This window comes from Heterocephalus glaber, unplaced genomic scaffold (assembly GCF_053883595.1).
Source record: "Heterocephalus glaber isolate CG9 unplaced genomic scaffold, H.glaber_assembly_v1.0 deba00000678, whole genome shotgun sequence".
Taxonomy (NCBI): Eukaryota; Metazoa; Chordata; class Mammalia; order Rodentia; family Bathyergidae; genus Heterocephalus; species Heterocephalus glaber.
The window spans coordinates 3,522,968-3,667,146 of record NW_028258157.1 but is presented as its reverse complement, the minus strand read 5'-3'; positions in this window follow the sequence as shown (position 1 = coordinate 3,667,146).

Sequence of the window (144,179 nt, the reverse complement as noted above, 5' to 3'; positions counted from 1 at the left end):
GAAAAGACAGCGATGAGATGGGACCATGGGGACGAGCAGGGGTCAGTAACACAGGGAGTGCGGTTTATGACTCTGCGAAGTTAAACCCGAGCTGCACCAGCTGCACACAGCGAGAAAGGTAAATTTTGCCTGTGGAGATCAAAGGGAAGATTAGAGGGTGGATACGTTTACCGAGGCCCAGAGGGGCAGAGACAGCCCACGGGTGCTCCAGGAGTACAGAAAAATAAACAGTTTGCAGCGCTGGCAGAGGCGATGCTCCTGGGGGAAACTCGACCTACCAGCAGGCACAGGTGGGCTCATAATTTCTTCCCTTGTATCCTCGCATCTGTTTGTGTTCTTCAGATATCTCTGCCACTTTGCCAAGGCATTATTATAATTTTGTCTCTGCTTGTTTATATTGCTATTATTTTTATTATTTTTAGGAATACTTTCAGTGACATTCCTTGGAAATATCAGACCAGATGGCAATAACATAAACCTTAGAAAATATTATTACAACTAATAGTTTATGCTGTTTAGAAAATTAAAACATTTTATGTAATATCTCATTTAATCTTCACAACATTCCTTGAAATAGCATTTTTTGTAAAAATACTTGGAAATACATAACCGAGACTCATTGTTAAACCAAATTATTTTGTGAGATAATTGATACTTGCATGTGTTAAATTTAAACCCTAAAATGTAATTAAAAATTTACCAACAAAGAAAAGCCCAGATCCTGATGGCTTCACTGCTGCATTTTATAAGACATTTAGAGAAAAGAAAATTTAAACCCTAAGTCTCATATAATTTTCCAATTGAAAGAAATAAACTTTCATTAAAACAAAATGCCAACAGAGCTGTGGTGTTTGGCCAATGTATTTATCCCTTTATAACCTCCTGCTGTCATTAACTCATCACAATTTATAGAGTGTCAAGTTATTTCAGTTTCAATTTTTGAACTCTTTTGAACGCACTGAGGGAAAACATGGATGGAACTTAATTTTACATTTATTCTGAAAATGAGAAAATCATCTTAATTCCTGGGCTTTTAATTGATTGCAAGAATGCAATGAACATTATGCATTCCAGTAACATCGGGTGCTTAGGCAACCATTTTGTGCCCAGTACCAAGAAAAGTACAAGTTTCTTAAGAGTAGGTGTGCGATTTCTTTTACTCCAGATATAATAATGGAGCTAAATTGTTTTACTTTTGGTTAAATGTTATTAAAGTATTAATATAAGTGCACTAAAACTCATTTAAAGTTTTATAACCTAATGTTTTTAGTTAAAGTCAATTTTTATCTCTTCTAACCACCAACATCTACTACTGACTATGGATTTTGTATGTGGAAGAAAAAACAATTTTATTTGTCATGTTAAATAAATTTCTGAGGGATATAATAAGTCTGATTCTCTTCCAAGCCTGAACTGTATAGTTTAATGGACATGTGTAAGTATTTCATATGAAGTACTTCAAATTCTTTTTGAAAACAAGTTTTGAATTAATATGTGATTAAATGATGAGAGGGATATCAAGTAGAAATACTGTGTATTGATACTTAAGGAGTCCTGTCTGAGGTGAGAGTCTGTCTGCTGCAGAGAGGGTAAGGAGAGTTAGTACTCACGTTGAACCTGAAATCCACCACTAGGGCAAGTGTTCAGTAAAGAACCCTTCATTATTAGAGCCTTTGTCTTAAAAATCAGGCAAGTATGAGACACTGATATGCAAACTGGAGATTTAACAAAAGTTGGGGTGATTTTAATACAGAAGATATATCTAGTATGCTGAGTGGCTGTGCGGTATATACAAGGAGAGATCGATCAGATAAGGGATTGTTCGGTAGAGAAGGATGATATGTTTGTTCATATGGTTCACTAGTACAGGTTTAGAGAGTGGAGCTGTTGTGGAGGGAAAAAAAGCAGTCCTACAAGATGGCAAGCACATTTTTAAACACAGTTTAAAGTAGGTTGTGGAATTTTAGAAATAAAATCAAGTTCATTTATGTTAAAAATAAAACTTCTCTGTTAAAATAATAGTGCTCATTACTGATCTCTCCCCTCACACACGATCACACCGGCACTGTGTGGCTGGCTCCGTCCACTGTGTCCAGACCCTGAAAGGACTGAAGGTGGGGGAGCAGCTGAGCTCCTGCTGGGGCTTCCCAGGGCTTCCCTGAGGCACAGGCCACCAGGACGAATGGCCCGGTGGGGATGGACCTGGGACAGAGAGGAGAGGACCTCAGTGCGGTTCCCTGGGTGTCACAGAAGAGATGGGAGAGATGCTGGGTTTTAAGCTGGGAAGATCTGCTCTACATAGAAAAGCATGTTTTGTTTGTAGAGGAATGCATGGGTTTTGCCAAGAGCTAAATGAGAAAAAAGTGAAATGACCAGATTGGAAATACAGATCAATTGTAATTCTTCAAGAGTATAAAAGAATCTGGCTGAATGATGCTCCAGGCCGGCAGTTTTACTAGATGAGGTTTTTAATGTTTGTGGTATCGAAGATTGGCCCAGGGCCAGGTACATCCCAGGCAAGAGTACACTCAGCAGCGTTCCGCACCCACAGGAAAGTGTGGCGAGATCCTGCGTGATTCCTGTCAAAGCCCCGGAAGTGTGGCCCCTCTGGTCTTGGGTGAGATGCCCGTGGGGATGTGCTTTTCCTGAGACACACGCGTCCAGGTTTGCGTGCAGCACCTGAGCAGAAACAGCTGTTGTTCACCGACTGGCGAGAGTCTGGGACAGCTCCTCACGCGGCCTGGAAGCCCGAGCAGATGCAGGAGCCACTGAGGAGCAGACCCTGCAGCTCCTCTGGGGAAACCACGTGGTCACGTGAGCCGAGGCGTCTGGACCCAAAGAGAATTTTCCAGGCTCCACAGGGTCCGGGGCGAGACTGCAGCGTGTGGGGACATTTTTGCAGGCACTCACAAAAAGTGTTAAATAAAATGCTCCTTACCATGTAAATGTGAATATTATAGTGGGTTACTAAGTAACTATTTAAAATTTTATATTTTGGCAAGAAATTGTAATTAAAATAATTAAAGTATGCTCATAAGTAAAATTACATTTTAAAATATGTAAATCATATATATATTCGGTTAAATTCCAAAATGAAAATTATTACTTCTGCAAGTTTAGCAGAGTTATGAACATTGTTTTATAATGTTTTTCAATGTTTTCAATTTACCTGTTGTAAACAAAATTGCGTATATCACAAAACATTTCTTCAAGAGATACAATAAAATTAATAGGATTCTGTTGCAAAACTTCTTTTTCCTTCTCTCAGTGCAGTGCATTTCTTAGAAGGAAAATGCTTTACGTTCAGCATTCAAATATTAAACAATCCAGTGACCTAATAAATAGGCTCACTTGAAAAGATCTTGTACCTAGTGATGTACAGTGTTCTGCCTGGGACTGAAGTGTAGAGCTCCCGCCTTTATCATGCCGTAACAGAGCTACGTATTTATTGTAAACATTTATACATTCCACTGCAATCCACTGCATCAGTGGATCTGGACACGTGCTGCTCGGCAGCAGCAGCATCTTCCCAGGAACATGTTGGGAAAGTAACAGACCCAAGCAGCTCCACGAGTCAGAAGCGCTAGGACTGGCCCAGCACTGTGTGTGAAAAAGCTCAGCAGTTGACTCAGACACGTTTGAGAGACGCCCCTTTGCAGCCTGCAGGTGAGCTTCAGCCACATCCAATGCTCTAAACACAGAGATTCCTTCTAGCACCTGACGCCTTATCTCAGATGCCATCTAGAATCTCACGTTTTATTGTTCCTTGCTTCTCCAAAACTTCTGGTAAGATAAACTGATATTTCCAATAAAAAATTATTTATTTTGTCAGAGAGGCAATGTGCTTTAAAAATTCTTCTTTTAAAGAATGTATTCATTTTTTCTTGGTATCAGAGAAATGAGAGCATTCAAAGACATAAATATTGACACAAAGAAGATGTAAATGTAGGAGTCCAAATGAAACATCAATTTGCAAATAGGTATGAAGAGAGAGCATGTCAGGATACATAATACAAATTGCACCTATAAAATGCAAAATTCTAGAGCTTTGATAAAGTCCTGTACATTAATGTCAATGAATTGTGAACTGAAGATAGGGATCAGGCCCAGGTCTGTTAGGCCCATCTCAGTTAAGCTCATCTGCAATCCTTTTAGGAAATTGACAGAAGAAAGTAATGAATAAATAAATGAAATTTAAATTCTGAGCTAAGCTAATCAGGTTAACAGAAAAGTCAGAAAGTAAGCTGCAGCATGTGACCAAATGATGTAGGTAAGAGGCAGGAAGTGGCCAGGGTCCGTCTGGTGGGGAAGGCGCAGATCCCAGTTGAAGGAGCTCTCATGTGTTGTTGGAGCTGATCTCTCTGCACCAGAAAACTCCCAGGACCTGTTGGCTTTGTTTGGCTTTAGAGAGTCAACCCTTGGAGAAGTTTTCCTCCGTGACTCACAGCAGAGAGCAGAAAGTAATGTGCAGTCATAATCTCTTGGCAACACAAGCAAACAACACAACTGTTCAAACACATACACACACACACACACACACACACACCCCTGTATTCTTACAGTGAATATTAAGTTTCAGAAGTCGTTCCAATTGTGTTAGTGGCTTTTCTCATGGATGGGACAAAATAGAGATACTGAGAGTAAAGGCAAGAGAGAATGATCTTGACTGGGTTTGCAGAGTCCACAGTCAGGTGGCTCCAAGGCGAGGAGGTGGTGGAGGAAGGAGCTGTCCAGTCCTGGTGGCCTGGAAGGGTGGATTAAAGAGAAAGCCTTCCGGCCACGCCCACAGCAGCTGTCTCCTCTGACCAGGCCCGGCTCCTGAGAGTAGGTCAGCTCTGGGGCCTGAGATTCAGCTTCCCAATGTCCCCCCCACCTGGGATCTCATGAAGCTTTGGGGCACTTGGAGAAATAACCAGAGCACCACGTGTGTTTTCTTTTCCACAGAACGCCGAGTCTTCTTTGTGGCTCAGTTAGTTAAGCTTTCTGCTAATGAAACCACAGTCAGGACTTGGATCTCTGATTCAGGGAGCCTTTCCTTTCCAGAGATTGCTCCTCCCTGAGAAGCTGACTTACACAGTGTGTGCTATTATTTCTCACAAAGGGCACAAGTGAATGTGGAGGTTCAAAAAGGCACTTATTAAAACAAATCAAAATGTGTGTCTTGCCCTTAACTCTAGCTCAGCTGAGCTGTGCTCAGTGAAGTGTTCAGACACTCGGGCCTTCTGCTAGCAGGCTGCACACGGAGTTCTCCCTTCCCCATCATACCCCGTCACCCAGCCACTCGTCTGGTCCAGTGCTGAGACACACTGTCCTCCTAAAACCCCATTCCCTCGGCAGCGATGGCCCTGTGTGTGTGACAATCGCTGGCATCTGCATTGGATTCATGCCTCTGACATTCACTGCTTTTGACACAGTCACTGGGAACTGAAGAGCAAATGATCTTTATAAAAAAGAAATCCTTCTTGAGTGGAGAAACAAAAGCACAAAGAGAGGATAAGGTGCTGTAATTGTCATTTACTGTCCACTGTCACAATTTTTTTATACTTCTGCACTGATTTGCCCAGATATACAAGAAGCTGGTGCTAACAATAAAGACCTCAGGGAAGAGAAACTATGACCTTTTGCTGAAGTTCAGAGTAGGCATAGAACAGTTAACCAGATTTTTCTTTTTTCTTTTAAGAGAATAAAGATCGTTCATCTTCACTCTCTTTCTATTTAATATCCCTGAGGCCTGATCTCTTAGTGAACATATTCAGTAATTTATCCCTTCACATCAACTCTTTAGAAACATAATGCCATGGATGTAGTTGATTTATTTTGTCAATATTATTAATCATTTGTAATATCAGTATAATCTGTTCTTTGTAGAGCAGCAAAAATGATTCTTTTGAAGTATTAAGTTGTACTCAGAATTCTCTGATTGACTCAGTTTTATCAGGGTAAAGGTCACTTACAAATATGGCCTGGACAATTTCTATTCTTTTCCTGAGAACTTATCTTCACCTCACTTTCCTTTATTCACTTCTTATCAGGAATATACTATGATTATTTGGTAATAGGAATATTTGCCTTTTTATGAGCTCTTTCCAATAAAAAATGTTAAATATTATGACTTTATTTGTAAAAATTAGATATAAGCAGTGTCTTAGTTACTATCTCATTCCTTGGACAAAATATACAATAGCACAAGTTAATGGAGAAAAGGTTTATTTTGACTCACAGTGTGTAGAGGTTTCAGTCCATAGCAGGCTGGCTCCAAGGTCATGCTGGAAGAAGTGAGGGATCAAAGAAGGAGGAGGGCTACATACACAGCCTTCTAGGCCACACCCACAGTGCCCCACCTGCTCCCACCAGGTTCACCTCCCAGCATCACACTCAGCTATAAAACCATCACAGGGCTCCTCCAGCATCACCACCCTTGATCCAGCCACCTCCCAAAAGCTCTACCTAAAAGTGCTGAGGCTTTGAGGGCACATCTAGATGTAAACCATAGCAGCCAGGCTAAATTTATTATTGAATATTCTTTATTAGTACACTAATTTTTCTTCTGATTTTAAATAAATTAAGATGTAAATCTTTTGTGGTCCACTAACAGTATGGAGGGCCCAAGGTACTATAGAGCCCAGTGGCTAGGTGGGCTCTGCTTCTTTGCTCTCCAAAGATGCACTTTATAGCTGGTAAATATCTGGAGTGGTTGTTTCTACAGATTACCCCTCCCAGAGGCCTTTCTCGACTTCACTATAAAAACATGTTGTGACTTCAGAATTCCTTATTTCCCTCACCTTTATTTCTCTGCATTACACTTTTGACTTCATATTTTAGAAGGGCCTAACATATTGTCTTCACGGATTTTACTTCATTATTGATTGTGTCCTCAAATAATGAATGCTATGTGATAGCAGGAAAGTTGTGCATGTGGCCAGTTGGTTTTCCTGGAGTAGCCACAAATGTAACTTTAAATAAAGGAAGCAGGTCATGAACACTTAATAAATATGTAGTCTGCTGAATTGAATGCAACTAGAAAATAGTGTGGGAGTTTCTTAAAAAGCTACATGGGTGCTTATCATGGTAACAATGTTCTCTTTCGGTATTTTTATAAATAAAATTGTGCTCCTAATTTCATTTGGCTAATATAGAAATACAATTGATATTTTTGTGTATTGATACTTATCCTCTAACTACTACACCAATCTGAGTTCTAATTTTTAATCCTTTTCAGAAGTTCCTTTATATGAGATCACTGCATCTGCAAACAGAAATATGTTTTTCTTTCTTTACAATCTGAGGACTTCTATTTTTTTCATTTTTATGAATTGCCCTGCCCAGTGTACTCAGTTGAATTGAAGGGCCGATAAAAGATATACTTGTCCTATTCTTAACCTTTGGGAAAAAGTAACATCAGCTTAGCCCTTAGCTATCTGTGGTTTTTGTAAGGGTTATTTATTATGTCAAGAAAATTTCCATTTATTCTCAGTCCTTTGAATATATTTATTATTTAAAAGTTTGATTTTTCAAATGTTAATTTTCTAAATCTATTTATATAATATGCAGATTTGTCTTTTAATGATGTGATGTATTATACTGACTCATGTTCATATGTTAAACTAACTGAATTTCTGTGAAAATTTCTACTTTGTTATATTGTTCAATCTTTTTTATATTCTGTAAATTTGGTTTCTCAACCTTGTGTTGAAAATTTGGGGTCTGACAGGTTTTAGTTTGCAGCTTTTTTTCTTGTGATCTATTTGATTTAGGTATTGGAATATACACTGACTTCTTAGAATTCAAGCAGAAGTGTTTCCTTTTCTATTTTTTAGAAAAGTTTGAGATGTCTTGCTATTAATTCCACTTTAACGTGAGGTTGGGTTTACTGATGAAACTAACTGTGCTTAAGCTTTCATTTACCAGCAGACTTTTATTTACTAACCCAATTGCTTTACTTGGAAGGCTTCTCAGGTTGTCTATTTTTCCTGGAATCAGGTTTTGCAGTCTGTGCCTTTCAAGGACTTTGTTCATTTCACCTATGTTCACTAACTTGTTTTACAGTTTTCACAGAATATTTTTTCTATTATACTTCTCTTTGTTTCTATAACATTATTAATGAGATCTCTTCTTTCATTTCTGATTTTAGTAATTTGGATATTTTCAGCATCATTTTTTGCTTGGCCAGACTAGCCAAACATTTGTCAACTTATTAGTCTTCTCAAAGAAATAACTTGGTTTTGTTGATTTTCTCTATTATACTGGAGAATTTTCTATATTATTTTAGGTAAGCAGAGATATAGATTCAAAAATGGAAGTATTTTTTCTAAAGGAAGGAAAATAGCATCATGAAAGAATAGAACTTTCTAACCTTTGCAATATGGCTTCTCATCTATAGGTTAATACTTAATGATTCAGCTATCTTAGCAAGTTTCTTGGCTGCTGTGAATCCCAGTTTCCTCCTCTGAAAAAGAGTATAATTCATGTCCTATATATAGTGTTCTAATATAATCAAGGAATGAATATATATTTACATATAAAATCAAGGAATTTTATATATAATATTTATACATAAAATCAAGGAATATATATTCACATATATGCATAAAATCTCAACATAGTTCCTGGGGCAAATGACTTTTCAACATATTTTATAAAGTATTTATATCAGCAAATGCACTTTACCTGTTATAAGGACAGGAAGAAATAAAAAACCAAAGTTGTCCACATGGGAGTTCATCTCTGTTGGAGACAGGGCCTTTAAGGGACGTATACAGAAGAGAATAATCTGGTAATTAGAGAGACAGTCGTATTCCACAAAGAGAACTAAGTAAATACATTGAATGTGATAATTTATTTGCTCGTATAATCTGGAACTCTGTATGTACTAGTATTTTCATAACATGATGAAGGACAAAAGTTATATCTGATTCCTTTTTTAGAAGGAGTTTCATGAAATTAGTAAAAAAAATAAAAAGACCCAAACAGACTTCCCTCTTCAATGAATACTGAAAAAGAAATCCTTCATTATTTGATTTATTTGTTCTCTTGGATAAAAATTATTTATCTTTGATAAATTAACCACAAAAGCATTCCATGTTCTTCTTTATTTTAATGCTTCAGAATATCAAATGCAATAAAGACAGCTGGAAACATTAGAAAGTGTTAAGGAGATTAAGTACTCAAACTGTGTGGGCACCGCACTGCAGAGAAATAGATCTGATTTCTCACCACCTCATATTTTAAAAGGTAATCTGTTGTGGAAAATTGTTTTAATAGAACTAAAAAATGAAAGAAAAGAACATTGCTCTTAAAAGCTATTTTAATTGAATATGGGACATCTTCTCTGAAATCTGACCCCCTCCCCAAACTGGTAACTTCTGTGACACTCCAAGTGGTGAGGAAGTCAGGTGCAGTGGGAGAGAGAGAATGACTGTAATCTAAGACATTTACTTATTTTAGACTAAATTATGAAGGACAATAACTTTACTAGGATATGTCATTTGGAGCATTTTATTACTATAAAAATCCACACAAAACCTTACTGATTATGAATTGCAGATGTAGAAAATCGCATGATATTAAATAATGAAATATTATAGAAGTAGAACTTCAAAGTGCACTGTCTGACTTATTGAACTCCAGGCCTCAGCTACATTCTGAAATGGATGATTTCATTTTAGGACCCAAATGAATACTTACATAATTAAATCAGGCTTCATTTAATTAATTTTGTATTCTAATAAAAGAGTTGTCAGCTTCTTAAATGAAAATACTTTGTTAATGTGGGAATTAAAGAAGAATCATGTAATTAAAGTAGGAAATACTTTGAACTTCAGTAGCACACCATGTTCTACAGTTATGAGGATTACCTTTTTAAAATAAAAATACCACAGCAAAAATCTAATTTGATTGAGTAACACCTAATATGTAAGTGTGTAATTGCATTTTACTAGAATCATAGGTTTTCTCTTTTAAAATGTATATTTACACAAATTATACCATTTATTCTTTCTATTCACATTTAAATAAATGTACTGTAAGTAATGTTAGTCCATCCTTCTAATGCCTTTTTATGGCATTTAATATCAATATAAGCATAAGCTCTGACTTCGCACATATAGCATTTTCTTTTATTTCTTATAAAATATGTATATACAGTATGTGTAGAGGTGTGGGAACCCAGTTCTTCTAAAGCGAGATGCACTGGGAGCCTGAGAATAAAAACAGCAGCATGGGGCTTCACGTGCCCTGAAGGACTGAGGTGGTGACTTCCTTTGGTTTTGTTCACCTTGTGCTCAGGGAGAATGCTATTTAATTCTGCTCTTTGTTTCACTGTTATTTGCAGCAACAGAAAATAAAGGTGAAATAAATTCAAAATATAACAATCAAATTAGGATGATTCAACTGGTTCCAGGTGTGGGACATCTCCTGGTGGCGATATATTTGAGGTTAGATCATAACTTGCTATTATTTCACCTTTTAGTTCGCTACCATTCACCCTGAATGATGCAGCTTGTTTTAATGTATAAATGAAGCCGAATAGCCTTTTGTGAACATTCTAAATACAATCCTCTTCTCTTACAAAAAGTAACAAGTTAAACTTTATCCTTTAAGCAATGTTTAAAGGACATTAGTCTTTGACACTAGTTATTTTAGAGAGATATTTTTAGAATGTTGGCCCAAGTCATTTTCATAATTTCTCTATCAATCAAATTTATAGCAGCTGGCTAGCACTTGTCATTTCAAGCAACAATCTCAGCAAAACAAAGGAAATAAGAAATGACTGGATGGGCAAAGACATTTCAGCCTGATAAGAACAAGATCCCAGCTGACATTCCACAGAAATAGAGAATCAGAAGATAAACTACAAGTTCACTGAAGACACATTGATGAGAAGTAGAGGAGAGGTAGTACGCTTTACAAAAGTCAGTATACAAAGTTAAAGACACAGGTCGTAATCTCGAGGCAGGATGGAATTTCCATCGTGTTGACCGTGAACACAGCAGCTGCTTGCTGGGTAACAAGTGATGGACTATGAACCTCTGAACTTTGCCTCTCACTAATTCTTAAAAATGGCTGTGAAAATGCCACTATCCATTAATAGTGTCAGCCACAATCCTACCTTCCATTTTTTTCTTAAAGTGGTAGAGACAGTGACTAATATCCAGCTGCAATCATATGTGTTACACAGGGAGCCTCTGTATCCATGGTTTCTGCATTCCTGGGTTTAAAAAAATCGGAGCTGGGGATGTAGCCCAGGGTTCAATCCCCACTACTCCACCATTCCCAAAAACTGAAATTATTACATCTAGAGTGAACAAGTACAGACATTTTTCTTTGCATTATTCTCTAAGTAATTCAATATAACAGATACTTCCATAGCATTCACCTGGTATTTCATATTATAAGCAATCTAGAGAAGATATAAAGTACAGAGAAAATGTGCACCGATTAAATGAGTGCAGTAGTATTTTACACATGAAACATGTGGATCTGAAGGTTCTGGATATTGCTGTGTGGAGCTGAGGAGTGGGTCGTAGGCACACCCTGGGACACCGAGGGATAAGCATTCAGTGTCTACTCCTTGTAGATACAAAGAGCTCAGAGTGAATTAGAGTGTACCAGGTGATTTTTCCATCCTTTTCCTCCCTCCCTTCCCTGTCCACCTTCTATTATAGATAGCTAAGTTAGACAGAAATTAGGATGCAGTCAGAGAGGGACAGGGCCCTCAAGGAAGTCAGCATAGGAAATGAAGACAGCAAGATCCTGACTTGAGGCACAAGGGGGAGACAAAATGACTAGGCCTGCAGGCCTCCCCAGAGGATAAACATCAGCTTGAGATCACACTGCAATTGGCACCACCTGGTGCAGGAAGTCCAGACAGGCATCAGCCGCCCAGGTGGGTGATCAGAGCATCTGCACCCATCCCTTTCCCAAAATGCCTTTGTTCTTTCCATGCACCCTTGCTACCTGACTTGTTGCCCTGTTGGATATTATTAGCTAAGTAGCTGCCTTGTAATCCTATAGGTTGATGGGAGTTTGACCCTCATTGCACACACACCACTTCACTGTGTAAATTTCTCCTGACAAAGGGCCTCAGTGGCCACCCGTTCAGGACCCCCCTGGAAATGTAGGAGCTCTTCTTCCCTTTATTTCCAATAAAACTCTCCTAGCTTCCCCCTTTGGTTTGTGACTTAATTCCCTGGTATTGCGAGACATGAATTGGGCATATCTGATTTCTGTAAGTTTTGGAGTTATATTTCTCCAACATCACTTCTTCTCTACCTTGTTTTACTTTTCATATTTTATATTTTGTTCTCAAATTATGGATATTAGTTCTGTGAAAGCTGTAGTCTTTGTAGTCATAAGTATGATGGGCCTCTCTGAACCAAATAATTCTAAGAAGTTTAATTTACAAATCTCTACTTAAAATGCTATCATTTTGAATATTTTTCATAGTGTCATTCAAACCACTTTTCTAGTCTGAGAGAATAACATATTCAGGGTGAATTTTTAAAGGGTCTAGAAATTAGGAATAGCACTGTCTTTTCAGTGCTATGGAAAGGGAAGGAATCAAATGATCCATGTTTTCAAGATATGTCTCAAGCCCTAGAAAGGGACAAGGAAGAAGATCTGATCATCATTTCAGGAAAAATTTCAGAGGTCAGAAGAGAGCCAACACACTGAAAGCCCATGTCACCAGAGTGCCTGCTGTGACTGGTTGGTAGCAGGGCACTTGAGCAGCTTTCTCAGCACTGAGGCTGGTGAGATGCCAGCCTCACAACACAGGGTGTGGGGCTCAGGAAGACCTGGGTGTGACCCGGGAGAGCGGGTTTAAGGAAGAAGAAGGAGAAGAAGGAGAGGGGGAGGGGGGGGCTACAGGACTTTTGTGCACTCATCTGTGAGGAGCCCAGGACAGCAGGGCATCAGTCAGAGTCAAGCACTAGCAACAAGAATGTAACCTTGAAAATTAAAGTGATTACATCAGATGGCACCTCAAACAGCTATGTTTTGTTAGCTATGTTCTGATAGGAGCTGTTAAGGGTGAGTATGTTACTAGTAGATGAACATTTCCATTGTTGATGACTTAGTTTAAAGAGTTTAAAATTTAGATGAAAAAATGTGTAAAGGTGGGAGCTTGCTAATAGAATAGAAGATATCCAAATAATTGAATTTTTTATTTTCAAAAAGAACAATACACTCAGTAACAAAATGATAGATAATTTGATAAAGCCTGTCAATGATATTTCCTGTGTGCTCATAACATCTCAAGAAAGAAAGTAACAAATAACTAGAATATTTTAACATTGAGATTTTAGGCCAAAACAGTTAGAAGAAGTAAATGTATTGAAATTTTACAAGACAGATTGTAAAAAGATACTAAAAATATTAATATTTTAAACCTTGTACAAATTCTTTGATTTTTTTCCCAAATGATCCTTAAAAAAGTAAAAACTTTTCAAAGCCAGATCTTGCTGTTTAGCATGAACAGTGATAAATATGTGTTGGCCCCATGAAATCAATTGTTTATATCTATGAGAATTAATAAAATAAGTGAATAAATAGAAAAATCATAATTCTCTAGCTGTTGGAGATTTGTCTAAACTCATTTCCACATGACATAGCAAGAAAGAAAGTTGATTTTACTTTTGTTTTAGATTCTCCTGAATAGTGTACTCGATCTAGGGTATACATCATATCTGCAGTAACATTCTTCCAAACTTCTTATTTCTCCAATTTCTTCCTAAATTTGTTTGATAAATAATTTCCAGTAGAAGTATCTTAAACATTTCCTGCATTAATCTTTATGATTTCAGAAAATGACTTGCACAGGTTTGTAGAGAGAGCAATAATGAGGAATTGTTCTCAATATTGATCAGTTTGATTGCAATAATTTCCTCATATAGTCAGAATTTTTACAAGATTTTTCTATTTTCCTCATTAACTCTATTTGAAGTGACTACTCAAATTTTATGAAAATTATGATAATTCTAGTTATGTAGTCAATAATGTGATTCTCTCATAAGATCCACTTCCACTTTTGAAACAAAGTATTATTTATGTACAATTCTGTACCATAAGAATCTGAAAAAAAACGGTTTCGCCACCAAGTGTATATGATTTTATTGAATCAAGTTGAAAGTATTTGCCTTTAGAGAGCCAATATTGATCTTTAGTTATGAACAAGAGCTTCACTAATAGTGTAATAAAGATATAAGTAAAATATTATTTTTAATAATTGTAATACTTCATTTGGATATTTCATGTTTTAGGATTGTGAAAATTCAAGGAAAATAATAATCACTCAGCATAATTAAAGTACTTTCTACCTTTGGCCAATAATCAGAATCAAGAATAAAAATAAATATTTATCTTTAAGCCCATATAATAGCTTTCCCTAAACAGTATAAATACCCACATATCTCAGATCATGGGACACATACATATCCCATTTTTGAAATGTCTACAACATTTCTCTCCTTTCTTTGCCATCCTTTGCATCTGTAATATCACAATAGTCTCAGTAACCCGATAATGGTGCCACCTTTCTTGGTGGCAGCTTCCACAGATGTGGAGTCAGCTGCTACTCTCCATGGTGGCCACTGCTCAGCCTTGCAGAAAACCCACAGAGGTTGCAAGGACTCCACATTCCTTGATCTTTTTCTCCTTTCCAATTTCCTAGCTGTCTTTTTAATGTGTGGCACTTCTAATAATGCCACTTGGTTTCTCTGTCACAAATTCCTCCCAAAACATGTGGAATTAGAACAGGGTGGCTGAGCAAAGAGTGAGGAAGTCCTTGGGCTGTGCACTTCAGCAACCACGCAGAGTATGGAGATGGGGCCTCAGAGGTCAACACGCTGGCATGGAGCAAGCTGAGGCAGAGACACAGAAGCCAGGCACGACCAAGGGAGAGGAGTCCCAGGGTATAAGGTGGAAGATCGATGAGGCTCTTGGCTCCACCTTGCTCAAACATTAATTAACTCATCACATTTTATGGTGCAAGCATTGTCACACTTGTGGAAAAGAAGAGAGCTTTTAAGGACAACAAATCAGCTCATTGATATTTTGCTCATTTGCTAAGAAGTTTTGAATTCTTATATACCTTCAACCTGCTGTTTCATCATTTTCAACTGGTTGGGAAAATGGTTGATCTCTTCCTTCAGAGTTGTGTTTGACATGTTTTCCACAAATATTCTATAAAGCACTGTTTCTTAAGTCTCATGCTCTTGATAGTAGGGAAATAAAGCCAGTAGAAAATAAACAGACAGGGCCAGGGATTTAGCTCAGTGGTTCCACCACCTGCCACACAAGCACAAGGTCCCAAGTTTGATCCTTGGTACAAAGAAGAAAAAAGAAAAGAAATAGACAGATGATTGATAGATAATAGATACATAGATAGAGATGTAGTTGTACTTAAAATTATCAGTGTTTTATCTTATTTATGCCATATATATCAGCCTCAGGAAGGTCCTTCAGGAAATATTACAAAAAAAGAAAAAGGTGCTATTATAGAAATAACACATCCATGTGTTTATTGCTTCTAAAGACCTTTCAGATGGTTAAGATGAGGAATGGAAAATATTGATATTGTTGGCCCCAATCATGGGCAGGCCTAGGCAAATGTATGCATTTGTTATTTACTTTTTGATAAAAAATAGAAAAAGAATTTTTGCATAGGAAAAATTTATAGAATAAGAATATAAGCTAAAATATATATTTTGGTGGAGTGGTATGTTATATGTATAAACTGTTATTACAAAGCATTCAACAAATGTAACAGAATTTAAATCCTATAAGATCATGATGTATAATCTTTTTAGTGCTTTGTTACCTTTCTCTTTTCCAGTATCTTGCTGAGGATTTTTGTACCTACGTTCATTAAAGTGCTTGGCCTGTAGCTTTCTTTTTAGTTGAATACTTGTCCAGTTTGGAAGTTAAAGTAATCTGAGCTTCTAGAAATGAGTTTGGCAGTTGTCCTTCTCTTTCAATTTCATTAAAGAGCATGAGGCTTATTAGTGTTAGATCTTCCCTAAAGTTCTTGTAGAATTCAGTAATGAATTCATCTGGTACAAAGCTTTTATTGTTGGTAGGCTTTTTATTACTGTCTCAATTTCTTTGCCTGTTACTAGATTACTCAGGGTTTTTACATGTTCCTGGTTTAGATTTTGTAATTCATATATATTTAGGGATCTATCTATTTCTTCTGGTTTCTCCAAATTATTGGAACACAGGTTTTCCAAGTAGCTACTAATAATTCTCTGAATTTTTGTGGTATTCATTGTGACTTTGCCTTTTTTATTTCTAATGACAATAATATTGGTGTAGTCTTTTCTGTTTGGAAATATTGGCTAAAGATTGGTCTATTTTATTTTTTCATAGAACAGACCTTATTTACAGGAATGCAAGGATGGTTCAACAACAGCAAATCATTAAATGTAATACATTCCATGAACCAAAGCAAGGGCAAAAATTACATGATCATCTCAATAGATGCAGAAAAAGCCTTTGACAAAATCCAACATCCACTCATGTTAAAGATCCCTGGAGAAAATAGACATAGAAGGATGTTATCTCAATCTGATAAAAGCCATTTCTGACAAACCTACTAGTAAATTAAATGGGGGAAAACAAGAAAGCCAAAATCAGGAACAAGACAAAGATGTCCAATAGCTCCACTTCTTGGGTAAAACTCAAAGTTTTACCCAGAGAAATAAGGAAAGTGAAAGAAATAAAAGAGATACATAGCAAAGGAATAAGTCAAACTATCCTTGTTCTCAGATGACATGATTCTTTACATAGAAGACCCCAAAAATGCCACCAGAAGACTCCTAAAAGTCAAATTCAGCAAAGTAGCAGATTACAAAACCAATACACAACATCAAGTGTACTTGTACCTCAATAATGAGTACACTGAGAAAGAAATTAGGGAAACAATGCAATTTAAAATAACTTTAAGAAAATTAAATACTTAGGAATTAACCTAAAAAAGAAAGTGTAAAGCCTCTATAGCAAAACTATAGTACTCTGAATAAAGAGATCAAAGAAGCTATCATAAAATGGAAAGATATCTTCTGTTCCTGGAATAGGTAGAATCAATATTATAAAAGTGGCCACACTTCAACAATTTATATATAAATTTAATGAAATACCAATAAAAATACAGAAAGCATTCCTCACAGAACTAGAGAAAACAAAAATTCAAAAGGAACCACAAGAGACCCAGAATAGCAAAAGCAATCCTGGATAACAAGAGCAAAACAGGAGACATTGTAATCCTGGATTTCAAATAATATTACAAAGTTATAATGATAAATACAACATGATAGTGGCACAAAACAGACATGTGGATAATGGAGCAGAATAAAGTATAAATAAACAATCATTAGCCATTTGACACTTGACAAAGTAGCTAAAAACATATGCTGGGTGAAAGATAGCCTTTTTAACAAACTGTGCTAAGAAGACTGGTTACATGAAGAATATTGAACCTTGACTCATATATCCCCCATACTAAACTAAAATCAGTGTGACTAAATATTAATACACAAACACTTAATCTACTGGGATTTAAAATAAGTAAAAGTGTTCAAGACATAGGCATAGGCAAGAACTTTCTGAACAGAACAATAATTGCACAAGAAAAAACACCAGGAAGCAACAAATGTGATTACATCAAATTAGAAAGGTTATGCACAGCAAAGGAACTGAACAGAGAGTGAAGAGACAATCTACAGAATGGGCAAAAATATTTGTTCAGCTATTCCATGAATAGAGGACTACATAAAGAACTCAAAATATTAGGATGCCCCCAAATAAAAGACCTAGTAAAAAAAATGGGCTACTGAAATAAATAGACATTTCTAAGAAGAAGAAGAAGAAGAAGTATAAATGACCAATAAATATGTGAAAACATGTCCAACATCTCTAGCCATTAGAGAAATGCAACTTAAAATAACACTGAGACTCCATTTTACTTCAGAAATAATTACTACCTTCAAGAAATCAATTAAAAACAAATGCTGGCAAGGCTGCTGGGAAGCCTTACACTGTTGGTTGGCATATTAACTTGTACAACCACTATGGATATCAATGTGGAGATTCAAAGCAAAACTAAAGTAAACTAAACTAAACACAACATGTAAATTGCATTTGACACAGGTACTCCTGCTCTAAGTATCTTCCCAAAAGAGCTAAAGGCATCAAATTACACTGATACATGCATACTCATACTTACAGCAGCACAATTCATAATAGTTACATCTTGGAAGAGGCCTGAATGTCCATCAACAGATGGATGGATAAAGAAAATGTGGTATTTTAGGCATGTAGTATTTACACATTACACATGGAATACTAAAGTAAGATTTTGAGTCATGTGTAAGAAGATGAATACACTTTGAAGACATAAGATTAAGTGAAATAAAGCAGACACACAAGTTTAAATATCACATGATTTTTTATATGAAAAACCCAAAGCATAAATAAATATTAAAAAGTACAAGACAGTTAACAGGAAACAGAGAAACAGATCTTTTGCAAATGGGAAGGAGAAAAAGAGATAGAGGGAGGGGGTAGAGAGAGGAACAGAGGGAATATACAATAAATTAAATTGTTTTATGTACATATACCAACTCTCCACAATGAATGAATGTAATCATGTAATTATTATGTATTGCAAACTTGTATTCATAAAATAATAATTTTTTAAAGTATGTAAGGTAAAATTGTGACAGTAACAGGGATTGATTTATTATTGAAGAAGAAAAACTATTTTTATAAGTGTAGTTTAGCCTAAGGGACTGTCTTAGTCACTTTCTTGTTGCTGGGATGGGATGCCCAACACCCACAATTTAAAGGACGCCTGGTTTATTTTGTCTCACATTTCAATCCATGGCCAGTGGGTTTCAAGGCAGTAGCAGCATGATGACAGAGTCTGATGGAGGAAAGCTCTCACATTATGGTGGCCAGGAACCAAAAAGAGAAGAGAGGAGCCAAGGAGGAAGATAAAATCCAGTGGCAGCCTCTAACCAGGTGCCATCTTTTAACAAGTCAGCTATGGAGTCTTCAGTGGATGAATCACTGATGATTACAATGGCCCTATGATCTGTTCCCTTTCCAGAAGCCACACTCTGGGCACATGGGAGTTTTGGGGGTATTCTCGATAAAAAGATAACTGTTCCTTGGCTCCTAATAGACTTATGTCCATCTCATTATGAAAAATGCATTTACTCAAACTCAAAGAATCCATAAAGTCTTAATAATTCCAGAATTGCTGAAAAGTGTAAGTTCAGTCTCCTGTGACACTCAAGGCAAACTCTTAGCTCTGAGTTCACAGGTTAAATATTCTCATTTCAAAAGGGAGAAATAGGGAGTAGAAAAGAAGGATACCAAAGCAGGATTGAAATCCAGCATGGCAAACTTTAAATCCTGTAGCTCTGTACCCACATTAGGGGCTACTTGTGGTGAGATGTGAACTTCAAAGGGCTTGAGTAGCTCCACCCCTGTGGCATTGCTAATTGTAGCTCACATGGTACTGGGGACCCCTGCAGGAGATCCCAATCTCCTGCTTGGTGCTGTGATGCATAGTGAGAAGAAAGACTTAGAGACAGTATTAAAAAGAGAGATGGGGAACTGGGATGGTCAATGATGAGCAAGCAGCAAAGACCCTGAATGGCCAGAACCACTGATATTTATTGGTGACACAATCACTGTTAAATTGGAGTAAGGGGGCTGTGTGTGGTGGCTGACACAGGCAAGGCTTGTAACGGAAGAGACAAAGCATTCTTGTATTAGGAACAGAGGAGAAAAGCTTGTGGTTAACAAATAACCTTGTTTTCTGTTAAAAAGGTTTTAATATTGGGAACGGAATTTGGATGGGAGTCACTCTGACCTCAGCTTTAGTCAGACTCACTTCTTAAAACAAGCCAATTGTTAGGTTAACTCACCATATCCTGTACTACTTACAGCCTGCTTTGGGCATAATCAATAGGGCAGTCTCCCACAACATGGTCTCTTTCTTGAGGTGACTTGCCTCGCTGCTTGAGGTTTTACTCAGAAGAGTTTGACATTCTTGGCATCTCAGGTTTTCTGAGGTCTCCATTGCACTTTCAGTTTTAATCTCACAATGTTATGCCTCTCAGGTGCACATTGTTTGACTTCTCAAGGCTTGTAAAATCTGTGGATGGAAGCTTTCATGACCCCACAACTCTGGCATTTTGCATGTCTGTAAAACCAGCACGATGTGGAGGATGCCCAGGTATACCACTAGCTTGAACAATAGCCAAAAACCCTTGGATCGTGGCTACAGAGGTCTTGGTATTCTTGGATGGTTGAACACTGTCAACTAAATCTCAAGGAACCAATCCCCTAGGTGACCCTTCTTAAGTAGGTGGCCCCATGAGCTCTCTTCTCAAATCAAACCTTTACTATTTTACACCCTTTACCCTGTGAAGGGTGGTGTCTTGCTGATTCCTGAGATGTCATCAAGGCATTTTTCTTATTATTCTGATGAAAAGTACTTGCTTCTTTTTAATACTAATCTTCTTGTCAAACATGTTCCACTTTTTGCTAACTTTACAGGTGTTTCCTTTTGGATGGAACTGCAAATTTTCATATGCGGCTCTTCAGTTTGGTGCATATTTTCATTATGTATCAGGTGAAACACTACCACAACACTGATGGCACAGCCAAATGTTAGGATGCATTGAAATTTCTTCTGCCAGATCAACTAGTTTGGCACCATTAAACTCAGGTTCCTGAAAATTCTCAAGACATGGGCAAAACGTAAAGAAATTCTTTTTGTCAAAGCATAACACATATGGTTTCTAGTCCAAACACCAATGGAATTCTTGTTCCGAGTTGAAACCTCCTGAGCCTGGCCTCTGTCTGCACTTCTGTCAGCATTCTGGTCCTCTGAGGACTGACTAGAATCTCTCATCAGGCTTGGTTTACAGCATTCTAGGGTTTCTCTAGCCAGCATCTCCAAACCTTTCCAAACTCATTCCATGAACCACTTTAAAGGCTTCTGAACTACCTTGTCAGATATAGTCAGCAACAACCCTACTTCTCTGGAACCAAAATTTTGTTGTAGACACTTTCCTGTCACTGGACACAATACCTAACATCCACAACTAAGAGAAAGAGAGGTTTGTTTTGGCTCACATTTTCAATCCATGCTCAGCAGGCCCCAAAGGTAGAAATGGTGGGGTTGAAGGGGCTGCATGGAAAGCAGCTCATCTCATGGAAGACAGGAAGCAGAGAGAGAAGGGAGGTGAGGGGAAGGAGATGTCCCTTTCCAGGCCACTCCCCTAACACCCCACACGTCACCAGGCCTCTCCTCCTGTCAGCATACCCAGCTCCTGAACTCAACAGTGGATTCATCTGCTGATGTACACAGCATTCCCATGGTCCAGTCACCTTCCAAAGCCCAACCCCTTGGTGTAGGAGAGTTGGGAGACCTTCCAGATCTAAACTACAGCAGTGGCCTATAGTAGTGTACAGTCATATCCTAGGCCAACATTTATGCTCCATCGACTCACAAACTCAGGGGAAATACTTGTAGACTTGCAAGATCTATTCAGATTAGGTGCCCTATATGGTATCTTCTTTTTTGTCTTTTTCCAGGTTTATACCGTTATTTTACTGTACCTTTTCTATTTTTAGATACACACATTCTTACCATGTGGTCCTTCTGGCTACTCAGCATAGTAACATTCTGTACAGGTTTGCAGTCTGGCGACAATAGCAGCAATAGCCTAGCTGTGTAATAGTTACACCATCCAGGGCAGTGTAACCATCCTGATATTTTATAATGGTGAAATCATCTAAGTACACATTTCTCAGAATATATTTCACGTTATGTGACACGTGACTGCACATGGGGAAAGATGGGTGGGTCACATCCAATAGTCTGCTCTTTTACTTGAACACCCATACAGGGAAACTTGGTTTCTGGATCCAATCCCGTGGTGACACCTCAGGATAAGTGACTCTCTTGACATGTACATGTCTAAAGCACCAAATACACTTTTCATCTGCTGCAGAATTTGGAGATGGTGAAAATGATGGATCTTTTCTAAAGAGCCATGTACCTGAGGACACCAGTACTTCGGTATTCAGTGATGCCCTCTGAGACAGTCCACTCATGGACTATTTTCTCTTGAGATGCACTTGAGCAAAGTTCAAACTCATTTTGACACATTCCTTGAGTAATAGTTGCCTTCTTAAAGTGGCATTTTAGGAGGGTGCATTTTGCATGGCGTTAATCAATACCCTTCATAATGTAACTCCCTGGCAATCAAAACTCTTATCCTCTGGAAAAGCTGCAGCATCTCTTGCATTGTTTCAAGCACACTGGTTGAAGGGGACAGAGGGACAAGATCAGGCAATGTGATCCTGGGCTCAAACACTTCAAGGCTTTTTCAAAAGGATGTGTATTTGAAGCACCACATCAGAATATACTTTGATTTGTCCTATCAATCAACATCTAAATTTTATGTTATTAACTTTTCTACATAATTATTCCCTAATAATATGGTTTCACAAGAGGAAATCCCTCTTCTATACTGTTTGTAAAATCTTGACTCTACAAGGTCCTCTCATCTCTTAGTTTGTAAAGAGTGTCTATAGTCCTGTAGTTTTATTTATTCATTTGACTTCTATTAGTACATGTTTGTAGTACATAAAGATTACATTCATTGAAGGGAATAGGTACAAGTACATAATACATTTCATTTCCCCCCTTTCCTCTACCTCCCTTTTATTTTCCCAGAAATCCTGCAGTTTTAAAATGCTAATGTACTTTCTGAGTACACCATATGATTTTAATGTTGTTCCTGTTTCCTCAGCCTGAAAGTCTCACATTTTACCACATGTGTAGATCTTGTTTAAAAGTTAGACAAATTGATGGTAACCTGTGGAGATCTAATTTTGAAACATAGAAATGACCTAAGTTATCTGCTTTTTATATTTCCTTCTCCCTTAGTGATTGCCATGTATCATAAAATTCCTGAGACCTATTCAAAACAAAGAGACAATTAAGACTCTTGCTAATCAATATTTTGCTGTGATTTCAGCACAAAGTTGAATAGAGAGACTCAAAACCGATTTTCACATAGCAGTGCCAAACACCAACATGAGCTACGGGTCTTCTATACTTTAATTATTGCCCCCAACTCCTGCTTAGCTTCTCAAAATACTTTTCTTATACTGCACTTTGCAGCTTGAATCACCTGGTGATTTCTCTTTGAAACTGTACCTCACATTTGTTTACTAAATTGCATCAATTAGAATCTAAACTGTATATAAACTATAAATAAAAAACATTCACTCAAATATTTTGTTTATTGTTATGTTGCCAGCACCAATGTTGGCATACAGTAGGCACTTAATAAATATTTTCTGAAAAAATGAATGAATTCTTTAAAATTCAGCTTGGTTACCAACATTTTCCTTCCCTGTTTCTGCCCTATAACATTAAGCCAAACTGGATGCATATACACATCAGTACTCCCGTGTCAATACACACATTCCCCATACTGTACCTGCTACATTATTTTCAAATTATTTCTTGGTGTGTCTGTTTATCTCTAGATTTTGAATTCCCTGTCATGGAAAGGCTATTTACTTTCAAACATTTTTTTCATGCCCAGTAGAACAGATAGCACATAGTGGGCAGTTAATAAATATCTTTTCAACAATTGCCTGAATAGGTTTATCCTTATTCCTAGAAGGATAACGTGTGTGTGTGTCCATGCATGCACGTGTGAGCATGTTCACTCATGCCTGGGTGGGCAGGTATGTATGTGTGTGTGTCTGGGTTATTTTCTATGGTTTGCCAAATGGGATACATCAACTCTATGGACTGGATTCCACTTTTGTTCTTTTGATTCAAAAGACAACAGAGATTTCATATTACTAAAGAGAGATTGGTCAAGATATTTTTGTTTATTTATATTCCCTGCAGTCCTTTTCAAGCTGAATGCCATGAAATCATCAGTACAGTTTCCATATTTGCTTCAGGAGAATGGGGAGTGAATCATATGTGTCCTCAATGACTGAGGGGAATGACAAAGAAGTTTTGCCACCAAATTCAACAAACTGCCCTAAAGGCATAAAACCATGAGCTGTTATAACTGTGGATCAAAAACTGGACCCAAATCAAATGCCACTATGAGCACTACTGCTCTGGGCATGCAGTGGCTGAGTTCTCTTATCTGCTTGTAACAGAGCAGGGGTCTGTGTCTCTCATCTGCAGTCATTTTGTTCAGAGAATTATTAGAGTAACTTCGCACTTTTGTTGTTTAGAAAAAGGATCCATTCTCAGTCATCTTCCTCCATTGTGTATCATATCATAGATGTGCCCAATATCCATATGTAACTTAGATTATCCAAATAACATCTAGTCCAAGATTTGCTATAATTTTTGTACCTTAAGACAAGAAACAGATTACAAATGAAATGAGAAGGTCAAGGTATAACTGGGTCCATTAACAGGAAAAAAAATAACACATAGAAGGGAAATTCATTTGAAAGTCTTTAAGGTTTGTTTTTAAAAGTTATTTTTATTATTTTAATAGAGGTATTTGTGGGTTAATGATCACATTATGAGTCCTAGTGGTCAGTAAATAATCCATAAGCAAAATGGGAAGCAGGAAAAAAAAGTGATATATATTATAAAATGAATTTTAAAAATGGATGTGGAACTAATGCTGTTCAAGATGTTATTCAGCCAATTTAACCAACAAAAGGAGAGAGGAGATATAAATCAGTGGAAAAGGCATAATCAAAATAGGCACTGCCAAAATCAAAAGGATATTAACAACTACATTGCAACCCTGTGTGCCAATAAATTGGAGAATACAGAAGACCTGGACATATTTCTAGATACATATGAATTACGAACACTGAACCAAGAAGACTTAAAATCCTTGAATAATCCAATAACAGACAGTGAAATTGAAGCAGTTACAAGAAATCTTCCAACTAAGAAAAGCCCAAGTCTGGATGGATTCACTGCTGAAATCTACAAAAACTTCAGGGAAGGTGAAACATCAATACTCCTCACAATCTTTAATGAAATCAAAAGGGAAGGAGGACTCCCAGAGTCATTCCTGGAAGCCACCATTACTCTGATTCCAAAACTAGACAAGGATACAACCAAAAAAGAGAATTATTGGGCAATCTCTTTAATGAATGTAGATGCAAAAATCCTCAACAAGTTACTGGGAAACAGAATGCAATGAATCATCAAAAAGATCAAACATCACGAGCAAATAGGCTTTACCTCAGGGATACAAGCTTGGTTCAACCTATGCAAATCAATAACTGTAATATATCACATAAGCATAAGCAAGGACAAATGTCACACAATCATCTTGATAGACACAGAAAAAGCCTTTCACAAAGTCCATCACCACTCTTAATAAAAAAAAGAAAAGTAAGCATGAGAGGAAGATATCTCAATCGGATAAAAGCCATTCATGACAAATCCACTGTGAATGCTATATTAAATGTGGAGAAACAAAAGCTTTCCCTCTAAACTCAAGAAAAAGACAGGGATATCCACTATCACCACTCTTTTTCAACATAGTCCTTACATTAGCCCGAGCAAACAGGAAAGAGAAAGAAATAAAAGGAATATGTGTAGGAAAGGAAGAAGTAAAATTATTATTATTTACAGATGACATGGTGCTCTACTTAAAACACTAAAAAATCTACCAAGACTCTCTGAATAAATAACCCAATTCAGCAATGTAGCATGATATAAAATCAACACAAAAATCATAAACCCATTGAGAAAGGAGTTATGAAAAATACGCAGTAGCACTAAAAAAAATTAAATATGTAAGAATTAACATAAGCTAGAAAGTGAATGATTTCTACAATGAAAACTCTAAGACACTGAAAACAGGAAGTCAGTAGATAGAAAGAATTTCATGTTCCTGGATAGGCAGAACCAATAAAGTCAAGATGGTCAAATTTACAAAATTAATATACAGATTTAACACAATCCCAATCAAAATACCAACAGTGTTCTTCACAGAACTGCAGAAAATGATCCTAAAATTCAGATGGACCCAGAAAATACCCAGAACAGCAAAAGGGATCCTAAGTAACAAGAGCAAAGTAGGGAGCATCACAATCCCAACTTGAAGACTTATTACAAAACTACAGAGGTAAAAACAGCATGTTCCTGCACAAAACCAGACATGAAAATCAATGGAAGAGAACAGAGGATGCAGAAACAACCCTAAGTACATTAACTATTTGGTCTTTGACAAAGGGACCAAAACACATACTGGAGGAAAGATGGCCTCTTTAACAAATGTGTTGGGAAACTGGCTGTCCACATGCAGAAGACTGAACCTAAAACCACATCTTTCATTGTACACTAACTAAAATCAAAATGGATTGAATAACTAAATGTTAAAACAGAAATAACCTTCTAGAAGATAAAATAGATAAAACTCTTGAAGTCACAGGTATGGAAAAGGACTTTCTGAACAGGACCCCTTTATGCCAGAAAATAGTACCATAAAACAACAAATGACATCTTAACAAATTAAAAAGCTTCAGGGGCCAGGGATTTAGCTCAGTGGCTCCACTGCCTGCCTTGCAGGCCCAAGGACCGGAGTTCAATCCCTGGTACAAAAAACAAAGCTTCTGCACTGCAAAAGAAATAACCAACCATGAGAAGGAAAGGTACAGATTAAGAGAAAATATTTCCAGCTATTGCTCAGACAGAGAAATAATATCTAGAATATGTAAAAAAGTCTAAAAAATTAGAAACCCCCAAATAAAAGACCCAATCAAAAATGTGCAAGTTAAATGAACAGATACTTCTCAGAAGTAGTAAAAATAGCCAAAAAATACGTGAAGAAATGCTCAACACCACTGGCCACAGGAGAAATGCAAATTAAACAACACTGAGACTCCATCGCACCCCAGAGAGAATGGCCAACATCAAGAAGTCAAATAATAACAAATGTTAGTGAGGTTGTGGACAAAAAGGAGCCTTGCTACATTGTTGGCAAGAAATAAACTCACATGTCACAATGGAAATCGGTATGGAGAGTTCTAAAAATAAAAACTAAAGTAAAACTAGAAATTCCACTGAATCCAGCTAGTGCCCTTCTAGATATCTTCCTTGAAGAGTTAAACATCATGGTAAAGTGATAACATGCATGCTCACGTTTATAGCAGCACCATTAATTGGAAGCAGCCTATAAGTCCATCAACAAATGAAAGAAAATGAAGTATTTGCACATAATGGAATGTTCCTCTGTGATAAACAAAAACTTGAGTCATTTGTGGGAAAATGGGGGCACCTAGATACCATAATGTTAAGTGAAATAAACTGGACACAGAGGCTGAAATATTGCATGGTTTATATGAAAAACCCAAATTATAAATAAAGACCAAAATAAATGATAGGTGACAGAAAGTAAGGAGATGGATCTTTCTTGAATGAGAAAGCGATGAAGAGATGGATGGGGAGAGGAGGATGAAAAAGGAACGGAAAAGTGTTGTCTGTGCCCCGACTCCACCCAAGGAATGTAAACATCACGAGAACACTGTGAACACTTGAAAAAAATTAATTTTAAAAAGTGTGACTCAGTGGCTTTTATTCCTCTTTCATTCAAATAAAATTCACTAAGGGAAACAAACATGGCCCTGAGCCCTGTTAGAATCATAATACAAATCCTTCCTGTGTCTGGCACTGAAATAAACTAACAAGAGGAGCTATTGTAGAACACTGGGCAATTACATTTTCTCCGTTCACATCTTAAAGCAGGATGATTCTGACATTTCTGCATTTCCTTTTTCCTCCTCCTTAACTAACTGAATTGCTGCACTTCACTTAACAAGGATCTTTCAAAGATATCATTTTCCAGGGCCATCTGTAAGTAAAGCTCTGTAGAAACATGCTTCTCTTGTCAGTTTAATAGCTGAGGTCTTTTAAATTCTTACGTGGGTGTAAAGAATTTTGCCTAAAGCAGTATTATTCAGGATTTGTGAATATATATTGAAATTTAAAACATTTTCATGCCACTATTTTGAACCAATTATTTTGTAAGATCGTTAGATTTTCTTATAACCTTTTTTATCTTGTGGATTTTTTTTTTTTTGGTACTGGAGATCAAACTCAGCACCTTGTGCTTGTGAGGCAGTTGTTGTGCCACTGAGCTAAACCCCGGCCCATGGACTTTTAAAATGAATGCTATTGAATAAATAATTTAATCATAATTAAATATTCAATTCTGAAATAAAACTTTTGGAGTTAACTCACATTCACTTTAATCACTTGCTATTATAGGCAAACAAAATGTTCACAACACTTTCAAGTGATTTGAGTTTTTCTTTCACAAGTTGTATAATTCATTTTTAATGTGTCTACTAAAATTAATACATACTTTTGACATTACTAACAACACAGGCATTCTCAGTCACACAATCCTAATTTGTGTATAAAATTTTACGGTCTGTAGATTCAAGCATATATATATATTATATATATATGAAGTCAGCCTTAATTTTCACTTGTTTCTAATAACAATATTCATGAAAATCTAATAACACGAATGATTCTGCTCATTTTATTAGATAACTGTGAGTCCTTAGGTATCACAAAATCGCTCCAATTTTGAAATTATAGAAAGCTTAAATTTCTTCTTTTTCATCTTTCTCGTTCTTTTTCCAATTTGTGGAGATTCATTTCCCCCAAACAAGAAAAGTTCTTTTCTTGATTGCTTTGGGTTTGATCTTAAGTAAATCTGTCAATAAATCATACCTCGCAGATCGACCGACCTTTCTGGCGTGCAGGTGGCTTTCCAGGGCGACCTCCGTGAATGTCACGTGCAGGCCGCTGTGGGAGGTCAGATGGCCGAGAGGCCAGGTGTTCCCAGGAGGCCGAGGAGCGGGCGCGCGGACCTAAGAAGGGTCCTGGGGCCGCAGCCCTCGCTCAGCGCCTCCTCTCTGGGCTTCTGAGCGCCTGAGGCCCCCGGGGAGACAGCTCCTGGGGAGACACCGAGAGGCATTTCGGACAGGTGACCCCCAAACTGCGGGGCCGCCCTGAGGCCCCTTCCTGGACATCAGCCTTGCACGCGAGGGCTGACCCCAGGGCTGAGGGTGGAATGAGGCGCTTTGCAACCTGACCTGGGGCTGAGCCCTGCAGCCTGTGCTCCCCTAAAGGCCTGAGGGCAGGGAGCCGCCCTTTTGGGGAGCACGGGGAGGAGAGAGAGAGAGAGAGAGAGAGAGAGAGAGAGCGCCAGGCCTCCCTGCAGGGTGAGAACAGAGGGCTGGGATCCTCAAACCCAGGTTGTGCTTTGCTCAGTGCAGCTTTTCGCGCTTCTGCGGAGTCCGGGAGAGAAGACAGGAGCCCCAGCCGAGGAGGCTTGGTAGAGGCAAAAGTGACAGCAAGGAGGAAGCAAAACCAGGGTGCGCAAAGGCAGCGCCCCCGGCTGTTCCGGAATCTTCACCGTCTATGCAGTACATGCTCACATGGATGAAAGTGCTTTTCCTCAAAGGCACAATGTATTAAAAAGAGGTTTAGAACAGGAGTAAAGAGAATGGCTTTGGTAATGCTCGAACTTTTCAACTGAGAGCCATGCTAAAGAAATGCGGACTTGATTTTTAAGCTAATGTCTTAAAAACGCATTGCTCTGACCTCTTACAGGATTTTACCCTAATCTCACCGCGTGCACACGAAGTGCCACTGGAAGACCGCAGGCTGCCTTTGGGTTTCGAAGGTGGGACTTCTTTAGTGGCTCAGTGAGTCCGCAAAGAAGCATCACAGACCTGAAACTCAGCAGACGGAAGTTGTCTCTGGTGAGCAGGCAGGAAAGAATGATCCAGACAATCCATACAGCCACGTAGGAGAATAGTGTGTCTCCAGTACTTTTTCCTCTCATGCGAGAACAGTGCCAGCCGAGCCCACTTTTGCTTGGTGGAGCCCCTGGCTCTGGGTTCCAAGGGGGCCTCCCTCTGCCATACTGCAGGCGCCAGGGGAGCAACTCAGCCCCACACTCAGCGGAGGGGCTGCACGGCACACCTCGGTTTTCTCCCAAATGCATTTCTAGCTCAACAGTTTTAGCAACGAAATTGCTTATGCTCCTGTTTTTCTTCATAACCCAGTGTCAAATTTCTATCTCAAGTATGCCCACAGGTATCCACTGCGTCTCTGAATAAGTGATGCGATGGATAAATGAATGACACTGGGAATTCCCGAGACTACACGCATTGAGAGCATCAGTCGGTGACAACCACAGCCACAAGACCCTCCAGGCCACCAGGAGCGCGGCCTGGAGGTGGGTGAGTGCCGGGAGCCACTGCACCTAGTTGTCTAGGCACCAGGAGCGACCTGAGCCCCACGCCAAGGGCACAAGCACCAAGCAAGGGAGTTCTACGGGTCCTGTTCCGTGAGGCTCCAGATGCATCTTTAGAAGTCTCCTTTGAGAAACATCAGTCGTAAGTTAGATTTCAGAAAGAGAGGACAAAAGCATTACAGCTATTAGGGGCTTGGACTGTGCTCCGGAGACGCCTTCTCCTGTAAGATAGCAACACTGTATTCCCCACCCCTCGAGCTATGTCTCAACCTGTCCATTTCATCAGTGTCATGATCCCTAAAGAATTCTTATTTTTTCTCATTAAATCCTAAATTTCATTTACATGAATCATTCAACATTTCTGTATTTTACTATTTTTAAGTTTCGTGACCAATGCATAACAATATTTTTTGGCTTAATTTACATTATTTAATAGACTAGTCTTTACCTCTCCGTGACAGCCTGTGTCAAGTTTTAATACCTGACACACTAATTTGAATTCTTCATCTTCCTCCTTTCCATTAGTAAGGCTCTTGGTTAGAACCCACATGAACTATTACTGTCAACTTATTTTTGAATGGATTCTTTAAAGTACATTAGGCTAGACCTTTAAATGCTCAGAAGGTCAAACCAAACAGCCCAGCAAGCCGAGAGCAGCTGCGCCTCCCAACTGATGTTCTGCCTCCCACACCACTGAAAGGCAGCATTCCTTAATCTCCACCCAAGGCCTCCTTTCCAGGTCCCCCTTGACATTCTCTTATTTCCATTGGAGAGATCTGGTTGGCGAGCGAGCTCAGACCCATCCCTCTCTACCCAGAGCACTGCGCGCTAGAGACACCAGTCCTGGGCTTTGGACCCACTGCCTTCACTCTGAGTGAGGGGCCCTTTCCCACCTGCCTCTCCCACCACCCATGCCACGAGGCAGTGTCACAGCTGAGGACTGTTTCCACGCTGATTAGCAATGGCACTCTAAAAGTAAACAGCAATCCTTCTTTTTATTGATCGTTCAATCAAGAGCCTGTCTAGGTGAAGCCAGCGATGATCTAAAGGAGTCTCTTCGCTCATGCATCTTCATGAGGACTGCAGGTGCTGTCAGGCGTCACTGGGGTGAGTCACCCAGCCCCTGCCTCTGATGGGCCACACTGTCAGGACCCCACTGACCCCGCCTTCAGTTCCACCTTGGCCCCCTTCCAGGAGATGCTACGGAGAAAATCTGAGCGGAGCACCTACGTTGGAACTGCCACAGTCCATATGTTTCTTTCCGAGTCGGTGTTCACGATCATCTCACCTTAAAACCAATGGGTTTCAGTGACTGAAACAAATTGGCTGTCGCAGGTATAGAATGTAAACATTTACAATAAAAGTCAGTGTGTGCTAGCCTTCAGGGTCAGATCAAGCACAGTGCATTAGAAGTGTACGAAAGCTTCATAAGTTAAATAAGAATCTTACTAGTTTAAAAAAGTTTTAATTAATCATGCAAATACTACGTGTTTCTCAAAGTTAAATGCAAGTCCTTTTTATTTTAGTAAATGTGTAGTATTTCATTTTCCAAGTTTAGACACACGCACACACACATGCACGCACCTCCCTGTTGGCATTTCTAGTTCAGTATCAAGCATTAGCCCTGAGGCTTCCATGCATGGACTTCAAGAAAACGGCTCAGTTTTAGAAGAGGAAAGAGATTAGGGAGCAGGGAAAGGGAGAGGGGGGTTGTGGGATTGAAGATGGCCAAATTACAGTAAATGCAGGTACCAGTTTCCAAAATGAAACTCAATATTTTCAACAACGGAGCAGAGCCCGCTCCCCTAAGCAGAGTGATATTTGTGGGAGCAGGACCGGGTAAGCAGGTCTCACTTGGTGTGAAGCCATTCCTTCAGACTCCCTCTGACAGGCAGCAGAGCTCCGGCTCCATCCAGCTCTGCTGCAGGCCGGCTGGGCAGGACGTGCGCTGGCTGCCCCTCTGCCTCTGCCGGAGTGTGTGCTGTCACTCCCAGACCTCAACATAATCTGTCTCCCTTTGTGTTCCCTTAAAATGGAGACACTTCTTCGGAGCCGCCCTGTTCTTCAGGGGATCTGAGCCCCACGCACTGTCTTACTGGATACTTCACTCCTCTATTTCCAGCCGCTACCTGGAAACACACAGAATAGACCAAGCTCCATTCCTTGGATCCAAAAACAAAGTGAAGTGGCTCTTGTCCTCTCCAGGCCTCGGGTCTCTGATCCTGTGGCTCCCTCGTGTCTCCGACATGGCCCACGACAATCCACTATTTCAGTGTTTGTCACAAGCTTCTCCATTTGCCCAGTGGTGTTCAAGAAACAAACGTCTCCAGTCAACTTACTCTGTGTATTCTCTTCAGTATGACAGATGTTTCTAAAAAAAAAATAAGAAAAAGACGAAAGAGCCTATGCACATTCTCATGACAGCAAAATTGCTTTCCCCGAATGCTTTGGAGCTTCCTGTTCCCCTATTTCACCATGTACATCTCTCAGGATTTTCCACGGAACACTCAGATTTAATATGCACAAAGTATCCTTTTTCTCCTGTATCTGAGCACATAGCACTGCCATCTGCTCTCTCAATCATGTCAGAAACCTGAAAAGTCTTTTCCTACTGACTCAAATCTTCACAGAAACAGAGGCTGGAATTCTAGTGGTTCTGTGCTCTTGGTATCTTGTACTCTGTTTCCCAGTGAACCCCGAAAGCTGGCTGGCTTAGTTTCTCATCTGTGGCTTGGCTATTGTTGTCAACTCCTCGGGGGTTGAGCTTTCTCCAGTCTGAGCATGCAGGAAGGCTCTCAGCATTTTTTAGCTCACATGAAAATCTGACTATAAGTCGGTGCAACTGAAACCCTTCCACAATTTGCATTATGTAGAGGATGCTCCAAAGTTCTTTTGCTGGTGAAAAAAAAAAAATTCAGTTCTTACATGTGCTCTGACACTATCAGTTCCCGGCCATCACCTGAATCCTCCTTCCCTCTCTCTGACACTTGACGACTCCGCGTGAGCTCTTTGAGAAGGAGAATAGGAAAGCGATGCTGCTGATGCCCAGGTTCCAGAGTGGTTCCTCATCCTCAGGAACCAACCACCCTCTGCCCTCCTGGGCTCACTGGAGAGGTCATCACAGGCACAGGGTGCAGCCTCACAGGGCACCCAGACCCACAGGGCGGCTGGCATCCTTGCTGACCCCAGCAATGACCATGTGGGTAACCACGTGTAACCCCAGTCTCAGGTCTGTCACCTCAGGCTGCAAGTCCCCCAGTTTAAGCCTTAGGCTTTGTGGATCAGGAAAAAGGTAAAGGTGGGAATGTCCTCTTCACTTGTGCATCCTGGCATGTAAGTCAGTAAACACAATACACGATTTTGGGAATATGTTTGCAGGAATAGATACTCAGAGGGCTTTCTTTGTGACTAGTGTCTTGTCTGCCACGGCCTCTCACTAGGCCTAAGAGCAATCGTGCTCCCAAGAAAGAGCAAGGCTCCTGATGGGCCAGGCACCATGTTTATTGGAAGATGTCTTTTAAATCTGCAAAAATGTAACCATAAATCGATGTTAGAAAATCTATCAAAGTGCCAAAAGACCTTTATCTCCAGAGATTTTTCCCTATAAAGTGCTCTAATATTTTACTTATTAATGTAGCCGCACCAAACACTTTGTTTTTTCGTTTTGTTTTGTTTTTTGTTAAATTCTTTTATTGGTACATTTTAGGTACACAACACAATTACATTTCTCATTGGGAATTGTACATTTACATGATGCATCTTGGTTCTCATTTTTTCCCCATTCCTAGCCCTCCCTTCACGCCCTCCACCCTTCCCTATTTACAAAGACTTTATTTCCATTTTTTCCATTTCTCAGCATTTTTCCTTTCCCTTCTTTCCTTTCCCCTGCCCCTCCCACTACCCCTACCACTTTGAATCTTTTCTTCCTATTTTTCATTATTGATTATTCATTCTAATCATTGGTACATTTTAGGTATGCGATATAATGATATTCATCATTGGAAATTTGCACCTTTACATAGTCTCTCTTGGTTCTTATTTTTCACCCTTGCCCAGCCCTCCCTTCAACCCCTCCAGTCCTCCCTATTGACAAAGATTTTGTTCCTATTTTTCCATTTTCTCATATTAATCCCATTCCCTTCTATCCTTTCCCCTAGCCCTCCCACTTCCTTCCCCTTTGCCCCTTTTCTTCCTATTTCACATGACCTATTATACATTTTTGTCCTTATTTACACTTTCAGTTTCTCACACTAGAGAAACTATTCGATATTTATACATGTGTGTCCTATTTCTTTCACTTAAGAGTATTGCCTCAATGTGCATCCACTTAGCTATAAATGTCTCTAATTTCTCATTTTTTATGGCTGAGTAGTACTCCATTTTATAAAAAACCCACATTTTCTTTATCCAGTCTCCAGTTGGTGGGCATTTGGACTGTTTCCAAGTTTTAGCTATCACAGACTGTGCTGCTATGAACATGGGTGCACATATATCACTGTGGTATGATTCTTTTAATTCTTTGGGGAAGATCCCCAGCAGTGGAATAGCTGGGTCAAACGGGACCTGCAGTCCTAGTTCTTTGAGGTATCTCCATACTGATTTCCACAGTGCTTGCACCAGTCTACACTCCCACCAACAGTGTAGCAGGGTTCCTCTTTCCTCATAACCCTGCCAGCATTTGTTATTGGTTGATTACATGAGAGCAGCCATTCTTTCTGGAGTGAGGTGGAATCTCAGCATTGTTTTCATTTGCATCTCTCCAATGACCAGTGATGTTGAACATTTTTTTGTGTATTTATTTGTTATTTCTACTTCTATGTCTGAGAAATGTCTGTTCATTTCAGATGCCCATTTTTGGATTGGGTCTTTAAATTTGGGAGGTCTGGTCTTTTTAAGTTCTTTATAGATTCAAGATAGTAGACCTTTCTCTGAGGGACCACTGGTGAAGATTTTTTCCCACATTGTGAGTTGTCTCTTCACACTGCTGGTGGTTTCTCTTGCTGTGCAGAAGCCTTTTAATAAGAAGAGATCCCATTTGTTGATTGTGCTAGTTTATGGGCAACTGAGGTTTTGTTCATAAAGTCTTTTCCTACCCCAATCCCTTGAAGAGTTCTTCCTAAACTCTGTTCCAGCTGGTTCAGCATTTCTGTTTTTATATTTAGATCTTTAATCCATTTCAATTTTAGTTTAGTGCATGGTGAGAGATATAGGTCTAGTTTTAATCTTTGGCAAGTTGAAACCCAATTTCTCCAGCACCATTTATTAAAGAGACTATCTTTCCTCCAGTGAGGGTGTTTGGCTCCTTTGTCAAAGATGAGGTGGCTGAGCTTGTCTGGCGTTGTTTCTGCATCTTCTAATCTGTTCCAAGGGTCTTCAGGTCTGTTTCTTTGCCAGTACCATGCTGTTTTTATCACAGTAGTTTTGTAGTATAGTTTCAAGTTGGGCGTTGTAATATCCCCTGCCACGTCTCTGTTACCTGGAATTGGTTCTGCTATTCTGGGTCTCTTCTTGTTCCAAATGAATCTTTGGATTGTTTTCTCAAGGTCCATGAAGTATGCTGCTGGGATCTCAACTGGAATTGCATTAAATCTATGTAGAAGTTTTGGAAGTATGGCCATTTTCACTCTATTAATCCTTCCTACCCAGGAGCAGGGGATGTCTGTCCATTTTCTGATATCATCTTCAATCTCTCTTTTCACAGTGCCGTAGTTTTCAGAGAAGAGGTTTTTTATTTCTTTTGTTAGGTTGATTCCTAGGTATTTCAGTTTTTTGGATGCTATTGTGAAAGGAATTATTTGCCCTATTTCTCTCTCAGTGAGTCTGTCATTGGTGTAGAGGAAAGCTATTGATTTTTGTGTGTTGACCTTGTAACCAGCTACTTGACTGAATTTGGTTATTAAGTCTAGAAGACTTTTGGTGGAGTTCTTGGGGTCTTCTATATAGAGTATCATGTCATCTGCAAATAATGACAATTTGACTTCTTCATTTCCTATCTTTATTCCTTTTATTTCTCTCTCTTGTCTAATTGCCTTGGCTAATATTTCCAGAACTATATTGAACAAGAGTGGTGATAGTGGACATCCTTGTCTTGTTCCTGATTTGAGTGTGAAGGATTCCAGTTTTTGACCACTTAGTATGATATTGGCTGTTGGTTTTTCATAGATGGCTTTTATCAGATTGAGGTAGAGACCATCTATTCCAATTTTTTGTAGGGTTTTTATCATAAACGCATGTTGGGTTTTGTCAAATCCTTTTTCTGCATCTATTGAGATGATCATATGGTTTTTGTCCCTGGCTCTATTGATATAGTGCATTACATTGATTGATTTGCTTAGTTGAACCATCCCTGCATACCTGTTGTGAATCCCACTTGTTCAGGGTGTATAATCTTCTTGGTGATCTTCTTCATTCTGTTTGCCAGTATCTTATTAAGGATTTTTGCATCTATATTCATTAGTGAGATTGGCCTATAGTTCTCTTTTTCAGTTGGGTCTTTCTCTGCTTTGAGGATTAAGATGGTGTTTGCTTCCAGGAATGATTTTGGAAGTATTGCTTCCCATTCAATTTCGTTGAAGAGTTTAAACAATAGTGGCAGTAGTTGCTCTCTAAATGTCTTACAGAATTCAGCAGTGAAGCCTTCAGGACCCAGGCTTTTCTTGGTTGGTAAGTTTTTAATTACATTTTCAATTTAATTGATTGTTATTGGGTTGTTTAGAATTTTTAGGTCTTCTTTATTCAACTTTGGAAATTCATACATATCTAGGAATCTGTCCATTTCTTCTGTGTTTTCTACCTTATTGGTGTACAGGTTCTGGAAGTAGGTATTGATGATCCTCTGGATTTCTGCTGGGTCTGTTGTAATTTCACACTTTTCATTCCTAATTACATGGATTTGGGCCTTTTCTTTCCTTTTTTTGACAAGGTTGGCTAAGGGTTTGTCAATTTTGTTGATTCTTTCAAAAAACCAACTCTGGGCTTCATTGATTTTTTGTATTGTTTTCTTAGTCTCCATTGTATTGATTTCTGCGCTGACCTTTATAATTTCCTCCCTTGTATGAGATTTGGGTTTGTCCTGCTCTTTTTTTTCTAGAAGCTTGAGGTTCAGCATCAGGTTCATTTAATTGAGCTCACTCTGTTTCCCTGATATGATTATTCACTGCTATGAACTTCCCTTGTAATGTAGGGAACAGGGGAAGGGGACATTACCAGAACCTCTGCAGTAAGTCCTAGTCTCCTGTGAGCCATGGCAGCACACAGCGAATTACAGGAAAGGTAGACAAATGAGACTGAGAAGAAGCTGAGCTTTGGGTCTGATCAGTGCTGCTCTGGGCGACAAAGACAAAAACCCTCTAGCTTGCAGCACCTTTTATTCAGTACATGGGGAAACAAATGTAACAAGTGAAAAATAGAGTTCAGTACCTCACATTGGGATAAACAAGGTGTAACAAAAATCTGGGGGGCAGTGGAAATCTAAGAACAATGAGGAATTATGCAGATGAAGATTTGGTTCCTCCCTGGCGTCTCCCAAAGGTGTGGTCTTGTCCTGGAGATTGCAGCATCCGGGGAGATCACTGAGGTCTCAGTTGTGACCAGAGGCCAAAATGCAATTATGTCTGGAATGTCCTAGCTGGGCTGTAGGCAGGAGAACTAGGCCTACTCAAATGATTTTTCCCTAGAATTATGTAGCATTGCTCCCAACATGGTAAGACTGCTTTCATTGTGTCCCATAGATTACAATATGTTGTATTGTCATTGTCATTTATCTGAAGGAACTGTCTGATTTCTTCTTTAATTTCCTCTGTGATTCATTGGTTATTCAGAAGTGTGTTGTTCAATTTCCATGTGTTTATGAAGTTTTTGCAGTTTCTTTTGCTGTTGATCTCCAATTTCATCACACTATGGTCTGATAATACACAGGGGATAACTTCAATTCCTTTGCACTTACCTAAATATGTTCTATGAGCAAGTATGTGATCTATTTTGGAGAATGACCTGTGTGCAGCCAAAAAGAATGTGTATTCTGATTTTATGGGTTAAAACACTCTGTAAACATCTGTTAGGTTCATATCTTTAATGGTTTGATTGAGTTCTAGTACTTCATTTTTTGTTTTTTTTCTAGTTGATCTATTTGCAACAGTGGAATATTGAGGTCCCCCACTACTATTGTATTAGTGATTATATGGTTTTTCATGTCCATTAGTATTTTTTTTTTTATATATAGTTGGGTGCACTGGTGTTTGGTGCATAGATATTTATGATTGTCATCTCTTCCTGTTGGATTGTTCCCTTTACTAGGATATAGTGTCCTCCTTTGTCTCTCTTAATCAGTGTTGGTTTGAAATCCACTTGTTCTGCAAAGAGGATAGCTACTCCTACTTTTTTTCAGGTTACCGTCACATGGAGTATTGTTTTCCACTCTTTAACTTTCAGTCTATGTGTTTCTTTTTGAATGAAGTGTGTTTCTTGTAGGCAACATATTGTTGGATTTTCCTTCTTGACCCATTCTGCCAGTCTATTTCTTTTGACTGGTGAGTTGAGACCATTAACATTGATGGTTATAACTGATATGTATTGAGGTATCATTGTTATGACTTTTTCTTTTTGTTTGATCCTCCCACTTTGCTTTTAATTTCTTGTCACGCCCAGTGGATTCATTCTGCTGGGCTTCCTGGGCTTGTGATTCTCATTGTCTTTTCCTAGGATTTCGTCTAAAATTTTTGCAGTGCTGATTTGATATTCATGAAGTTCCTAAGGTGCTTTTTGTAATGAAAGTATCTTATTTCACCATCAATTTTGAAAGATAGTTTTCCAGGGTACATCAATGTGGGTTGGAGGTTGTTTTCCTTTAGGGCTTGAAACACAACACTCCAAGCTCTTCTTGCCTTGAGGGTTTTCACCGAGAATTCTGCTGTGATTCTGTTGGGCTTTCCTTTGTATGTGATTTGTTTCTTTTCTCTAACTACTTGTAGAACTTTGTTCTTCTGTTGGGTTTCCAGAATCTTAACAATTATATGCCTATGTGTAGATTTTTTTTGGTCAAGGTAGTTAGAGTCCTATATGCCTTGCTTATCTGTATGTCAAATTCTTTTCCCCTGTTCTGCCCTCACTTCTATAAACAGGTTTTTAATGTCATCTGCACTCTCTCCTGTTTTTTCATTGACTCCCATCAGTTTTATGTTATTTTTCTTTGCATCATCTAGCAGCTTCTGGTTTGATTTCTCATGGTCCCTTAAACTTTACAAGAATTTTTTCTTTTCCTGGTCACTAATTGCAATCTTATATTCTATATCTGAAATTCTGTCTTCACATTGGCTCATTCTGCTGCATAGACTTTCAATGGAGTTTTTAATCTTCCAGAAATCTCTTTGCATCTGTTTTATGGATTTCATTTGTTTCCTATGTTGGCATTCCATCATATTCCTCAGCTTCTCTATTTTATTATTTGTATCCCCTCTAGATTTATTAATCATGTCTTGCACTATGGGCACAATCTTTGCTGTCATGTGAGAAATTATTTCTGATTGTATTTTTTCCAGATCCTCTTTCATTGCCAGTTCAGGGAGTCCAGGTGGTTGAGTATCAGAGTGTTCCATCTCGTTTCCCTTTGGGGTTGCTGTAGGTGATCTGGAAGTCTCGTTCTGTGGCTTGTGTACCTGTCTTCTCATTTTGAATTGGGGTGGGGCTAGGTGGGTGCGTGTTCCTGGCACCCATGGCTCACCTCCTCTGTGCTGAAAGTCACAGCATGCCTACCCAGAAGTCTCTTTCTGCCTGGGAGCCATGGTGCACTTATATGGAGGTCTTCTCTGGGCTCAGAGCCATGGCACGCCTACCCAGAAGCTTCCTCTACACTCTAACATGTATGTTTTACTGGTGAATGGAATTGTTAGTCATTGCAAATCTTTCTTATATTATATGGAATTTTATGACATTTTTATTTTTCAAATTTAGCTCCATGTGTGCTGAGAAGCACTGGCAGTCAGAGATCACATGGCTGCTGTCCCCTTGTACCCTTGGAACAAGAGCACATAAGGCCTCAGGCTCTGCACTATTGTTTTAAGCATAGACAAGAAGGATAAGAAGATAGTCTAAGGTCCTTAATGGAAAAGTTGCCCTGAATGCTGGTCTTGCTGGCCCATACTCCAATTTCTTGAATTTTACATTGATGAATATTTACTGTCACATTCAGTCTCCAGTTAATTATGGCAGGTGATTATTGTACTTTTCCAATGTATCAGTTAGTATTCACTAGAGGAACAGAGTTAATTATATGTATTATACACACACATATATGAATATATGAGTACATAAGGGATATGATAAGTAGGTTTAAAATGATGCTTCCTGAATCACAGAATGAGGGATGCAAAACAGCTGCCTGTGAGCTGGAGAGCCAAGTTATCCAGTCAAAGATCGAATGACTGCACCTCACTGCAGTCTGCTGTGCATCTGTGTAGGGATGCCGAAGGGTTTGTGCAGGAGGCTGAAACACCTGTGCTGCAAGTCCGAAGGAACTGAAGGCCAACATCCAAAGGAAGAGCAAGACTGGAGTGGCTCCTCTGAAGAAAAGGGAGACATCCACCTTTCCTTGCTTCTTCCACCCAGGCTGCCAGCAGGCTCTTTCATGCCACCACCTCTGGGGCTGGTCTTCCCTTTCAGTTTCTGGCCTACAGGTCAGTCATCCTTAGACACATCCAGGGCCATGTGACAATAACCCACAAGACGTTTCTTCATGCATTCAAATCAACATATCACAATTAGTGATCTCAATCCACTCCTTGTCAACTGCATGACGGATCCCTGTCCTTAAGCCATATTTAGTCTTCAAATACAATAGCAAAATCATAATTTGTCCAACATGATAAAACTATCCTGCATACAAATGGAAATGCACTAATTTCTTCCCTAAAATAGAAAGCAAAGTTTTTATTTGGGTGGTGCTTAACCTTCTTCTAGCATTTTATAACTTAAATATTATAGACTTAACAATACTTAAGAACTGAAACTAATTCTATCAGCATTATGTTACAAAATAAAAATGATAACTGCTTAATAATGTGTATATATGTACAAGCACATCAACAAAATAGGAAAGAAACACTGGGCAAACGCCCCGGAGAATGGTGTCCCACTGGGAACTCAGTATTGGACTCTGCTGCTGGCATGGTGGGCATCAGCAGTGGCTGTAGCCAGATCTGAGTGTAAGTCTGTGTTCCTGAGCCCTGTGTAACCTCCACCATGGTCACTCTGTTCACGAGCTCACTAAGCAATGACAGGGTGGCTGAAGCAAGAGGCTGACCACTTTCTACAGGACAGGTCAACCTGTCCACTTGATTGTTAGTCTTCTTCTTCTGAGGTCAGTTTGGTGAGTGTTTACGTGGGCCACAAATAGCTTTACATCCTTCACCCATATGAAGCGGTCTACCCACATATGTTTTCCCAAGTATCTTTGTTACCCATTCTCCAGTAGTGTTCCTTCCATGTTTCTGACCAGCCAGCCATATCATTGGCTACCATCAATGATTTAATATGTAGTCACACAGCTGGCTATTTTTTGCCAGGAGAGATGTATGACCATATGCACTGCCCGAAGTCCTATGCACTGTGAAGAATTTCCTTCACCACTGTCATTTAGGGAAGTCCTGGAAAAGAATTATAATGCTGCAGCTGTCCACTTGTGCATGGTGCCTGCATAACATGCAGAGCCATCTGTAAATCAGGCCCTCTCCTTCTCTTCCTCTGACAGCTGATTGCGTGGTGCACCCCACCAAGCCACACGTGTATGTTGGGAAGCAGAAAGCAATATGGCAGGAGTAGGAGTCTTGAGCATCTGGAAAACTTCATCATGTGATTTACTTCTACCCTCTGGACCTTCCCTGGCTGGATCACATATATACCATTTCTATTTAATGATAGATTGTTGCTGTGCAGTTGGTGGGTCAGATAATACCCAGCCCATGGTAGACAATCAGGTCCCATGGTGACCTGGTGTCCCATGGTCAAGATTTCAGTTTCCACTAAGGCCCAGTAGCAGGCCAAATACTCTTTTTCAAAGGGACAGTTGTTTGCAGATGATGGAAGAGTCTTGCTCCAAAATCCCAAAGGGCTCTATTGAGATTTACCTCTGGGGGCTGCCAGAGACTCCAAATAGCATCCCTACCTGCCACTGCCACTTCAAGTACCACTGGATCTGCTGAGTCATATGGCCCCAGTGGCAGAGCAGCCTGCACAACAAGCTCAAAACTGCCAGCTTTCTGATGTACTCGGTAAATGGGTACAAGTAAAACACCTAAGTGAGGAATGTGTCACCTCCAAAATCTGAATAGACTCACTAAGAATTGTGCCTCTTTTTTGACTGTCAGAGGAGCCACATACATAGACTTACACCTCATCTTAGAAGGGATATCTATATTTTCCACACCACTGGACTCCTAGAAATTCTACTGAGGTAGAGGGGTCTTGAATTTTAGTTGGATTTATTTTCTATGCGCTGGGACGCAAATACTTTAGCAAGTTCAGAGTGGTTGCTACCTCCTGCTCACTTGGCCCAATCAATCAGCATAGTACCATCAGTAGAGTGGACCAGTGTGATACTGTGGAACAGAGGAAGGTGATCAAGACCCTTGTGAACTAGGTTGTGACACAGGGCTGGAGAGTTAATAGACCCCTGAGGAAGGACAGTGTAGGTGCACTACTGGCCCTGCCAGCTGAAAAAGATAGCTTCTGATGGTCCTTTTGGACAGGTGTGGAGAAGAATGCACTTGCCAAATCAATAACTGCATACTAAGTACCAGGAGATGAGTTAACCTGCAAGCAAACCACATGTGGTACAGCAGCTGCAATTGGATCACCACCTGGTTATGCTTACAAGAACCCACTCTAATTCTCCTAGACCCATCCATTTTCCACACAGATCAAACAGTATAAATAAATGGAGATGTGGTGGGAACCACAGCCCATGCATCTTCCAAGTCCTGGATGGTGGCACTAATCTCTGCTATCCCTCCAGAGATGCAAGCACTGTTTTTATTTACTGTTTTCCCAAGTAGAGGCAACTCTGATGGCTTCCATTTGACCTTTCCAACCATAACAGACCTCACACTACAGGTTAGGGAACCAAGGTAAGGATTCTGCCAAGTACTAAGTATATCTCTCCCAACTATGCATTCTGAAACAAGGGAAATGCACACAGGATGGGTTCAGAAATCTACTGGATCCACTCTGAGTAAGACCTTGACTAAAACTCCATTGATCCCCTGACCTCCATAGACCCCTACTCTTTCTGGAGGGGACAATGATGTTCTGGACCCCCTGGAATCAGCATTAGTTCAGAACTAACATCCTGTAATCCCTGAAATGATCATTTCACTTTCCCAGATGTACAGTTACCCCGACAAAAGGCCTTAGGTCTCTTTGGGGAAGATTGGGAGACAGACTGACCATATACAATTTTGGTGGTATGCCAAAAGCCTTCATCAAGGAAACCCAGCTTTTCTTCATTCAAGGGGTTCTCAGTGTTTAAACTGGCTTAAATCTGGGGATGGGTGAAGCGGCTGTGATCCTCTGCTGCTACAATTTGAGGTAGGTTTCTATTTCTTTGCCCTAAAATTTTTCTGATTATATAAACACAGTAACATTTAGGAACCTTGCTGTCTATTTTACTTTTGGAGGCACCATGGCCAATCAGGCAATGCCGAGGGTCTACGTATGTCAGATCATCTACTCACTGCTCTGTTTCCGCTGTCCGTTATGTCAAGGGCACCCACCTTATCTTCATTGGTTGAGTGCTGCCACTTGAGCCCTGCTAGTGTAGGTCCAATTAAACCCACTGCTCTTAAGTTTTCCAACTGAGGGGCTGCAACCCCCACCATAAGGTTTGGCATACAAAGAACAGCAATAGCAGGGCTCTTCAAGGATGCTGCTGCTCCCTCACAAGGTGCTAGGGAAAGGTACATTTTTCTGGATCCTCCCATTGTGGAGGAGTGGGTTCTACCTGGAAAATCCACTCCACCATTCCCATTTCCCCAAGCCTTTGAACCTTTTCCTTAACAGTAAATCAAGAAATACCAGGCATATTTAGCTAATTTGCAGTGGGGCATCTTTTGATTCATAATTCATCAACCAGCCAAATAAACTACCTTTTTCTTTTAACTCCAGAAATTGCAACATTTAATTCAGAATTTTTACTTAAGAGGTCCATATCAACAGCCTGATCTGAGTGTCTATTTTCACCACCATTATTCCACACCCTTAAAATCAGCTCCCACAATTGTTCATCAGGCCTCTATTTATAACAGTTAGTAACTTAAAGAATTTCTTTAGGAGAATAGTGGACCTCTTTGGGTCCCACTGTACCTCACCCTTAGGAGTCTCCTGAGATTTGAGCCTGGTTATAGACCTAGAAGCAAATGCAAGTGTGGGTCCCGAGGTGTGTTCTGTCAGCACTGTCTTGCTTGGTAGATACATCAGGAATGCAGTATTATTTTCCTCAGGTATAGGAGACCTGAGGAAAGACCACACAGGGTGGGAAAGGGGATGTCTCCACTGCTATGGGTGGAGAAACTTCTTCTAGTAAAATAATGCCATCAGAATTTAGGACCTCAGCATCTCCAGGTCCTCAGGATCTTCCCTAATGTCTCCATCCCAATTTACAGAACCTCATTCTTTCCTGATTTGTTCCCTTACTTTCACTTTACGTTCCCTTTGGGGCTGAGCGTCAAACTTAAACTATAATTCAGTCAACTGAATTATGATGCCCCGAGTCTAGGTTTCGGCGATCTTAGCCCTGCAGCTAAATGAGAGAAAATTCTCTTTCAGAACACATTTAGAAAGCTTTAGACTCTTTATGCATGTCTGGAGCTGGGAATTTGAGCCTTTGAGCTCCTTATTTTCCTGTATTAACTTCTCTTCACACCTAGAGGACTTTAGATTGTTGACACAAGTCTGGAGCTCATGATTTTCCTTAACTAGTTTGTCCAGAGATGCCAAGAGCAATCGGCTGGCATCATATTTCCCACTCTTCCAAAAGTGTTCAAAAGTTGTATATTGTGACTAAATTCTTGGGCTCTCACAAGTTGCAAATTAGGATAATCTAACGAATCTATGCTGCATATTACTTTAAATAGCTCACATTAGGGACTATCAGTCAGCCACATATTATCAGAAGAGGCCAACTTTACATCTCATCAAAGTAGAGCGCCACATCCAGGAACCACTGAAGGGATTAGAATCATCCCTATGTTCAGTTTCCCTAGACCCACTCCAGTACCTAAGTCTGTACAGTTAGGGTTCATGAAAGAAACATATCATATAATTAATGTAATATGATAAAATATATGATTATTTAAAGGATTTACTGTGTAGTCACACAATGGAATCAGGGGTGGAAGAACTCAAAATGGCGGCCTGTGCACTGGAAGGCCTGAGAGTCCAGTTGAAGGGCGAAGACCTCGCCATTGGAAAGCAAAGGGCTGCATGGGAAGGCTGCAGAGTCAGCACTGGAAGGCTGACAGCCTGAAGACCAACGTGCAACGGCGAAGTAGAAGACCCGCGCTTCTCCAAGGAAGCGAAACGACAGACTTCCTTCTTCCCGCGCTGTTTACTCTGTCCAGGCCACAGGCCTATAGGTTGTGCGGGTCACATCAGGTGGGTCATCCCCCTCCATGTGCGCCTACCTGTCAATCATCCCCAGACACGCCCAGGACCTGCGCCATTCATCCACAGGCCTTCCGGATAGTCAAGTTACTCTCACAGTCAGCCATCCCAGTCATTATTACAAGCAGACTTACTTTATTTTTCTCAGTATATTTATGATTTGTCTGATTCACCATATCATCTTAACTTAAAGGATTTAAATTTGTTTCATTTATTTTGAGACAGGATCTTCCTATGCAGCACAGACTGGCTTGGAATTTGCAATCCTCCTGTCTCAGCCTCCCAACCACTGAGATTACAGGCAAGCACCACCATTCCTGGCTTCATCATATCTTCCTGAATTTCAGACTGTGGACCAAGAAATACTTTCTCTAACATAAATCTTTCAGAAGTTTTTAAAATAAAAGTTTTTAAGTAGCAAAACCTCAGTTGTTTTTAATGTAAAATATTTTTCTTCACTTCTAATTTTTGAAAGATACTGGCTGGTACATTTTCCACTTATGTTGCTTTGTTGAAGATATATATATATATATATATATATATATATATGTACTTTCATAGAGCTTCCATTTTTGTACTTGAGAACTTGGAGTCCAAATTTTATTTCTTTTACTATAATAATGTATCCATGTGTACTTCAAGGTACCCCGATTTTTAAGTTGCAGGCTGCTTTTGCCTTTCTTGGGATTCCCTGGGGTCCCTGAGACACTGAATTAACATCTTTCATAAGAACTGGCAGACTTAATTTAGTGACTCTGGGCATTAATGACACCTTCAATGCAATGCTTCCCATCTACGTTCTGTGACTCCATTGATATACACGTGCAGCCTTACTTTGTTCACGAATTTCCCAAATATATAGTATATTTTCTATGATTTTTGTCTGCTTAAACTGTGTTCCACATAGATTTTATTAAAGCTGTATCTTCCAGGTGACAAATTCTTTAGCTCTTTTGCATCAGCCTTCATGTCTCCCATGAGGGATTTTATTTCTATGGTAATATTATGAAGCACATTTTATTTGTGTGTCTAACAACTTTATTTTGTGTTTCCCATGTGCATTTTTAAATCTTAACACCATCCCACTTTATTCGTATTATATTCACTTTTCATATCTTGAACCGGATTAGTGTTTGTATGACTCATACTGCATGTATCCAGTCCGCTGTGCATGGCAGGTTGGAGAACCTGGGCAGGTGCTCAAGCCTCAGGGCTCGGCCTGAGAGGACAGGTTTGTTCCTAGCTCATTGCTCCCTCATTCTTTTTTTGGGGGGGGGTACTGGAGATCGAACTCAGGACCTTGTGCTTGGGAGGCAGGTGCTGGAACCACTGAGCTAAATCCTCACCCTCATTCTTTATTCCTCCCTGAGTTCCTGATTTTGAATAAGGAGCAAGAAAGTTCTCCTCTAGTGGTTTTGTTCTAAATATCCTTCCAACACTTTGTTGAGGTTCCTCATGCTCTTTATTCCTCTTTTCACACCTTGCTCAGATATAACAGATCAACAACACACATTTTGGCATAGAAATGCCCGTGACAAAATCAGTCATTCCCACTTTTGTGTTCACACTAACCTCACTGTACACAGGAAAACTGAATCTCTGGTATATTTAAAACCTCTGTCTGTCTGTCTGTCTGATTTTCTCAACAGTCTTTAATCAAGACAAATTCTAAGTTGCTAATTTCTATTCAAAATACTTAGCACCACTTTTTGTTCATAAAATATGACCTTGGATTATGATAATTTTCAAGACTGACTGCAGAAATAACCAAAATAACACCCATTTGTAATTCACAACATAGTTTAATTAAACTTCTTATTAACTACTCATTTCTTTACTGTACACACATGGCTGGTACGGCTTGATTAAACATGATGTCAAGTCTAGTGCTATAGTAACATTCAACCAATAAATAATGTTACAAGTGACCATTATATGTCAGTCCATGCTATGTGCCCGAGTTGTTGACATAATCTTTATAAATCAAGCCTCAATTATGTGAAATGAAACCAAGATTATCTCGCTCTTCCCTTTCCTCTACCCACTGCTCTCCAGACCATCATACAAATCTAGGCCATGTCTCACGATTAATGCTGTCACGCTCCAGCCTTAGAAATTCCTCCTGTCACAACAGATCACAAACGTAATTGCATTTCAGGAATAGTTAAATCTACAAATTGTATTTAAATGCAATACTTTTCTCCCATTCCACTGCTGTCAGCACTAGCAAAAGATTGGATTTTTCTCTATTTTTGCAGTGAGTCTTTTTTTGTTCCGGTTTTTGAGAGTGTGACTCACTGTTACTCCAGGCTAGCCTCTAACTCCCTGACTTGCTGGCTCAGCTTCATGTGCTCAGACTGGCTCAGCTGGACTTCTGGCCAATCACCCTGTGACACGTGTCCAGATGGGAAATGTCTCCTTAGATTAGTATTGTTCTGAACTAACGTTCCTTTCTTTTAGTAATAGCAGATTCTTAGATGCACTTTCTCTTCCAAATGGACTTCTGGGTCCACTCGAGATGTCCTGAGGTGCCGTCCATCACTCCCTTGTGTGCTCTGCAGTAGCCAGACACCCTTCTCCACACTGGCCACTGGTTCATGTGGAAAACGTGCTGCATGTCATCATGTGCATAAACGTCTTTACTCAGTGACACTCTGTTCCCTGCTTGTGACTACAGTAACCTCAGTCCAGCGCTCAGCGTTTCTCAGGCAAACAGCAGTTAGTTCATCACAGCCCTCAAATGCTGGGAGCCACACATGACACATTCACACGATCTCACCAAAGCCACCACGGGGAGATTTAAAGCAAAGAAAAGGAACATTCTCTTCAGTTCCCTAATGGGGTATGGGTTGTTATTCAAGGCAAAATCCTAGTAAACAAGCATTACCAATTTTCAAATTTCTCACTGAAACATCAGTTTCACCTACAGAGAAAAATGGGTGGTGGCTAGAAAACCATTCTCATTTGGTTTCTAAGAATTCAAAAGTGGTTGCTTACAAGAGTATTTAAGGAATCAAAATATTTTGCACTTCTTATCTGTAGTGTAGGAGCAGGGTCCGAGAGACTACTGTTTCTAGCGCTCTTCTATGAAGTTATGAAAGAGAGCTTGCTGTCAGGCGTTCACTGTAAGAGAAAATGATTAGCATACAATGGCATGCTACTTGTTATAGCAGACACATAAACTCCTTGCTCTTGGATTTCCAGAGGAGTAGGAGAAGAACCCGGCCTGGTTATATAAGGTAACTTGTAAACATTTTAAGTGGTACTGGAAACACGAGTCCAAGCTTGGTGGGAATAGAATAAAAGATTTTCTACTCAGAAAGTGATGTGTGCTCAAGCAAACACTATTAAGAGAATCTTGTTTGTTGTTTTTCAGGCAGGGAAGAGTGCAGAACTCACCTTGGAGAAGTTTCTTAAATACAAGTTTGGTAATTACATATTTTTGATACTGTATATTAAACTTATCACATAATACGTTATCAAATATGTCCAGATATCTAAGGTTAAAATCTGATAATACTGAATCATCCAAGCGTTAACTACATGCATTAGGGCACACCATTTTAAGAATTATTACTATTTTATTGATATCTTTAGTAGTGGAAAAGTACCTCCCAGACCACCAGCTGTTGCTGATATTTCTGAAAGTGAAGAGGCTGCCTAGACACCATCCCAGTGGCATCCAGGAGACATTTTCACAGCCCCACTGTGGCAGAGCGAGGACTCGTCCGACTTGGGGTGGGTGAGCAGTCATTCGGGGCGCCCCTTCCCAAGTGCCTATGCATGTGAAAACATTCGAGAGTAAACAAGCCTAGCAAGCCTGTGGTTAATTTTCTCTAAAATATTAATTTGGTTACCTCGGAACAAGACTGCCAAATACTGCTTCACTGTGTTCCTAATGTGGCTTCTTCTTGTTGAATCAAGAATCAGTAGCTCATGCTCCGTAACTGAACACCTTTAGGATTTCTGCCACCCTCTGCAGAGCACAGCCCTCATCCTGGTGAAAGCAACAGGATTGCCCGCTTTTCTGGAGTAAGAACCCTGCTAGATCTTCTTTGCAGGTCCATGGCTGATCTTGATCACATTTTGTCTGTCTCTGAAAGTACTTGCAATTTGGAAGGAGAAAAATAGAACCAGCATTTATAAGGATTTTTTTTCTTTTTTCACAGAGCTATGCTGACATCTTAGAAAAGGTTTCTAATTTTTGTTGAAAGCTGTAGTGTGACTTCTATTTTCAGCAACAATGCTGACTACACATTCCAGGAAAAGTAGGATTGACACGGAATCCACAGAAATGCTGTTTCTGTGTGCCTGGGTGAGCTTGCCAGCTAGTGAGGGAAATCCTGGAAATAGAAATGAAGGAGCTGAAAACCACATGTTCAGCGAGCCAGAGCCTCACAGGTGTCCAAGGACATTCACTGAATCCAATGGCCTGGATCTTGGGTTTAACGTCTCCAAAAGGGACATGAAGCAAGGCTTGGGGATGTGTCAGGGGGTTACCTAGAAATCTTGGTGCAGGACAAGATACAACAATTAAAAAGGTCAACTTTAGGAAAGAGTAAATTTAAAAAAGCTTCCTGTGGGTGAAACCAAACAACAAGAACAAAGGTATGAATCAACCTAGATTCCAGCCAGATTTAGAAGACAGAAAAATAATTGTTGGTGCTTTGTAAGGATATGTCTGACTTCATATAAATGTTTATTTGAGTTTATGATTCTTGAATAGTTAACTAAGTCAAAGACCAATTTAAGTTAGGTAAACATTTTCTAACATTCCCAGGTACCTGGCAGAGAAATGCTCTCCAGAATGAGATGTATCTGTGACCTCACAGAATAACAAAAGATTTGAGAATTATCTTTGCACTTGAAAGAAAAATAGACTGTTATGTAATCATAATGGGAAATTGTGACACACAATTTTCAATAACTATCAGAACAAAAACACCCACTTTAATATGCATAGAGAACATTTTATAAATCAAAATTTATCCAATACATAGGTGTACATTTTTAAATTAGAAAGCAAATTTTGTCATGATTTTGTCCAAAGAAAAATTAATAATAAAATTATAAAATTTTAAAAATCATAATAAAACTAGATCAAAATCCTTGCAAGGCCATTTGAAAAATAATCAGCCATCATATGATAAATTCTGATAACTAAAAGAATAAAAAAATGAAAACATTCAAAATTGACGAATTTTGGTTCTTTGAGGACTTGAATAAAATAGGCTGGGTATGGTGCTCAAACCTGTAATGTCAGCTGAAGGCTGAGGAAGGAGGATTGAAAGTCGGAGGTGAGTCTGGGCAAAACCACTTGAGATTCTGTCTCAGTAGAAGTGGAAAGGTGAGGGCTGTGGTCCACAAGAGCAGTTGCCTGGCATCTGGGAGGCCCTAGGTTCAGCCCCAGCACTGGGCAAGAGAGGTGGCTGAGAAACTGTGACAGCCAGTTGGACACATGGTAAGGCAGTCACCACTAGGCTGGCAAGGATCAAAATTCTACAAGAATCTGAAATAGTCCAGGGGATCACTGTGAAGTCCCAGAGGTTCACATCTCTAGGAAAACACGATGCTCAGTAAGCAAGAAGTTAATCTCGGCGTGAAGTAGATCCATTGCCACTAAATGCTTTTAATCAAGCTGCTAAAATGTATACTCTGCATCCAATTCCACAATAATATTCCGGGTAGACATGGCTCAGGAATAACACTTTAAAAGTGAGTAGTAAGGGGGACCAGTGGTTGGGCCTCACCTGGCTGTGGGGGATCCTGCGGATTCCGGTGCCCATGGCAGAGGACAGGGCATTTCCCAGGCACCACAGGCTGGGGGCAGGGTCCTCACCTTGGCCAGGTGCACAGGCAGTGGGGGTGCCAGGACTCCAAGGACACAGCACACACCCCAGGCAACCACAGACACCTGTGGCCGGGTTAGTGGCGTCCAAAGAAGGCCACACACCAAAGCCACAAGGGAAGAGTGAACCCATCGTCCATGTGAGAACCAAAGGCTGTTCAGGGTCTTCTTTCTATGAGAAAAACTGCAGGTTGGAAGGCAATGCAAAGGCATTTTTAAAGAGCACAAATGACTGTCAACCAGGAACCACACATCTAGAGGTTTCCAAGGATAAACTGGAAAAGTTTGTTACTAACACAGCCAAGGTGCCTTCTAGGAGATGCTAAAGGCTGCCTTTCAGTCTAAAAGAAGGTGGAATAGATGGCTGAATTCATAGGTAGAAACAAAGAGCTACAGAGTGGCAAATCTAGGGCAATAATCAGCATGAATTTTTCCTCATCTGTTTCTTTAACCATAAGAATTACACTTCCTTGTGGGGCTCATCACATAGACAGATGTATGTGTATGGTGATATAGCACAGCGGACGGGGAAATACGTGAGAGAAGTTTCTATTCTTGCTAGAATTAGGTCAGTATTATTCTGAAGTAGAATGTGATACGTTATGATCTATTGATTTCTTTTAAGCCATTTTAAGGAACAACTAAGAGAATAGCTAGAAAGGGGGTTGAACAGAAGGAATCCAGGGGTAGATACAGACTATTTTTAACACAAAAGAAGCCATTAAAGGAGGAAGAGAGGCTCAGAAAAGGAGCGAATGAAATAGAGAGTCCAGAGCAAAGCTGTGGCCTGTGACACCACAGTAACAAGAACAACAGGAAGACGAGTGGCCTCGCGACTAAGGGCAGAGCGAAGAAAGTGCTGGAACCTTTACAAGGAGGTTAAGGTTAAAGCTCACCAGCCTGCAGGGGTAAGGATTTCTCAGATCCACCACCAAAAGCAAGAAGCACCAAGTGAAAGACAGGTAAATTAAAACTTTCCTCCCTTACAGGACGACTGAGTACAGGAGACAGGAGCACTCAGTTGGAAAATGTTCTTGCAGATGATCCGATCTGTGGTGAACAGTCGGTGACCCCGACATGGTGACCCCGATGGTCCCCTCTTGGTCCCCACACTTCTGTCCTCCCTTCCTGAGCAGGACGGGCAGACTTTTGGCTTGGTGAAAGCAATGCCATCACAGCAGTGCCGGCTAAGCTTCTGGCACCAGCGGGCCTCCTTGCTGGCTTGAGGAGCTCAGCAGCCACGGGAGGCACAAGTCCAGGTGCTGATGACCCTGGGTGGTGCTCAGCACCCAAGGCAGGCTCTGGGGCAGTGAGCAGCTCATGGGAGGGAGGAAGCCTCCGCCTTCACTCATATGCTGGGAAGATCCGCTCTGCCAACCCCTGTGGCCGGGAAGCAGATGACCTCCCAGTGCAGCCTGCAGAGGAAAAGGCAGTCTCACCAAACTTCACTGCTGCCATGGTGGAGCCCACGTGGGGGACCCCCAGCCCGGCCGGACTTCCGCTCGAGGGAACCCCGGATCAGAGACGCGTGTCTGCTTTTATGCCACTAAATTCATAACAATTTGTAATATAGCAGTGTAAATAAAATAAACATGTGTCTTATAAAATACACAAAAATGGATTCAGAACTTATAAGTAAAATTTAAACTCAGTATTAAGTAATCAAATAAAAGAAAATAATAAAGAGCAAAAATTATTTAACGGGCATTTCTCTGAAAGACATCTCTGTGGCTAAAAGCACATGGAAGGGTGCTGAACATTGTGTTCTTTTGGGAAATGCCAAGTACAAGAACTGTGAGATACCACTGCCCTCCCACTAAGGAGGCTGCGGTCAGCAGGAAATCCAATGCAAATTCATATGGGAACGTTGGAAAGGTGTTGCTAAATTCCTTTAATGGCCAACATAAAGTCATCACAGGACCCAGCAATGTCACCCCTGTACATATTACACCAGGAAAAGTGCTTGTCTATGTGGAGATTACACGTGACTGTTCACAACCAGGTTATTTACAATTGCAAACACAAACGGCATCAACACGGCACAGTATCTCTCTGTAATACGGTTCAGTAAAATGAAGAGGAAAGTCAGGATCCACGTGACATTATGGACCTATGTCAGAAACACCATACTAAGTGGAGAAGACCGGGCCAAAAGTCTGCGTGCAATCGACAAGTTCAGGGAGATTTGAAGGACGAGGTGGATACCAATCCGCTTGGTTCACTTATAAAATAGAAGCCCCTTCCTAGACTCGAACAGCAGAACACCTGTGATCTCTGAAGGGAAGTGAGAAAAGCACATCAGTCTCAGACAAAGGCAAGCTGCTGAGGGTTTCTGGCTGCAAATCACCCCAGGAGGCTGGGGAACAGCCTCACTAGAGTGCGGATAACAGGAGGGAGGAGCAGCTGCTGCTGTGGGGTGACCCATGAGGGGTGCAGCCAAGCTGCCCCCCCCGAGACTTAGGATCTCAGATAGGGAAGCACGTGCTCAGCCTGGATTCGGCCTGGGTGTGACCCTCAGCACCATGAAAATGTGTAGAAAGATGATACAGCCTTGACACGTTATGACTTTGTATTTTTATTCTTGCAAACATCACTTTCTTGTCTTGTTTGTAATGGTCCATTGAACACATTGTAAAAATTTCAAAAGATTGACTTCAGTTAAGCCAATCTGAATTTTATATACTTACCATTGCTTTACTCTTTTATAAACTGGAGGACAATGTGATAGAAACCACAAATAGATTACAGATGGCTCCTTCTCCTGCCTCAAGTCTCCCAAGGTTTAAAACAGTGTACATAGGCAAGAGAGAATGGCAAAAAGTAAGAGTTTTTATTTGCAGAACTTAGCCCTGTAGAAGCACTTCCATTCAGTGACATTTTGAATATCCTTTGAGAGGGGTAATTGAGCCTTATAAGATAAAGGAAGTGATAGTTACTACTCAAATATCTTAAAATGATAAATGATTTTGTATGGTATTTTTTCCTTTTAAAACTTGTGCGTATTGGAATTTTATTTGCCTTAACATATGCTCGCAGTGCATGTGGAGGACTGGACACATTCCTTGGGAAGCGGTTCACTACTGACACCTCTTAGTTTCACTTCACTCCTTCCCGTTCCTACCACCTCCATCCATTCCTTGGTCTCTTTCCCTTTTGCAAAAGATCTGTCTCCCTATTTTCTATGGCCTATCTTTTATTTTAAAATGGCCAATAGTGCTCTTAATTTTATATTTGAGAAGACTTTGACCAAAATAATCATAGCTATATAGTTAGGTAGGTAATGACTACTGACTAGCTGCCGCTGTCACTTTCCTGACACCAGACATACTCAGCACTCACGACTTAGAGGAGGGGAGGTTGACTCCACTCTGTGTTAGAGGGTTCAAGGCAGGGAGGACGTCGTGGCAGGGTCGGGGGGGGGGGGAAATTGCTCTGGTCCTGGTGGCCAGGGGAGGGGAGGGAGGAGCCAGGAGGAGAAGCGACCTTCCAGGCCACGCCCCCGTGACCTCCTCTTCTGACCAGACCTCTCCTCCCAGCAGCAAGTCAGGTCCACTCTGCAGTGGGTCAGTCCGCTGAGATCTGTCCGCACTGCAGTACAGCCAGTTCCAGCCCTGCCCACGAACACGTCTTGGGGTGCACCCCAAAACCTTAACTGCCGCTATGTGCTAAGCATTGATTGCAGAACTTCTCAATCTCCACAAGAACCCTGCAAATTAAGTACCCTTGTCATTACCACTCAGTTTGAGAAACGGGAGAAGAATAAAGACCCAATAAGTAGTTAAGCAGTCTGCCAACAGCTGAACAACCCAGGAGAAGCAACCCTGAATTTGAATAAGGCAGCCTGCTTGAGATCTGTATCTTAGTGCCTACACCTCTCGAGTTACCCCGTGTATGGCAGCACTAACCGCAGGGCTGTGACCGGAGCGCTGGAGCTTCTGCAGCCAGACGCTGTCCTCACAGAGCAGCTGTTCATCAGTGGGAAGGGCCGGTAGAGAGAGAAACGGCAGGGGCCTGGGGTCAGGGGTGAGTGGGGAGGTTTTCTTTGTACTTTAGGTGAGACTAAGGAAATCTTGGGAGCTGCAGGTGGAGAGAAAGACCCAGGCTGGAGGCTGCAACAGAATAATTTTGACTTGCAACCTTACAGTCCTAGGGATGCAATAATGGAAAGGTACATTGGGTGTTGGGAGCAATGCTACATAATTCTAGGGAAAAATCATTTGAGTAGGCCTAGTTCTCCTGCCTACAGGCCAGCAATAACACTCCAAGACATACTTCCATTTTGGCCTCAGGTCACAAGGGAGATCTCAATGATCCCATGATGCTGTAATCCTCCAGGACAAGACCACACCTGTGGGAGACGCCCTGGGAGGAACCAAATCTTCATCTGTGTAGTTCCTGGGAGGAACTAAATCTTCATCTGCATAGTTCCTCATTGTTCTTAGATTTCCGCCGCCCCCACCCAGTCTTTTGTTACACCTTGTTCACCCCAATATGATACTGAAATCTACATTATTCATTTGTTACATTTGTTTCTTTGGATGGACTAAATAAAAGGTGCTGCAAGCTAGGGCTTCTTGTCTTTGCTGCCCAGAGCAGCACTGATCAGACCCAAAGCTCAGCTTCTTCTCAGTCTCATTTTTCTACCTTTCCTGTAATTCGCCATGTGCTGCCATGGCTCACAGGAGACCAGGACTCACTGCAGAGGTTCTGGTAACGTCCCCTTCCCCTGTCCCCTACAATTGGGCTGCAGAGAGAAGGGCTTTCCTTCTGACGTCGCCTGCCTGCCTGCCTGACTCAGGCCTGCGTCCCCTCAGGTCATGTCAGGGCTCATGAGTTAGGAGGGCAAGCAGAGCAGGTGCTAAATCTCTTGCTTCGGTCAGTCTTGAAGACTCCATCGCACTGCCCCTTCTCTGGTCCAGACGCCCTGTGCAGTGGAAGCTTTCCTTTGGGAGGCCAGCGCACAGCCGAAGTTGTCATGCCCTCTGTTTCCTGTTCTCTTTCACTTTCTCTAGGACATTATCTCAGAGCGATGCAGAATGCATTTGCAAGCAATAGTTAACTGCAATGTTGTTACCTGAAGTAATTTCGTAGAGTAAGAATGGCTTTCTGTTCACTACACAAAAGCAATTTTCTCTGATGTATTAAACTCCACTGAACATCGTCCTGATTGTATTCAGGCAGGATCACAATGAAATATAAAGGAAAAATGATGCCTTTACTTGAAGGAAGTGTTTTAAACCATCAGAAGCTAGTGATTAATTAATTAAAGTGGTTATTTAAAAGATTGCAGTGTCTCAAGGAGTAAAATAAACTAGAAATACATGGCAGTCTATTTAGAAAATATTGGCACGGAAAAGAAAACAATTTCAGAAAATTAGCAACTCTTTCAAGATTTAACTGAAACATTTTTTCAGTCTGATTTTTGTTTGTGAAGATATCAGACATATGCACAAAAGTGGTGTAAGTAAGGGGAAGGCCTGGGATGCCCTTTAATTGGCCTCAGTCTTTCCTCAAAAGGTGACCCTAAGGAAGCCCACCTGAACTCCAGGGCTCTTTATTAGTCACGGTTCTCTTTGGAACAAAGTACCCCAAACCTGCAGCTTAAAGGAGGAGAGCTCCGTTTTGGTTCAGGGTTTCAGAAGCTTCTGTGAATGGCATTGTCAGCATAGCTTCATAACAGAGGGTGCTGGCAGAACTGGCTGTCTGCATGAAGAAGAATCAAACGAGATCCCTATCTCTCACCCTGTGCTAAAATCTAATAAAAATGGATCACAGCACTAGATATCAAATCAGAAACTGTGAAACTCCTGGAAGGTAACACAGGGGAAGCTCTTGAAGCCATAGCACAGGCAAGGACATCTTGCTCAGAACTCCAAGAACACAGAAATCACCCCAACAATCAACTGCATCAAATTGAAAAGACTCTGTGCAGCAAAAGAAACGATCAGCAGAGTGAAGAGATGGCCTACAGAATGTAAAATGATTGCCAGCTCCTCTTCTGGCAGAGGAGTAATATCCAGAGTATATAAAGAATCAAAAAAAGCATCAAATACAAATGATCTGATCAAAAAGGGAGCAAATGATATGAACAGATATTTCTCTAAAGACTAATTATAAATATTCCCTAAGTACATAACAATGTTCATCATCTTTAGCCACTGGGGAAATGCAAATCAAAATAGCCTGAGATTCCAACTTGCTCCAGATAGAACAGTAATTATCAAGAACCCCAAAGACAAGGGCTATAAGGCTGTGAGGCAAAAGGAACCTTTCTACATTGGTAGTGGGAATGTAAAGTAGTGAAACCACTATGGAAATTCTTCACAAAATGAAAAACAGAGAGATTCCATTTAGTCAGGTATACCTCTCCTGGGTATTTTCTTGATATAGGTAAAGTCATCATACTGCAGTGACTCACACACACTCGTGTTCATTACAGCACAGTTCACAACAGCTAAGCTCTGCAAACAGACTAGTGCTCAGCAATACATGGAGAAGGAAAAGCCAGAGAAGAATGAGGCCGTGTCATGTGCAGAGAAGTGGGCTTTGATGCCACAATGTCAAGTAAAATAGTAAAGTAAAATGTTGCATTGTTCTTTATGTAAGAAACCCAAGCTCTGAAGTAATTAAAAGGTAAAACAAAGGGGCAATGGTAGGACACAGGCACGCCAACCCTATGCAAAGGTGGGAGTCAGAAGATGTGAGAGAAGGGCAAGTAGAGGGATGAAGTGACCAAGACATTCTCTCTCTCTCTCCCTCTCCCTCTCTCTCTCTCTCTCTCTCTCTCCTATCTATCATCTATCTGATGAGATCGGGCACATTCAGGGTAGTATGGCCTCAGACTATCTATCCCAGTTCCCCCGGATGGATGTGACTGTTATGTATCATAAACACTCACTAATAAATAATAGAATACACCTTTCCAAGCCACACCCCCTGTGACCTGCCTCTTCCGACCAGGCTCCACCTCTGAAGAGCAAATCAGCCATGGATTCGGGGTGCATTAACCCACTTATGAGGACAGCACCCTATGATCCAATCACCTTCCAAAAGCCACACCTCTGACATAGGCTTGTCAGGGAATTTCACCTCTCAGCTGTAACAGACTATGGCAAACAGTTTCATAACCAGCGAAATTATTATAATCCTCAGAGAACTTACCTCCAGTCAAAATCAGGAGCCACAAATAACAAATAACAAGGTGACACTGTGAAAATTTGGTCTTAAAGAGGATGTTCACAAGTTCCAGGATGAGGAAGTGTTCTGACATGATGCTCCTTGTAGCTAGTGAGTGACGAAGTCAGGTGTTCAGTAACAGGACATTTTTTTTTTTCCTGGTATTGGGGATCAAACTCAGGACCTTGCGCTTACAAGGCAGGTGTTGCACCACTGAGCTAAATCTCCAGCTCTCAGGACATATCGTTTAAAATACCAACCAAATATTGTCCACCTAACCTACTTCCCTATCCCTCTGTCCTCTTATTCATATTTTTCATTACCTTCTTAATTAGTGATAGCCAGGGTCTATAGCAGTAACAACCATGGTGCTAATCTTTATTAGGAAAAGACTGTAAGAATGAACAGTGCTATAGTTAAAAAAAAATGAAGGTAAACTTTTGTGTACAGAGCCAGATAGCTCCTTATGTGTTTCCTTTCTCCCCATTTCTCTCTAAGCCAGAGTTATATAAAAAGGTGTCTTGGAGAAAAGATATTTTCTGTAGAAGCAGCTTGTGTGGGCATTGGAAGGAATTTAATTCTCTTTGTTAGAAAAATCTCTTCAAGAATGAAATTGACCTGCATTGCACTATTCTGTGATAGTTCCAGCACAGCACTATTTGACAGCCCTCTGGCAGCAATAACTTGGAAAATTAACACCTATAAACAACAAAAAAAATGGTGCTACTTTCATAGATGCTGAATTTTCACTCTTTAAAAGAGTTTCATTCTTTACAAGAACACTACTATTTTCCTGGTTTCTTACTGGGGCTTTCTCCTCACCGACAATCTTAACTACACAAATTTGTGCCAGAAATAACAAATGATATCCATAAAACATTAATAGTTTTTATTTTATAAAAAAGATAAAGGCAGAATAAAGACTCCATCAAAGAAATAAAGTCAATTATAAAATCTTATTTCATTGTAACTTAAACCAATGAAAGCTATATGTCAATGAGTAAAAACTCTCACGCAAAGTGTTTCTCTGAGGAATTTGCAACCTAATTGTTATGATGTTTCATGTTATATTTTATACAAAATAAATGACAAATTTTACATAAAGTGACAACAAAGAATGGGTGGACTACCACAGTGCAAGGTGTGCACATTGGGAATAGAGTTTCGTTCCTACATTTCTACACAGCAGAGAGGGGCACATAATCTCAGGAGAAAGCAGCTGAGCAAAGACAGTTGCCTGTTATCTGGCAATGTCGTATCTATTACTTCCAGAATCAAAGTGGTGCTGAATCTGCTCATCACTTAGGTCGATGTTATCTTTTAATGGTGGCTGTTTCTTCGCTTATCTCATGTTACTCACAAGTGGTTTTTCCCTCCTTGGAAAGGTCTTGTGTGTGAGTGAAAATGAGCCTCAGCCTACAACATGCAGGGGAGGCACTGACATTCTACTTCTTCTAAAGCATTTAGAAATCAGGTGCTATTCTTCTTTAAAGGTGTTAAATTTCAAAGAAAGGAGTATCTTTGTGTAATAAAGTAAGTAAAGGAGCAATTTGGGGCTTATTATGTCAATGGAACCTTAAAATGGAAAAATTTCAGAATATCTTCCAATTCACCTGATGCTCGTGGCAGGCAGGGTCACCGTGGGACCAGTTTGAAGATGACATAGGAATAGATTCATGCAGGATGGAATATAAGGATGAGCACTCCCCTGGCTATTCAAGACATCCCTGTATACCCTGAGGGATGGGCTGACCTCCAAATAGTGCAGTTCAAGGGAAATTAATCTCCTAAGTTATTTACTCCATTTTCAGAAAGTCCTATAAATTTTAAAGCTCCTTTTTGTATTAACAAGAAAAGAGAGAGAGAGAGAGAGAGAGAGAGAGAGAGGTATGGGGGGAGTGATGTTGTTTTCCACACCCTCAAACCTGTTTCTCCAGACCAGCTGTGTATTTAGCTCTTTTCTTTAGGGGACTCCCACAAAATTTTAATTTTATTAAAAATATTAGAAATCAATGTTTTATATGGAATTCTTGCACATCTTCACGTTTGATAGAGATTTAAGTCTGTGAAATATTGATAGTGATTTTCCTTGCAGTAAGATGTGCAGCCAGTGGAAAAAACTGAAATCAATACGTGTTGGACCGCGTGCACCGCAGCTTTGAATGCCATTTCGATAGGAGCCTTCCTTCAGTGGGAGCTTCAGATTTCCCTCACCCGCCCTCCAAATACTGCTAGAGTCCCGGAAGTCCCGGCTTTTCCCTAGAGATCGTTCCGTTCCTTATGCCGGTGCTCAAGATGTCTCCGGCACAGCCCACGCCTCGCATGGTTCCAGCCTTCCGGCCTGGGAGCCAGGTGGCTTCCTGCAGTGACCACTGGGGCGAAGCTGTCACCTGCCCAGGTGGAAGCCACGGTTCGAGGTGCTGCTGCTGGCCCTCCTGGTGCCGGAGTCCTCTGTGTCAAGCTCAGGACGTGGCGCTGAGCACACTGGGAGAAGAGCAGCGACCCCTAGGCCTGGGGTCCTTGTCCTCAGGAAGGACGCCCCATCCACCTCCTGCCCTTATCAGCCGCACAGCGAGGCCGTCCCAGGACACCTCCCCGTGTCCCTGCTGCGCTTCCACTGCTGGGCCGTGACACACGGCCAGCAGGCCTGGAAACACGTTTAGAGTTTAAAATATTATTTTGATCAAACTATCTCAGGCTTTCTGCTCACCCAGTGTGTTTGAAGCACTTTTCCGTATTGTCAGAGGGTCCGCAGAAAGACCCCTTCTCCCTACAGGCAGAGCCAGCACACACACCTAGTGCCCCTGAAGGTGACTTCGAGGTTGGATGTGGACCCTAGTGTGCAGCCCCCGCCCTGCCCAGGACGTGCATAGGACGGAGAGGAGGAGCAGCTTCACCACAAGGAGCAATCTTGCAGGCGGTGGAGACATAAGGGCGGGCGCAGTGCTGGCCCTCGGCCCACAGCAGACCTATTAGGGTCTGTCCACCTGAGCCCACGGCTGCAGTCCACCCACCCCATGGATGTAGGGCAGAGCGAGCTCTCCCTGAGGGACATACCTGGTCCCACCTGGTTGCTTTTCTTGACTCTGCAGCTGCCTCCCCTGGGTCTCTGGCGCAGTGGATTTGATCAACCCTTTTATTCTTTAATAAATTTGCCTTTTATTCAGGACAGCTACAGTGGGTCTCTGGCTTATGGTTATGTCCTGAAAGACACATTCATCAGATTCAGCAATTGAGTAGAGAACTGAATTAAGAGCATTTAAATTAAGAGGGAAAATTTGAAAAGCAAATCTTGGAGGTAAAATTAAAGAGAGAATGTAGCATGGTGCTTTAAATATCAAAGCATTCTGTATTTAGAACGTAATGTCTTAATATCACTGATAGTGATGATCACCATCTCTGGGGTAAACTTTTCCTCTGTGTTACAAATATGTGTCAATTTACGTTCAGACTAACAAGATCCTGAGTAAGTATGCTGCTACTTATTATATCTTTAACATATGAAAAATAAGAATAATCAGAATTATTAGAAAAAAAATGCATACTTATAAATATTTTAATTACTGTTTGTCACTATGTGTCCAGAGGCATTGTCTTTTAATATCAGAGAAAGTATGAGAAAACTATCAAAACAGTTAACAGAAAAAAAAGAAGAAACCTGAGGCAAATTCAAGTTACTTTTATTGCTAGGATTAGGGCTTGGGTAGGGATGGGGTGATGTTGTGTTTTCTGGAAATGAGTGTCGGGTGGGGTGAGCAGAATTCCCGTGCCTGTCTGTTCTGGATCGGACACAGCACACTGTGACTGGGCAGTGTCCGCAGGGCCAGGGGCCACTGGGACCCCCTGCGGGCACCAGGTTTGGACAGGGACCATGGAGAGTGACAGGCAATGTAGGCTTACACTGCACAGGATTGGAATTCTTCGTTTTTTTATGTCAGCAAAATTTCGACTGAACGCTTAATGCAGTCTGAGGACACTTAAGAAGTAGGATAAACTGTGACTCATTTTCCATGATTTTGATGAAGAAGATGATTAAAATGTAATTTGACTATAAATTTTCCTCATAAAGAAACCCTGCAGCATCAGGAACTAAACCAACAGAGTGACTTTTATGAAGTAAATAGAGATCTGTAGCATGAAAGCACATTTCCACAGTTACACACATGTACATGGTAACACACATCCACGGTTACACACAATCCACAGTTACACACACATTGATGGTTACACACCCACCCACAGTTACACACTTCCACAGTTACACACACATCCATCATTACACACACGTCCACGGTTATACATATCCACGATTACACATACATCCATGGCTATACACATCCATGGTATGCACATCCACGATTACACATACATCCATGGTTACACACATCCATGGTTATACACATCCACAATTACACATACATCTATGGTTATACACATCCATGGTTATACACGTCCATGGGTATACACACATCCACGGTTACACACACATCCATGTTTACACACACATCCACCGTCACACACACATCCACAGTCACACACACATCCATGGTTACACACACTTCCATGGTAACACACACATCCATGGTTATACACACATCCATGGTTATACACATCCACGGTTACACACGCATCCATGGTTACACACATGTCCATGGTTACACACACATCCACAGTTACATACACATACACAGTTACACACACATCGATGGTTATACACATGTCCACAGTTACACACACATCCATGGTAACACACATCCACGGTTATACACACATCCACGGTTACACACATCCACCATTATACACATGTCCAGAGTTGCACACTTATATATGGGTGAGACACACATGCACTTAACTGAAAATCTAAGAGCTCTGTATCAAGGTTTTACTTCTTTTTCATAAATCCAGAGAACATTCACTCAGCCACAGTGGTGTTTTTTCAAAATGTCTCACTAATTCCAAGTGATCACACTGTCCACACAATTGCAGCAGAAATATTAGTTACTCTGACTGCTGGCACAGGGCTGTCAGGCATCACTGCTCAATATCTAGAGCATCACTGTAACTCTGGCTCAACATGAAGATGGACTAGTGAAATGAATGAACGCACCTCAGAAGGAGTCATACAAATGGCCAGAGAAAACGTGTCTAACATCATTGGCCATTAGAGAAATGCAAATTAAAACAACCCTGAGATTCCATCTTACCCCAGAAAGAACCGCAACCATCAAGAAATCAATCAGCAAACCATGTGCAGAGAACATGGCGGGGGGCCTTCTTCATTGTTGGCAGACTGGGGCAACCACTATGGAAATCAGTGGGGATTCCTCAAAACACAAAGTTAGGAAATGCATTTGACCCAGCTATTCCCCTCCTTAGTAGCTTCCTGAAAGAGTTAAAGAAATCATATCACAGTGATCCACGCACACCTGTGTCTAGGGCAGCACAACTCTGAATAGCTAAACCTTGGAAGAAGCCTGTATGCCCATGGAGTTGGATGGATAAAGAAAATGTGGTGTGCACACATGGTGCAGCGCTACTCTGCCACAAGGAAGGGTAAACGTGAGCCATTTGTAGGAAATGGATGCACCTGAGACAGTAATGTAAGTGATGTAAATCAGACACTCAAGCTTAAATATTGCATGGCTTCTCTTGTCCAATAAACCTGAAGTATAAATAAGGAGCAAAGTAAAAGACAGACAAGAGGAATCAGGGAGACAGAGCTTTCTGAGTTGGAAGGAGACCAAGAGGTAGAGGAGGAGGAAGGGAAGGGAACATAGAAAGCATTAAGAGGAGCTATGTGCATGCACAGTTCCTCAGGAGAGAAGAAACCATTGCGTACTGCAGACATGTATGGATGGAAAGTTTAAAAATCATGAAAACCCTAAATTGCAATGCCCAGCTTTCCTGAGAGAGCTCAGCTGGGAATGGCCAGCCTGCATTGCTAACCTCGCCCCCAGGGTGGGACTGAATTGCTGTCTGTAGGTCAGGGATCTGCAGTGCAAGTGCGTGAAAATTCTCCTCAGATGCCCTGAAATGAAGGAAATGTATGGGTACACATAAGCAAGGAGGCCAGAAGAAGGGTAGGCATCCTAGACTCTCCCCTGGACCTTCTGGGCTCTGCCTCCTCCTGACCCTGGGGCAGGAGCAGATCAGCTAAGGAGCTCGGCGCTTCTGCAGGGAGTGGCAGCGGCCCTGGGTCACTGGGGTCATGTAGGGTAGGCCGGCAGCAGGCTTCCCTGGGAAGAGTCCCCGGACTCCTGGAAAAGGGCTAGCAAAGCAGCGGGTGGGGCCCAGCCAGCACTGTCTCAGCACCGGCGCCGAAGCCCGCTGTGGGATGATGGGGCCCAGTGTCAGCGGCCTGAAAGAGCAGAGGCAAATCTGAGCCTCTGTCACCCCACTGACCTACTGGACTTTCTCGAGTTGCATCTCTTTCGGGAGAGTTTCCAGCATAGGCAAAACTAGGTTCTTGATACAATTCTGAAAAATATAAGGTGAAAAATCATTTACATTTTAAATTCGTCAGTATCTTAAGATATGAATCCAATATTTTTTACAAATTAGTTATCATTTAAAATATTCTGTTACAAGTCAATAGCCAATGGCATAGTTTTATTAATACCAGAGTTTATTTTATAAATTTAAATTTTAAGTTTTGTGATGGCACCTTGGTATGCTGTCCAGACTCATCGCCAATGCCTGCTGCCAGCTCCTGGGCTCAAGAGATTCTCCTGCTTCCACCTCCAAATAGCTGGACCATAGGCATGAGCAGTGCCTGGCTCCAACAGCGAACCTAAAAAACAGTGATATTAAAATATAAACAATGCTTCTGTAGCAATACAGGATGAGAAAAGCATCCCAGTATAATTTCTGTATTTTATGTAAGTTCAGAACTGTTAAGTGTATTCCTTTGTAAAAATATGCTGACAAATGAAGTTTCCTAACTAATATTAAGAACAAAGTAGATAAATTATTGTGCATATCTATTTAATGCCTGTCTAGGAGTGTAAAAATATTTACCACTTCGGTATACATATATATGCACCATTGACATCATTGAGAAAAACACACAGTTAGAGCCTTCTACAGTAACAACACAAAGCTACAGTAGTTTAAGTATCTTCCAGCGGTGATTTCAGTGTCCTGACAGCTTACATGAAGTCAGAGGTAGAGAATATTCCATTTTAAATAAAACCTTTATTAACACTACTTGGTTGAACTATGCTTTTCTGAGCAAACCTTATTGTACAGAATATTTGAAAGCTTCCAATTCAGGCTCCTCTTTTCCACTTTTTTGTTTTGGTTTGCCTTTTTTTAATTACAAAAGAGGCCCCGGGGTAGGGGGCAGCTAACCTTGCAGGGTCCCCAAGGAAGGCACACACTGCCCTGGGGAGGGCTGCATCTTCCTCCGTCCAGGGCTCGGTGAAAGTGACCTTGAGCTTCCCACAGAGCTGGGCTGCCAGGGCCAGGCGATGCTCCTGCGATGACACAATGGGCAGCCGCCGCGCTGCGGAGCCTGGCTGTGAGGAAGCTTTGTTACCCCAGGCATGCCACCCTGACTTTCCTCACCCGAAAGATGTGGGCCCAGGCCACAATGCTGACCCGTGAAGGAAAGGTCCACTTTGCGTCGGCTTTGGTTATTGGCAGAGCCCATCCTGTGCTGCCTTGTCACCTGGATAGGTCTGCACACCCCATCTCTCTCCTAGACTCCCAGCCCGATGGCTTCCTCCTCAGGGACACAGGGTCTCCAGTGGGGGTCCCGAGGGCTGAGGTCATGCTCACCGCCTCTGCTGGGCCACATCTCAGCAGGAGACGCAGGACTCCAGGCTGCCCTTGCCCTGTGCCTTGCTCCTCTAGAGGAGGCATCCCTGACTGGGAAGAAAGCACACAGCACAGGAGAAGGGGCTAAGGGGAGCCGAGATGTGTCCTGCAGGGCACCAGTGCCCAGGAGGCAACCACTCACTGCACACTGCAGACTGCGAACACAGACTGGTGACAGTTAGACACACACACTGTGAAATGTAATTCAAGCCTGGCTACAGTGCTGCTTTCATCCCAACATCTTCAGCGTATTACTACTTCACCTCCTTCCAGATTAACCATCAGCAAACATTTTCAGAATAAATAGTTTTTAAGCGCATATTTTTATATAATGTTAATTTCTCATTGCAGTTTTAAATATGGTGTATAAACATTATTATGTGCATATCCAGAATGTCTGACTATTTCTTTGTGTTCAAATGCCGCCTGTAGCTTTGAATTCCTTTAGGAATTGATTGGAGTATAAATAAATAAATCAAGTTTGAAGCTTTGTGGAAATTATTTAGGAGGGAAGGAAATGGATAAAATATAATGAAAAGGAATTATTCATTTAAAATTTGAATAAAAGCCCGGCAATAGGGTATGGGTTATAACCATTATGCTGTTGTGTGTAATGTATGATTTGCTACATTTATTAATAATTAATGGTATTTGCCTCATAAAAAGTCTCAAATATGTGGAGAATGATCTTTCTATGCAGTTAGACTGGGTTTTCCGAGTTGCGTGTCCTGCAGGATGGAAGCCTGCAGGGCCCCTGGCTTCTGCCACGGCGGGCCGGGCCACACTTCTGTGAGTCCCTGGAGCCACGTGTGGAGCCACCACCATGCCCTCTGCACTGTACTCATGCGCTGTCTGCCCTGCTCCCTGTGTGGCTGCTGGCCAAGCAGAGCTAACGGACTGCGACGGGGCACAGGAGCTGGGCTCGCTGAGGGAGTCAGTTTCTCACCAAGTTCACCTGGCAGGGTGGTGGTGTCCAGCCTGGATCGGGACATCTTTGTCTTTTGCTCAAAAGGTTCAAAGCAAAAGGCCCACACACTTAGGTTCATAGTTGTCCACTAAATGAAGACAGTTCAGAGAGCGTTTGTTGGAGCTGACTTGCATGATCCACTGCTGGGCTGTGGGTACCGAGAGCAGCTGGTGTGAGCCTTGTGCCACGAAGGAGGAAGAGGAGGGCGCAGGCTGACTGCGGAGAAACCTCGCACGGCTCCAGAAGTGCTGAACAGGGAGCAAGGAATGTTGGGTTTTTAAATGGAAAATGCTGAGTGGTTTTACTGAGACTCAGCCACTAGTGGGTAGCTTTCAGTTGATGTAAATGACACCATGGTCTCCCCGCTCAGAAAGGCACCATTACTCTGGTAACTGTTCGGCAAGTACTTTGAGCTTCTTTTCTGAAGGTCGAAGTCATTTCTGCTTATGGAGGTGACCAGTTTCCAGAGTCGGAAAGGGCACAGTGCTAAAAGGGTGACTTCCATCTCAGCCTCAGCTGGGACATCCGCTGCTCCCCAAGAGGCCAGGTGAGATTGTCCAGGGGTCCACAGTAGCTAGGCGGGAGAAGCTGCCTCCAACCTCAGGTGTCAGCTGGAGTGGAAACTCACAGCCGGGACAGCCCGAGTGGCACAGCCACCCCGTGTAGACAGTGTGTTCAGAGCCGAGGGGCAAGCGTGCAGCCACCTGGGGCCACAGATCTTCATTTTTTGACAGATTCCACCAGCGTCTTACCAGCTTTCCTTTTCGATATAAACATCCATGGTTTCACCTTATAAAAGTTTAGACAGTAAGGATGAAAGAGACACTTCATAAAAATACAGTTCTTTACATTTTCACAGCATTTTTCATGTCAATTATTGTCTGTGATTACCACAACTAGTCTATGAGATACAGGGTCAGGTGTTATGATTCATCTCACATATACAGAATAAAAATGTGTTTAGTGGAATTCAACATGAAAATGAATGGTTTTAAGTTCTTAGACAAAAGTTTTAAAGAGATTTGTATTTTTAAATGTTTATGGCTAATGGAGAAAAAATAAGAACCAAGATACCTCATGAACAGGTACAAGCACCCAACGATAAATGTAAACATATTGTATACCTACAATGCACCAATCAAAGAATCTAAGGCAACAAAATGTTATGGTGTGGGGAATGTTAGGTGGAGAAAAAGAAAGGAAAAGGGAAGTTCCTGAAGAATTTTGTAAAACTCAACAGGGTCCGGTCCTGGGTGACATCCACGCTGCATGTTCAGCCAGCTTCATCCTGGTGCTTGTGACCAGAAGTTTGAGCTTTTATTCTGGCTGGAATTGCATTTTCTTGTTTTTCTTTTGAACCAGTTGAATTACGGGCTCCACTGATGTGTGTTAGCTAATTGTTATTTTTCATCCATGTTAAGAGCATGTATTTGAAATAAAGAGCTCTTACTATCTTCTTTGAATTTAGGGCCATTTAAACTTTCCCCTTCTTCCTGTCCTTTGTTCTCATTTAAATTCTGAAAATCAGGTTGGTATATGACTCCAGAATCCTAAACCTGTGCAAGCTTAGGACCTCAATACCCAAGTACTGAGCTTTGCCTACTGAATTCTGAAGAGAAAGCAAGCATCTGGTATCAATAATGGGAAAACCCCACACAAATCCATTTATCATTTTAATTACTCAAAAAAATTACCAATTCTTAAAGCTGAAGGTACAAATGTCTGGGCTCCCATTTCTCCCCCAGATCCTTGTGAGCTCCTGGAGACCTCTGGCGACAGGCCAGCCCTGGGGTGCAGGGGGTGCTGCTCACAGCACCAGTGTGGGCCGGGGCAGGGCAGCCGCTGAGTGATGCTAAGGGCTGGCCACGCCTTCATTCTTCCTTCTGCTTTGATAAAAACTTTCTCATGAGAACTGCAACCTGTGTGATTCACTCACTAGCAGCAGATCAATAACAGTAATTACTTCAGGTAATTAAAAAAATCCCACCTTCTGAGAGAAGCTGAACACCTGCAATAGCAGAGGTGCAGCCTACCTTTCCCTGCACCATCTGGGACTCAGCCTCACCAGGAGAGCATTCCGGAGCCCAGGGGCCCACTCCTCTGTGGCACTGAGGGAATGATTGCTCCTGGCTCTGTCCCCGGTCTGCACTGCCCCGCAGGGCTGTTCCTCCAGCTGCAGCCACCCATGACTGCTGCTGCTTCAAGACTGCTGTCAACATGAGCGACGCACCTATGCCCTGTATAAAACAGAACTAGGACTCTGGAAATCTACCTCATGATCTGCAGGAGATAAAATAAATGGCTCAGTGTTTAATACCAGTATGAATGAGATATAAATATAATAAAGCAGTGATTTGTTATGTTTAGGTATTTCTCAACTCCCACATTTATTCCTAACTCTGAAAAATGATTGTCACTCACAATATATTTTACAGCAAAAACCTCCTGGCAATGTGATCTGTTGATGCTGTCCCTCTGTTTCCTAAATTATGCACAATATTTTTAAATCTCTAAGCAATCAGACGCAATTTAGAAACACTCTGACACAGCAGATTTGATCTGCTGGCTTAGTAAACTGTTTGTTCCACGGATTCCCTAATCTATTCCGCAAGAAGATTTAAAGGTGCTGTATGCTGTCTGGAAAGATTATGGCAGGAATATTTACTCCCAAAGTACAGAAGCCTTATGAGGAAATAGGCTGAAAAGACAGCAGCCAGACAAAGAGCCCAGTGCTTGATTTAAAGAACAAGCTACTGACCTAACAGCCTCCTTCTCTGCAGATAGCCTGTCTTTTAAATTAGAGAATTCTCTATTTTAAAGAATCATTTAATCTTACTTTTTAGAGAGGCAAATCAATTATATATATTTATCCCAGCCAAGACGGTGTTTTGAAGTCCACATCATTGTGGATCTGGAAGGGCTCAGCAGAGCTGCTGGACACATGCTTCAGCTTGCATATTTATTTGTTTCTTGTTGAGAACATTCAATGTTTCCTCTCCTTTCAAGAATACAGTATATTGTTATTAATCATAGTTGCTGTGTTGTACAACAGGTCTCTTGCATTCTGTTACTTGATTTACAGGGATGATATCTATAGTCAACCTGATTGAAATAATAATCATGATTTAAAACTGTCATCTTTCAAATCCGAGCTTCTGGGTGAGAAAGCAGGAAAATGAGAAAGAAGCAGCACCATCAAAAGTGGATGATGAAGAAAAAAGAAACATAGGAGAAAATGCAGAGTGCTGGAGGCGAAGCCAGGCAAACTGGAGGGTGCAGAGTCACAGGAGCCACCTCCAGCACTGAAGTAACAGACAGCAAAAGGGTCCAGCAAAGGGTCTCAGAAAACAAAGTTAGGAAACTAGAATGTGGAACAATACCTCAATGTCACAAAATGAATAAAAGCAAGATAAAGTCCATGAAAACTACATTGCAGAAAACCTGAAATCAAAGGGACACGTAACTGAAATAAGAACGTTTGCTTTTGAAAAACAATAGTGGAAAAGACAAATGATAAATCTACTTACCAGACAGAATTCAATCACTCAATTATGCATTTGAAGTTGTTAAAAACCTCCTGTACCAGAAATTCAGAAACAAAAAATTGACATGGTCAAAAAAGTCATGTTAGAAGAGTTCGCTCAATTTAGGAAAGAAATGAAAGAAAAATTATGAAATTAACTCAAAATGAAATATAAATTAGAAGATATATAATGGGGAATACCTTCAAATTAAAATTTAATAAAATATATTGAAGCGAGGTGGGAAAACAATGAAGAGAATAAAAGAAACAAGAAAAGGAGGAATATTTCATTTTATCCTTCAAAAAGAAAAACAAAAGCATAAAAACAGTTGATACTTAAAGTTGTAAGAAATGAAAATTTTCCAGAAACCACATGTTGACAGGGCTTTCAGGATAAGAAAAAAATTGACTTAATACAAAAATTAACTAAAAAAACTTATGAGTTCAAAATAAAGATTCAGTCTTCAGGGTCTTAAGACAAAAGGTAAATAACTTACAAAACTTATACTAGCATCAAATTTCAAAAGCAACGTATAAAACAGGACAAAATGCAGTCATTATAAATAGATGAAATAACATGTGAATCAAGCATTATAAGTATTGTACCAAATGTATAAAGGATTTTATAAGTATTGCCATGAAATGCAGGTAATTTTACAATCATCATTCCTTCTTAAGGAATATGCTAGAGGATAGGTTTCATGCAACCAAATTATGACTTTGAAAATTCAGCAAAAGCAATGATGATGAGAATCTTAAAATACATAAACTTGTTGTAGACCCAGAATAAAAGTAAAGGACCAGTTTATCAATGTAATATATTGTGACAAAACAGAAATAGAGCAACTAAAGCCAAAGAAGTAAGATGAAGAAGGAAGAGGCTGAGGATTTAGCTCAGTGGTTTTGCTGCCTGCTGCTCAAGCGCAAGGACCCGAGTTCGATCCCTGGTACCAAAAAAAAAGAAGGAAGCAAGATTTATGAAAAGCCTCATACAGGCAATACTGATATGTTAATTGATAATGAAAAAACTGAAAAATAATCCTAAAAATCTGATGAAACATGCAGAAGAAGATTAAATAAGAAAAAGGAAATAGAGACCGAGAATAGTGAGGCACAGACAGAGCCAGCTTGGGTGGATGAGCGGCTGCCCGGGTCTCAAGGGTCTCCAGTGCCTGCTTGCTGAGGTGCTGAAGGGGCCCCAGGCTGTGGAGATGTGCAACCCCGGCAGTGAGGATGGGGTCCTCCCGGCTGGGCTGCCTGCACTGCACAGACAGCAAAGGCATGACAGCGTGTCAGGGAGACGAACGCGAAACGGGGCTTTCCCACCTTGCTGGCCTGGAAGGCTACAGAAGGCCCTGTGCCTCAGCCCAGAGAAGCTGGGTACGAGCGGAGGGGGAAGCCTGCCAGGGTCGCAGAACCAGGAGAGAGAGTGGAGAGAGACACAGCCTGGTAATAATCCTGTGGTGCCTGGGTCACACTTCTGATTATAAAACTGTAATATCCTAACATTGTGTTGTTTTGAGCCAATGAATGTGATAAATGGCTGTGCAAATAAAAAAATTCAATACACCAACAAAATAAATATACAGGGCTTCTTAAATAATGAAAATTAAATAGTTGGCCTAGATAATTAATAATGGCTGGGAGACTGTAGAAAACAAGATATAAAATATACACAGTAATATATCACTGTCTGGCTTAGCAATAAATGGTTATGGGCTCAAGTAACCTATTAAAAGAAAAATAAATTTAATTTGGCCAAAATCAAACATTAAATTAAATTCTGTACACAAGGAAGACACTGACAGCGATGGAAAGTGTCTTAAAAACACAAGTCCAGGGATTCTGGAGCTGAAGGGGTGGCTCGGTGTGGACATTCTGGCCTCCAGATGCTCAGAAGGAAGCTTCACTCCCTCCTGGACAGCAAAGGCAGAAGACAGCCTGGGCGAGAAGACTCGGGTCTGGGTTAGCTTGTGAGTGCAGTTCCCTTCCGGTGAACATCGGCAAGTGCCCAGAAGGAAGCCTAGCGGTTACCAGGGTCCGTATGGAACAAATACCTGGGGAAGAGGACGGGAGACCTGTGCCGTGCTGGGCCAGACCACGTTCCTGGGGGAATGGGCTCAATGTGATCACGCGCAGGCTCCTGAGTCACTCACGGTGGCCCTGTGTGCAGGAGTGCAAGGGCAAGTGTGTGGGGCCCAAGGCTGGCCTTTTGCAGTGTCCTGGGCATCTGAGTCCAGAAGCCAGAGCCAGAGTCAGGGCACTGCAAAACTGGCACTGCTCCTTTGAGACCCAAAGCGACTCTCTTTCTTCTTTCCCTTTGGCTCCATCCAGCTGCAACCCTGGGGTGGGAGTCCCTCCTCAGTGAGTCCGTCATCCACACCCAGAGCTGGGGTAGGCCAGCTGGCTGAATGCAAGTGCAGAAGGGCTCCAGTAAACACTGCTGGAATAACTTGCTGCAATTTCAAAGACTTGAGCTTAGATTTATACCTACTTCCATACGCAACAATAGACTCCAAACAGATGGATAAGCTACAAAAACAAAACCCCTACAATTACTTGTAGAAAATGTGGATGAATTATTATTTAACCATGATGTAGGGAAAAGCATTCTATTATCACCTGAGATTCAGAAATAAAAAAAGGTAAGACTGATATTACCACAAACAAATAAAAATTTGCATTAAATTAAAATATATAAATCAGATCACTGACAAATATGTAAATTAGGATATTATTTTTAAATTAGGATATTTAAATTCAGATTAATTTAAATTAGGATATTTTAAAATTAGAATATTAAAAAATGTGAGAACAGGAATAGATAATTTATGTAGTATACAAAAATGAGAATGACTCAAATTATCAAAAATATTCAAATTCATTCATAATTTAAAAATAGACGTTAAAAACAACTTTTGAGATTCAATTTCTCACCAGATTGGTCAAAAATTATTAATTTTATGTTGACTACAATTGCATAAATTTATAGGGGGCTGATGTTATAATTTCTAAATGCAATATGGACTAACAAAATTAATTAATTACAATATTTATCACCTCAAGTACTCGATAGATTTTTAGTGAAAATGTTTGACTCTAACAACACATTGGGGTGGTGAGCTGCCAGGGAAAGAGGCGTCCAGCACACGGCTGGTAGGAGCACATTCTGTCTCTGACTGTGGAGAGAAAGCTGCCCACGCATCACAAACCTTGTGTGCACAGGGCTTCTGAGCACAGCCTGCACTGCTAGTCACCTCCAGGGTAGCCACATCCCCACAGTACTAAAAGGCACAGATATGCATACCTCCTATGCAGCTGTTCACAACTCAATAAATAAATCATGGTGCATTTGCAATATTTAGTTGTTAAAAGCTTGAGGAACATCTGCATGGACTGATATGAAGTGATTTTAGGACATGGAAGAAAGTAAGTAAAACTAATAGTACTTTGAAGTTTATTTAGCATGTAGTCCTTCTTGCAGAAAAAGGAAATTATATACATGACATATATATTCATATATTTGGGGCAAAGGACTCAGAGACAAGAAACCCAGACTGAGCCAATTGGTTCCCTACAGGAGCTGAGTGGGAAGGAAAATAAAAGCAGGGCGGAGAGTGGTGGAGCAGCAGCAAAGGGAAGGACCCACTTCCAGGAGGACAGGTCAGACAATAAACCAAAACAAAGACAGAACACTCATTTGAACTACACTTTGATGATCTACGAATTAAAGTCCCATCTATTCATTTAGAACTGCAGCTTCTTTCCCAATGAGAGAGGGATCAACAGGATTATGCTTCCTTTTAATCACACAATGTTGTGACCCAAAATAAAATCTGAGTAGCACTTCTGCTTAAAGCTGTGGCTTTAAGACAAACACTGAAACACACACACACACACACACGCACGCACGCATGCACGCACGCACGCACACATGCAGGTCTCAACATTTCCAGTAACTAGAATTTAGAAGACTAGTCTCACTAGCTCACAAATTGAAAGATGTTACTGGGTCAGCAGCATGCTGCCTGTGATGATACTTGACCTGTTTAACCAAGGCACATTGCTAAACAGCAGTTCTCACCTGGGGACTATCATTTTTATATTAAAAGAAAGTAATCTGCAGAGAAGGCTTCTGGGTTGATGTGCCACAGCTCCCAGTGTGGAGCAGGAGGCTTCCAGGTCAACCTACCACTGCTCCCAGCACAGAGGAGGTGAGCCACCTGGGCACCCCCTACCCTGTGAAAATGAGAAGACACATAACCAAACCTCAGAATAAGACTTTCAGATCACCTACATCAACCCCAAAGAGAAACGAGATGAAACACTCTGATACTCGATGACCTGCACTCCCTGAACTGTCAACAAAAGAGTATCTGGAAAAAATACAATCAGAAATAATTTCTCAGATAACAACAAAGATTGTGCCCATAGTGCAAGACATGATTAATAAATCTACAGAGGACATAGATAAAAAAATAGAGGAGCTGAGGAACATGATGGAATCTCAACATAGGAAACAAATGGAATCCATAAAACAGTTGCAAACAGATTTCCAGGAGATTAAAAACTCCACTGAAAGTCTACACAGCAGAATGAGCCAATGTGAGGATAGAATTTCAGATATAGAAGATAAGATTGCAATTAGTGACCAGGAAGAGAAAAATTGCTTTAAAATTGTAATGGACCTTGAGAAATCAATCCAGCAGCTGCTAGATGATGCAAAGAAGAATAACATAAGACTGATTGGAGTCAATGAAGAAAGAGGAGAGAGTGCAGATGACATAAAAAAACTGTTCACAGAAGTAATGGCAGAAGACATCCCAAGCAGGGGAAAAGAACTTGACATACAGATAAGTGAAGCATATAGGACTCCAACTAGCCTTGATCAAAAAAAATCTACACATAGGCAAATAATTGTTAAGATTCCAGAAACCTAACAGAAGAACACAGTTCTACAAGCAGTTGGAGAAAAGAAACAAATCACATATAAAGGAAAGCCATCAAAATCACAGCAGACTTCTCAGTGCAAACCTTCAAGGCAAGAAGAGCTTGGAGTGATGTTTTGCAAGCCCTAAAGGAAAACAGCCTCCAACCCAGATTGATGTATCCTGCAAAACTATCTTTCAAAATTGATGGAGAACTAAGATACTTTCATGACAAAGAGCACCTTAGGAGCTTCTTGAATACCAAACCAGCACTCCAAAAATTTTAGACAAAATCCTAGGACAAGACAACAAGGATCACAACCCCAGGAAGTCCAGCAGAGTGAATCCATCAGGCATGACAAGAAATTAAAAGCAAAGTGGGAGGATCCAACAAAAAGAAAAAGTCATGACAATGATAATTAAATTATAACCATCGATGTTAATGGCCTCAACTCACCAATCAAAAGAAATAGACAGGTAGATTGTGTCAAGAAGCAAGATCCAACAATATGCTGCATACAAGAAACACACTTAATTCAAAAAGAAACTCAAAGACTGAAAGTTAAAGGGTATAAAACAATACTCTAGGTGACAGGAACCCAAAAATTAAGCAGGAGTAGCTATTCTCTTTGCAGTTCAAGTAGATTTCAAACCAACACTGATTAAGAGAGACAAAGAAGGACACTACATCCTTGTAAAGGGAAAAATCCAAGAGGAAGAGATGTCAATCACAAATATCTATGCACCAAACACTAGTGTGCCCAACTATATAAAACAAATACTAAGGGACATGAAAAATCATATAAGCACTAATACAACAGTAGTGGGGGAACTCAATACCCCACTGTCACAAATAGATAGATCAACTAGATAAAAAATAAGCAATGAAAAACTTGAACTCAATCAAACTCTTGAACAAATGAGCTTAACAGATGTTTACAGAGTGTTCCACCCCACAAAATCAGAATACAAATTCTTTTCAGCTGCACACAGGTTGTTATCCAAAATAGACCACATACTCCCTCATAGAACATGTTTAAGTAAGGGCAAAGGTACTGAAGTTATCCTCTGTATATTATCAGACCATAGTGTGATGAAATTGGAGATTAATAGCAAAAGAAACCACAAAAATTTCATGAAGACATGGAAGTTGAACAACACATTTCTGAATAACCAATGGGTCACAGAGGAAATTAAAGAAGAAATCAGACAGTTCCTTCAATTAAATGACAATAACAATACAACATATCAGAATCTATGGGCATAATGAAAGCAGTCTTATGAGGGAAATTCATAGCAGTGACTACTCATATTAGGAAAACAGAGCTAGCCCAATTAAACAACCTGATGCTGAACCTCAAGCTTCTAGAAAAAGAAGAACAAGACAAACCCAAAGCTCATGCAAGGGAGGAAATTATAAAGATCAGAGGAGAAATCAATGCAATGGAGACTAAGAGAACAATACAAAAAAATCAATGAGGCCAAGAGTTGGTTCTTCAAAAGAATAAACAAAATTGACAAACCCTTAGGCAACCTTATCAGAAAAAGGAACAAAAAGGCCCAAATCCATGCAGTTAGGAATGAAAAGGATGAAATTAAAACAGACCCAGGAAAAATCCAGAAGATCATCAATACCTACTTTGAGAACCTATATGCCAATAACATGGAAAACACAAAGAAATGGACAGATTGCTAGATGCGTATGAATTATCAAAGTTGAATGAAGAAGACCTAAAATTCTAAACAACCCAATATCACTCAATGAAATTGAAAACATGATTAAAAACTTACAAACTAAGAAAAGCCTGGGTCCTGATGGCTTCACTGCTGAATTCTACAAGATATTTAGAGAGGAACTACTGCCACTACTGTTTAAAATCTTCAGTGAAATTGAAAGGGAAGGGAGACTCCTGAATTCATCGCTAGAAGCAAGCATCACCTTGATCCCCAAAGCAGAGAAAGACCCAACTGAAAAAGAGAACTATAGGCCAATCTCACTAATGAATATAGATGCAAAAATCCTTAATAAGATACTGGCAAATAGATTGCAGAAGATCATCAAGAAGATCATACACCCTGATCAAGTGGGATTCATCCCAGGGATGCAGGGATGGTTCAATATATGAAAATCAATCAACGTATTACACTGTATCAATAGCGCCAAGGACAAAAACCATATGATCATCTCAATAGATGCACAAAAAGCATTTAACAAAATCCAATATGCATTCATGATAAGAACCCTACAAAAAATCTGAATAAGTGGTCTCTGCCTCTATCTGGTAAAAGACATCTATGAAAAACCAACAGCCAATATCATAGTGAATGGTCAAAACCTGAAATCCTTCACACTAAAATTGGGAACAAGAGAGGGATGTCCATTATCACCACTCCTGTTCAATGTAGTTTTGGAAACATTAGCCAGAGCAATTAGACAATAGAAAGAAATAAAAGGAATAAAGATAGGAAATTAAGAAGTCAAATTGTCATTATTTGTCAATGACATGATACTCTGTATAGAACACCCCAAGAACTCCACCAAAAGTCTTCTAGACTTAATAACCAAATTCAGTAAAGTAGCTGGATACAAGGTCAACACACAAAAAGCAATAGCTTTCCTCTAAATGAACAACAGACTCACTGAGAGAGAAATAGGACAAATAATTCCTTTCACAATAGCATCCAAAAACTGAAATACCTAGGAATCAACCAAACAAAAGAAATCAAAGACCTCTTCTCTGAAAACTATAGCACTCTGAAAAGAGAGATTGAAGACGGTATCAGAATGTGGAAAGACATCACTTGCTCCTGGGTAGGAAGGATCAACATAGTGAAAATGGCCATACTTCCAAAACTGCTATATAGATTCAATGCAATCCCAACTTAAATCCCAGCAGCATACTTCATGGACCTTGAGAAAACAATCCAAAAATTCATTTGGAACAAGAAGAGACCCAGAATAGAAAAGCAATTCTAAGTAACAGAGACATGGCAGGAGGTATTACAATGGTCAACTTGAAACTATACTACAAAGCTAATGTGTTAAAAACAGCATGATACTGGCAAAGAAACAGACCTGAAGACCAGTGGAACAGATTAGAAGATGCAGAAACAACGCCAAACACACTCAGCCACCTCATCCTTGACAAAGGAGCCAAACACCCTCCCTGGAGGAAAGATAGCCTCTTTAATGAATGGTGCTGGATTAATTGGATTTCAACTTGCCAAAGACTACAAATAGACCTATATCTTTCACCATGCACTAAACTAAAATTGAAATGGATTAAAGATCTAAATAGTAAAACAGAAACACTAAACCAGCTGGAAGAGAGTTTAGGAAGAACTCTTGAAGGCATTGGTGTAGGAAAAGATTTTATGAACAAAACCTCAGTTGCCCAAGAACTAGTGCAAACAATCAACAAGTGGGATATCTTCTTACTGAAAAGCTGCATAGCAAGAGAAACCACCAGCAGTGTGAAAAGATAAACTACAATGTGGGAAAAAAGTTTTACCAGCTGTCCCTCAGTCAAAGGTCTACTATCTTGAATCTATAAAGAACTTAAAAAAATGAGACCTCCCAAATTTAAAGACCCAATCCAAAAATGGGCATCTGAAGTGAACAGACATTTCTCACAAAAAGAAGTGGAAATAGCAAATAAACATATGAAAAAATATTCAACATCACTGGTCATTCTAGAGATGCAAATGAAAACAACATTGAGATTCCACCTCCCCCAAGAAAGAATGGCTGCTATCATGAAATCAACCAATAACAAATGCTGACGGGGCTGTGGGGAAAGAGGAACACTGCTCCACTGCTGGTGGGAGTGTAGACTGGTACAACCACTGCGGAAATCAGTATGGAGATACCTCAAAGAACTAGAACTAAAAGTCCCATTTGACCCAGCTATTCCCCTGCTAGGTATCTTCCCCAAAGAATTAAAAGAATCATACCACAGTGACATATGCACACCCATGGTCATAGCAGCACAATTCGTGATAGTTAAAACTTGGAAGCAGCCCAATTGCCCATCAACTGGAGGCTGGATAAAGAAAATGTGTTGTTGTTTTTTTTTATAAAATGGAGTACTACTCAGTCATAAAAAATGAGAAATTGTAGAGACATTTATAGCTAAATGGATGCACATTGAGGCAATACTCTTAAGTGAAATAAATAGGACACATATGTGTAAATCTCGAATAGTTTCTCTAGTGTGAGAAACTGAAAGTGTAAATAAGGACTAAAAGGTATAATAGGTAATGTGAAATAGGAAGAAAAGGGGCAAAGGGGAAGGGGAAGTGGGAGGGGTAGGGGAAAGGAAAGAAGGAAATGGAATTAATGTGAGAAAATGGAAAAATGGAAACAAAGTCTTTGTAAATAGGGAGGAATGGAGGGGTTGAAGGGAGGGCAGGGGAAAGAGGAAAAATAAGAATCAAGAGAGACTATGTAAAGGTGCAAATTTCCAATGATGAATGTCATTATATTGTATACCTAAAATGTACCAATAAAATAAAATTTAAAAAAGAAAGCAATCTACCTGTATATAAAACTAATATCTCACTACTTGTTTTAATCCTGGTATAGGACTCCAGCTTGTTGTCACGAACCCCAGAAACTAGTATTCTTGGTACCTACCATGGGTGCACACATGCGCACACCCCAATTACAGCACTTGTGAAAGATAACACTAATTGGTGATCTAACTTTAATCACTCAGCAATGCTTCTTTGTGCAAATAGTGCAATGTATTAATAGTGCATACACCAAGCACAGCATTTTTATCATGGTTGATGCTGGTTAATATTTGCTGAAAATATAGAAATACTTGCACACGTGAGCTGGTCTGGTGGTTCAGTGTAGTGCCTGTCACGCGTGGCTTGTCTCCACCTGGGTGATTAGGGACTCCGGATCTTCCAAGGAACACTTCTCCAGCCCTCCTGGGTTACTTCTCAGCTGCTGATGCACTGGGTTCTGTGGAGACCTAGGAAAGAGCTCTCGCCACGCTCCATTTTAATTCTCCACAGGAGTCCTAGCTTAGTGTGACTTAGATCATAAGGCATGTATTTTATAATCCATGCTTTAACTTTTTCCAGGGCCTTCAGTATTCACAGGACAGAGGCAGACATTTAGGAAGTTCAGCTAAGGGTATAATGAAGTGAGAAGCAACATGCTTTATTTTAAATTTCATTTTATTTATAACTTTCTATGAGTGAAGTTTTAATATTAATGAGGTTTTTACCTTCTTTTCCCTGAAAGGAGAACCACCCTCAAGAAACTTACCAACACTCATGTAAATTGAAGTTAGCCACTGTTGGGCATGTGTGTCCAGCCATATATGAATTTTGCTGGAATACTGAATTAAGGCAGATTTTAGGGTCCCGTCCACCATCACATAGAAGAAAATAAACCTCACTATGTGCTTAACAGCTTTTTCATTAGTGAGTTTCTAAAGAAAATTGATATGTATTGCTCTTCCCTCTAAATAAAGTGCTTGAAACCAGCTTCTTTGATATGACAGGTACAAACTGTGGCACCTCTGAGGTGATAAATTCTGGTGATCCAATGCCAGCCAATAGCTATGCTTTCAAAAGCCTAAATACTGGCAATGCTGCACAGTAGAAAAGGACCATGGTTGGTGGGGAAAGGACATTCACAGCTAAAGACTGAAAGTTTCCTGATCCTCTTGGCAACTTCTTGGTGGGCTGATTACCACTTATGATATGATACATAACGCTGCAGCCCCCAAGTGGTCTTCAGGCTCTCCTGGCTGGAAAGAGCAAGTTTTTCCTTGCTTACCCTACACATCCTTGATGAGGTGGGCCTGGGGCATTGATGTAGCCAATACACACACACATGAGGATTTCCTGGTGGCTGTGGTGAAGGAAACAGCAGGTGTGTCAATTACCCAGAAGAGCTTAGATTCCACACAGGAGGATTGCATTGCTTCTTGTTTGTCCTTGACCAGTGAATAGATCCAAGAGCTCGCAGGACTGTAATCCCACCTGTGCTTGGGAGGAAAACAAGAACTGTTGAACAATATTAATGACTAACCACGTAAGGCAGCATAATACTGTTACAATGAAAGGGGCAGGGAGGGTGAGTGTACAATAAAAATATCACAACATAATGTAGTTTTAAGGAAATAAATCAAAGCAATAAAGGTGTGTGCATGTGTGTGTGTGTACAGTGAGAGAGAGACAGAGACAGAGGTAGAGAACTAAAAAAAAGCATTCGAGTTCAAAAGTGCCAGTGATTGAGCTCACAGAGACAAAATATACAGATGCTTCTCCTTTAACGCCTGTTCAGACTTACAACCTGCAGATTGTTTTGCACAGTTCTGTACATCTTGTTTACAGAGCTGCAAACTTCACTCTGTACACATTGTACTGTCATTCGTGCTGACTGTTTAGTTCAGTACTGTAGCTTTATGTTCTGTTGTCCATGCAGCACTGCAAGGAAGAGTTGTACAAATAAAAGCAAAGTCCTAAAGCTGGAGTTTCCTTTGACTATTTCTTTGTTCTGAGTACTGTAATGTATACACTATGTACAATTTCTCATTTAGTGACAAATTCACTTATCATCCTCGTCGAAGGAGCGGAATTTGGTCTTTAAATGGTGAGTGTTTGTATAAATGTGAACCAGGGGCTGGTGTGACCTGGGATGGAATCCACGTAGTTTTAAACTCTTCCCAGGCATAGAGTGTAGGGACAGCTTTGTTCATATTCAAAGATAAAAAGGAAAGTTTGCAAAATAAAAAATGAAGTCCATAATAAACAAGTTGATAAAGCATCTCTACAGAAATCAGATAAATATTTTAACAAAAGTAAATAAGTGTATTTGTTTTATAAAGATTAATATAATTAATGAAAAGCCACATATACTTTAAATAAGAAAAACTAGTATTCTGAGATAAATTTTTTAGACACTGAATTTGTAAAATAAGAATTTTATTAAAAACAAGTCAATACAAAAATAGTAGGAATTTAAATAATGCTACATGCTTTGGGAGAGTAAACCAATAAACAAAGAGATAAAGAACTTCTATTGGACATTTTTGAAAAATATACTATATGTGTATGAATACATGTACATATAATGTGTGTCTATACATGCTATTACATGTGGGCAATCGAAAAGGAGATGCAGGTAACGGAGAAAACCACAGGAAACTTATTTATTTGGATACTTTACACAGAGTCGGGATGTAAGTATATCTGTATGAACATATTATAAATGACTGATTTATATTGAAACGAACCAGGATAAGCAACAAAGAGGCACAAGAGGTCAACTGGAGAGGAATAAGAATGAGCCATTATTTATTTCATCATCTAAATGTAACACTTTAGGAAATAATGTAAAAACACTTTTAAAGATCAGATAAAAATGTATTTTGAGGCCTCAATTCTAAATTCCTTTAGTCGTGGAACAGAACAAAGTATATATCAAACATGTAAGGAATAAGAGCAGTAACTTCTGACATATTGCATGTTAGCAAATTCCTCAAAGACATTTTTTCATCAATACAAGAGCTAAGCAAGGAAAGTGGAAAGCAGGTGCTTTGACGGATGGACTTCCTTTTCAGAGTGTTCAGGAGCGCCCAAGGCCTGAAGCTCAGTCTCTTTGGGCTGCAGATGGAGGATGAGGAGGCCCCGGAAAGCACGGCCTGCTGGGAGTAGATCACAGTGTATCCCACGAAAATAGTAGAAGTGATGTGTATGCCACACGCTAAAAAGCACAAGTCAGTAAAAATGTAGGAAAGATAAGGAAATGAAATATTTTCTTTCTTAGCTACTTTGCGCAGCCCCAAACAATCTCAAAAGTGGTAAATTTAACAATCCCCTTTCTGGTCTGCGGGTCAGGGTTGTGGGCACTGTTTTGCTGACGCATCTCCTATTCTGTGGCACTCAGGGCTACTCAGAGATGGCAGGGCTGCACGGAGGCCTACTGGTCCCCTCACACGCCTGGGACAGTAGGTGAGGCTGAAAGTGTGGCTGCCACTGTGAAGCCAAAGCACTCATGTGCACCCTCCACTGTCCACACGGTGAGCCTGGGAAAGAGAGGTTTTCTCAGTACGGTGACTGCTTCCCCATGTCCTGCATTCCGGGCTACACATGGACATGGTATTATTTCTAAATTATTGTATTTGTCAAGACAGTCACATAACCCAGTGAGACCTGAGCAAGGGAGTCCTCAATCCCACTGTCAAAGGAGGGAAAGTGTGGTCATCTTAACCTAGTTACCACCGTGCATCATTTGCTTTGGCTGTCCCTGCTGTCTGTAGGCAAATCCAGCTGGAAAACTTTCATTAACATACAGATTTTAGAAGCAGACCAGCCAAAGTATAGAAGATTTCATATGGCTTTTTGTGAGAAAGGAAATGCGGTTGAACTTGGCTATATTAAAAGTTCAGATGATAGAATTTAAGAAATGATAAAAATTAAATCTAAGACATAGAAAAAATTCCAATATCTTTGTTTCCTAGAGAAAGTGGGAAAATAGATTTAATATATAATTAAATAAAATATAATTATAAATATATGTTATAATTATATATTATATTATCAATTAGTAATCATTAAATTAAATATAACAATATTATAATATAATTATAAAACTATATAATGAAATATAATTTAATAAAATATATTTAATATATAATTTAATAATATATAGTTACTGTAGCAGGAAACAATACCTTTTCAATGTTTTGAATATATAAAACTAATGGAGGAATAAATTAAATAATTTCAGAACTATAAAGGTAAGAGTTACAGTGGAAGAGAATTAATATAGTGGAGCTAAAACTTCATCCAGCACAGCAGATAGTATATAAATAAAATCAGAATTAGATAGCATAAGAAATACTGCTATAATTTTTAGAGATTTAGATGCAGCTAATTAAAAAATTAAAATTTACAAGAAAGTCAAAATGGAGATAGACCAGGGGTGGGACAAGGTCTAGTAGGAAGCTAGTATTTCTAATACATGTCTTCTGCTTCGTCTCGTTTCGTAGACATCCTACATGGCAGAGGTACTTGATTCACCACTTCAAAAAGGGAATTCAGATGGAAGAGAAAGCTAGCGTGGGTTCCCCACGTGCCCACCTCCCTCAGCCCTGGAGATGGGCCAGCCCCTACTAGGAGTCCTGCAGTTCAGGAAACACCAGGGAAAGGCCCAAAGGAAGTACAGCTCCCACGTAGCAGAATTCACAGTCAATGATTTTTGTAAAATCCTCTATTCCAATATAATGGAGCAAAACATAAAAGTGGAAGAAGACAAACTGGGCTGAGGGATTTGCCTCACTTGGAGAATGTGTGTTAAACATGCACAAGGCCCTGGATTTGGTCCCCAGCAACACAAACAAAATAAGCACAGCTTCTAACTGGTTTTTACAAGAAAACAGAAAGACTTGTATTTAATGATGTAAAACAATACAATTAAAGACTTCACAGCTACCAATCTTTAAGTGAAGTTAAACAGGCATAATTACAAGGGGCCTCAACATGTGTTACCAAGTGGTTCTGGAATGGTACTGAGGGGAACAGATGATGTTGCTCCTGGTTTTTTGCTTTGTCATCTCCCTTATTTTGATGACATAGTTAAGCATCTGCTTCAGTGGTCAGGTCTTCATGAAGACCAGCCTTGGAGATGCAGAGAGCTCTGCCACTAAGTTCGTGATTGGCCAAGTACTGATTTCAGTAACGTGCTCAAGTGCATTTCATGGCTCCGGTTATTTCTGTTCCTATTTGTTATGCACAGATCTTTGCAAATCCTAGAACTTCGGGAAGTGGAATTTCCCTCCAGTTCTGCTAGCCACAGCTGCTCGTAAATACCAAGGAACATACGAGGCCGAACGCCTGCTGTTGTAGGAAGGCTTATATAAGATTTCCTGGCTGTGAGTGGAAAGAGAACAGTCTCTAAATTGAGAAAGCAAGAATCAGTCCTTCTCCACTCCAGGAAGCCACAAAACACTTAGTAGTTATTTGCACCATAATCTTCCTTGTTGTTGGGGTTATAACGTTTATTATTTTCTTTTCTTTTTAGTCTTACAGTTACAATGTTTAAGCAGGTATCTATGACCCACACAGCATTTTTTCTAAAGACCCTAGAATATTTAAAGGCAATAGTCTTTTAAAAATAAGAAATAGCTTTCCTAAAAGCTTTTTGAATAAATGAGGTAAAACAGAACACAAACATTACACTGATTATATTCAATATTTAATTATTCTGTTATCTATATTACTATCTTGTCTCATTTTTATTGTTGTTTACAAAGCCCAATTGGTAACTTTCCTAATTACTTGTATTCATTATATCAGCTATTTCTTCAAAACAGATAGATATTATACAAAGAATCTTTACTCTTTAGAAAATAAGTATTTTGAACTGCTAGGTGTATTTACACTGAGTACCTTCATGGCTTTTGAAAAGTTCATAGTTTGAGGGAGAGACAGATACACCCAACCGATTATTACAATATGACATAGAAATACATCAAATAACAAGGTTATCCAGAGGAGAAAACCTCGGAAGTGCTGGTAGTCGGGGAAGGGAGGAGAACGTGATTGTTTTTATGGTTTTAAAGAATCTATGAGTTAAAACAACTCATATTTTTGCAAGTGCAAAAAGATTTTTTAAAAACCTATTATTCTAATTCAAGAGATACCGTGTCAGTGCATGTTTCGAAGTGGGAAATCGGCCAGGAAGCCAACATGTCTCAGGCTGGGGGATCGGCTGAGCCATGTGCTGATCAGCCTTCCACACAGCAGGGTTCTCATCAAGCCCCGGGGAGAGAGACTCTTCCTGCAGCCCTTACACCACCGGGACCGGCTGAGCTGCAGACCTGGTGTCCCTGGCCGAAGGTCTGGAACCCGTCCACTAAATTTCCAGTCGAGTAGCTGTGTTAGGGCACAGAAAGCAGCTGTCCCAGCGCACCTGCCGCCGTTCTTGGAAAGGCCTGCGGTAAAGGGAGCCCTCGGCTGGCACTCGAGGCCCGGCTTTGTGGCGGACCAGCCGTCACCAGTCGAAAGGTTCCTGAATGGGGGAAAGGAGGACTGAGAAAAATCAAGAAAAGAGACAGAGTCGGGAGGACTCCCAAGACCGAGCGCGCAAGTTTATTTTCACCTCTCTTTTATACGCTCTGTGAGTTAGGTCATTAATCATGACTTTTATCAAAAACACCTGCTTCCTTGTTTACTATTCTTTGGAAATGCCCCGCCCTCACGGGCCTTCTTGTTTCTCGGGCTTACAGAACGGTCATCACGTTCCAGGGCAATCGAATTCGGCAAGGACGCGGTTCCCCGTAACAGTCTCCTTGCTCTCTACAATGGAGGAGGGTAAGACTAAACATGGAGCCTCTATGGCTAACGCCGCTCCCCACACGGCTTTCGGGAGGGTTTCCAGCATGGATGCAGGAGCGGTTTACCGCGCCTAAGCGCTGAGCAAATGCGACTGCGGTGCCGAGCACTTGCGCCCATCTGGGAGTGTGGAGCTGAGTGCATGCCAGGCGGGAAAGGCTGCTGATCAGGGAGCCCGGGCCTCCCGGTCGGGATGCTTTCCCTGGTGAGCTCAGGACCCACTGCTCGGGGAGGAAGAGGGTCCGGACTCGCTCCCAGCCCTGGGGTGCCCACCCCGAGTCCCCAGATTTTACCCCTTGCTGTTTGCTTGATCTTTCTTCCCTGTAATAGACCAGAGGTGTAGGTGTGACTGGCGCGGAGAGAGGAACTCCTCCTAAGAAACCAACCAGAGCTGACGGCCAAGACCCTTGAGAAGAAGTACTGCATTCAACTGAAATGATTACGTTTTGAGGCTCTTTCTAAATGTTTGTCCATATAGCATGTATAGTCACCTAGCAGAAACTCTGCATCGAATAGGAACGCACTCTTGCTTCAGGGAATCCAAGAACGTAAAGCAAGCCACAAACGACGGGCCGGAGTAGCTGGATTTCTAGCTCGAGGTGCCGTAGACGTGATCATGTGGGTGAGTGGCCTCTGGGTCTATTGCAGTGAGAAGTGCTAGCCTGACTTTCTGAACCACAGTTGATGAAAGGTCCACTCCTGAGGCACAAGGACCGCCACTACCTGTGGCCCAGTGCCGCGCTGGGCTGCTGTGTGGGCGGAAGCAATCTGCTGGGTCACCTTGAGCAGCCACTCGCTTCACGTGGAGCGGAAGTTTCAGGGCCTGGAGCAGAAACTTGCGGATCTGCTTTTCCTGTCCGAGACCCTCCCTGCTCAGGTCCATGCCCAGCTGTGCTCCGCACGTCTTCAGGGCCTGAGAAGCTGGGCGGAGCTGGGCTGATGCTTTGGAAGGAAGCCTGGGCAGAGCCTGGAAGGACTGGGATCTGGAGAACAGGAGGAGGGAGACGGGCCGGACCTGAGGAGAGGCAGGAACACAGGGCGGAGGCCTCGGGCGCCTTCTCTTCTCCAGAGTGAGCCTGCAGATGGACCCGTGAGGGACCGGGCAGTTGCGGCCGAGGGCGAGCTCTAGACGTGAGTCTCTCCGTACCTCAGAAGGCATCCTTAACCACGGCTAACCACTTGTAGTGCTACCTGTGCATCTCAAGAGAAAACAGGAAGCATCTATTTTTCTAAGGTGTGCTCAAAAGCTTTTTAAAACTCAAGATTTGTATTTTATTTGATCGGAACACGATCATACGGCATAGGCAAAGATAATGGCATATTTAACGATCTGAAATGGAACTGGGAATCTTGTGAGCTATTGTTGCGGTTGATGTGAACTGCCCCTCGGCCACACGTGGCAGGCTGATGAGAACGATCGGACACCAAGGTTCCTCCCTACCGAGAAGCGGGGTTGACACACACTTTGCTTGGCTTCCCTTCTATCTGAAACTGTTGAGGCTGATAGGTACACCATCACTATTTTAGGAAATTGTGGCATCAAATTTTTAAGAAAGATGATATTTTTACATTCTAAACAAAAAGCTTTCATGCATGACTTCTCCAGCTTTTTAACCTGCAAGTCTCAATAATTATGTTTCATTATATTTATTCGTGGGAACACGGAAGCATTATTAGTTATGTCTATGTCTCACATATTCTTCCACATTTCTCTAAACATAATAAATGTCTTACAGGACAAAGAGGTTGTGGACTGAACAAGACCAGTGTGCCGAACAAAACTATTAAATAAAATAAGTTCCTACACTCTGGGCCAAGTACTGTATTAGAAGGGATAAATTTGTAATGCAATGTGTCTAACAAATATGAGAATGCTTAAAACGGTGATTGTTGTGTCCAGCTGTGGTCGGAGGCACTATGCGGGGGTGGGATGTGTGTGTGTCAGTAGACGCATGGTAACAACCACAGTCCACCGGTATTGTGCTCAAGCTCAGTGAAAGCCGTCGGAGGACCAGCTAGGTGGCTGGGCATCAGTGACCTGTAGATGCACAGTGAAACCTCAGTCTCCCCTCTTCGATAGGCTTGGGGCCCTGGTTAGGCGCTCTGAGGAACATGCATACTTTCTTCTTGTCTTTGAGCTTCTTATTCCTTCAATCTACTTCTTCTTCTTTTTTTTTTTTTTTGGTACCGGGGATCAAACTCCAGTCCTTGCTTTTGCGCAGCAGGGTGAAACCACTGAGCTAAATCACCAGCCTCCTTTAATCTACTTCTTAGACCTGCACTGCCTTTTTTATCGAATAGCTCACTTATCAAAGTTAGCATATGTTGGATAGAGTACCATAGGTTTTTGCCAACAGTTAGTCCACATTAGGTTTCAACTGCCTAATGTCACAGTCCTCTGACACCATTCCCATTTTATATTCATTTTGGACAGAGTTGACCAATCAAGTTTACCAAGAATGCTACTGAAATAATCATCTCATTAAATGCTATGTATGTGAAGGAGAACAAGGGACAATGCAGAAGAACTTCAAGGGGGACATGTAGGGGAACACACGGTAGACATTCCCAAAAGGAGGTGGCACCTACTGTCAACGCTGACAGAGTCATGAGGCAGTGACACCTGGGCCATGCTTAGAAGGAGTCAGGTGGGGAGGGTCAGTCATCTACCAGAGAAGCAGCTTCGCTGGAACAGGAAGACCTGGATAACACCTGGAATGGTGCCATATTACTTAAAACCTTTGACTATTATTTTGAGAAGTTTAGATTTCTTTAAAATGATCAGAACTAATTAAGTTTATTCTATTAAATAACATAATTATTGAGAATTTGCATTAAGAAATAATTAACCACTTTACTGAGCATACACTTTAAATTGCCCTGAATGTTAAAATGTTGTCAGAGTAATCCACTTAAAAAATACTGCTATGCCCCTAAATAAAATCAGAAGAGAAGATGCAGTGAATAATTAGGACATGAAATACACAGAGTCTGATTGGGTTGGAAATGAGGAAGAGATGAAAGATGACCCCCACATTGATTTGAGTTTATTATTTGGTTGACTGGATAGAGAAGTAGGCTAGGAATAGATTTGGTCAGGAGATGAGCTTTTGGTGTGGCAGCATGGGATGTCCACACCGAAGTTGTTCACAGCTTTATAAGCAGGTTTTTCTCTAAAGTTTTCCTGTAAAAATGCTTATTTGGGAGTTACCATTCATTGATATAGCAATGTTTCAACATGGACAGACTTTAAGCAATATACTTCATAATTACTTGAGGAGACAGTAATAATTGTGTACATATTCACAGTTCAGGAAAAATTACAGTCTTCTGCCTACATCAACTCGGAGCCAAGCGTATGTCCCATATCTACATATAGAGCCTTGTGTTTCACCCACACATCAAAATTCACACCTCACAGTAGAAAGAGTTATGTAAAACCCAAGAGCCAATAGCAAATTTTGCTCTTAAAAATTTCTTTTCTGAAAAAATATGGGTCAAAGTGATTAAGATCTCAAATTTTCAAAATACTAAGCTGTCCAAAGGCAGAGGTGTGATTTCAATTGAAAGATGTGCAGAATCATCGGACTTTAATAATTGATCTGAATTCCATCAAGAAAAATTTATTTAACAACCTAATAAGTGGCTTTCAATTTCCTACATGAAATGATGTGATGTGACAGGAATTTCAATTCTAAGATTTCTTCTCCCCATTTAATTCCAAGTTTAAATTAGAAAATTATTTACACAATTTATTTTTCATTGTATAAGTAATCCTTCTGATGTGGATTTTCAATAAGTTGTGTACATTTCTTTCTGCAATAGAAAGAAATACTCATGTGCAGAAATTGACTTCCTAAAACCTACAAAATAATCACCTTATGCTATTGATCAGTTAGTCTACATTTTATAGTGACATGTTATAAACAGGGGTACCTATAAATTATACTATCAGTAAGGTCTGAAAATGTAGTTTCAATTTAATAGAGTAGAAACTGTGTATGTTCATCTTAAACCACAAATAAATTACAAATTATATGAGAATATTTTCACAACTACACTTATGAGCTCTCTGCACTTTAAATTTATACACAGTTGATATCATAGATATGTGGATTCAAAGCTTATTTGACCTTAAAACTAATGCACAAATTAAACACAGTAAACATTGTAATACAATAGACAAGCTATATACCACTCTATGAAACTCATAGTTGGACATCATCATGGTTGTGTGATGTTTATTTAAATTACATTGTTCACCTGCACCTCCATGCTTAATTCTGAATCTTATGTTGGAAAAATAAACTTCAAGACTTAAAAAAAGTTAAATTATCTTACTAGCAATCCACAGCTGTTTAACCAAAATCAAGCTTTGCAAATTCTTCTTACTTTATTTTTGCAGAATATATATTTGTAATCCTCTCGGCATTGTACGAAGTAAAAGATACTATCAACTCAAAATACGAGTTCCTGAAATTGTTCCTTAACAATCAGCAATAAAGCTCATCCTCTTCACGTGGGCCCAATTAAGATGGAGATTGCGTAAAAGGTGCAACCTCCCTGTAAGTTTAAAATATTTCTCCCTTGGGAAATTTTTTGCTTGCTGGTTGGTTTGTGTCTGTTTTTTCCCTTCCTCCTTCTGAAGTTCACTCTCTTTGAGGTAAATACATAAATAATGAACATTAATTTTTCTTTTATCCCATTATCCTCCTGTTAATGCCCATGTCATACTTTTCTTTTTGCAATCTAGTATTTTATCTTTTGACATCTCTTCATGCCAAAATCATTTTCAAGAAAAGCATTCAATTAATAATTCTACCGTACTGTCAGATTAATTCATGTACTTTCTAAAAACGATGCCACCTCTTCTCTCATCTTGAAATGAACAGACTCCCATTAAATATATTCTTAGGCATTGAAAACCTATTTTGGGAGATAGAAGATGTCTTCTCAGATGCTGCTAAGAGAATCCCAGACTACCTCTTCTTCCTGAGTCCAGGTGAAAAGCCCAGTGGGGATTTAGGAGAACAGCACTGCGCAGAGGAGGAGCTGGTAGTCACTGAACAAAGCCCCACAGTCCTGGAGCTGGAGTAGACTTTTGTTACCTCCCCCAAAGAATTTAAGTCAAGTTATTTTGCTTCTACTCTATTTAAGAAGAATGTGCAGGCTTTTATGACAATATTAATGTTACCCATTACCATTAACTGATTGTGTTCAATCACTTCTTTACATATTGGTGCCTTAGTTATATTAACAGCTCACAAAAAATATCTGGGCTCCTATGATATGGAGCTGAGTCTGTTCAGCTCGGTTTGAGTATTTTTGGTAAGTTGCTCATTTTACTCTCCATGTGAGTCTATTCCCTCTGAAAAGGATAGAGGTATCTACATTGGCTCAGCTTCACTAACTGAAACATAGGCTCAGGAGAACAATACCTTAGCTAATGTACTGAGAATTTAGTTCATTTCCTCTGAGCATTGTATCTAGCATTTCTGGAGAGAGCGTATTAGCCAGGCAGAGTATAACTAATGCTTTCTTCTGTTCAGGAGAGAAGAAAGTGTGTGTGTGACGTGTTCTTCATTATGGTAACAACTCATAGGAAGCTGAGACAGCTTTATTCTTCCAAATGATCAGGGGAACTATTGTTATTAAAAAGTTTACCTGTGTATGTATGAAATATAATTTTGGCAATCATAAAATACTAGACTGAATTCTTAAATATACTCTTCATTTGATGGTTTTTAAAATTGTTTCTCTTATAACTACAAGAACATGACTTTCCTTAGTAATACTCTTAGTAATCTAGACATGAAGAAAACATGGTAAATAATCCTAACAGAATATGAATTGCTGTAATGTTCATTTATAAATATACAGTATCAGGAAGTAGCATATATATGATTAGAAATCACTCCGAAGGATTAAGAAGAATATTGACTTTAATTTTAGCATGACTTTTTATATTTTGCTTTCCATATTTCACTCATATGAGCTTCAATCTGTAGGATGAAGCATCCAAAGTTAAATAAAGGAATCTATCTCTGTCTTGCAGAAACAGCACTTCCCTGAAGATCCTGTTGCCACAAAACATGATCTTCCTGTAAGTGTGTGAAATTGTGACACTGTTCTCGGCAGCAGGCACCCATTAGGAGACAAAAATAAAAATACAGATTCTCTAATTTTCCCTAACAAACAGAAAGTAGTTAATAAAACCTGGTGAGTATTTAAATTCTTATCAGAATACATCATGCAACTTTAAAAGATTTGTAATTAAAAAGAAGCAAAGGTAACTTGCCAGCAGCTAAAATAAAACATTTTATTCTTTAAGTTAAAGAAATGTGATAAGAAAGAATTATACTAATTGAAATTATCAATCTCCATGGTCTAGAAAAATCCAAAAACTCATCAATTCCAAACCATTAAGCTTGTACTGTTTTAAGCAAAATATCATTAGTTTGTCTCTATGTATGCAGCTTTGTAATTTTGAAGAGTATTTGGCCTAATAACTCCAAGCCGATTGTATATCATTGTTCAGTAAGCTGTCCAGTCGATAAAACACTGAACCATATTACTCTACCTTAGCACTATTGGAAATCAAAATAAGAATTTAAATTTAATGATAGAAATGATTATAATACAAATTAGTTATAAATAAGGAGACTCATTTTTTAGTTGGAATGAACACATTGTAAGATTATTCAATAAAGGTAAGTATGCAACATCTGCTTTCCTATCACATCTTTTATCAGTGGTGTCAATGAAAAGCATATTAGAGCTTTATATGCTGTCATATTTCTATAAATCACAGGAAACTATAAAAGTTTAATTTGGTGATTAATTTACTAATGGGGAAAGATGTATTTTCTGTGTGTGTATGTGTGTGAGTCTGTGTAAAGTAGAATTCACTTCATTGCCAACATTTTGGACTACTAAGTAACGTCTGCCTTGACAGCCTAAAATACCTCCCTCTTATGAGTAAAGTACTGAAGAAACTATGAAATAAGCCTGCTTTGCCTTGAAAGCATCATATTTACAGCTGTTGTTATGGCTATTTTGTCTGTTTCTCGATCTCTGTTAGTTCGGCTTGCTATAACAAAATTTCTTAAACCAAGTAGCTGATAAACATCAGAAAGTTACTTCTTGTAGTCACAGAGCCTCCAAGATTCAAGGTTGGGGATTCTGTAGATCTAGCTTCCCCTGAGAATCCCAGTGCCGTCCTGCTGTGTGTCACACATGGGAACAGCAAGAATCTCTCTGGGGTCTCTTCGGTAAGGACATTGATTCTACTCAACCCGCACAACCGAGTAGCCTCCTAAGATAGTATCCTTGCCCCAAAAGCGAGGATTTCCATACGAAACATTCAGCCATGCAGCTCATGAAGGGTGTAGCATAATTTACATTTTGACACAAACTGCTTGTATTTGGAGGAAATGTACCTTGAATCCCTTGGTATTAGATAAGTAGAACCCTAACAGGAAGGTTTACAGTTTTCAGGTTTAACTCAGGGTCACACATGTCAGGGAGATAATCCAGTCACCAAACCCTCCATTATTATATTTCTGTTTTGTTATATGATAAAAATACTGACAGTGACTGGGTTGCCTTTATCCCAAAGGTTATAAAAATCATCATTTCATTTTCTCAATGAACCTGGAAGGCAGATTGTGTAATTCTTTTATCACCACCTGCATCATAACGAAATTAGAGATGCATCTTTCCAAGTGTGCTCACGTGTGTAAGGGTAGCTGCGGTGAAGGGGTCTCATAACAGGCAAGGAGGACAGTATTCAAGGGCAGTTCAGGGATGACGTGGCTTGGGGTAAGTGTGCAATCAAGGAAGTGCATTGCTGCTTCCTTACACACTCAGGGGTGGTTCTGAAAGATGATGCCCAGGAGAAATCCTGACTTTGTGCAAAACAGAAGTAGCTTTCAGCTCGTGTAGACTTGAGGTAACAGGGAAGGTAAATGGCTTGGCAGGTGGGTGTGCCCTTGAGGGATAAAGACACTGAAAGGGGAAGGCTTTGTAGACAAGGTCTGTGGATGACCAGTGACCTCTGACTCACTTGTTAGCACACCAAAGCACACGTCCCACGGAAGCAGCTCTACAGAGCCACATGGACTCCCATCCAGTGGGCTTCAGCTGCAGATAGGGACACACTCATGAGTGAAATCGCTCTAGGGCTGGGCAGAGTCTGTGCATGTGCTGACCTCTTGGGGTCCTGTTGCCCAAGGCTACTTTAGCTGCCATTACTGATGAATGTCAGAACTTTTACAAACAGAAATCCACGCTGAGCCTCTACCTGAACATCCTTCTCTGTGGGGGTCATCCAGCCAGTTAGTGGTTCTCTGATTATCTCAGACACTTTAAAACCTAGAAAGGCAGTGATTGCTCTCGACTGTGAGAAAAGGGACAGGTTCCAGGAGTGAGCAAGCCCTCCTACGCACAATGTCAGGGAAGAGCCACTGCCTTGGGTCTGGTCAGACCTCAGATCCTGCAAGACTTCGCACCAAACAGCACCGTGTTGGGCCAAGGAAACCTTGTGAGGACAACACCTAAGTGACAGTCGGCGAGGCCTGCAGAGTCCAGCAGCTGTGTCTACTGCACGAGGCCACAGAGTCCATGGTGGGCTCCTCCCCTCTGGATTCCTATTGCTTGGGTGGGACCATGTTCTGCTGGGGAGGGAGCTTGGAGGGCCTGCACCCCGGCATATTTATTGTCATCGCGGGGCCTTAGAATGACTGCAGCCTCCTGTCCAGTGTGAAAACCAACTTGTGCCCAGAGGTGGCCATGTGGCTTCCTGACAGTAGAGAAGCAATGTTCCCTGTTTGTTATTTCTGAACTAAAGGAATGACCTTGTAAGGAGGTGTGTGGCTCATTTGGAGTTCATAATCCTGTGAAGGTAGAACACTCCCCTCCAGAGTGCGTGTGTACTCAGACACATAAAATCATTGAACAATCCATGATGCTGTCTCCTGCGTGGGTGGAATATGAGGATGTGCCAGTCCAGAAGCCCATGCTCAATGGTGGAAGTGGAAGTAGCCCCACTTGAGTAGTTTTCAGCTCTGTACCATGGGTTCCTCCAGGTCACACAGTGGAAATGGTTCTATCACAGAGCACAGTACAAGTTCCATAAACTTGAAGGGAGAACTAGTCCTGACCACACTGGGTTCCTTGTGACAAAGAATGAGCAGGGAAAAAGGATATGTGGAGAGGATGACTAACTCTGGTCATCCGTAGGAGACAGGCCTGCTCTCACAGCACAGGAAGAGGGTGGAGCCCTGTGCTGAGGTTGTGTATTTGGGCCTCTCTGACAGTCTCTGCTCCATCAGATGGTAGGGAGATAACTGCAGGGCAGCAAAGACTGGGTCACTGTACAGAGCCACCGGCATCAGCCGTGGTGCTGCCAAAGCAACAAGTGGGGCTAGACAGGAAGTAGGTGACAGATACTGCCGTGTCCTTGAGAAGAGCTACACGGGCAGGCGTGAGGTGCGTCCCACTGCGCTGTCCTCGTGCCCATTTATCCAGGACAGAGATTCTACGTGAGCTGATTCCCGGATGCACAAAGCTACTGTGTGCAACAGGGGGGTGGGCGGCACTGGGTGGACTGCGGAGATCATGTCACACACGTAACACAGGCAACACGCATAACAGCCTCTCCCCAGGACCCAGTGCTCCAGCTCTGAGAGCCCAACGACCCGGCCACAGAGGAGACTCCCCCAGGACAGCTGCTTCCCCAGGCTTCCCCTCTCTGCAGGGGCCAAAGGCGCCTGGTAATTGGCCAATGTGGGGTGCACACCTGTTCCTCTTGCCTGCACCTGGGGCAGATGTCAGGTTGTCTCAGCTCGGGACTACTGACCGCTCTTCCCAGTGCAAGGAGTCAAGCATCTTCTCCAGCTCCATTCTCTCCCTGGCTGGCTTGATTGGTGGAGTTAGAGGCAGCCTCCCAGCATGGATGCTGCGTCCTCAGGAAACCGATGCAGGTGTGGACGCCCAGAGCGCTTCTCTAGCAACACTGTGGGGCCTGCGTGAGGTGACAGGGTTGCATTCGATGGAAAACCTGAAATTGGGTGTGAGTGTCAGAACCAATAAGATATTGCAGATGGATTTAAAATTTCTTCTATAAAAATAGAAAAAATGTAGCTTTATAATTTGACATAAAATATTGCATAAATCAATCAAGTTTAGAGTGCTAATTAAAATAATTTTCTATTGAAATAAATTAAGAATTGTGAATTAGTAATTTATACTATAGTTTTATTCCTTGCTTCATGCCTAGTGGGTGCTGACATGGATTCTTTGTTCCTCTTCCCTGGAAATCGGGAAACTGGACAGAAACAAACCTCAGAAAAACCATGGGTCAGAGAGGGCTGAGAATTCTGCTGTGTCAATAACAGGGTCTCCTTCTTAGAAATTCTTCTGTGATTTTCATTATATTAAATATGTGTTTATAATTCTGGGATATTTGAAAGTATCTGTACTCACCGGAGATAAATCATATTATTTTCAGAAAAGAGTCAGCATCTTTTCTATAAGGAGGAAAAGTTTTATTGTACACACTTTAATTTGAATTTTGAGTTGTGTTTCTTCCCTTCAAGTCTCTCTAGCTTAAAATATTTTATGCTTAGAGAGTGAGTTTTGAAGCCTGGTTGCTCTCACCCTTGAGTGGCTCCACACATCCTCAATGTGAAGGACTGAGCTCTTTGATTGTGATCTTGGTGCCAGAGTTTTTAGAGTTATTTTAATTAACTTATTTTTCTCAGTAGAGATTGGCCTGAGTGGTTTTGGAGATTTTCCTAAACTTTATAAGTAAAGAAAACACTGTATTTCTACACATAACTAATATGTGGTATACACTTAACTGTCATATGGAAATTTCCCAAGTTACTTTCAATAATTCTTTATTGAATTCAAATTATAATTCTAATATCTTAACTACTTTAGAAGAAGTTTTAAAGAATGCACTTACAGTCCCCAAACAAAAGAAACTTAAATAGGATCATGCACACACACAGCCAAGGAGGTAGCAGAGCATGGCAGAACCCAGCACCCAGCCACTATCTGCAGTGGGCAGGATATTTCATTTCATACATCATTTAGAGGCTAATTTACCACAGTGATTCTATAGACGTCGTTGCTCTTAAAATGTAAATGGAACAAAGAAAAAATGCATCTGTTTTCAGTGAATATCTGTGCCAAGGTGCACGAAACTAGTGACCCTTCTGGGCCCGTTGGGGACAGATTTCCATTTCACTGAGCTCAAATCTCTGACTATTTGAATGCTCAGCAATGAAGTAACACAAACCACGAAAGAGACAAATTGTACTTCCAAAGGACGAATTCACTCCCATTCCATTCTGTTGTATACCTAAGAGAACACAAATCACACACTAGGGTGTAATGAACTTTTCTCACCAACATTTTAACTGACAGTTACTTTGCTTCTGGTGCCAATTTAAAGATGAGGTAAATAAGGAAAAAAAATGTGTTCGAATATCCTAGCAAGAAAAATCAATGTCAAATCCTGGTTACAAAGCAGAAATTTCAAATTACATAAGAGATATTGGAGGGAAATTGAAAGTACATAAATTCCTCCAGCAATATTAGACAAACTACCTACCTACCTACCTACATGCCCATCATGTATCAATGACTGTATCATCAAACAAGAACTCATAGGATTAACAAGGACACTCAAGACTCGAGTGTGATATAAAAGAAGGAAACACTGTTTTGTAATGGCTATATTTCAAAATAGGAAATTTAGTTTAATAGAAAAATAAAGGTGAAGATGATAGAGGGAGAAAGAGAGAAACTTTCTGAGTAGTCTAAAATTTTAATTCTCTGAATCTTCACCAAATTCTGTTATTACCAGAAAAAATTTAATGACTGAAGGAATCAAGATTAAGGGAAGTTAACACATGGGATGACATTTTAATAGTTTGGAAGAAATTGTCTGCCAGGATTCGGAGTAAGGACTCGACCGACATGTGTACTATTTTTCCCTTTGAAAGCAGGATATTGCGTTTGACTCTAAAATGCTAGGATCCTGGAAGCAGCCTGGGACATCATTTTTCTGGAGCTCAGCACTGGGTGTTCAGATTCTGGCTGCATCCTGCTGCACATTTGCTCATGGGGGCTCCGTCATCCTCAACCTGACCTGTTGACGCTTCCAGAACTCACTGTGGCTGTGATGTAAGGCCAAGGTACAAGGCTCTCACTGGAGGAGCACAGAGCGACACGACAGGGAGTTGGTTTCCCTTTTATGTGCAACCCAAGCAGCTCCAACATAAGTGAACAGCAAAGACCAACTCCAAGGAAGTAATCTGTGAATCACGTTTGTCGTGGATTTCCTCACTGACATAATTCACACTGGAGCTGTTCAGGCTACTCTCACCTTCCCTTCAGGATTCCAGCAGCAACTTTTTAAATCTTTCATGATTCTAGGTGCATGAACAGCTGCAAGAAATAATACAGATAAATCATGTGCACATCTGGCATAATTGCAGTGTGTTATCACAGCTATGAAAAGTGACATCCAAGGAGTGTCCTCTGATTGTACCATCTCGCATCATTGCAGTAAATAGCACAACCATAAAATTGATATCCATTTAATCCTCTGACCTTATTTGAATTTCACAAATTTTATATGCACTCATTTATCTCTGTGTGCATTTAGTTATATAAAATTTTATTTTGAATATAGATTTTTTGGGACCACACAATAGTTGCAAAGTAGTTTCATCAATTGTATCATGATGCTTATGCTATTGTATAATCATCTGTATAATTATAGCACATCCAACTCTTATGGTCACAGCCATCTCTTTCTTTGTTCCCTTCTACTGTCTCCAACAATCATGGCCCTTTTCTCTCTTGTTTTAATTTTACTGCTTTCACCATGCTTTGTAAATAGAATCACAGAGTGAATAATCTCTGGAATTCGGCTTTCATCACACTGCTTGAATCATTGGTGTTTTCATTCTTGAGTTTTAAGTTCTTTCTATGTTCTAGACAAAATTTGTCACTAAATGTGTTGTTTGCAAATATTTTCTCCTAGTCCGTTAGCTAATTTTCTTCCATGTCACAGGGTTATTCACAGAGTAGATGTCTTTAACTTGTATTAGATTCAGTTGTATTGGATCCCATTGTATTCAGTTGTACTAGATTATTCAATTTCGCTTAATGGGTAGCCAGAAGTTTGAATTACTTCTTGGCCGATATCTTCATGACGAGGGCTGATCTTACACCAACTATTCTTCATGACATGGAAACTGTATCTCACTAAGCATGGTTTCCTGTTAATCATAACTTTGAACCAAAATTTTAACATAAAAATTTTATAGTCCCCTCCATGTTTCCCTGGTGACTTATTTTAGATGCTTTATAATGGATTCTAGCATCATTTAGTTAAGAAAACTTTACTTTGTCATTTATTCACTTGGTACTTGCCCAACTCCATGTATTTCTGTCTCCACATTTTCCAGTCCAAAAAACCTAGTAGGAGAAAGATAGAGGTCATTGAAGTGGTCCCTACTTGGCTGACCCATTTATATTTGGGGGATTACAGCTAGCTGAACCCACATTATTAACCCTATCTGCATATATTATCCATACTTCACTGCGTAAACGTGAAGTCAGGCACCACCTGTGAGTGCCCCCTCTGCCTGGAAGTATTTAACAGCATGCTGTACTAGGGTTATGATGGTGAAAACTCAATCAGATCGTGCTGTTGCCCTACTTAGCCATCTCTGGTGATAACTTCTTGCTGACAGAATAAGCTAAATCCCAGAGTGACAAAGGGTTCCCCTGCCTTACAAGGAAAGGCACCACATTTACCAAGGAGGGTCATTCACAGCCGCGAGTCGGCTTTGATGGTTTTGTCTCAATTCCCAAATTCAAGTACTGAGAAATACCTATTAAAGCCAAAACGTACCTCCAGCCCCTCGCTCTACTCTTCATCTTGGTGGGGTGCACAATCTCTTCCCCATGCCAAAGCCGCAAGTGCTGAAAGCAATTGGTGACTCAGTCTCCCTCTTCGCCGCCTCCACAGCAGTGATCCTCCTGCGAGCTGGCGCTGGGCCAGGCTGCACCTGTGCTGAATTCCTTCCAGGGGCTGATGCTCCTCCTGCAGAGACGCCCGCCCCTCCACTGCCTGCCTCTGCCCTCTTCTCTCATAGCTCCACCCTCACCGCGGGGGTCTGAAAGGCTTAGCTTCAGGGCCTTCTGATCCTCAGCTCATTTTCACCTTGAGCCTTGTCCTCTTTGTCCTCTGCCTCAGCATTTCCAGCCTGATTTATTGGTGCTGAAACCGCCATCACCCCTCACATGGATCTCCCTAAGTCTGCGTCATCTCATGTTCACCACGTCACCCACTGCTCGGGATCAGGGGAGCTGCTCCAGGTTCTGTGTAGGGTGCCTCCTAGCTGCAATCATCAAATGTCTTTATCGAGAATCAGCACACAAGAGCATGAGCACCTGAATGGCAGAACTGTCTCCCTCATAGTCATTGCAATTTTTCCAGAGCATCAGTGGTACCTGGAAGACAGTATGTACTTCCTGAGCAGGTGTTTAATAAATTAATGCATAAATGTACCTATCGAGCTATCTATCTGACTACATCAAAAGTCCTTTAAACACACGAACCATCAGTAGAGTGCACAGCACTCTCAAGGCCCCAGGTTTCATCCCCAGCACTGTAATAAAGCAAGACTGGAGGAGAGGGTGGGCTAGGAATGAGGTTAATTTGACACTCTCTCCTCCTGTGACAAAAGCGACATACCGCGTGCCTTAAACACAGCCTCTCTCCTCATTTCCCAAATGCACTTTCCCGACCCATGACTTTTATCACCCCACACCCGCTTCCCTTCTTTAATTGAGGAACTCTTACTCACAGCGCTTTACACCGCAACAGGCTCAATGTTGCCCTCTCTCTCACAAGGTTCTGAATGCTAAGAGAAAGAAGCGACTGCGTTTTGTAACTCAGGATTTCTGCTGGTTTGCCGCTGGGCAGCCAGTCACTCTTGCCCAGTCCTCTCCTTCATCAGGCTGGCGACCATCGCCTTGTGGCTGTCCTTAAACCTCGCGGTGTGGCCCAGGACAGCGTTCAGTTGAGGAAGGAGAGACTCTGGGAACTGCTTCCAAGCTCTGGGCTCTGCTTCCCCTGCGGCTTTATTCATGAGCCGACTGGAGGACCAGGGCCCCCGACCTCCAGGACAGGGCACCCCGCCCAGACACTGGAACATTAGCAGAGAAGGAGTGATTTTTGCTCTTGTTAAATCTCACAAGTGGAAAGATTGGGGTGTTGGTAACAATGGAGGCAGAAGCAGAGAGAATGAGCTAAAACACCCCCATGTACACGAATACGGTTTGACAGCAGTCCGGGAACCTCCCGCGGTGGCCGGCTCAGGCTGTCTAATCACGTTCTACCAGGACTGAATTGGGTTTCTGCTAGCACATTTGACTAAAACAGCATGGAAACTAATGACCGTGTCCAGCTATGTACACCGCCGGCAGCTACCGCCTGCCAGCATAATTGCTTAAATTTAGATTTCTCAGCCCCTTGCTGTGTGCAAGGCCATGTGGAATGCTGGCCAGCCAGGCAGTGACCGCGCGTGTGCTTCACGGTTGGACTCCGCCCCTCAGAGTTGCTCCCTGGGAGCCTGGGACTTCAGCAGCATGGAGGACCCTTTTGTGTACAGCCTGCTGGCCCGGCAGAAAACACTACGCCTTTCAAACTGCGGGGTGGGAAGGGCTGGGGAGACAAATTTGAAGGCGGCTTGTTGGAGATGACAGACTTCTATCTGTGGTAGATTCCTAATTTTGAGTAAAAACTGATGCATTTTAGAGAAAGAAGTATTCCACTCGGCCCCCTAGCTGGCGATAGTTTGTGGACCTGTTTGACCCAATTTCCTTCGAAGGTCTCTTTTTCCCCTGGCATTTGTTCTCAGGTCTATCCTTTAACACACTCTTTACGCACTGTCTTGCATCTCGGCTTAACCTCGGCATTTTTCAATAGATGTCTTTCTTCAGTGTGTTTTACTTTTATCAGAATGAACACAGACAGTGCAGCGGACAGTTGTACCGTCCTTCTGTATAAGGAAGAGCACTTGCAGGTAATCTAGAGATCTAAGATGATCCCCACTCCTTACTCCATCCCTGTACTCTCTGCTCTTTTCTTTGATACCTCCATCGTATAGGACTCATTTCTTTCTCTGGATGTGAAGCATGGCACCAGCCACATGGCTCACACCCCTACACATGCAATGTTATGCCCACGTATTCCCTATGCATTTAGCTGGTTTCCAACCATGCAACATCTACACCCCCAAGTCCGCATCTCATTTGCTGCACTGCACTCACCAACAACCCCTTCTCCACTTGCCACCAGTCATTGGTCATTTAGTCCAACCTAAGCAATGCTGTATGCTTTTTCTCTAGCCCTAAAATATAACCATTGTCCAACTATATTTTCAGTCTCTTTTATTTTATTTATTTCTTACTTTTTTCTATTTAGTTTATTGGTATGTTACAGTCACATTCACCATTGGGATCTTGTACCTTTACATGACGTATCTTAATTCTTATTTTTTCCCCATTCCCTGCCCTCCCTTCACCCCCTCCACCCTTTCCTATTTACACAGACTTTGTTTCCATGTTTTTACTTTTCTCATTTTTTTTCTTTTCCCTTCTTTCCTTTCCCCTTCCCCTCCAACTTCCCCTACTCCTTTAGACATTTTCTGCCTATTTCACAATATCAGTTATACATTTTGATTCTTATTTACGCTTTTAGTTTTTCACACCAGAGAAACTATTTGGTATTTACACATGTGTGTCCTATTTATTTCACTTAAGAGTATGGCCTCAATGTGCATCCACCAAAGCCACTGTGATAAAAACAGCATGGTACTGTCAAAGAAACAGACCCAAGGATCAGTGGAATAGATTAGAAGATGCAGAAACAACTCCAGACACACTCAGCCACCTAATCTTTGACAAAGGAGCCAAACACCCTCACTGGAGGAAAGATAGCCTTTTCAACAAATGGTGTTGGAAAAACTGGTTTTCAGCTTGCCAAAGATTAAAACTAGACCCATATCTATCACCATGCACTAAACTAAAATCGAAGTGGATTAAAGATCTAAACATTAAAACAGAAACACTAAACTTGCTGGAAGACAAGTTAGATAGAACTCTCAAAGACATTGGCATAAGAAAGGACTTTATGACCAAATCCTTAGTAGCACGGGAACTAGCACAAAGAATCAACAGCTGGGATCTCATCTTATTAAAAAGCTTCTGCACTACAAGAGAAACCACCAACAGAGCTAAGAGACAACCTATAATGTGGGAAAAATTTTTTACCAGCTGTTCCTCAGACAAAGGTCTACTATCTAGAATATATAAAGAACTAAAAAAGTCAGACCCTTCAAATATAAAGATCCAATTCAAAAATGGGCATCTGAAATGAACAGACATTTCTCAGACAAAGAAGTAGAAGCAGCAAATAAACATGTGAAAATATGTTCAACATCACTGATCATTCGAGAGATGCAAATGAAAACAACACTGAGATTCCACCTCACCCCAGAAAGAGTGGCTGCTATCAAGAAATCAACCAATAACAAATGCTGGCGGGGTTGTGGGGAGAAAGGAACCCTTCTCCACAGCTGGTGTGAGTGCAGGCTGGTGCAACCACTGTGAAAATCCGTATGGAGATACCTCAAAGAACTAGGACTAGAGGTCCCATTTGACCCCGCTATTCCCCTGCTGGGTATCTTCCCCAAAGAATTAAAAGAATCATACTGCAGAGATATATGTACACCCATGTTTATAAAGGCACAGTTTGTAATAGCTAAAGCTTGGAAGCAGCCCAAGTGCCCATCAACTGGAGACTGGATAAAGAAAACATGGGTTTTTATTTATTTATTTTTGGTACTGGGGATTGAATTTAGGACCTCATGCTTTCCAGGCAGGCGCTGTGCTGCTGAGCTAAATCCCCAGCCTTTCAGTCTGACTTTTAATAGCTTAAATTTGCTTTCAGTTTCAAAATTTCCACCATAGGAAGCAGAGGTATTTTCTCAGATAAAATTACCAGAAACTATGCATAGAGGAAAATAAAAATAAGTGGATTCCCAAGTCATATTCCTATAAATGTTTAATTCCTTGTAAAATACTACTTATTTAGAATCTCAACAACTTGCATATAGATTCCTGTAGTAGCTTGCTTTTTGCTCCCGTCTGCTCATTTATTTTGTCTTTACCCACTGATAAACAACTGTGCCATGGAGAGAAGACTGTTCATAGGGCTCCACGGGCCCCTCACAGCCGCAGGTTACAAACTCCACCGGCGTATCTGGCAATGCTGCGACAATGGTGCTTGTCAGACCAAGACAGAAGCTACTGTGCTGACTGGATATGAGCATTTTAAACAATTTATGACATCTATGTATCAGCAGATCACCACTGCCTGTTATTAACATGGTGAGAACTGAGTGGACTAAAAAATCCGAAGCTTGTGACTATTCAAAGGCTTTTGCTCCCTGTCTATCATTCACCGAGTTTCACACTTTTGTTTTCCTGCATATGTGCATCTTGCCATCCTTCCCTCTGCTTTATTTTTCTTTTTGTTGTAACAAGGTTGGAGGGAGGCACACCTCATGCATACAGGTGAGCACCCAGTCGTCTCTCACATGAACCGAAGGCACTCCCTCTGTTTAGGGTACATCAGTCCCACTTCACTATTTCCACAAACACTTAGAGGCCTTGACGTCTTTGCTGGAGATGGGATGGGGTCCGCATGCCTGCAGAAGTGGAGGGAGGGGAAGATCACAGGGGGATGTGTGGACCCCACAGTCTTCTCTGTGTTTCAGGTCCACCCCTGCCCGTTTTATGATCCTAGCTCTCTCCTGATCCCCGACTTTAGCCCATATTTGGGCTCCATGTGTTCTCTTCTAAGGCCCAAGTTCTTATTAAAGTATTCTGCTACAAAAATCCTAATTCCTCAAAGGAACTTCAGTAATGATGAAGCATGATCTTTCCAGCTAAAAAGAAACTGAATAAAGAGAGGGATGATGGTGCCACACTAGATCACCCCCACCAACGCGTCTCCTCTTGGACACACTCCGTTCTACCATGTCCTCCGACTCCCCTTTCATCAGTTCTCTGAGAATCTGACAAATGTAGTTCTTGATTCTGTAGAACATACACATCCATTAGCACATACTTCCAGCATTAATCCTTTTTGGGGGGATATTGGGTATTGAACCCAGACCTTCACACTGAGCCACACCCCAGCCTTTTCTTATTTAAAATTTTTGATACAGGGTCTCTCCAAGTCTCTAACTTTTCAGGGTGGTCTATATTTTGTGATCCTCCTACCTCAGCCTTTCACAGGGCTGGAAATACAGGCCAGCCCTAACATGCTATTTTTAAATTTTTACCACATTCTTTCTCCAGAAACACTGAGCTATGCTCCCACCTTGAGGATATCTTCTTTATCTTGATTTTTCCAAGTCTTTGTGCACATAAGTGCAGGCACTGGCTTGTGACACAGGCTTTCAGAAGCATCAATAGTCCTCTTTTATGTGTTACTCTGCATTTGAATATCACTGGGCAACTTATGTTGAAGCCCTGGACCAAATGTGAGGAATTCTTTCTGTGCTAACTGTGCATGTGATCTTCAGGAATCATTATAAATTTTTAACCGCAGAAGCCTGTAGTAGGGCTCCTTGTGGCTTTTCAGCTCAAGTTGCAGTAGCATGATCCACAATGATAGCACAGTTTGCCCCAAGGAAAAACAATGAGCATGTTCCTGCTGTTACTTGGTATCATGAGAAAATATTGTTGCCAAATACTGCACTTGCTCTTAGATATTCATAAGTATTTATTCTATATCAATGTATGCACATATTTATAACCTATTTTTTTGAAGTACATTTGTATGTGTCATTGAAAAACAGTATACATTATTTGATTACCTTCACCTGTGGGAAGTAAAGTAACTGAGGTCTGTTATGGATTTGCTGGCTCTGTTTCAGGGCACAGAAGTATTTTAGAAGCAACAATCCAATGCTCCGTTTCTCAACTTTTTCTGGATTTCTGCCTGGTACATGAAGTTTTCTTTAAAATGGATGTATAGGATATAAAAGTTTAGATGAGACAGAAAACCTAATGCTTTAACGTTCGCTGATCACTTATGCGACATGAGTTCTAAAAGGAATACGGTTCCCAGAATGCGTACCAGCCCTTCCTGTTGCAAGAAATCTTGACATCCAATTGACTTGGGCTTCAAGAGTTCATCTCACCATCCTGAAGAACAAAAATGAAATTCCTTTATGTTTTTTTATTATTTCTGAAACAGTGTACTATCAAAATACATTTTATAACAATGTATTTGTGCATTTTTAAACTTCCAATTTCATTAATGTTGCTAAAATTAAATGTTTAGACTACTGTTATCCAGAAATACAGAAGCCTCAAGACAAGAGTGAAGTGTTTACAACAGAGGCCACTCTGGACAGACAGCTCAGCTGGTGTGAGAAGTTCAATTGCTGAACTCCCCTGTGCTGTGTAAAACAGCAACACCACTATCAAGAATGCGAATCAACAATCAAAAACACTGCTTTTGCTATTTGATGGAAACAAGCTATCATCATATTCAAAAATAAAAATAAAATAAAATCTCCAATGCTGTTATTGTAGACAACTAAGTTAGATATGAGTCAATATGCAGTCAGAGAGGGGTTGGGCCCTAGAGGAAGGTGGCCTGGAAGGTGAGACACAAAGCTGTGGCTCGGGTGAATCTGGAGACAGCCAGGCCTGAAGACAGAGATGCAGTGGTCAAGCCTGCAGCCTCCCTGGAGATGAACAGTAGTTTAAGACGGCACTATGATGAGCCTCACCTGGTCCAGTGGGCCAAGGTAGGCAACAGATGCACAGGTGGGTGGCCAGAGTACCTGGGCCCACCTGAAGCCATCTTCTTCCAGGAGTGTCTTTGTTCTTTCTGTGTACCCTTGCTTTGTGACTCATTTACCTATTAAATCAATATCAGCTAAGTGATTATACTTGTAATCCTATAGGTTGATTGTAGTCTGACCCATATTGAGATTTTGCTGAATAAATTACTCCTGACTGAAGGCCTCAGTGGCCACCCAGTTGGACCCCTCCTGGAAACTGAGGAGCTGTTCTCTCTGAATTTCCAACAAAACTCTCCTAATTTCCTTCTTAGTTCACAACTACATTCCTCAGTGTTGTGGGACCACAAATTTGGCACATCTGACATCTAACAGGTTATTTTTCCCTTATCACCATGAGCCTCAAGGTAAGATGAGTGTCTGTGAGAAATAGATACAATGCTTGTGAAATAATGCAGGCTTTCAGCAGTAAATGAGAATGGCCATTTCAGGTGGAGTGCAGGACCATAGAGTCAGAATGTTAGGGTTGAATGTCCAATACAATTAATTTGGAGTCATATGCTGATTGATCAGTCATATACTAATGGGTGAAGTATAATTCATTAATCCTTATTATGCTTACATTTTATTTACTTTGGATTTTCTTATGTTCCCTGTGCATGAGAGTCAAATCTTTCTCACACCTCCTCCAGTGAATTCTGGCCCCATTTTGGACACATCATTTTGAGTAATTTGTAGCCTCATTTTAAGGGATGATACACAGGCCCTGACATATAATAATGAATAGATTATTTATGAAATTTTTATTTTTGGTTTTTAGCACTTTTTTCTGAAACCTTTCTTGTGCTAGGATATAGTAATGATAGTAAATGGGCTTGGATCTTAGTGCCAGTCTTACAAAGTTGTCCCTTTCTGAGAAGAATGGATCAACTCAATTTGTGCATATTACCATGGTGTCCTTAGTGTCTTACAATGCCTTCAGGGTCAAATAGGAAATTAAGAGTAAATCCAGAGTACTTGTTAATTTATATCTTGAACTTTAGTGTAATTTCATAAACAGGGAGCATAGCAATGTGTTCTTGTTTTTCTTATTCGCTACCAACAATATCAAAACAAATTGAAGTTTATCATTACAATTGTATTCAAATCTATATTTGAAATTTTGAGGAGTTTCAAGCCTTCACTGTTCACTTTTAAAAGAAGACATGGACACAGAAAATTAAGTAAAATACAGTCTCCCACTGCAGGCCAGTGTCTATAAGCCCAGCAGTTAATTCCACCTCAAGGCCTGGTGGCATCCACAGCCCCTCTGGTCCACATCACCACTAGGCACCTTCAGTGCTGCTTGGCTCTGATTTCTCTAGGGCAGGAAGCCCTCCACCCTGTCCCCATGCTGGCCACGTCTGCCTGAGGTTCTGGCCCACTCCCATGTCACATGTCCCATCAAGGGCCTTCTTCCAAACCAGATGCAAGGCTTTCCAAAAAGAAGCCAGTGTGCAGCCTGGAAGAATTTCCTGTTTCCTTAAATGTGCAGTTATTGACAAATGGCCACAGAATCAAGAACAAATGAGAAAACATGGGAGTACCACATGAATGAGAGGAGACACCAGCACCAATGCATAAAAATTGGAAGTGCAGGAAGGGTCTGATAAAGAATTCAAAATATCTCCTTTCAAGGAGTTTGCCAAACTTCACAAAAATCAGAGAGAAAGAATACAACAAAATGAGGAAAACAGCATGACCAGAATGATAGATTTAATAGCAAAATATAAATTAAAAAATTTCAAACAGAAATCCTGGAGTTGAAAAGTACGACAAACAAAGTGAAAAATGCAATAGGGAGATCAACAGCAAAAATGACAAGAGAGAAAAGATTTTGTGATTTTGAAGACAGGTTATTTACAAAAATACAGCCAGGGTTAAAAAGGGAGAAAATATCAAAAAGAAACTCAGGAAGGTTACAGGACTTATGGAACAGCATAAAGGAGCCCTTATGCAGGTCTTAATAGTAAAGAAAAAGAAGAAAAATGTAGAGACGTAAAATCTAACTTAAAGAAATAATAGCAGGAAACTTTCCAAATCTGGAGAAAGTTCTTAAATATCTAGGTAGAGAAAAGCCAGAAGTCTTCAATGAGTTTCAATTCAATTAAGACTACCTGAGGCATATTATAGTCAAACTGTCAAAAAGCAAAATCAGAGGGGATCATGATAGCAATGAAAGAAAAGGAGCGTTATGGTTTGTGTCTAGATGTTCCCCCAACCAAAGCCTCATCCAGTCATAGGTGACTTTTTCAGAGGTGGGTGAATCTAGAGTGTGTGTTGCTCAGATTAAGGACATGTGATTACCAGACCAGTACACTGATTGGTCTGGCACCGCCCTAATCTGGTAGTCTGGACAAGATAAAAGGGGTAAAGAGATGCTGTCAAGATCCTTCGTTGCTTTTGCTACTTTGTAGCTACCATGAACTGTTTCTCTTCTGCAACACCCTTCTGCCATGTGCCACTCTGCCTTGGGGCCAGCTGATTATGGACTGAAACCTCTACACACTGTGAGTTAAATAAGCCCTTTCCCCTTTAACTTTGGATGTTGGATATTTGATCTCAGCAACTAGAGAAAAGTAATTAAGACAAGGAGCAAATATCACAAAAAGAGTTCCAGTATGACAAACAACATACTTATCCCAAGAAGCCTTACAGGCCAGGAGACATTAGACACTATATAAACACATGCTAAAGGATTACTCAATCAATGAATAAAAATGAATACTGCCAACTACAAATGCTATATGCAGCTGGAAGCTGTTGTAGTCCAGATTTTAAGGGAATAGATTTAATACAGGAGATATAATTTAAAGGATTATTTTATAATGTTCACCCAAAAAGTCAAATACAGAGGAGTACAACAGATCTGTCCACACACTAGATGTAGGAAGAATCCAGCTAAGGGCCTGGATCCCATGGCAATGCTTCCCACAAGTCCAGCTGAAGGCCTAGAGCCCAAGGCAATGTTCTACACAAGTCCAGCTAGAGGCTTAAAGCCCATAGCAATGTGCCATTCAGGTTTGTATCAAGGATCTATACTGAGGAGGCCCAATGACCAGTGGTGGATGCTACAGTCCATGCAGGCAGATGAAGGGTCTGTGCCACCACGCTGGGGGATCTGCACTGGAGCCAGGAAACAATGCATAAGATGAGGATCAGAGCTCCCCTGAAAAGAACAGCAATGAATATCTGAGTTTATATCAGGAAAACCAGTCATGGAAAGCTTCTCCAGGAAAGTCAACAGCTAACGATCCTCCCCTCTGGTTCTCTTTCTATGCCCTTGGCAACAACCCCCAGGTGGGTCTTCCATGCCCAGAAGCATGCTGACTCAGTTCAGCTGGGCATTTCAAGTTGACCATTAGTTAATCCACCACAATTCACCCCTGGTCAACTTGATAGCCACATTTACTTAAACCATAGTCTCCGGTGGCAGATTTGTGGACAGTTAACATATCTTGATCTATTCAGATTTGCATTAATATAACAATGACATATATACAATTCTTACTGCACTTATTTACATATTATGGTTTCAAGTTTAAGACTCCTTTGATTTTCATTTATGTACATGATTTAGCAATACTTATGTATTATATACATCAACATCATATTACTACATTGGAATCATAATAGGGGACAGCTATTAAAATCACAATTCTTGATTCCCATTAACTTTAACAATAAACATGGCATTACTAACGGATATTCCAAGGGATATCCTGCATTCCACATACACTCTTCCCTTCTGGTAAAAGGTTTCAGGTCATTTTTCCATTGTCCTTTTCCCCTCTCTATGATCACAGTCTCCTCTGTTCCATCCTTGAAATCCACAGCTCCACTGGAGCCTCCCCTCTAGCCAAATGCTTCAAACCACCCTGCTGGCTCCTTGCTCTTAATTCCCAATACAGATCCAGCCAAAAGGCATCAACAACAACCATGTCACTATCCCATTGCATTGAAATTTTTCTGCCACCCAGGCAATGTCTCTAAACACAAGCAAAATGCAGACCAATTCCCTGCCAAAGCCCAGCATACACTGCCTGGGGTCCAACAGCCAATGCACTCCTCAACAGAGGCCTCCCGAGCCTCATCCTAATGGCAGCATTTCCATAGTACTCTGGTTTCCCGAGATCTGACCAGAGTTTTCCCTATAGGTTAGAGCACACCAGGGCTACCTCTTCGGCTGGTGTTTCAAAACCTTTCCAAATTGATTCCTAAGCCTCTTAAGCCACATGGCCAGGCAATGTCATAGCAATGGCCCTTCTCCTGATACCAATTTTGTTGTAGTCAAGATTCGCAAGGGAGTAGATTGAATACAGGACACATAATTTAAAGGATTATTTTATAATATTCACCTAAAAAGTCAAATGCAGAGGAGCTCAAGAGATCTGTCCTCACACTAGAGACCTGAAGAATGTAGTGCAAGGCCTGGATCGCATGGCTATGACCCATACAAATCCACCTGAAGGCCTAGAGCACAAGACAATGTCCTCAAATTTTTTTAAATTATAAATTTAAACCCAAAAAGTCATATCTGCCCTTCAGAAGTGAAGAATATCCAAAGATGTTTCCAGACATACAAAAGTTGTCAGCATTGACAGCATAGCTGGTTTACAAAAAATGAAAGAAAGAAATGTTCTTTCATGATGAAAGAAAGGGACTATAATGAGTGACATGGACTCATTCGAATGTAGAAAACTCACTGGCAGTATAATCACAGTAAAATCCAGAGTGTTCTAATACTATGATGATGGTTTATAAATCACCTACAAGGCTAGCATAAAGGTTTAAAAAAATTAATAAAACAATGACAGTTACCTATATCTGTAAGTGATGTCCAATATAATAAGGAATATGTAAGTTGTAACATCAAAAGTTCAGATATAAAGGGTCCAAATATAAAACACCCAATTCAAAAATGGGCATCTTAAATGAACAGACATTTCTCAGACAAAGAAGTAAAAGCAGCAAATCAATATATGAAAAAATGTTCAACATCACTGGTCATTCTAGAGATGCAGATGAAAACAACACTGAGATTCCACTTCACCCTACAAAGAATTGCTGCTATCAAGAAATCAACCAATAACAAATGTTGGCAGGGGTGTGGAGAGAAAGGAACCCTGCTCCATTGTTGGTGGGAGTGCAGACTGGGTGCAACCACTGTGGAAATCAGTATGGAGATACCTCAAAGAACTAGGACTGGAAGCCCCATTTGACCCAGCTATTTCACTATTGGGTATCTTTCCCCCAAAATTAAAAGAATCATACCACGGTGATATATGCACACCCATGTTTATAACAGTATAGTTTGTAATAGCTAAAACTTGGAAACAGCCCAATTGCCAATCAACTGGAGACTGGATAAAGAAGATGTATTTTTTTGTATAAAATGGAGTACTACTCAGCCATAAAGAATGAGAAACTAGAGACATTTATAGCTAAGTGGATGCACATTGAGGCCATACTCTTAAGTGAAATAAATAGGATACACATGTAAATACCAAATAGTTTCTCTGGTGTGAAAAACTAAAAGTGTAAATAAGGATCAAAATCTATAATTGATATTGTGTAATAGGAAGAAAAGTTCTAAAGGAGTAGGGGAAGTGGGAGGGGTAGGGGAAAGGAAAGAAGGGAAAAGAAAAAATATGAGAAAAGGAAAATACTGGAAATGAAGTCTCTGTAAATAGGGAAGGGTGCAGGGGGTGAAGGGAGGGCAGGGGAAGGGGAAAAAATAAAAACCAAGATACAACATGTGAAGGTATAAGAGGAATGAAACTGTATTGTACACTTAAAATGCACCAATAAACTTAATAGAAAAAAAAGTTCAATCCATGAGTGGAAAGTACTTTTGAACTTTTGTAGAGATACTTTTCATGATCAGAATTAAGTTGTTATCAACATAAAACAACCACTTATATTCCTTAATTCTTGTGATAACCACAAAGCAAAAGCCTATAGTAGATGCACACAGAAAAAATAAAGAAAAACAATGACAACGACAAACATGAATCAAAAAACACTACTAGAGAAAATCTGAAAACAGTAAGGGAGGAAGAGAAAAACAATCTCTAAAACAAAAGAAAAATTAAGAAAATAGCAATAGTAAGTCTACCTGTCCAAAGTTACCTTAAATATGAATAGATTAAATTGTCCAATCCAAAGATATATAGTGGCTGAATGGATTTTAAAAAGCAAGAACCAGCTATATGCTGCTTACAAGAAACTCTCTTCACCTGTACAGATGCACCTAAACTGAAAGTGAAAAAATAGAAATTGAAATTTTCCAGGTGCAGTGACAAATCCCAATACTGTGGGAGGCTGAGGTAGAAGGATTGCAAGTTGTAGCTCAGACTGAGCAACTTATTAACTTAGTAAGAGCCTGTCTCAAAATTTTTAAAAAGTGCAAAAGGTCTGGGGATATAGCTCAATACAAAGGTCCTGAGTTCCATCTCTAGCACAAAATTCCATGCAAATAAAAAAAATGTGATTATTAGTAGCTACATTTAAAGTCTATGAAAATACCAGAAGCATACAAAGAAAACTATTATAAAATGAGAAAAGTCTCACTTCACCTAGAGGCTGCAATTTTTAATCATACTTGCACCCAACATTGGAGTGTCTCATTATATAAAGCAAATATTAATAGACTATAATACATTAATATTAAGGGACTTCAGCACTTCACCTTAGCAATGAGTAGATCAGCCAAGTGGACAGTAAGGGAGTGGACTACATTACACTCTCAGGTGGTGCTAACAGATATATCCTGAAAATTCCACCAAAAAATTGTAGAATACACATTTTCTCAATTACATATCAAACTTTTTCATGTCAGCCCACAAAACACATCTTATCAAATTTAAGAAGACTAGAATCATATCGAGTGTCTCTTTTCTGACCACAGTAGTATTAAAGTACAAATTAGTGGCAAGAAGATATTCAGAAAATTCACAAATATGTACAGGGAAATTAAATAGCATGCTACTAAAAACTAGTGGGCTAATGAAAAAATAATTTAAAAACCTCTTCCTTGCAAGCACAAGGTCCTGAGTTCGATCTCCAGTGCCCCCCCCCAAAAAAACCTCTTGAGACATACAAAAATGGAAACACAACATATGAAAACCAATGGGATACAGTAAAATCAGCACAGAGAAGGAAGCTTATACAGTAAATACCGCTAGCAAAAAGGAAGACAAATAGGATGTTTTAGGTCTTAGCAGGACTATGTAAAAAAGGTAGAAGACTCAAATAAGTTAAATCAGAAATCAAACAAGAGACAAACAACTGACCCAAAAGCAATGGAAATGATCTTAAGGGACCATTACAAACAATGACACTGGAACAAGTCAGAAAACCTAGATGAATAAGTTACTACACACACATAACCTACTAAGACTGAATCATGAATACTTTCGAATAGAACAGAACAACAATGAATAATAAAAGTAGCTCATCAAAGAAGGCCCAGAACCTAGTGTTTAACATCACTCATCATCAGGGAAAAGCAAATCAGCACTGTAGTGAGGCATAACCTCACATGTGCGCCTCCCCAGAATGCCCAGCACCAAAAGGGCAAACAATTCACAAGTGTGGGAAAGATGTGGGGGAAGGAACCCTTGCTCACTGTTGATGGGAATTTAAATTAATTCAGCCATTACAGAAAAGAGTGTCGAGTTTGCTCAAAACATTAAAATAGACCTAGCCTATGATCCAGCAAAGTCGTTCCTGGTGTATATCCAAATGAAATCAGTACATCCAAGAAATGCTGCACATCCACATTTACTGCACCACTTTCCAAAACAGACGAAATATAAAACCAACTTAAGTACCCAGCAGTGAATAAAAGGACACCGAAAACATGGAGGTTTCTTCAATATATGTGCATGTACATACCTATACAGTGGACTTTGATTCAGTCGCTAAAGAGAAAGCCATCCTGCCATTTGGGACTACACACACGAACCTGGAGGGCATGATATTGCATGACTAGGCAGGCACAGAAAGACAAACAGCACGCGGTGATCCCACAGGAGTGAGGGCCCTTGGTGGCTTCCACAGGTGACTGGCGGCCGGCAGGGGGCTGAGGAGATGTTTGCCAAGGGACCCGAAATGTCAGCTCTCCAGGAGGAGAAAGTTCAAGAGGCCTGGGCACAGCGCGGTGACTGCAGTTAGCAGGGTGCTGCAGTCCCGACAGCCTCTCCAAGCGTCCTCCCCAGCCGACATCTCTGGGTCAGAAGGCAGCTGCTAATCGCCGCGGTTGGGTCATCCTGCAGTCGCCCGTAATGAACACACAGGATTCTGTCTGTCACTTGAAAACAGCAGGTTTAAATATGGCAAGGAGGATACCTTTATCAAGATATTCAGGTCCGGAACTGCAAGAGGCATAAACAAGCATCTCAGAGCCTCTCACCTCCACTGCAGAAAGCGACGCTTTACCTCGTGCTTCTGCCCGCGTTCGAAGGCGGCATTTTCCCGCCTTTTCCAGGCCGCTTGTGGTTGAGACTTTCTTTCCTTCGTTCCCACTCCTGGTCCCCTCAGGGACGCTCGGCCCGCGGTTGGCTGCCTGCTGCTCCGTCCCCAACATTGGCCACCGCGCTGGCTGCACGCAGGCGGGGAAGCTTGTGCAGCGTTTTCCTTCATCAGACCGGAGGGGAGAAGAGACGCCTCCTCCTGAAAGAACTGGTGACTATTTTATTAAGGTACAGGCTTTGGAGTACCGGAACACACTGCAGGAGATGATCCCAAAGAATAAGCCAAGTCTTATCTTTTCCATTTCACTCAACTACAAGAGGAAAATACTCAGAGGCTCAGTGGTCCCCAAACAAGGCCACTGGACCGGAAAAGAGGAAGGGCCGGGCTCACCTGTGCGGAAGGAAGCCTCGCCTTTACTCCTGCAGGGCTCTGGAAAGTGAGCGGGTGCCTCCCGGGCAGCAAGCGCCTGCAGTGAGGAATTCTGCTGAACCCCAGGCCTCTCCCAGAGCCTTCCGCGGTGTGCCAGCGCCCCCTTTAGGACACAGCCCGGCCACAGGGCCGGAACACCGCGCCCACGCCGGGTGTTCGGGCTGAGCTCTCAGAAGCCTCTGCTCCTGTTGGCTGTGCAACAGAACTACTTTGTTTTCATTGTTGATAAAGCAAGGAATACTTTGTACGCCTTTTTCCCAGTGAGGGGGCAAGAGAAAGCATTCTGCAAGAGCAAGCATTCATTCTACTACTGGGAGTTTTATTGGATCATAGTGTTTAAGACATGTAAGGTATTTGTTATTGTGGAAGAGAGTGTCTTTCCATAACTTTGCTTGATTTCTAAAAATAACGAAACAGCGAGCTTCCAGTCACTTCACTGTGTCTGGAGTCCTGCGCCTTCCAGGCACTGCGGCCGGTGGGCTCCTCGGCGCTCGCCCTCACGGGCCACTCCGGTCTCGGTCTCGGGGCTGGGTCCCGGGCCAGGCTGTGGCACAGACGCCTTGGGCCCCTGAGGTGCCGGCTGCATCCTGTCCCTGGCCTCCCTCCTCCTGGGTCCCTGTCTAGAGCCTGAGCCCAGTGTGTCTTGTTTGTCCCTCCTCTGAGGTTCAGGACACGCCTTTCCTGCTGTGCAGGAATATTTCTATGTCTTGGTGTCCTTAGGATACTCACCAAGAACCCGAAAATTCCCTTTCCCAAAGAATTTAAATTTTAAAAAATAAGACGATGAAATATGCAGGCCCTCACAAGCTTTCCTGGTCACTTCTGATGCTGTCCGCCCTTGTATCAGTGAGTGACATAAAGTCTCCCACCAGCATAAACAGAAAGAAACAGAGGAGAACATTTCAAAAACCCTCTGTTGTCTTCTCAACACACCATTTTCCCATTTCAAACGCAGATTAGGAGCCTTGAGTGCTACTAAGTAAGATGACTCATAAATATTTAGAAACTGGAGGTCGTATGTTAAAAGTAAACTTTCCATAAAGTTCAGACCAGTATTGTCTTCGTCTTTCCAGATTCAAATGAACGTTATATCTTTAAATGTTAATTGAGGCAAATTATAATGTGTTAGTTGTATGCTAACTCCTCATAAAACATTAATCACCGACTAGAAATATGGTGTTCTCCCCTTCTTGGTTTTAACCTGGGATAGTTGAAGCTTGCACGTCTGTAAATGTAAATTTGTTAAGAATAGGGAATTCTGAACAAGCAGTGCATCTCAGAGAGGAACCCAGTAGTTCAAAGGCCAACATGGGAGGCACTAGTTAGAGAATACCTGTGTGGAAAACCAGGAGGACACGTCGAGGAAGGGGGATGAACATCACGTTTGAAAACCTCACAGAGAGCCGGAGACGAAGTCCTGTGGCAAGTCAGATGTGGCTCCAGGACAGTTGGGCTCCAGGGTCGGTGCCAGCTGCTACATTGAAGAACAACAGCAGGAAAGCACGGGAACACTGCAGCCGCTGGGTGGACAGCCGCCATCTGGACTGGGGGGCAAGGCTGAGCGTCACATCCCGGAGCACGGCTGATGGGCTTCGGGAGCAGCAGGGACACTGCAGGCCAGGTGTGGAGGTCCAGCCCCAAGGCGCACAGAGCAGAGGCTTCCAGAGAGTGACGGAGCAGGGCCCTGGCTTCCTCGGGATCGACCCTGGATGGCGTCACTGAGGTGACAGGAGGTAGGAGGCAGAGCCCAGCCGAAGGACTGAGACCTCAGAGCTGCGTTCCCCTCCGGCTCCTTCCTCTCTGGTCTTCCTGACCTCTCTGCTTCCTGCCCTCCTCCAGGTGAGCAGTGCTCTGCCAACGTAGCCCGCCCTTCTGCCATGCTGTGTCCACCTTGAAGCAGCACCATGGACTGAAACTTCTGGAACTGGGAGGCAAAACAAACCTTTCCTCACTCAAGTTGCTTGTCAGGTGTTTTGTCACAATGACAAGAAGCCAACACAACCCACTGTAACCTTCTGGTCCGTCATCCCAGCAGTTGCTACTGGCTGAGGTCTGGGCCTTGTCTGAGGGCCTCTCAGCATAGCCATGGTGCAGCACATGCCTCCCATGTCAGTAGGAAGTGGGCGTCACAAGGACCAGCGTCTGTCCTTGTGCGTAGCTCTTTGAGGTTCCTGGACGCCCCATCTTCCTGAGCCCTGGAAAATTCAGGTTTAATTCCCCAGTAAATTTGTAAAGAGAAGTGAGTACAATTGTAAAGCACTGACTGTGAGTGTTCCAAAGATCAATGAGCCCAATCAGTCTTTGATTTTCTTTGGTCCTTGAATTGGCAGGAGAGGTAAGGGGTCTTGGTTGTCTGGTGAATACCTCTTCTTTGCTTGAAGTTTTTGTCCATTGTCTTCAGAATGTCCCCATTTCCTCTGTCCCCTTTCATGATGAGGGTTACCCAGGAATCCTGTGTCTTCAGACTGAAACATGAATATCATCACATAGATGGCGAGTACCTTCCAAATTCACTGGATCTAAATCTCTTCTCACCAAGTTGTCCAAATATAATGAGCCAGATAATTTATATAACCTGTGGGCAAGCTGTACATGTACATCGAGGTCCACCCCACGTGAATGCCAGCTAACCCAAATGATGACCGAAACCTTTCCTCTAACAGAAATTGAAAGACCACATTAGACAAACCATTACAGGAAACTAATGTCCCTTAGCAGTGTGAATTGTAAAACTCCTGCCAGGCATGGCCTTACTAATCAGGCATGGATGTCGGTACCACTTCATTAAGACTTAAAATCCATAATCTGCCTCCAGAATCCATTGGTTCTTTTTTTCCCTCACAGTTCACACTGAACTATGAACGAATATAGGAACTAAAACATCTACATCTGAGAGACCTTTAGCTTTCCTGATCCCCCCAGATAGCCAACAGTTTTTAAATTGATTTGGGTGGGTTTAGGTAATCCTGGGTGTTTCCATTTCAAGCACACCTGATAAAAACTGGACAAAAAGCAAGCTGTCAATCGGTGCTTTTGCAGTGATGTAAGTATGGAAAGAAAGCCATTCAGACACACATGCTTTGCAGCAATATATCCTGACAGGGGTGTGGAACAATATATTTCCATCATAAATTCCCCCTTTGAGCCACCATTCATATGCAATCCTTCTATATTTTTTTGGAAAATCCCACTAATATAAATTTGTTTATTAGCATTTATTTTACTTGGTGTTTCTTTAGTTTTTCATTAGCAAGTACCGAGTGGTCCTACACCATACACCGAGTGTCAAAAAGCCCCCAGACACTTCGCCTTCACCAACGAGAAGTACCTAGCTGGGGGGTCTCCAGGACCTGCGCCCCTCCACACAGAGGCTACTCCCCCTCTGTCTACAGAGAAACCTTTTGCATAACATGATTTCTACCCTACAAAGGCTACTGAAATTAGAGGAGCACAGTGGTTCTTTGAGGAGCGGTGGGGCAGCCAGACCACTTCATCTCTACAGCGATTCCTTAGGATTTTATTCAAGCACTTCTATACTTTAGGTGTTATTGTGTTCTTACCTATTTAATTCTTACTGCTTTCTTTTAAAAAAATAATTCAAATATTCTCATCATCAAAAAATTAAAGAAATATTAGGAGTTGTATCAATTTTTAGACAGCATCAACTATCACTTCAGGAAAAACTACATGGATTGGGAAAAGTGTAGGTTATTCAAACCAGTTCTAAGGGTTGCACCAAGGGACTCCTAAGTGGCCAGACAACAGAGTCTCCATCTAAGGGCAGAGCTGGAGGACACAGCTTATCCGAGATGTGTGTTGCATGCTGCCATTCCTAGTGAGCATGGTGGAACTGTCTCCTCTGCCTTTTCAGCTGCAGTTGGTGCATGGCAGTGATGGCCTGAGAAGTATCAGACACATTCTGGCCTTGGTCAACATCCAGGAGCGGGGAATGGTCCTTGGTTTCTCACGTGCAAACTCCATGCCATAGGTGTTCGGGACAGAGCTGCTAACAATTCCATGGTGTAGCAATGTATTGATTTCTTCTGTGACCTTATAATCACCTTATTCATTATTAGTACAATCATTTTGATAACACAGACATAAGCCCCACTCCCATGTGGCAATAAACATGCCCTTCCACTTCACAGAGCGAATCCCAGGCATAGCTTTATGCTGCTCTCATTCTCTGACTGTTCTCAGTTACTTTCATTTTCATCAAAAGAGAACGAAGCACTAAAACTTCCTCCTCATTAGAATTTGGGTGGCTTTTGATGCAGCCAGAGCCCTAGACCGGGCCCTCCCACACCCAAGAGGCTTCCTCCCACGGATGCTCCCCCTGCCGCGTGACCCTGCCCACAGGAGCCAGTCCCTGGCCTGTCAATGCAGCGTCTCATCCCACTCTCCTTGTTTTTCTTTCTCCCAAACAAAGCCTTTGCTGCCCCCTTAAACTGCTGGGTCACGAGCCCTCCGGTAATTTTCACGTCGTGAGCTGCAGGAACCACATGGACCAGGTCATGAGGGTTCCTGGCTTCCCCTGAGCACACCGGAGGGTGCTCAGAGGACACTGAGTGGGAAGTGCAGGCGACCAGAGGGTGCACCCGAAGTCCAGCAGCAGCTCTCGAGGGCCACGTCTCGGTCACCAAGGACACGCACTGTCTCCAGTGTGAACCTCCAAGAAGAGCACTGAACTGTCTTAGTTGCCTGCGGCTGCTTGTCGCGAGCAGGTACCGCGGGTAAAGAGGACTCAGACTCGGATGGCAGTTCACACACTTATATTATTATAATTCACTTCTATGTAATTATCACACGATATTAAATAAAACAATATTAAGTCTGCCAATTACCACGTCCCTGTACCTGTACTGCGCAAGTCCTTGTGGGGGCGCGATGTTTCCTCCCGCAGGGTCAGAGGGTCCCATCCGTAGATGAAGGGTGTCGAGTCGGCGCTAGGCTATCCGTCTCTCCGCTGGCCTCGTCCTCTGGTCTCGTCTGGTCAGCGGTAATGCTCCTTCCAGCGGGATCAGGTGTGCAGATGTCTCGGTCGGTAGTCAGATCAGCAGACTGACTCGCCGACTGGTCGGTGGACGGATTGTCGACTTGCTTGGGGTCTTCAGCTCCTTTTATACTATTCTAGCTGGGCGTTTGTGGTATTGGTTCAGACTTATCACACTGTCCATTTTGGACCACGCCCTGTCCAGTTCGGGGTGCATCCTTATCAATTCCACACCGCTTAAGGTTCTACTTCTATATCTTATGGTTACTATGGTTACATATCATTCACAGCACTCTTAACGTCACAGCACACTTTGGGGTTACAGCACACTTAGAGTTATGGTACACTTAGGGTTACACAATTCCATCTTATTTTAAAGTGTTCTCCACACTGCTGTAATAAAATACCACCGAGCCAGTGGCCTGAACAACAGATATTTACTCTGCCGACGTTCTAGGAGCCGAGACTCCAAACTCAGCACCTTGGAGTCCGAGCCGAGGCTCTGGGCGTGGGGCTCCACCCGAGGCTGCTTCCTGCCCCTCTGGCTCCCGGTGCCTGTAGCTGTGGCCAACCCACCTCTGCTTCCAAGTTCCAGTGCCTCCTTCTCTCCCTCTGCCTGCTCTCACACCCACGCGTGTGACTGTATTTCAGCCCTGTCTGGGTAGTGCGGGGTCCCGTCCCCTTCCGGGACCCTGAAACATCATTGCATCCGCGCAGAGTTCTCTGGGTAAGGCGATAGCTTCCTGCTCCGCGTGCACAAGAAGAATCTTTCTCTTAGGAGAGCCAGGAAGCAGCTCCCTGTGACCTCCTGGCCCACTGGCTGCACAGCCATCAAGACACCAGCTAGCCCGGTGCCCATGGAGGAGCCGCGGACCTGCAGCAGTTCATTTCCAACTGAGTTACCTCTTCGGTCAGTGCCAGAATTCCGGGCACCAATGCCGGGTGAACGCGCGTTGTCCCAATGGAGCTGCAAAACAGCACTTACTTAATGAAGGGAAGAAGAATGACTTAAATGCTTTGATCCAGGGAGCAAAACAGGTTCAGTTAAGGAAGAATGTGAGAAGAGAACACGGGCCTCCAAGGGAGCTTTCTGTCCATCTAGCCTGTTGATGTTCGTTTGCCTCTAGAGACTCTGCCTGTGTGAGCTCTTAGGAGAGTGCAGGTAAGAGGCCGAAGTTCTAGGACGAGTGGAACACAGAATCCCGGTCCACACAGCACTGCAGACCATGGACAGTAGCAACCTCCCCAGCTCCCCAACAGTGCCACCGCCTGGCAGGGCGAGGCTTCCAACACGGCGGCGGGGGTGGGGTGGGGTGGGGGGTGGGGTCTCCCGAGAGCTCAAGCCCCTGAGCCAGGCCTCCACAGCCGGCTGCAGTCCCACCTTCCCAGCCATAGCCCTCGCATTCTGATGAGACTCTTAGCACAGATTCTCCAGTCTTTTATATTTACCTTTTTGTTTGCATTCCCAGGGCTGTTTTTCAACCGTATTTCCAAGATAAGTGAGATGAACTTGCTACTACCACACGTAGAAGTTTATCTGGGTGCCCCGATCTAGGCTTTAATCTGTTGCTAGAATTCACCTGCAGAAATACAAAGTATCCTACATCACTTCCTTCTCAGTTATAATTATCTGTTTGAATTTTACCTACATAATCTCTTTCTCAATAATTCTGCTTAGTTTGAACTCCTCCACAAGGATGTAAGAGTAAGCCTCCATTTCCTCTGGTAATATTTTATAAGATTGGCCTACAGTTACTTCTTTCAGGCAAAAATAAGAACCATTTTGTTCTCATCTCACTGGTTTGGGACAACAAACTGTTTGCAGAAGCAAGAGAATGATTTATCCCTAAAACACAGTAACGTTTCCAACACAGAGTTTAAACACACTGCAATTGTGTCTTTTTAAACTTAATTGATATTTTAAGCTATATAATCACTATAATAAGGAAAATAAGGACAGTAATGTGGTATTATGATTACATCACATTACCTGCATAAAGATTGCATGCTCAATGTGTTCTTGCACTACCATGTGTCCTGCAGACAGCTTTAGATAATAAATGGGAAATATTACTTTATATAAAAGACAATTGCAGTAGCTCTATGCATACATGATTAAAAATCATCCTTTCCCCTCCTAATACAGTAGTAGTATGCTCAATTGAGATAGGGATAAAATTTATACAATTTGCATATAATTTTGGTTGCACATTGTTCAAAGAAATGATTCCTGTGAGTTCCAGAGAATGTAGCATATGTCACAAACATTTTAAGTCGCCTCATGGTAAACAGCACAGCAGAGAAAATCTAAGAAAAAGAATAATTCATTGACATGGTTTGAATATGGATTTACTAATCTGTCAAACAGAGTTAAACTGTGCTCATTTATGATAACAGATGGAAGCCTGCCCTTGACAAATCATTCCCGGGTCATCATCTTTGGAAAAATTATTCACTAAAAATCAAGCCTGTTAAGTGAGTAATCTAATAGCATGCCAAATTACTGAGGTTTATGAAAAAAAGTAAGTTCTAGATCACAGGAAATTCTTAGCAATATTCCTCTTTTAATAAGTATCTCTTCCCTTTATCTTCCTGGAGCCAAGTGCTAATATCACCTGTGCTAGATAGAGTTGCAAGAACAAAATGAGACCGTGTGTGTAGAAAGTGGAAAGCAACCTTCACTTCTGAATGTTTTTAATTTGTGGTTTCAAATTAGACCAGTGGCCAGTGAACGGAGACACACAAAAGCCAGGCAGATCTGATCTCCGTCTCACTAATTCATATTGAAACAGAGCCGCTAGGTGAAAAGCACCCTATTAGCCAGGAGGTGAGATACCTCTTGGATGTGCTCTCCAAATTCTGTGCTCATATTCTAAACTTTTCATAAAGCTTTGTCTCAAACACAACTATTTCCTAGTTCTGCCTATGTGCTATTGCTCATTTTCAGAAATAGCTTAAAATTAAGCAGTTAAAGGCTAATTGAGGCTAAAATTTAATCTGAATAATGAAAGCATGGTTTTCCCTGATGCTGTTTTCCTTACCACAACACTGAAGTAGACCACGAGAATATGATACGCAGCGGCCAAATTGTCTTCACTTGTCATAATTGTCTTCAATGCCTTCAGAGACACAGGCACGGCTAATGTGTATGTGAGTTAATTATGTTCATGGGCTAGATCTTATGGGCTGCTTCTCATAATTGTAAAACTATACAGTCTTACCTATTTATCTTCTAAGATGCTTTGGAAGCATCAGAATTTGCTAGAAGTATAGTATCATAGCCTTAAGAATGTCTTTTATCTACTTTTCCATAGTTTATGATTTGACAAACTAATTTTACATTTTCATTAAGATTCTAACAGACTTCATCAGAGAATAGACTTCCATATGAGGTAACCTTGTCACTGAGTCAGGCATAATTTTCAGAGCTTATGTTTATGTTTAAAACAGCATTTAGAGATTTCTGAGTTTGACAGGGGCCCTTATCTGCTCGGAAGACAGTAATGGACAGATAGAAGCCAGTCTTGTCTTGATGACACAAAGTATCACTGAAACAATCTATTCTTGTAGTGAATAGCAAGACAGCAAGGACTGCAGGGCACGGAAGCTCTGAAGTGTACCCTCTTCTTTTGTGTTTGCAGGGAATGTGCTCTCTGTGTGTTTTGTATCCTGTGATCATTCTTTTCCATTCACACCGAAGCTCTTTATCAAAGGGGACCCCAAAGGGCCATGCTGCCCACTGCTCACCCAGGTCCCCCAGGGAACTGCCCACTCGGCCTTCCCCTGTGCATCCACATCAGGTCTTCCCCGCTCATCCTTCTTCACAGATCGGCTACGGTGGGTGGGAAAGCAGCTCCCCACACCCGCAAGAGTCATGCTGCAGACTGGGCTGGTCTTGGGATGGTGACACGACACCCTCAGCACACAGGAAGCATTTGGGACCACTGAGTCTCCACGCTGAGAACGCATTTGCTTCCAGGCAGTTTCAGTCAGAGAGGCTGGTTACAGACACAGCTGGCTGTAGAGCTTAGAGCTCGGAAACACTTTGTGAATTAAGCAACTGTGTTCTTGACTGAGTTTTAAAATATTATCTTTGGAAATAATTTAAGCAAAGCAATAAGCGAGGTAGGAGTAAGAGTCCCTATTCCATAGCAATGCTTCTTATCCCACTTACCGACGCTGACACCGTGTCCCTTCCTGCGGCTGTGACCACAGACAGAGCCCAGCGTTCACTGTGCACTCGGCTTTCCGACAAAACCAGAGAAGGCTGGGGCCACGTGCGGAGCTTCCCACCGAGCTGCTGCACCACCGAAGAGCTGGCGCCTTCGTAGGAAAGACTCGCTGGGAAGAGAGCTGCTCCCGTCCTGTCCTTGTTATATAGCAGGGTTCGGTTAGTCTCACGACTTCCCTCTGTCTCAATTATCCACATAAAATTAGGGAGCTTCCACTTTATAGTAATGCTTATCTGAGTGAAAAAATCAACTGGTTATTACTCAAGTGATTTATTATATTTTCATATCATCTGTTTTTGAATTTGTTTTATACATGAAATGTAACTATTTTATGTATATTTACAGGTTCTTTACACTAAGAAAAATACATATTTAAGTACAGACTGGTATAGGGCTGTTACATATGAGATACTTGGCTGGATTTTGGAGCAAATATAAAAATAAAAGAAATAATAGAAAAATGTGTTCTAATTAAGTACTAGGCAAATTACAATGCATCTAAAAGTTTAGCATTACATATATTCACCTTTAATTTTAAATATTTAATATTCAAAAGGCAGATATTAAATACAGATATTTAATTTAAATATAAATACTCAGTACAAATATTTAATATTCAGAAGGCAAATTTAAAATATTTAGTATCCATAAGACAACTCGAAGGAGTGTGTACTATGCAGCATGAAGGTATAAGTTAGCAGCACCCGAAATGGAGAAGATGGGAAAGAGCAGATGGCAAGGGAGAGGCAGTAGTCTGATCGCCTTATCGCTTATACAGTTGGGTTTAAAACCTGGCATTGCTATGAGTCATGATTAGCATAGGACTGTGTTTTTTTCATATGGCCCTTTCAGTCAGTGGATCTAATTCTAGAACCAAGGGGCTTAGAGTAACTAGAAATAATAGGACATTTGTCAATTCTTCTGGCTGTTAATAGATCCTAAGTACCAAGGAATTTTAATAAAAAAGAATGTGACTTTATATCTTTACACTATGTATTTACTTGAACAGTAACTTTTAGAAAGGTATTAATTATTGATTTTAGATAGCTCATGGATTGCTATATTTTCTACTTGGTTCATAAAGGATTTCTAATACTGTTGAAATTGCCTGCAGTTTGCTAAAGATAAAAATCCTATATGTTTTGAATTAGGCTAAATATTACTAATCCAATAATATGAGTTAAAGTTCTAGGTCCATAGTTAATGTTCAAGAATTGCTAAATCATTAAATGCTAAAACTTATAAAATAATAATATAGAGACAACATGGAGATGTCAGATTATAAGAAATTTCAGGTGAATTAAAATGTGTTTAGTGAAGATTTGAAGTGCAAATTGATCAGTTCTAACTTGGAAGGAAATAAGTCAGTCTAAAAGTACTAACACTGCATGAATAAGATATACAAAATGTGGGGAATAATTTGAAAAATTATAAATGTATTATTAAGAATATGTTGTTTTGAAAATTTATTTGCCTTTTTAGATCTTAGAAATAAAATGCCTTAATAATATTCCAATCCAATATTAAATAGAATGCATTTTTTCATTAACACTATGCACTACTTTCTATAATTTATATATTCTTTCACAAAGGCAGCAATGTCACTTTTATGTGTTGAGGGTTGAAGTACTTTGTATATCTCATGGTATCAAAATTGCATATAATCATAAAATTTCATTTTATCTTTTATGAACTGGAAGGCCTGTAATTGAAATGTTGAAATTTCTTTCTTGAGCACCAGGTGGCGATAGAACACTTTTAAAAGTATGAGCCCTGTCTAATGGGTGAGTTTCTGAGGACGTCAAGGAAGACAGAATGGAGATGAAATGCCGGGGGGATTTCTCCTGGACTTGATTATTGGCATCTGGCACAAATACATCCTTAAGTTTTAAGTAAGTTCCCAGCCTGAGCATAGTTCAGAAGACTCAGTTAATGTTACCTGAATGTTTTTCTTACTTCCACTAGAGAGAGTCCTTACATACAGAACATTTCATAAATTCTTTTTATACATTCAAGATGGATAAACTTCTGATAGTGAAGACTTAATACGTTCTTTATGACATATTCACAAAAGAAAATTTGACTGTATTTTCACAAAGTAAATTTATCTTTGTGCTGTGGAAACTGTACAATTGTTTCTATAATGCACACTGTAGTAAAATAAAACTGTCATTGAGCCAGACTGAAGTTCCTGGGGAGTGGTAACTGTTCATTTTCAACTTAGTCACCCAAAGATATTAATAAACTCTTTGAACTGCTGGCTTGTGAGCAAAATCTCTTACCACATTCTTATTATGCAAAGCTGCACACACTACCTGACCCCCCAGTCACTGAATTAGAGGTCCAGTCAACGTTCCTCCACACAAACTGTTTCTGACTCACCTGTCCTCACACTGTGGTGACCTTTGGATTTCCTGCCTGGGAGATGGACACTGCTCACCCGGGTGTGTGCATTGCAGGTGTTCTGAGAGCCCTAGTGTCCTGGCTCCCTATCTGCGGGGGGTGGGGACAGGTGGCCCTGTGGGAGAGGCTGTGGGACCACTTAGGTACGAGGCTCAGTGCTCACAGGGTCTGTTTATTTTAAATGCAAAGTGAAAGCAGCAATACTGGGGCCAGAAAAAGAAAACTAAGAGTGAAGGGTTGAGGGAGTCCCCCTGATAGGTGCCTGGGAAGTGCTTGGTGAGCAGAGGTGCAGCAAAGCCTGGAGGACGTGGGAGGGAGCTGTGGTGCCCTCACCCTGTGACCCTGTTCACTGGGAGAGTGCCTCAGACTTCCCTGCCACCCCCAGTGCTAACAGGGGCTCCAGTAACTCGAGTTTCATGCCCAAAGGTTGGCAGCCCAGCCCGGTGTCGCCTCCTCTCACTGCCGCACACGCCCTGAGCTTCCTAACTCACACTGACACTTAAGTCTGCACAGAAGAGGCTGTTGAAATGTTTTCAGACCGTTACACAATTTAACTCTAGAGCTTGTCTCTCTAGAAGGCCTTCTAAGATGCAATGCTGTCATTTCTGTCGTAAGCTTCTTCCCCTCAGGCTAAATTGCAGTATCTTTATGTGCCAAGTTCTAATTTATGAGCCCTTAACTCCTCAAATATTTATTCCTTAGTATGTCATGGTTTTCTTGGACTCCTTACATTTTAGTCACCATCCATATACATGTATTCTCAGTCTCACCGCTTATTTACATTGATTACTTCACAAGGTATAATTTCAAGTGCACAGATGAAAATGAAATCTGAACATGAGTACAGTCTCCATGTAATATAATCGTGATGCAGTGTGGCAGAGGCACAACTCAGAGAGCCAACCGCAAGCCTACAAACAGGCGAAGTCCCTGAGATCAGGAAGGATCCAGCCTCAGAACTTCACCTAACAACAAAAGCACATTTTATGTAGCAATTGTTTTCCCGTAATAGTGTTCCATTGTTTTGCCAGTGAATGTCAAGTAACACGCCTGGGTAAAGTGCCAAACGTTCACTTCAGAAGCGTCAAAAAACAACTCCCTGGGTGATGAAGAATTACAATCTGAAATCAACTCTCACAGCAAATCTTTTATTCATTCATGACCTATACCCTATTTACTTCTAGAAACTTGTTTAGGCAAATTGCAATACAATTCACATATTCAGTGACACTTTTAAAACAATAAACATTATGAAGATAAAGAGCTAAACACTTAGGCTAATATAGGTAATTAGTTGAAGATTTCATCTAGCATCATATTATTGGAATTTCAGAGGGAGGAAAGAAAAAGAAAATTTTAACATAGCTTTGCAAAGGTGGAGTTCTGAAAGCAATTTATACCACAGCTCTGCATTTTCCATGTCCCGATCATCTTAAAGGACAACATATTCAATAACATTTTATTGCAAGTAGGAAACTTCTACTCCTTGCCCTGGACAGCTTTCCCTCTGAGTACGCACAAAGCATTTGCAAAAGTCTTCCAGGTCACTGAGGATCGGATTTCCTGGCTGAGTCTTCGGGCTTTGGGAGAGATTATTCCCAGTCCCTCAGCAGCCTGGCTTTCAGTCTCCTCCACATCATTCTGTCTCAGGCCCTTTCATGCTTTTCACTTATTTGTTCCTAGCCAACTCCATGTGGCAATAAACAGATCCAGAGCTCCTCTCTAGACATATACTTCAAATTTAATTTACATTTATCTTATTTATATAATTATGATTATTATTCTGCCTTTGGTGTGCCATTCCCTAAATCTAGGCCACCCAAGCCCATCTGGGTCAAACAGGGAAGGGACCCCCTTATTCTGACTGTGACTTCAAGTGAAGCCACCGAGCTGATTGAGTGATCTCAGTGTGTTTTTCTTATTTTTTTTTGTCTTCATCTGTTGTTTTGGGAGAAAAACAGTTGACTTTTAAATTTCAGACAATTTTTAAATCTGTGAACAATTTTCTGTCCCTTTTTATTGCTTGTGAACTGGCCAGTTATGTTCCGATCTTATCTTCCGACCCAGGGCAAAGGAGGTGTCCAAGGGCCAAAGAGTGAAGACGTGGGCTCCATGCCTCTGCTCTGCTTTCAGGCTTGCAGGTGGCAGCTTCACCCCAGTTCTCAGGGTGCAGACCTCGGATCATAGTTTTGGCCACTGATGCGAATTTTGTCACCACACCCTGCCCACCTGCTACAGCAACGTGAAGGTTTTCTTTTCCAAATGCTTGATACACAACCACCATATCTAACAGGATTAGCATAATGAAGTTATTTCTTACTCAAAATTCTAGTGCAATTAGGAATAGGCAAAGAGGCTGTTTTCCAGTTACTGAGAAATTGATCTAATACCTTGGCCAGTGAAGTTTTCACTGAATACTCAGTGCTTGGGTGGGATGCAGAGTTGGAGGGAGAGGGAGAGGGGGTAGCAGGAGGGTAGAGGAGGGGAAGGACAAAGGGGAGAGAGAGAGGAAGAAGAAGCGATGAGGGAAGGAGGTAGAAGAGAAAAGAGGAGACAGACAGACAGGCAGACAGACATAGATTTATCTGGACTCTTAATTACTTGGCCCAGATTTAACATTTATTGCTTCCATTTATATTTTATTGATGAATGATCACATGATCCACCAAGACAAAAGGTTCTTGTAAAATATAATCTAGCAGTGAAATGTGGAAGGGGAGAAAGACCAGATGCCCATGCCCTTGAGCACCAGCTTTCGGTCTGTCTTTCCGTAGTCCCATAAATCTTACACATTACAGGTTAGATGAGGGGCCGATCCCACCCTGCCCAAAGACGTGTGGAGTTCTAATCTAGCACCCCAGAACGTGGCTGCTGTGGAAACGGGTTGTGCAGAGGTGTACTCAGCAGAGTTCAAATGAAATCACCCTGGACGGAGTGGGGGCCTGGTCTGGTCGGACTGTGAGGACGCCTGCAGTGAGGGGAAAGTGCTTGCAGATGCGCCCGGGAGGAGGAGCCCCGCGGATTCCCATTCGTAGTCCGGAGGAGACCCTGCGAAGGCAGAGAGAACCAGCGCGCTGGGCCTTGGCTCTAGGAGGCCTGAGGTTGCAGCCGGCCTGGGCGCTGGGAGAGGCAGGGAGCTGAGCTTCTCTCCGCGGCCCTAAGAAGGAACCAGGCCGGGAACCTGACTTCGGACTCCGCCCCGCGGGGCTCTGAGGTGACAAAGTCCCAGGCAGTCATCTGGGCTGGGTGCTCTCTGGCCGCAGCCCTGAGACACTTCCCGCGCCAGGGGCTTTGCAGGGCTCACGCACAAGTGCACACCTCCCATGAAGGCGTTGTCACACTCACGAAGAGTGTGCGCGCAAATGGTGAGGGGTCATCGGAGAGCGGGACAGGCAGGACCTGAAGGGGTATCCGGCGGCTTGGGGAGGGGCGTGGGAGGACCGCGCAGGAGGCGGCCTGTGAGAGGCTGCCCGTGATCCTGAGTGTGCAGGAGGCGGCCGGGCCTGTGATCTCCCTCCTGCGCACCTCTGCCCACAGGAGCCCGCCCTGGCCTGGCGAGCAAGCGGACCGGTGGGGAGGGACAGTGCAGCACCTGCTAACCCTTGCTGCACTGCGCGGGACAGTGAAAAGCAAACACGCGCTCAATAAAACACAGAAATGTGATATAAAGAAAATCTTAAAAGTAGCCCAAAACAAAGGCACTTTGTTTGGAAAAATAAAGATAGTAATGAGAGTGAGATTCTGTCAAAAATTATGCAATCCACCAGTGGCTAGAATAATTTATTTAAAGTACTAAAATAAGAATCTAATTAGAATTTTATAACTAATCAGTCCTAAAGTGAATTTAAGACTATTTCATATGTATAAAACACATATGCAAAAATCTTTGGCCATCAACTCAGATTAATTGTGCTACGGAAAGTCCTTCAAACAAAAGGAACATTACAGTTGATGGAAATATTCTACACAGAAGAAAGGAGCACGCAGAGTGGTAGATACGCAGAACCTCAGCAAACTCTTCTGTTTACTAATTTTAAACCCTGTGAGAGGACGGTGTAAGCAAAACTGGTAGTATGCATGTGATACAGTGACGTGTTAGGGGTTCGCCTGTGGCCACGATGGTGCTTGTTGCGGAGGGGTGGGTGAACAGGTGAGTTCCCTCCAGCTCAGCCCAGCGGGTGCAGAGGGTTAGACACAGGAGCTGTCGACCTGAACTGGCTCCAGGGGCAGGAGAGAAAGAAGGAAATCAGGGCGAGTCCGCCCCAGGTAATGAAGCAGCACAGCCCTAACACAAAACGCTGAGCTCACGGCACAAGAAGATGGCATGGAAAAATACAAATCCAACAATACCAACAACCGCATTAAATGTAGAAGGTTCAAACACTCCAGGAGTCAGACTGGATAATAAAGCAAGCCCTAAAGTGTGCTGTCTTCAAGACACTTTCATTAAATATTAAACGGTGTTTAAGCTTGTATGTCTGGTTTATTTCACTCAACCTTGTATTTTCCAGGTGCATCCATTTTCCAACAAATGACTCAAATCTGTCATTATTTATCAGAATGTAAGCAGGAAAATAAGAAAGTCAATAAAAATAAAAAAAACAGTAAAACTAGAGAAAATTAAGCCAAAACTGTTTCTTTGAGAGCAAAAAATTGGTAAGTTCTAAACATGGTGATGATGTTAAAAAAACAAACACAAATTATGGGGATATAGAATGAGACAATTTATATAACGGCTTATTCTGCATACTTTAATGAGATTAATTTGGTGTCAGTAAGAGTCTTCCAATTGTGAAATTCCTATCCCACACTTTGTCCGAAGTCACTATGTTACAGTAACTTTTAAAAACGGAACCACTGTTTGCCTATATTTTCATAGATGGTCAGGTTGTTCCTTCCAGGTACCCGAGGCTTCAGGCATGGATTCCTTATTGTACTCAAGGAATGGTTCCTGTACTCCTCCGGTTTAATGTGCCTGAATTATGAAAAGAAGTCAGCTTAGAAAAAATGCTGAACACATATTCCACCGTGTTTGCATTGTCCACATTGCATGGCTGTGCATCTTGATACTGGAAGTAGCTTCTTTCTAAATTTAAAGACAATATTTAAGATAATACACAGGCTACCACACTTACCGTGTAACTAAACCTACTCTAATCATGGTAAATTGATATTAAAACTTCTGTATTTGAATAGGTTTGAGGAACTGGAGTCTTCCAATATAAAGATTATCAAAGCTTATGGAAGAAGGGCACTTTGTTATCAGACAGATATCTGTAAACCTAATCTCTCGATGCTTTATTTGTAACTGGGTTTAATTTCGCTGGTCAGATGCCAAACTCAGAACGTGAGAAGAAAAATGACTGGTCAAATGTGCTCCAGCTTTTGTAAGACACAGTGCTTCATCACACAGTTGGTGAGGCCAGCAGGAAGAATATTTCATGTTCTTCACTGCATTTTCTCGTGGAGGATTGCTCTTCACCTCTGCGGCTAATTTGAACTGAATCTGTCTGATGTGTTAACCCCAGGCAGGCCAGCTCTTTCTGTGCGGAGCTTCCTAGATCTCCTATTTCCTGCTCTCTCCCAAGACTTCTGTTAGCTTGAAGTGAAACGCTGCCCTTCCTCAGTCGCAGGCAGGATGGGGCCCTGCCTGTGCAGGGTGCTGAAGAGGCCTCAGGCAGGCTCTGCACTAGATCTGGATGAGGGCACGCAGACCTGGCTTCCCGCCTTCTGTCCTGGGAGGACCCCCCAGCTCTGCAGATCTGAGGACAGCCCCACTTCGTGTCACAACTAACGGGCCTGAGGACCTCTGTGCTAAAATAACTCCCCTGTCTGGGGTGCTCTTGGAGCCCAAAGCGCCCGCGTTCCTCTGTGGGCAGCAGCGGGTGAGCCCCGGGGGCCTGGGGAGGAGGGAGGAGGGAGTGCAGCAGCTGCCTGGGGTGCAGGGCAGTTCCCAGGAGGAGCCAGCCTTCTGCAGAGGCGCCTTGGGGCAGAGGAACCTGCCTCGTTTCACTCTGCCTCCAAGCAAGCCATTTCACACTTTCTTTCTTGTTCGTGTAATTTTCACCTTGTCTTGGCTTTTATATTTAAGGAACACATTGGTGCAAACACTGTTTTCCAAAGATTGTGCGGAGTGGTACATGCCTCGCCCCATGGTGTTGCCCCTACTTCTGGAATGCCAGCTGTGGAGATGCTGTCTGTGTTCGCACCTCTAGGCTGTTCAGAGGCTGACGCCCTTCATTCCCTTTAACGCTCTGGCAGCCTTTAAAGCTGGCTAAAGTCTTGCTTGTTGGTTGGTTGTCTGGATTAGAAGTAGATGTTCAGTTACTATTTGTATGAGAAACATTGATGTCCTGGTTTTTAAAATGCTGGCACTGGGTGGGGTAAGGGGGCTCTAAGATGAGGAAATGATCACACGTCTTTTACATGTAAAAGTGCTGGTGTCACTGATTTTTAGTAGAGTGTTAGGGACTATGAATGATTTTTATGATCAAACCTAATTGGTGGTGAATAATTCCTTTTATGTGTTGTTTTCTTATTGTGCAATTTATTTAGATAATTGTATCTAGGTATTCCTCAGACTTAATTATAGTTTACTTTTCCATGATGTATAATTCAGATTTTAGTACCAGGATTCTTGTGTTTCTACAGAATTACCTGGGAATCATTTAAGTTTCTTACATGCTCTGGAAGAGATTAAATATTAAAATTATCCATTATTGAAAGTTGAAAAGGAAACCAGAGTTAATTTCAGTCTTTCTCCCTGTCATGACCCGGTACAAAATTCCAGGAGTGGAGCAGGAGTAAGAAGAAAAACTAATACCAGCCCCTGTTCAGGCCACTCATTCAAGGCACTGGGGAGAAGTGTTTGCTTTCTGTCATTCTTTCTTTTTTTGGTACAGGAGATCGAACTTGGGTCCTTGCACTCGCGCAGCAGGCTGTGAAACCACTGAGCTAAATCCCCAGCTGCTTTCTGTCATTCTTGCAGTCACCTAGGGAGGGGAGCAGTCAGCACCCACACTGAGGAAGTAAGGGAAGGGTCTGCTCACTTCTCCTCCCTGCCAGAGTCAATGAGAAGCAGCACGTTGGGGAATCCAGTCCCTTCTGAAATGCATGCTCTTTGACTCACGTTTATAAAAAGGACAAGATTCTTCTTTCCTTTTTTCTCTAGGTTTATTTTTTATTAGCATGTTTTCCTTGCATAACATTTCCATCCCTTGGGTGGGGCTGGTACACACTCTTACCACAGCTCAATTCTTTTATCCCCCTTTCCCTCTCCTCCTTCCCCACTGCCTCCATCTCTGGAGGCCTTTCCCATTTGCAAATGACTTGATCTAGCTTCTTCTCTCCAGTTTCTCCTGCAGAACTCCCGAGGTGGATCAGAGAGTATACTGCATTAACCCATAAAAGTTCCTGCTTCTCTGCACACACTGGGATCTGATTTTCATCTCGCACTAACTCGTCACTGGAACACAGAAGTGGCGGAGTGGTTCTCCTCATCTGCTGCCTGCTCCCTCGTTATTTGGTGATGACCCTAAAGTTAATGTTGGCTTTCCTCAAGGAGTACGTAAACTCTATGAAGTTTCTATGATTAAGTTATATAAAGAACCAGATGTTTATGCTCCATTACTTAGTAAACTAAACCAATTCGTGTTAAAATGATATTCTCATTTTTTTGTGATTGTTCTAGTTTTGACTGCTCTTTCCCTTTCATTCCTTTTTCTTCTGTCTTCTTTCTGCAGAGTGAGGCCTGATTGCCCCAGACTGCTGTCCGCTCTTGGTGACTGCACAATGGAAACTCGATCACAGGTACACGTTACGGGGAATTTTGACTTCAATGTTTCACCTGTAAGTTTATCTGGCTTTGGAATCCGTGTGGAGGCAACTGCATGGATATTTCCAGAATGACTACCAGTCCTGGCCACATGAGGTGCTAGGGAAGGTAGCAGGAAACCAAGATGCACATTTTCATAGACTTTTTTCTCCCTGTGCTGTTCAGGAACATTGACTCTTTGGTCTTCCAGGGTTGGTGCAGGTGCTGTTCCTCACCCTGTCTCAGGGGAGAGAGTCACCAGAGGTGAAGAGCCTTGCTCCAAGCGCACAGCCAGCAGGTGGGGCTGCAGGTGGGGTTGGCTTCAGATCTGCAGGCCTCAGCTGCTCCCCTCTGACATGGGCCTGGATCAAGGCTGGGAATTATCAGAGACCTCTGGATTAGGTTCTGATCTCCTGCTCAGTGTTATGGCACAAGGCTGAGAAAAAAACCAAAAAGACAGAACTAAAGGAACAGAGAAACCAGGGAGCCAGGATGGCCAGTGATGCTTAATCAGCAAAGGCTCTGGTCAGTCCAAGCCACTCATATTTATCAGTAATTAAATCGAGGTAAAGGTGAGCTGGAGACTATGTGTGAAGATGCATAATCATGTGGCTTTTATGGAATCTAATGGAGACAGGGCTCATAAAGGACAAGACAAAGCATTCTTGAATTAGGAGCAGAATAGACACAATATGTGGTTGTAATTAGAACATTGTCCATCTAGTCAAAAAGGTTTTAGTTGTGGGAACGGAATTTGGGTGTGAGTTACTCTGACCAAGCCACATAGGCTTCAGCAGGACTCACTTCTATAAACAAGCCAGTTGTGGGGTTAGCTCTCCACAGCCTGCACTGCTTACAGCCTGCTTTGGGCACAATAAATATCGTGGTCCCCCTCAGCAAATCAGCATGTGTCTGGCACATTTTGTGGGGCTCTGAATATTTTATCTCTCCCCCAGGAGTAGCATTAAGTTTTCTGTAACGGAATGAGCCCAGTGACTTTCCCAGGGGCTTTGGCGTTAATAAAATGCCAATCATCGGCATAGGACAGAAGTGGTGCTTCTGCCAGGCCAAAGCAGGACGCATTTCCTCTCGAATCACCAGTGGGAGGGGAACCCAGAAATGCAAGTGAGGTGGACAGCACTGCAAGACGTGCCACATAGGACTGAGACAGATGGACGCTGGGATGTAAATAAGTCATTTCTGGGAGGGAGGACAGAAGGGGGGGACCGATCTTGACTTCTGAATCTCCAACTTGAGTTACTCAACAAGTGGGTGTTCAGTAGCTACCCCTCTCAGGATAAATACCCCCCCCCGGGCATCTTGAGCACTGTACTCCGGCAGGCTTGCCTTCTGCATGTGTTTTTACCACCTCTGAATCTGGCATGGTGTCACTGAAGAGATCAGACCAAGTTCTCTGAAGTAGAAAGATGTGTGTTAGATACCAGTGTCCATACTGAGTCACAGAGAACAGAATTATGTGTGTACGAGTGAAAGACAGGGTTTACATGCAGTAGGGCACAGTGCTTTTCATTCAGAAAACATTAAAATATTGCTTCTGTTTACGGTATCCCCCCTCCCACAAAATGTAAGTCTGGAGTTTGTTACTAATTGTATTCTTTACATTTTTTTATAATCCAGTATTTTTATTTTATTATTCTGACATTTGATTTCCTGTTTTTAAATTTTTGTATATTCTGTATTGAGTATTATTTTAAAATTAATGCTATGTTATTTAAGACTAATAATTTCTGATAAGAGCTTTATCTTTTGTCTCAAATTTTTTGACATATAGGATTCTAAAATGTTTAGGAAATACAGTTTATTTTCTCATTTTACCCAGTAGTTAATTAGAAGAGATTTAAAACATCCTCATGTACTTAAAAGTGATAAGGCTCTTTTCAACTTTTAAAGCCTTTTTGCCCTTTGTTTTTCATTTGAAATTTATTGATGTGTTACTTCTATATTAATTTACACTTCATACTTGGAACTATCCAGTGGATGCTTGGAAATAAATAGGACATCTATGTTTGCAACCTTATCTCCTTTGTTATTTTAATCTTTTTTTCTTTCCTGAGTACTATTCAAGATGATGAGAAATTCAATTTTATTTTATTCTCTCATTTAGATATCTTATGAAAATATAGAAAGGAAATAAATACTGTAAAATAATTTTAAAAACTACAGTGGAAAAGGGGCTGTAACTGTGTGCAGAGATATTTGTAGACATGGTGGGTGTGTGTGAATGTTTTAACGGTGCTGATGCATAGTTTACATACAGAACTTCATTTGCTTGAAGCATACAGTTTGTATACAGTTATGAGATACAAATTTTAAATTTCATGGAAGCTGTATAAAACTGTGGAAACAACAGCATCTTTTATCTTGAGTCAAAATGAATGCCCTGAAATATACTTTGTTGAGGATTCCACATGATATAAGTTCTGTCTCTCATGTTCAAAACCCTTTTGAAGACATGCCTACATTACAGGTAGATATTAGAAAACTTAATAAGCACAAAATGTATCTTTAATAACTATGAGAAATTCAATTCTTTATATTGAACTCTGAATAAAAGACAGAGGGATGATGAGTCTAATATATCTAGCATACTTCAGTTCAGTACAGAAATTCTTCAGGGAAGAGAGCGAAGTTTAACACGAAGAGGGCCTGTCTAGGACCAGTGCCTTGTGCCCCGGAACAGAGCAAGTTCGGGCAGAAATTCGGGTGTTGGGGAGCAGCCCCATCAGGGAGCAAGCTGAGGTAGATGGAGGCCTTAAGACTCCTCCACTGTTGGGTTCTATTATTCTGTGGGAAAAAATAAGTAAAATAGGGGAAAATTATTGTCTCTGCACTAATACTTGTTACTCTAACAAGCATTGTGATAATACACTGTCAGAATTTATTATTAACTTTAAAATAGTAACAACTAATTTAGTAGTAATTCTACATTATTTAAATGAAGGTTTGAAAATCTATTTAAAATTAAGACTGCTCTGGAAAAGAAGTAATCTGTCTTCAGTTCTGTCACTGAGATTTTGTTGTTTCTTCTGTTTATATTATACATTTTTATTTGTCAAAGCTACATATAAGCAAAGACATGGGATGGGAAGAAATGAAGTCATGAAAGAGATGCTGAATTTCTGTTTATTTTGAGACTAAGTTCTCTTTTTTCTAATTTAAGTGGTTTAAATGAAATTTTACATCAAGCTTCTTGTTTGTTTTTCTTCTGAATAGGGTGGTGTCAAAGGCACTTAAGAGAACACTTACCCAATAGGGAGAGTTTTTCCTTTTTCTCTTCATTTTTTCTCTTTCATGGCTTCAGTTTCTTTTTAAGGAGATCCAAATGGTTTCTAAAATATACAATTATTTTAAAAACCATGACCTGAATAAATGAGCACTGGAACTTTTATCTGTTGTAATCTTAGCTACTGTACTCCTGTACAGGAAGGAGATGGACATGAAGTCCTGAATCAGCCTGCATTTGGGACTTTTAAATTGTTGGCAATAAATAATTAGAAATGAGAAAACACCCCAGGAAAACATCTCACTGAGCACATTTGTTAAATGCTGACTTTTTCTGACTCAAATACATTTGGAGTTATTTCATCAAAATGTCACAATAAACGAACCCATGTTCATAAATTAGGTTTGCCTGTTAATATTGCTGTTGGGAAAAAGAAGTAATATGAAAATTCCTAAATCATTTCCTGATGATGTAGTTCATATTTACATACATTTAACATCCTATCTATGATTGTGCTTACTTATAAAACTATATGAAATGGAAAAGCAAGTAGATTAAGAAAGGTGTGGTAATGAGAAATGTATGTAAAATAAACTGTAGTCCAGGTCAATTCAGGAATCTTGAGAATAAAATAAAAAGTGTATCTAACTACAGGGATTATTACTATCAGTTTAAAATGTAAAAATACTAACATGTATTCTTCCATGCTTTATCATAGTCACTTGGCTAGTCACTTGGTAATAAAACATGGTTAATTCATACATCTGGAAGGATTCTGAATGCTTCAAGTAACTGAAGTGACCGAAATACACTCATGAAAAAGGAGGGGGCTGATGAGAAAAGGCCCCAGAAGTTCTGCCTTTAAGAGTAAAACTGGAAAAGGGAGTGCAGGAAAAGTCATATACACAGTTCTTTGTCCCGATTGAAATGAGTCATTTTGCTATCATGCTTGGCTTGGGAAAAGCCAGCAACAAAAGTAACTGGTAACCAAAAGACCCTAAATAGCCAAATATAGAAGTAAGAAAAGGAAGAAAAACCAAAGAGGAGAGGCAAAGGAGGGAAAAGAAGAGGCAGAGAGAAAAGATGAAACTGATGGTGAGAAGAGAGGGCATTGAAAACAGAAAACAGAACAATTCTCAGGAATATTCAGTAAAATTGAACATATTCAGAATTTCTCTGGGGTGGCGAGGAAGGTTAGAATGTGAAAATGAGCCAGCGTTAAATGGCAAATAACAATTAAGATTTATATTACACTGTTTGCATCAAGGAAGCATCTTCACATTTACAGTAGGATTTTAACCATTAGAACAGTTGGGCACCCAGAAGCATGTGGGAGGTCAGAAACCAGTTTGTTTTCTGGACTTTCTAATCAGTGAGATAAGAAGAGATGATTTAATTAGTGCTTCTTAACCAACATACTCTTTAGCGGTCCAGCGCTGGGACAAAACTCCTGACATGCACAGCCTACGGGAGGGAGGGTTTATGATGGCTCACGGTTCCAGAGGCTCCAGTCCCTGGTCACCCCCCCCCCAAAAAAAACGTGCTACAGTGGGACAAGGCAGAGGACAGCTGCCCCTTCGTGGTGCCAGAAGCAAAGAAGGAACGAAAGAGTCAGAGAGGAAGCAAGGGGCTGGGGACAAGAAGACACTCTTGCAGGTCACCCTCTTCCCCCTGACCCACCTGCACCAACCAGGCCCCTCTCCCTGGCAGCACATCCAACGGTGACATAATCCATGGGCCATCACTGATGAATTTCCATTGTGTGTTCCAGTCACTTCCTGGATGTCCACCTCTATGCACCTGAGCATTATGAGAGACACTGAGATCTGAACTAAAGTGGGCATGTGGCCTCTCCCAAGGAAATTAAAGCATAGTTTTCCTGAGATGAAATGTGCACAGATTAGAAACCACAACCTGAACAATTAGAATGTGTCCTGCTGATTAAAAATAGCTGTGCAACATAAATACAAAACTACCTTCTTCCTCCAAATCCTAGAGTCTTAGGGGAGTTTATCAACATTCATTCTCAAAACACATTTTGCTAGCTTTTGATGAACTATTTAGTTATTTCATCTACTACATAAATGACATGGAGATCATTTAAAAATTGACACCTTGCGTACATAAGTGGAATAAGATAACTTCAAATAATCCCTTACTCTACTAATTGTAGATTTACAAACAAAATGTTTTCTTTGATATCTGAAATAATTGTAGTTATACTTCATGAAAATGAAAAATATTTTATTTAAAATTAATAGATTTCTTAAATATGGCTCAGGAAAATAATGATGAAGAAAGGTAAAATACTGCAGGAAGTTAATCCACGCTTAACACAGGGCATTCTCATATTGCCAGTTTCTTAAATACTCACAGCCAGCTTATCAGATATGTTCTGCCAGAGTCTAAATTTGCCTTATGGTATCTTGATACTCTGGTGCATTCCTAACAAGAACGGTTCATAATGAAAAGCAAATCTGCTTAAGAGTTTGTTTTCACATGGTACTTCATAATGAAATAAAACTCTTAAAACTTGTACTTGTTTGGGGAAAAAATGAAGACTTTGGAGACTTTAGTTTTCATAATTCTAATTATTTCCAAGTTTTTTGTAATGTTACAGGTTTAAATTATAATATGGCTTCATAATTGTTGATATTACAGTGTATTCGCTGAAAAGTCTGTAATATATTTTAAAAATTTCACTAGCATTATGATTATCTTTTTTGCAAAAAAAGAAAATAAACCTAGGTTTTCTGCTAAGATGTCTGGCTTATTCTGCTTTGCTAATGTCTGCTGTATTATCACGGCATGCTAGAGTATGTCCCCTAGTGAACAGATAGCTCTGTTTTTGAAAATAAAGTGCTGCTAAGATAAATGTAAATTCTCTTTCTGTTCCAGTCATCTACTATTAGGTCTTATTTTGTAGAGTAAACACAGGACACATAGGGGCCCACTGACAAAATTAAAAAATCATGTGGAAAGTTGAATGGAAATACAGTTCATCCAGCAATAAATTGTAACTCCATAAAGCCTGTTAGGTCTTTCAAAATATTCTCAACATATTTTAAAGGAGAGATTACTTACTATAAACATGGCCATTTCAACTATGATATTATATTTCAATTATTTCTAAAGCTCTTGTTAGAAAACAATTACTAACAGAAGTATAAATTATCATAGAAGAAACTGGTTTGTAGAAAAGGCACATCTTGTGTCCTTACCATAGTCATGGAGGAGAACAATGTGTAAAATAATGATTTTTACCAGAATGCCAGATGCATCAGGGTAGCTAACAAGAGAGTCATGGGGGTGTGTGTTGGGGATAACAGTTCTTAAACTGCAGTGTACCCCAGAATCTCCTGATAACTGGACAGAACAGGCTGCTGGGTTCTGCCCACAGTGCTCTGACTTAGTAGATCTGAAATAGGGCTAGGTAATTTCTATTTTTAAAGTGCTGCTGGTGCTTCCCTTTGTGTTCTGAGAACCACACACACAGGCTGTAGTAAGAAAAGAACCACCTTTGTGTGGTCCCTAGCATTTCCCGTGTATCCTTTTCAAAATATCACTTAAGGGGATCCTGGGTCACGTGACAAGGATTGGCCCATTTATTTTATTTTTATTTTTTTTCTTAAATTCTTTTATTGGTACATTGTAGGTATACAACACAATTACATTTCTCATTGGGAACTTGTACCTTAACATGATACATCTTGGTTCTTATTTTTTCCCTATTCCTAGAACACCCTTCCCTATTTACAAAGACTTTGTTTCCATTTTTTCCATTTCTCATCATTTTTCCTGACCACTTATTTTATAGGCAACAGTGACATTTGATCATTCATTGATCGTATAGTTAGTGAATAATCCAGCTGTACTAATCAGATTTCTCCAGAGAAAGAGAACCAACAGGATAGACAAGTAGATAGGAGATGTGATGGAAAATTACAGTGAATGTTTCAGTTACAATTTTGTTTCAGTCAAAGATGCATTGCAATTAAGCTCTTTCAAAACACTTTCCCTTGCTTTGAACACACTCATCCCCTCACTGCT